A 140,728-nucleotide genomic window follows, 5' to 3' on the forward strand; every position below is an offset into this window, starting at 1 on the left:
AAATAAATAAATAAATAAATAAATAAATTTGATCATTTTATGCATCCACACTTCATTTTTATGACATGCATTTTCCTTTCGTAAATTTATCCCATGGCAAATTTTCCATTTTGACAATTTTGGACTGGGTGATTTCTATCACCCCCATTCAACTTCTCTGGTCTTGCAATGGCCACTCACCTCCTTCATTTAATTGGGATTTCTTTAAATTTACTTATATCTTTATCACTTCTATAACTACTTTAGCTTCAGCACAAGCAGTATTATCAATAAGTTCAATTTTCAAGACATAAGCTACATGTCTTCTAAACTACATTAAAGCATTACATAAACAGTAAGGATGTCTCTGCATCACTGAAATCATTTTGAACACTACAATTGTCACCTGTGCCATTCCCTGGGAAACAACTGCTTCCTTGTAGTTTAGTTTTTCTGTTTTGTTTTAGCATTTCATAACAGTTTTATTGAGGTATAATTTTCATGCAATAAAATTTACTCATTGTTGGGGTACCTGGCTGGCTCAGTTGGTGGAGCATGTTGACTCTTGATCTCAGGGTTGTAGGTCTGAGCTCCACATTGGGTGTAGAGATTACTTTATAAATAAAAAAAAAAAACACTCATTGTTAAGTGTACAGTTTAATGATTTTTTAGTCAATGTTCAGAGTTCCACGACCATTATTTGAATCCATTTTTACAACAGTTCTATTACCATAAACATTTCCTGCATGTCCATTTTCAGTCAATCCTGGCTTGCACCCTCAGGCCCAGACCCTACTTATCTGCTATCTGTCTCTATGAATGTGCCTTTTCTGGAAATCTCACATAAATAAATGGTAGGAGTGGAATTGCTAGATTGTAAGCTTAACTTTGCTATACCAAAATGTCAAACATAGAGTTTATACTATGCTAAACTATACTATAGCCAGCAATTCCACATCTAGGTATATACCCCCCAAAATGGAAAACATACGTTCACTTAAAAACTTATACACAAATTTTCATAGTAGTATTATTCATAATAGTCAAAAAGTGAAAGGATAAACAAAATGTGGTATATCCATACAGTGAAATATTATGCAGCCATTAAAAGAACTAACTGATACATAATACAATATGAATAATCCTCAAAAACATTATGCCAAGCGAAACAAGCCAGACATAAAGGCTGCATATTTTATGACTCTACTTATATGACATATCTAGAAGAGGCAAATCCATAGAAACAGAAAGTAGATTAGTGGTTGCCAGGGACTTGGGGAGGAGAGATTGAGAATGGGGAGTGTCTGCTAATGGGAAGGATGACAGATAGTATCTTTTTGGAGTGATGAAAATATTCTGGAATTTAATAGTGGTGATGGTTGTGCAATGTTATGAATATACTAAAAACAAACTATACATGAAATATACTAAAAACAACTGAATTGTACCCTTTTAAAAGGTGAATTTTATGATCCATGAAATATTCTCTCAATAAAAAAGATGCAGCAAATAAAACAGACTATTGCATGTAAAAAACATGAATAAAGCCCAAAAAATATATATAAAATTAAGAGAAGTAATTCTAACACCAAGGGATACATACTAGATCATTCTATTTATGTAAAGCTCAAAAATTATTCAAGGTGTTAGAAATCAGGATTGTGATCACATTTGAGGATAGCAGGGTATTGACTGAGAAGGAACACAAGGGGAACCTCTGGGCTGCTGGTAATGATCTATTTGTTAATATTGATTTGTCAAATAAACTTAAAAATTATATTAAAATATCAAGAGAAAAAAAATCAATTGACCATCAATGTAAGGTCTGCTTCTGGACTTTCTATTATATGTCTTTTTTTATGCCAGTACTGCCTATCTTGATTACTAAGCTTCATGAAAAATGTTGAAATTGTCATACTCTAACTTTGTTCTTTTTCAAAGTTGTTTTGGCTAATCTCAGTCTATTGCATTTATATATCATTTTTCAAATGAGCTGTTCAATTTCTATGGTAAAGTCTTCTGGGATTTTGATAGCAGTTTTGATGAATCTCTGGAACAATTTGGGCAGAATTGCCTTCATAAAAATAGACTCTTCCACTCCATGAACATGGACTGTCTCTCCATTTTATAGACCTTTATCTCAATAATGTTTTATAGTTCTAGGAGCACAAGGATTACAATCCTTTGTTTATATTTTATATTTCTCCTTTCTTTACTGTTTTATTTATTTTTGAGAGAGAGAGAGACAGAGACAGAGCATGAGCAGGGGAGGTGCAGAAAGAGAGGGAGACATAGAATCTGAAGCAGGCTCCAGGTTATGAGCTGTCAGCACAGAGCCCAATGCAGGGCTTGAACTCATGGACTGCAAGATCATGACCTGAGCCAAAATTGGACCCTTAACCAACTGAGCCACCCAGGCACCCCTGTTTATATTTATTCTTAAGTACTTTTTTTTCTTTTTGATGTTATTGTGAATTGGATTGATTCCCCAATTTCATTCTTGAATTATTTATTGCTAGTATAAAGAAATCCAATTGATTTTGTATATTGATCTTATATTCTGAAATCTTGCCAAACTAATTTATTATTTCTAATACAGGTTTTTGTATGTGTGTTTTAAAAAAATATTCCTTAGGATTTCATACTTGCAAGAGCATACTGTCTGCTAATAAAGACTGTTTTATAAATGCCAGGGTGCATGTATCCCTTTGAATTAGTATTTGGGTAAATATCTACAGTGCAATTGCTGGATCATAGGGTAGTTTATAGCAGCGTTATCAACAATAACCAAGTTATGGAAATAGCTCATTTCCATTGACCCATTGACTGATGAATGGATAAAGAAGTGAGATAGATGATAGATAGGTAGATAGATAGATAGATAGACAGATATAATGGAATATTACTCAGCCATTAAGAAGAATGAAAGCTTATGGAACAGAATAGAGAACCCAGAAATGGACCCACAAATGTATGGCCAACTTATCTTTGACAAAGCTGGAAAGAATATCCAATGGAATAAACACAGTCTCTTCAGCAACTGGTGCTGGGAAAACTGGACAGAGACATGCTGAAAAATGAACCTGGACCACTTTCTTATATCATAGACAAAAATAAACTCAAAATGGATGAAAGACCTAAAGGTAAGACAGGAAGACATCAAAATCCTCGAGGAGAAAATAGGCAAAAACCTCTTTGATCTTGGCCGCAGCAACTTCTTACTCAACACATCTCCGGAGGCAAAGGAAACAAAAGCAAAAATGAACTACTGGGACCTCATCAAAATAAAAACCTCCTGCACAGCAAAGGAAACAATCAGCAAAACTAAAAGGCAACCGACAGAATAGGAGAAGATATTTGCAAATGACATATCAGATAAAGGGTTAGTATCCAAAATCTATAAAGAACTTATCAGACTCAACACCCAAAAAACAAATAATCCAGTGAAGAAATGGGCAAAAGACATGGCTGGACACTTCTCCAAAGAAGACATCCAGATGGCCAACTGACACATGAAAAAATGCTCATCATCAGGGAAATACAAATCATAACCACCATGAGATACCACCTTACTCCTGTCAGAATGGTTAACATGAGCAACTCAGGCAACAAGAGATGTTGGTGAGGATGCGGAGAAAGAGGATCTCTTTTGCATTGTTGGTGGCAATGCAAGCTGGTGCAGCCACTCTGGAAAACAGTATGGAGGTTCCTCAAAAAACTAAAAATAGAACTACCCTACAACCCAGCAATTGCACTACTAGGTATTTATCCAAGGGATACAGGTGTGCTGTTTTGAAGGGACACATGCACTCCCATATTTATAGCAGCACTATCAACAATAGCCAAAGTATGGAAAGAGCCCAAATGTCCATTGATGGATGAATGGATAAAGAAAATGTGGTATATATATACAATGGAGTACTACTCAGCAATCAAAAAGAATGAAATCTTGCCATTTGCAACTACGTGGATGGAACTGGAGGGTGTTATGCTAATTGAAATTAGAGAAAGACAAAAATCATATGACTTCACTCATATGAGGACTTTAAGAGACAAAACAGATGAACATAAGGGAAGGGAAACAAAAATAATGTAAAAACAGGGAGGGGGACAAAACAGAAGAGACTCATAAATATGGAGAACAAACAGGGGGTTACTGGAGGGGGTGTAGGAGGGAGGATGAGCTAAGTGGGTAAGGGGCATTAAGGAATCTACTCCTGAAATCATTGTTGCACTATATGCTAACTAATTTGAATGTAAATTTAAAATAAAAATTGAAAAAAAGAAGAATGAAATCTTGACATTTGCAATGACACAGAAGGAGCTAGAGAGTATAATGCCTAATGACAAGCAAAATAAATCAGAGAAAGACAAATGCCATATCACTTCACTCATATGTGGAATTTAAGAAACAAAATAAATGAGCAAAGGGGAAAAAAAACCAGAGAGAGAGAGGCAAACCAAGAAACAGACTCTTAACCATGGAGAATAAACTAACAAGTTACCAGAGGTGAGGTGGGTGGGGGGATGGGTGAAATAGGTGATGGGGATTAAGGAGTGCACTTGTCCTAATGAGCACTGGGTGATGTATGTAAATGTTGAATAACTACATCGTACACCTGAAACTAATGTAACACTGTATGTTAACTAACAAATTTAAATAAAACCTTTTTTTAAAAGATTTTTATTTCTTCATTTCCAGTCTGCGTCGCGACCGGCGCGACAAACACCGAGGTCAGGGTCCTGAGGGTAGGGGAATGCAAGAAAAAAGAGAGAAGAGAAAGTTTGGGAACAGGAGGGTCCCCTGGGCTGATGGCCCAAGTGACGGCTTTATTGTTGCTGTACACAATCTTTTATAATATAAGATTCTTATGGATCAGGTCATTCTAAGAATAAACAGGTTTCACATGATCACTGCCAGCCAAAACATTTAGTTCTGTATATCTTGTGAACCTTGTGAACGGGTCACAAGACCTTGTTGATAGATGGCTAGCAAAACACAGTTCCCATGTTTGTGTCTATCTGACTAGGGGTAGAAAAAGGGAGGTAGCATTACTGCCAACACCTGCAGACCACAGGCTTCAGGAATTAACTCTCTCAGCCTTGACAAGGCTTTCGTATGCCCTTGAAAGTGGGGGAATGGGAGGGGGAACCACCGGGTTGGCTTGAGTCAACAGGGAACGTTGCTCAACCCGGTCTCAGCCTGGCACCGGGGCCCGGCCCCCCACAAGTCTGATACCTTCAAACTTCTTTTTCTCACCTCCAGTACTATGTTGAAAAAAAATGTTGAAGATATCCTTGTCTTATTCCAAAATTTAGAGGGAAACATTTGGTCTTTCACCATAAGCATGAAGTTTGCTGTAGATCTTTTGTAGCTGCACTTCATCAGACTGAGGAATTGTCCTTCACCTCCTACTTTGTTGAGGGCTCTTCTTTCGCAGGCAGGAGTAGATAAGACTAGATAGAACTGGGGATGAGGTGGGAGCTGGAGGATGAGCACTGAGGAGGTGCTGGGTATGGGGGTGGGATGAGTTGACACAATAAGACAGTTCATAAGGGGATGTTGGTTCTGGGGAAGGGCCATTTCAATGTTTGCCCAAGGGTGGTCAAGGTCTGGGGGCCTTTGTAGAGGGGGAAACCTGACTAAAGTTTACTCAACTCAATTTAACAGGCATTTTGTACAGATTGGTCAGTTCAGCTAGTCGTTTCTGAATCTGGGTCAGCCTGATTCTGACTCTGACTCTGAGATACATAAGATCATCTCAAGTGACATGGGGAAGGCTGGTTTTTGGAGAGGATTTCCTAACTGTTGTTGTTTTCCAGGAACACTGCATCAGGTAAAATTCAGTGTCAGAGACACTGGAGACCTTCCTTTTTTGCCCCCCCCCCACCCTGCCGCCAGCCAGGCCTGCAGCACTGAGGAGGTCTCTCCCCAACCCCAAACATATTTGAGGATGGTTTTTATGTCTCCCTGGGCCACCTGTCCTGCTTTCCCCTACTTTGTCTCTCTCAAATGAAATGCTCTTCCCCTAGTTCTGGCCAAAGGCCATGCCCTCCTCAAATGGAATAAGAGTTGCTCATGCCTGCTCCCAGGTGACAGTTACACAGAACAGTTATCTCTCCCCTAGCAGTTCTGAGACACGAGGTCAAGGTTAACTGCCTGTGTGCCCAGCACACAGTGGATTAAATGGTCATTTGTCTTTTGTTCATTGTTTATAAACTTTTATTGAAGCCTAAACGTATTCAGAAAAGTACACAAATCCTAACTGTACAGCTCAGTGAATTTTCACAAAGAGAATGCATGATGTAACCAAAACCTATATGAATAAATAACATTACTAATATCACAGAAGACCCCTCATGCCTATTCTACCCTCAGTCTATACCCGAATGTAACCCCAGCTTGAATTCCTGTACCATAGATGAGTTTTGCCTGTCTAAGCTTTAGGTGTAGATTGTGGTATTTTCATGTGACTGACATCTCTCTCTCAACATTATGCTTGTGAGACCCATCTATGTTGTGGTGTGCAGTTTGTAGTTTTTCACTGTTAATACTGTATCATACTACATTGTACAAATTTACTGTCAAATAAAACACATCTTGATTTAGGTAAGGAGAGGCTTTCTTCAAAAGAACCATTGTAACAAAGGGAGGAACTATTGCAGGAGAGGGAAGGCTCAGACAGGTGAGATCTCAGAGTTCTCAAAGATTAGGCAGAAGGAAGTTACTCTGATAAAGAAAGCTCAAGAGAACTGCCTGCTAGTGGGTCACCTGGTTCTTGTCCCAGGTGCACCAACGAATCGGAGGCCTGAGACCAGAATGGGGAGAGTTTATTGAGTAGATTAGTACACTTTCAAGAATGAAAGTGGGCCATTGCCAGAGCAAGAGTGGCAATGGCCCCAAGAAACTCTAGTTTCATTCTTTGAAGCCTGCTTTATGTGCATGGAAATGTGGCTTTGATTGACAGCTGGTGGTTATATAACATTTTGGCCTGCACATGCACCTACCCATGATGCATTCTGTTATAATTGTATTTATTTATATATTGCATATTTATAGACTTTTAATGAGTTTTGTGGTGACCTTAAAGGTATTTAAGGGCAAGTTGCAGTTGCACCCTTTGTGCACCTGCTCAGCTCTTAGAAGTCCCCTTGTGGCTTTTGAGCCAGCTCTGTGGCTAGGCCTTTCCTGTTATGTTAGCACTTAGAGGTGATTCTGAAGGTGTGGCTGTATCCCTTGGGGGTGGCTCAGAGGGTGTGGCCAGCACCTGTTTTATATTTCCTTGCTCAGATCTAACTATCACTGCCTGTGGGCTGGTGGGATGAAAGGGTGAGTGATCAAGTCACTGAACACATGTTTTTCTTTGTGGTCAGCCATTGTCTATAGCTGAGGCTCTCTGCAGGAGTTGCCGAGGGGGGAAGGGAGCTGCCTCACCCACGGTTACCCAGAATCCAAAGATGGATTGGGCCTGGCCCACTCACCTCAGCCTCACCTCAACTGGGACATTTCTGTAGTTTCCTCCCAGTTCCACAGCTCCTCATGAAACAGCTGAGACCTCAGTAGTAACTTCCTTGCAGTTCAGCTTCTCCCTCTGCACATTCCTGCCTGCCTGCCACCCTTACTGCTGCTGATCTTACAACTTACTGTTGATCTCGGGAGCACTCCCCAACAGACTTCCTGCGCGCAAATCTTTGCCTCATGACCTGTTTGCTTGGGGCACAAACTTTGAGTCAAGTGCGAGTTTCCATGGGGTACATTCCAGGTGTGGCACTGGGGCATCAGCCTGAGGTCTGGCTTGGGTCCAAAACACACCCTGAGGCTCAAGCAGAATTACATAACTGCTCTGAGCTTGGTATCTTCACAGTAAAGCATAGTACAACCTCCTAGCTAATGACTGATGATTCCAGTAATGATGTCTGATAATCAGCACTGTGAATGCTGTTGTTACACAGTTAACACTGCCATCCAGAGTCTGTGCTGTTGAGGGGCTCTGGTGCCTGGCATCTGCTGGTCAGATCCTCTCACCACTTCCTACATGACCATAAACTCTTCCTGACTCACTCTGCTCATCTATAAACTGGAGCTAATAGAATTTACTTCCTAACGCCGTTGTGAGAGTTAAGTGGGTTTGATGCCAGCAGTGGGTTTGATATAGAGTGGGGCCCTACAGGACTAGCCAAGAGGGTCCTTGCCTTTGCAAAGGATGGGAATCAGATGCGAGCCAGCAGGAGGTGAAAGCAGAGTTTATTCAAGATATACATAGAAAGAGAAAGAACAAAAAGAAAAAAAAAAGATCTGGACAGAGTGTCTGGAAGACTTGGAAAGGAAAAGAACATGCTTGGGGTCTGGGGTTTTTATTGGGGATTGTGGTGTGGTGCACATGTTCTCTTAGGCATCCAGGAACTGGTCAGAACAAGGACAGAGTCCAGGTGTCCTTCATAAATCATTAATTCCCGGGGCTCCTGGGTGGCTCAGTCAATTGTATTCAACTCCTGATTTCAGCTCAGGTCATGATCTCATGGTTCATGAGTTCAACCCAAGTTGGGCTCTGCACTGACAGTGCAGAACCTGCTTGGGATTCTCTGTCTCTGCCCCTCCCCTGCACACACACACACACACACACACACTTTCTCTCTCTAAACAAACTTAAATAAATAAATAAATAAATAAATAAAAATACTCATTTCCTGAAGCCAGAGGTCTCGTTAGGGTGTTTGGACTCACAGTCTTGGAGAATGTTTATGAACACCTTGCCCCATCACTCCTTAGATGTTATCTATGTGCTGGAAGATTCCAAAGACATCATCTCTGTCTCTTATAAGGAGGACATATGCTATTTGCATCACAAGACATATGTAGAGTAATAGTGGGGTGGGGGTGCAGGCCCTAGCAAGAATAGAAACTGAAAAGCAGTGAAGGAAAAAATGGCTTTTTCCCCCCATGGGGTCCCTTCAATTTCCCTGTCCCAGATTGAACCAAGTCAATGAGTTGAGGAAAACGGATGGGCCTCTTGAGTGCTTGGCAAAGGGTGGCCTTTATTAAGTGTGATCAAAAACAAAATTCAAGATTTTATTTGCTTAAAGATCTTATTGGCTTTATTCATCAAAGATTCATGAGTTGGGTAGCATCCAATCTAGTGAATGAAAAGGAGCTCTGAGGAGTCATCCAAAGTGAAAGACATTTGTAGGCAAAGGAGAGAGGGAACAAGGAAGCTATGCTAAGCAAAAAAAAAGTGAATTGGTTATGGCAAGATCACCTTTCTTTAGGAGATGGCGGGGGGGGGGGGGGGGGGGGTCTATCAGGCAGATTACTTAACTAGTGCTGATCAAGCAATTCCCGACTGGCTGGTTAAAATTCTATTTCTGGGAGAGTCAAAACTATAAATAAATCTCAGTTCAGTGACTGAGGCTTAGCATAAGTGACTCCATTTGGGGCCTGTTGTTCTGTTTTTAACAAGGGCAAGGGTGTTTCCCAGGATTGGAAGGACCTCAGAAGTGCAAAGTACTCATTTAAATCAGGCTGTGTCTAGGGACACCTGGGTGGCTCAGTCGGTTAAGCGACTGACTTTGGCTCAGGTCATGTTCTCATGGTCCGTGAGTTTGAGCCCTGCGTTGGGCATTGTGTTGACAGCTCAGGACCTGGAGCCTGTTTCAGATTCTGTGTCTCCCTCTCTCTCTGATCCTCCCCCGTTCATGCTCTGTCTCTCTCTGTCTCAAAAATAAAAATGAAAAAACGTTAAAATTTTTATAAATCAGGCTGTGTCTAGATGGACACTGGATGCACCTAGTATCCTATCCAGCCTGGATCCACTAGGAGAAGGTGATGGAAGTTGGTGGGACTCCACGTGGCAGTTGAGAAATTTCTTTTTTTTTTTAATGTTTGTTTCTGAGAGAGAGAGAGACAGAGCACAATCAGGGGAGAAACAGAGAGAGAGGGAGACACAGAATCTTAAGCAGGCTCCAGGCTCTGAACTGTCAGCACAGAGCCCAACATGGGGCTCAAACCACAAACCATGAGATCATGACCTGAGCTGAAGTCAGACACTTAACTGACTGAGCCACCCAGGCGCCCTTAGAGGTGAGAAATTTCTGATTTGTCAGCATAGTCTTTGGGGCTCAAGCCCTCAGAAAAGCTAATGGTGAAAAACCCTTGAGTTTTGGAGTCAGAACACTAGGGCTTGAATCCTAGTCCAGATATGTCACTTCTTAGCTACTATGAAGTTACTTAATCCTTCTATCAAGAGTACAATAAGGAAACTATGCCTACTAATGGGGTTTTACTTAAGATTAGAGTTTAAATATTTATTGTGAATATCTGACATGTAGCAGCGACTTAAATAAATAGCAGCTAGTGTTAAAAATCATCAGGAATTTTCTATAGGATAAAAATCTTTAGACCCAAGTGCTGTCTCCAGCTAGAACCCAAGATTTGACCTTTACCTCTCACCTGCTTGTACTTACCAGCCTTTGTCCCACATTTTCTCTTAAGCTCTTCTTTCTAGCTTACCTCTCAACTCAGGCAAATGGAAAGTGAAACCACCCCTCAAGCAATAGTGACTGCCCTGGCCCAGACCACCCAGACTAGTTTGAGCTTAACCCCTGACTCTTGCCTGCACAGATGGACCATGGAGTGACCTCGAGGGTGACCAACAATTACCTGTACCTCATTAATATAATACTAAAATCTCCACCCAAGGAGGAGCTCAAGCCTCATTTACGTAACATACAATGTATGTATAGGTATGTTTCCTTAAGGCGCACACACGACCTTATGCCTGCCTCTACATAGGATGACAAGGCTTCCCTATCTAAACATTCACCTAACCCTAAATAAAAGGAGCCCATCCACCCTTGCTCAGGGAGTCCTGGCTTTGGAAGCTATTCCCTGTGATGTCCTTATTTGCTGCAAATAGTTTCTTTTGTATGACAACTCAACCTGGCACAGTTTCTGACTCATCAAGGAGCAAACTCAGTTGGTTTGGTTATAATACCAGCATATTCATTCTGGTCTATGGGACAAAGAGGAAAATATTTCACATTAAGGCTATCCCAGGAAATCTAGGACACTTGACACAGAGAGTAAAAAGAGACCACGACAACTTCTGAGAAGTTACATGCACACACACACACACACACACATACACACAAGAAGCCCCGACTTTCAAAAGCTAGCCAGGTACTCACAGGTAGGTCATGTTGCTCTCCTATTTGACATAAGTCTACAGAATACCAATCTTAGGCGAGATTATTCTGAGACTGTGATAAAATGAAACAAAGCAAGGCCATTTTTCATTATGTCTAAGCACAGACAAAAACAAGGTCCCAGTGCCACTCACATAAGACCAAACACCCCCTCGCTTGGCCAAAGTGAGTGACTGTTCCCTCTTTGCGTTATCTTCACTCTAGTCTACCTTCTCTACACAAGATTTATTGAGATACCCAGTGTTAAAAAACAAAGTACAACATAGTAAATTTGAAAATATATTGGCTTTATTCAACAATTCATGAAATGGCAGCACTCCATCTTCGTGTACAGAAAGAAGTTCTGAGGAGCTGTACAAAATGGAAAGCTTTTATTGGCATAAGGGGGTAGAAAAAAGGAAGTTTCTATCAAAAAAAAGTCTTGTCTCAGGCAGAGTCACCTTCCTTTGAAGGAAGGCAGGGATCTATCAGGCAAATTTTCTCACTAGCGCTGACCAGGTAATTCCAGATTACTGGTTAAAGGTTACATTCCTGAGGGGCTGGAACTGCAGTTAGGTTAAATATTAAGTCTTCAGGGGCGCCTGGGTGGCGCAGTTGGTTAAGCGTCCGACTTCAGCCAGGTCACGATCTCGCGGTCCTTGAGTTCGAGGCCCGCGTCAGGCTCTGGGCTGATGGCTTGGAGCCTGTTTCCGATTCTGTGTCTCTTTCTCTCTCTGCCCCTCCCCCGTTCATGCTCTGTCTCTCTCTGTCCCAAAAATAAATAAAAACGTTGAAAAAAAAATTTTTTTTAAATAAATATTAAGTCTTCATTTGCTGATGGAGGGCTTAGGGCAAGTGACTCTTATTATTTCTTTTTTAACACTTATCGCAGAATTGCCCTGGATTTTTGACAATATCTAATCCAGAGCACCTGGGCCTGGAGTCTGGCATGCTATCCCACTGCTGCACTCTGACCTTTCCATGTTCCTGAGATCTTGTCCTTCTCCCTTTGCAGCTGCCTGCCTCTCCAGCCTCCGCTTACTTGTTTCTCAGTCTGAACAGATGTCTTGCCCATGAGTCCATGAGTTAACTCCCTGAGGGCAGGAATCTTTGTACCCTTAGGATCTAGACTAGGACATGCCAGAGACAGGAGCAGATCATATAAATGTTTGCTGAATAAATGAATAAGTGAAAAGTTAATAATAATAATAATAATAGGCAGTAATAATCCTTTATTCAACAAGCAAAACTTTTGGGGCCAGGGACCCCTTGGGAAGTCTGGTGAAAGTTATGAACATCTTCTCAGAATGTTTTTATGTGTACAAAATACATAAGATTACAAAGGAGTTCAATTCTATGGAAAAGTAATCAAAAATGTTTTTAAGAATCAATTTGCAATATAGAAATAAATGTGCTGATTTATTGACACACTTAGTAACAAGATATAGAAGCTTATCTAATAATTTCCATAATTTTCTAAATACTAAGGAGCATAAAGGGTAATTCAAGGTATCTACATCAACTATGATGTGATATGAAAACTTCTGACGTTTCTACCGGCAATGAAGTTACAAGTCCTGTTAATCTTACAGGGATCTGTAGCTTGAACTCATAATAAAAGACTGAATTTCAGTTAGTGATTAGGAAAAATATGAGTTCTGCTATTTTTCCCCCATCCAGGTTCACAGACCCGATGACTGTTACTGACCACCGCCAGAATAAGCAAACCTCTCTACCCGTTTTTCACTTCCAATGCTGCCACCACTGCCTGTCCACAGTAGAGGGAGCCAACAGCAAGGCTCTCCCCCTGCACATTGGAAATCGAATCCCAAATAACTGGAAGCATTAGAGCCTGCAAGCTGTGACTGAAGAGCTTGCAGTGATTAGGAATGTCATTATAAGTATAACTAAGAATTTTTTCTCTAGATGATTGGTTGTATTTTACAAAATATGTGCATTGAGATAGTAAATTATTCACAAGGTTGGGAGGGATTAAGTCTGTCCACACAGCTGCCCCCTGCTCTGTCCAGGCAAGAGGGTGTGCAGTGCCTGCTCTTTGCTTACTCATTACCTTCTGGTTTCCCCTTGTTTCCTAGCACTCATCATGAGTGTCTATTCTGTTTTATTTTTCACTAAAAATTCTTGGGTTTGCTCATGCATCCCTTTGAGCTTAGTTAATGGAGTGAGCACAGAAGAAATGACACCTTTCTGATGTGCTGGTGGTAGGGGGTGTGAGGGTCCTGACTATAGGGTGTGCCAATAATCCTGGAGGGAGATGATTGTGGCAGTGGAGTTGTCCAGAGCTACCTAGTGGACATGAAAAGCCAGGAGCATGCTGGCATCATTTCCAGAAGGGGGGAAGGTGCAGAAGCTGCTGTTTGGAGAATGGAGAGGGCATGTGTTTGTTCTGGTGTGAATCTGGAGCTTGTGGGGTGGGAGAGACTTGGAGTGGAAGTGAAAGAGGAAACCAGGTGACAGATCTGAGCTAGAGTTAAAAATCAAGAGCTGTTGATCCTACTGACAAGCATGGAAGGGGACATGAGAAAGAGGCCCAGACCCTTGTCCTGCAGAATCCCAACATGGAGGAGGAGAATCAGACACAGAGGCTCAGGAGGTGGGACAAAACTAGATGTGGTATCATATTACAAACTCAGTGTGTTGATGCTTCAGAGAACTGAAAAGGATGGTAACTGAATAGTGTTCATGGCTCTTACTATACGGAGGTCACTGGCAACCATTGTGAAAGGTGTAATGTGTGTTGGGTGATTCCCTCATCAACCAACAGGGATGCTGTTACTTCCACCCTGCCTGAACTTGGGGTTACAAGATGATCCAGTAATCCCACTTCTAGAAATATAACCAAAGGCAATATAATCAGTATTTTGAAAGATATCTGCACCCTCAAGTTTATTGCAGCATTATTTGTAGAGGCTACTTTTCAGCAAACAGGCTTGAGCAATGAAATACAGACAGGCCCATCAGGCAACCCACCTCAAGATATCAATAGGCCCTAACTAATCAGTGGGCTACTTACAACTAGGCACAGTACCAAAAAAGGGAAAATTCCTTAGGTCACCATACTGCCTCACCTTCCTGCTTTAAGAATGGTCCCCACCCACTGCCTCTTTGCAGACGGCCTCTCCTCTACTGTCCTGCCCTTGCGGGACCCCGTTTCCTTGCAGTGTGTCCAATAAACTTCTATCTCCTTTGTTCTGCCTCAGGTGAATTCTTTCACCTCCATGCCATTTGTTTCCACCTGATCATCACTCCACATTTGGGTGGACTCCACAGTTATCCAATTGAGAGACACCATATTTGGTGGCTAGCACAGGGAGACTTTGTGGCCACCCTCCCCCTGCCACATCTGGGGGAACCCCACATGAGGAGCCTTTGCCAGTATGGGACTCTCCCCAGTTCTCCGGGAATTTCCCTGGACTTTTCCTCTAGTATTCCTTGGGGAACTGATGACTACACGCCAATGTTACTTTTGGGTAAGAATTCCAAGCCCCACAGGGGAACCAGCCAGACCTCCCTTGCCCTAAAGGGTGAGAGATCTCCCTTTTGCCCTTGCAGGGACCCCTCCTTCACTCTCTTTTCTCTTTCTGGCCCTTCAGCAGTCTAACCCTAGTACCTCGCAGACAACGAAGGCCTTCAGCTAGGGCGGCTTCCAGTGTGGTTTAAAGGTCAGAGAGTGAACAGGACCGACACTACCTTCAGATGAGGGTGAAAAACGCCTTTCCTCTGTTTTCTCACTCCGTCCACTGAAGTCTGCTCCCAGAGTCTAGGGCAACTGACAGCTCGCCCAAGGTGACTTCACACACGTTACACACTTGGTTAGGACGCTTTCTTGATGCTAGCTGCTCTCAGCTGCCTCACTTCTTTGGGCCTCTGTCTCTTTCCCTCTGTTCCCACAGATCAAGCCACCATTTTGATCTGCAGGCAAGCACGTTCCCACCCATCTGAGTGGTGAGTCCTCTGCCTCCTTTTTCTGACCGGGTTTGGCCAAACCCCTATCTGGCTCTCCCTGGTGCCACAGGACACCCCAACAGGAAGTGTCATGCCATTTGCCGTGACCTTCTTTTGGTGGGACACCCCCCCTCGCTCCCAACTGGGTGGGATGCGCCAAGAGTCAGTTGCTCCGTATTTGCTGTGACCCTCTTGGTGGGACACCCAAAAAGAGTCAGTCCCCTCATATAGGTCCAGTCCTTTTTCAGGTCAGCGGGACGCCCTGAGCGAAATCATGACCACCAGTAAGAGCTCCATTCCCTTTGGCAATCAACAAGCGGGTCTTACCATGGAACCCCCTTTCTTCCTTCCGCCTCACCCTTGGACTGTGTTCTTAAAAGGTGGAACAAATTTGACAAACTCCCAGATCAAGAGGTATCGCCCTCCCTGGGAACTCTCTTTTCTAAGAGTAATTTCCAGCTTGCCCTCCTTTGCTGGAACTCCTCCAGCAAAGTGGAAAGTCCCATAACTGTTTTGCTCTGTTTCATGGCCCTAAATCAGGACCCTAAGGGCCTATTAGGGAATGTGCTTGGCCACTAATCAGGCTAAATAAACTTCCTTCTGACATATTGGAGGCTCTCTCACTGTTCCTTCTCCTAACAAACCCAGGTTACTCTTGCTGTATTGTAGAGGCTTCTTCCTCATTCATTTCCTGGGTTAATATGCTATGATTGGAGCCAACTGTCTCTGGTTAATTCTACCTCAGGAAAGGGACTCTATGGGATAATAGAGCTGTGCCAATAGAGCCAAGCAGCTGCACAGAGCCTGGCATGGGGCTCAAACCCACCAACCAGAGATCATGACCTGAGTTGAAGTCGGAGGCTTAACCAACTGAGCTACAAGGCACCCCCAAACTGATTGACTTTTGAGTGGACCCAAGTGGAACATAATTCAATATTTAAACTAACTGAAACTTTTACTGTACCAAAGTTTACTAAAGGTGAAAAATAAGATTGTGTTATCTCTGTTGCAATTTGTCAGCAAAAAGATGACCTGGAGCACCTGGGTGTCTTAGTGGATTAACCGTCCAACTCTTGATTTCGCCTCAGGCCATGATCTTATGGTTCATGAGATCGAACCCTATATTCAGCTCCTCTCTGAAAGCAAGGAGCCTGCTTGGGATTCTGTCTCTCTGTCTCTCTCTCTCTCTCTCTGCCCCTACCATGCTCAAACATACACACTCTCTCTCTCAAAATAAATAAACATAAAAAAAAAGATGACCTAAAATGATGGTTAGTTTTATCTGTCTCAAATTTTTCATGGGTATTGTTAAGATAGTCTTTGCTAACCTGAAACTTTAAACTTTTGCTGGATGATAAATTGAGGTTGAATTCATTGGACATCTAAGTCTTTTCCAAATGAGATAAAATACAAAATCATTGATTACTGAACATAGGTTTGTGCTTTTGACTTCTTATTGCAGAGAAAGTAATGATATTTGAGTCTGTTGTTAATCATACTTTGTGCTTAGTTGATTCACAAATTTGCCATCTAACGAATTCTGGTGTAACAGTTCACAACTGGTTACTACTTAGAAACCTTAGTCTCCAGTGAAAACTAAGAGTTAAGACTGAAGGAAATAAGGGAAGCAATACTGTATGTAGGAAAGTGGGAGATATGTAAGAAAGTCATAAGGAATGGGATTACATTTTTGTTGAAGGTAAGTAATTTTGTCCTAAAATGAGACTGATGGCTTGGAGAGAAATGGCTTGGGATAAAATCTAATTGCAAAGGAAAGTTGTAGACGGTCTTTGTGAAGGGAAATCTTTGGAAAGGAATTTTATGCTGTCAGGACAGACTAAGGTTAAAATGAATGGATTTTAGAAGTACACTGGTGTAAGATTAAAATTCTGCTTTTCTCTCTGTGAAAAAGACAAAGTTTTCTTGCATCATTGGTTTGCTTTTAATAAGAAAATGTAAACAAAGTTGTTTTCTCTTTTTTTGTCTGCCCAGAAAAAACAGTTTCTATGTTTTGTGCTTATCAGGTCTTTGATTTTATCGGTAATCCTATTCAGGCATGTGCTTCAAAACTTTCTAAGGTTTATAACAAATTTCCCTGAGATTTAAATAGTGAACGAAGTCTGAAATCTCTTTGAATAGCTAGGCTTGTTTATTTGGTATTTTATTTTCAGGTATAAGGTCATCACTTGATATTCTGGGTGTTTAAGTGTTATGGGGCACAGAAATAACCAAATTCCCTTGTCAGCTACTTCATAATGAACTCTCATATCAGATCATTAACAATGTCTGGTTCTGAGTTTTTGTCATTTATAGTTATTGTTCTGATGCTCTTACAAAAGGAATTTTGTCTTCAAGGAGATTCATGAAAAATATTTTTTTAAGTCTTAATATCTTTAAGATTGTAAAAGTGAAATGGGTAAACATTTCCAGACCTAAACTAAAAAGCTACATTCAAACTGACCAAGAATTAGTAAATGGTACTAAATGAACTGAAGACGATGATTATAGTTTTGTGACTCTTGTTTGAAATGTTGCTGGTTTCTAATGTTCTTCCAGATTAAGGAAATTTTCTCATAAGATATCTATGACTTATAAAAATGTGGTAAGTATTCATTTGTGAATTGAAGCATTTAACTTTTCTCTACCTGAACTCTCTAAAATTCAAAAAGTCTCTAAGTATTTCTTCTTCCATGGCAATCATATCATTTGCATAAGTTCAATAAGAATCTGTTCTCCTTGTAACAGGGCACCATTGGAAACATTGGTTATTTTACCCAGGCTTTGACTGGAATGTCCTATTTGACAGAGACATCCATAGACTCAGATATGACCAGACAGCTTTAAGGAACTGAAGTTAACTTTATGAAACATGGGGTCATAAAGCCTCTTGGAAATGTTGGCCTGATACCTTGTTGACAGAGTTCCTAGCAGCCTTACCAGGTGAGTAAATAATGTCACTTCCTGGCAGGTGCAGGAAACTCAGGATGTTTGGGGAACCTCGAGAAGAGAAATTCACCCAAATCTGAAGGTATTGCAGGCATGTCTAATGTCAGGTGTTTGGTTAGGCTTCTGGTCTAGAGAGACTACTAAAAGTTCAATTGAAATTCCTTATAAAGAGTTCCAGTAAAGCAAATTTTCGTTTTAAGTTTATTTTTTATTGTTATTTATTGAGAGAGAGAGCAGGGGAGGGGCAGACAGAGGGAGAGAGAGAGGATCCCAAGCAGGCTTCATGCTGACTGCGCAAGGAACCCAAGTTGGGGCTTGAATTCACTAACCGTGAGATCATGACCTGAGCCAAAACCAAGACTCAGACACTTAACTGACTGAACCACCAGGTGCCCCTCTAGCAAAGCAAATTTTAAAAGATCTATATGGCTAATCACTGTTCTTGCTGAGCTTATGTAAATAATTAAGCCAAGTTTATTAAAATTGGATTGTTTTAAAAGTGTCTTGATTTGGCTATCTCTGGAATAAGGGTGATTTTAGAGAGAAAAAATATGTTTTGGGGCACATAGATGGCTCAGTCGGTTAAGCTTCTGACTCTTGGTTTCAGCTCAGGTCATGATCTCACAGGTTGGGAGTTTAAGCCCTGCATTGGGCTCTGTGCTGACAGCTACAGAACCTGCTTGGGATTCTGTCTCCTTCTCTTTCCCCCTCCCCGACTCGCTCGCTCTTGCTCTCTCTCCCTCTCTCCCTCTCTCAAAATAAACATTAAAAATAAATAAATAATATGTTTCAATAACACACCTTTGTGGATGTTAAGTTCTAGTTCTGATTATCTTTAAACGTTTCTTGCCTAAGCTGGACAACTTTGAAGTAAATTGCCACAATAGCCCTTGTATGGACAATCTTCATGCTGGTTATTCTGTGGGGATAATAACAGGACCTGATGGCATATGATTATTTAAAGAGCTGGAAAATGAAATGGATTCCCCAACAATTGTATAATTTAGCTAGCACTTTGACCATTTCCATGTAGCTAGAATAACAAAATTTCTCCTTAAAAGCCAGCATATACCCCACTTGATAGGATTAACTATGGGTTTGTGAAAATAATGGGTGGCCGGCCCCACTTTCCTTATGACTAGATTGGGTGATGCACTGGGGGATGCCCATATCCCCAGACAATTCTTCTTCTATTTGCCAATGATTCTCACAGTTAGGACATTGTTACACCTAGACATCAGAGAGCTTCTTGATGGTTTTATCCCTTAGCCATATTTGTCCCAGAAGCCACCTCTATTGATATAAAATTGTAAATAGAGGCTTTAGCCAAGCATTCAGCAGCCACCTTTAACTAAACTCAACATGCAGTTATGGACAAATTCAAACAATGGCCCTTAAATCCTGACTGCAGCTCAAGGAGGAACCTATGCTTTATTGAAACAGAGTATTATGTATATACTCCAAATTACCACAAAAAATGTAACTGACAAGAATACTCAATTGGTGCTTTAAACAATCCCTCTCTTTCCTTTAATGATTGGTTGATGTTCTGGTCTTTGTCAACTATCAAAGGACCCTTAGTTGGGCTTCTTTTTCTTTTTGTTTTCTAATTAGTGTGTTATATCCCTAGGGCAAACTGTCTCCACCTTTAATGACCACCAAAACCAGCACAATTCAAAACCTAACTCCTCTTTCTCAGGTAACATACATCCAAAGTTTACATCCTGGGATTGGGTATACCTTAAGACTGTTTCACAGGACAAAAAGCCTATCTGCACCAGGCCTGATCAGGTCCTCTTGACCACTCCAACAGTAGAAAAACTTCACAGCTTCTCCTCGTGGATCCATCTTTCCAAAATCAAGACCTCTCTGGCCCCAGATAAGGAGCCCTTTGCTAAGCGAAGCTGCGAAGCTGCGAGCAGGTGGGAGATCTATGCCTATTATTCAGAGGAGACCCTGGTGATACACACCCAGAGGCCTAGAGGCCCATGAGTCTGGCCCATGGCCAATCTCTACTCTCACATTCAATCATTCTATGATATTATCTTAGAAAAACGCCCCTTGATACATTCCTCCCAAAACTCTTACAATTTCTCCTTCCCAATTCCAAGACTTCATTCTCCACCTTTTTCTTCAGGGTGACCTCTCTGAATTCACTTGGTCAGAAATCATAACTTACCTGGAGCTATTCCTCTCCCCAATCCCTTGATGTCTTGCTCTCACAATACAATCATCACCCCTTTGGGGGCTAAGTTTTGTCTTTTTCACATCATAACCTTCTTTTGGTTTCCTCCTTCCTGGACCATGCAACACAAGGATGGTTTTCCTGGAAAGGAACCCTGTTCATGACTATCCTAATTCCTTCCCTTCTTAGGACCCCTGGCCTCAATACTCATACTTGTAATTATTGGTCCTCCCCACTTCTTTAATCTCTTTGTTAAATCCGTCTCTTCCAGAATCTAACAATTCCATATATGAATGATGGTTCAACAGGGATTCCAGCCCATACCATCAGAGGGCCCGTTCTCACAAGTCCCATGTACCTGGCCACCAAAGAATTTCACTCAAGTTGCCTCTCAGCACGTTAATATAATACCATGCTCTGGTCTATAGCTGCACAGAACCCTTGATGAACCAACAAGTTTAGGTAGGGACATCTCTACACCCCTTATTAAGCAGGAAGAAGCTACTGGGGAGGAGACCTCCACCCAAATGCCATAGATTCTCCTTGTTGATCTATCGGGGCGGGGGGTGGAGGGGAATGTAGAGACTGCTTTTTGGCAAACAGGCTTGAGCAATGCAATATAGACAGGCATATCAGGCAACTCACCTCAAAAAATATCCATAGGCCATGGGGCACCTGGGGGGCTCAGTTGGTTGAGTGTCCAACTTCGGCTCAGGTCATGATCTCACAGCTTGTGAGCTAGAGCCCTGCATGGGGCTCTGTGCTGACAGCTCGGAGCCTGGAGCCTGCTTCAGATTCTGTGTCTCCCTCTCTTTCTGCCCCTACCCCTCTCAAGCGCTGTCTCTGTCTCTCTCTCAAAGATAAATCAGTGTTAAAAAAAAATTTTTTTTAAATATCCACAGACCTTAACTAACCAATGGGCTACTTACAACTAGGCACACTTACTAAAAAAGGGAGAATTCTGTAGGTCACCATACCTCCTCACCTTTCCTTTTAAAGAATGGTCCATACCCACTGCCTTGTTGCAGACAGCTTCTCTGCTTTCCTGCCCACTATTCCCTTGTGGTGTATTCAGTAAACTATCTCCTTTGTCCTGCCTCAAGTGAATTCTTTCACCTTCCATGCCATTGACTTCCATCTGATCATTGCCCCACATTTGAAGGCCCCTGTCTGACCGAGAGACACCCCACTTAGACACCACATTATTCACAATAGCTAAGATGTGGGAACAACCTAAGTGTCCACTGATGGATGAATGAATAAAGAAAATGTGATATATTTTTAATGGAATATTATTCAGCCTTAAAATATAAGGAAATCCTGCCATTTGTGACAGCATGGATGAACCTGGGAAACATTATGCCAAGGAAAATAAGCCAGACACACAGAAAATAAGTGCTGTATAATCTCACTAATATGTGGAATCTAAAAAAGTCAAAAAGAAACAGAGTAGAATTGTGATTACCTGGGACTGGGAGTTGGCAAAATAGGATACATTGGTCAAATTTTCAGTTATAAGATGAGTAAGTTCTTGAAACTTAATGTACAGCATAATGACTATAGTTAATATACTGTAGGGGTGCCTGGGTGGCTCAGTTGGTTAAGCATCTGATTCTTGATTTCAGCTCAGGTCCTGATCTCATGGTTCAAGAGATAGAGCCCCACATCAGATCTGGTATCAGGCTTCACGCTGTCCTTGCAGAGCCTGCTTGGGATTCTCTCTCTACCCCTCCACCGTGCTTTCTCTGTCTCTTTCTCAAATAAATAAACTTTAAAAAAATATGTATATAGTATACTTAAAATTTGCTGACAGTAGATCTTACATGTTGTCACCACACAAAAAAATTATGTGATAGAGGTGTTAATTAGTTTGTGATTATTTCACAATGTTTGTGTACAAACATTGTATTGTACACATTAAATATGTACAATTTCTATTTGTCAACCATACCTCAATAAAGCTGAGGGGAAAAGATAGGTTATGGAACAGCACTGTCAGCAGGGTCTAGGGATACAGGAGCTTACACACACAGGAGAGCCAGACAATAAAACAACAACAACAACAACAACAACAAGTGACCCAGATGATTTCAGCTACTGATAAAGGCCAGGTTAACATTTGAAAAAATCAATATAATTCACCATATTAACTAAAAAAGAAAAACCATCTTATTATCCTAGTAAATGCAGAAGAAGCATTTGACAAAATCTAATATTATTTTTTTAGGGACATTTAATAACAGACTTTACTTATTCTCCAGTAGAAACTTACATAATGTTTATGGCTAAACAACAAGATATAAAGACTACACAAAACATTTTCTGGATTCATAACTTTTTTATTGAGGTATAATTGACTTATATTCGTTTCAGGTGTATAACATAATGATTTGATATTTGTATATTTGATAATGTAGTATATACTACATTAGTACCTGTTTTCATTAACCAAAAGAAATCCAAAGATTTCATTTTTAAGGGAAAAGCTGTGACCATACTAATCCAGGTCTTTTGTAAAATCAAAGTAGTGTAACTTGAACTTTCAGAAAGTGGGCAATACTCCTCACTTTATGCCAGTTTGGTTTACCAAAGGTCTCATAGGAACATTCTACTTTCTTTTTTTTTTTTTAATGTTTATTTATTTATTTTGACAGAGAGCAACCTGGGCAGGGGCAGAGGGAAAGAGAATCCCAAGCTGGGTCCTCACTGTCAACACAGAGCCCGAAGTGGGGCTCTATCCCACAAACCGTAAGATGGTGACCTGAGCTAAAATCAACAATCTGACGCTTAACCAATTGAGCCACCCAGGCACCTCTACAACATTCTATTTTTGGAGAGCAGGGAAATCTATACTGCAAAAAGTCTAGTTAACATCTGTCACCATACATAGTTCTGTTTCTTTTTTCTTGTGTCTAATGTCCATTTTTGATAAAACTCAGCAAACCAGGAGAATTGACTCTCAACCCTAGAAAGGGCTATCATATTCAATGTTGAAAGTCTGAGAGCCTTCCCCCAAAGAAGAACAAGGATTTACACTCTCACCACTTCTATTTAGGATTGCTTTAGACATTCTAGCCAGTACAACAAGGTGAGAAAAGTAATTAAAGGCATCCAGATTGGAAAGGAAGAGGTACAATTTTCATTCATCACAATGATGTAATATCTATGGGGAAAATCTACCACAATCTCCCCCCGACACACACACACACACACACACACACACAAATACTAGAAGTAAACATGTTTAGCAAAGTTACAAGATACATCATCGATAGCTAAAATAAATTGTGTTTCTATATACTAGACATGAATAATTGGAAATCGTTTTGTTTTAAAAAATAAAAGAAACTGCTGAATTCCATTGTGTTACTTTTAGACATGACTGAGAAACAAAAAGTTGTGTGTAATTTCTGAAGTATTATAATGAGGAAAATGGTGCAGACACAATCTGCATTTTGCAAGCATTACAGAGTTACAGCATGCCTCAACAGCTGAGTACTCATGGTTTGGTTTTGTTTTTTGGAGAAACCGAAATAAATGAATCATTTCCCCATGAGCTCAGCCAGCCCATTCACCACAGGCTCTAGACTTTGGATAGCTTCCAGCTAAGCAGGTTACCTGTGAGAAAAAAGACTCACTCTCAAGACTGGCTGTGATGTTTCTCTCCTTTCTCCTCTCTCTTATAAATCCTACATGTGCCTTTATTTGAGAAAATCAACCAGTTGATTGGTCTCTGTCATATTCCTGTGCAAGGGAATCTCAACAATCTCAACAAGTGAGTTTTGGAGCTATTTCCTGACTCTTCACACAGCCCTTCCTAATAGGTTGCAGTAATTCCTTAAACTAGTCACTGGGTAAAAGGTAAAAGGCTTATTTTAAAACCATCTGAAGCTTCTTAGAAGGAGCTGTGGACAAGTACCAAATAACGTGTTTATTTTTTTAAAGTTTTTATTTAAACTACAGTTGGTTTACAGTGTAGTATTAGCTTTAGGTATGCAATATAGTGATTCAGTGCTTCCATACAACACCTACCAGGTGCTCATCACAGCAAGTGGAGTCCTTAATCTCATGACCTATTTAACCCATCCCCTTTTCCCCCCATCTCCTTTCTGGTAACCATCTGTTTGTTCTCTATAGTTAAGAGTCTGTTTCTTGGCTTGCCTCTTGCTCTTTTTTCCTTTGCTTATTTGGTTGTTGTTTTTTTTTTTTTTTCTTAAATTCCACATATGAGTGAAAATATATAAATAAATAAATAAACTTAAAAAACATCCCACATGAGTGAAATCACATGGTATTTGTCTTTCTCTAACTGACTTACCAAAAAAAACATGTGTAAATGAGCTTCTTTGGTTTAGTTCCTAAGGGCTACACCTGACCCACCTCCTTGGCCTATTGCTTTCTGTTTAAAATTTCATAAAAGTAGGGTGAAATGATGTAGAAGGAATTTATGGCATGAAAGTATAATAATTACACTTCTTGAATATTTTTACAAACCAAGTTACAAGACAGTGCAAAGTATTTTTGTTAAAATAGTGTGTGTATTAAAATATGCATGAAAAGAATCTGAAAAGCTCTAAGCAAAATATTAACAATTAGGTGGCATTGTTGAAGGTGATTTTCATTTTCTTTATGCTAATTATTCTTATGCCTGTCTAATTTTTCTATACTGTGCACATATTGATGGAATAATCCTTAAGTTTCTAAAAATACAAATGGGAGTCCTAAGGAACTAAAAGAACTGGAGGAAGTTGACCACCCACATGACACAAGCAGCAGGGAGAGCACCAGGGTGCACCTTGGCCAAGGGTGCCTCTGTTTCTGCCCACTTTGGTGCAGTGTAACAGCAAGCCCATTTAGTCTCATGTTGCCAAATAAAAACAGAAAGTTAGCATTGACACACAGGAAGAAGGGAAAGCCAGAACTCCCTCTCACCTCACTACAGGGTCACATTTTTAACAAGTTACTAAAACAAAAAGACTGAAGGAACTTGGAAAGGCTCTTATGCTGGGAGATGCTTCCATATCTGGTTCTTGTGTCTGTAACTGCAGTAGGCAGAATTCAAAGATGGGTCCCAAGTTTCCCATGCTGGTGTACATACCCTGTATACTCCCCTTCCCTTGAGTAAATACAAAGGGATATCATACCCATGATCATGATACATTTTATGGAAGAAGCAATTTTGCAGATGTAATTAAGTTCACTGGCCAGTTGACTTTGAATAAATCCATTTTGGGTGGGCCTGATTTAATTAGGTGAAACCTCAGACAAAAGTGAAGTACCAGGGGAGGTTACACTCTTGGCCTCAAGGGAGAAGTAAAGTATCCTATTGTGAAAGGGTCAATGAGCCAGCAAGAGGGCTCTGAGAACAGCATCCAACAAACAGCCAGCAAAGCAATGGGGATTTTAGTCCACAACCACAAGGAACTGGAGTCTGCCTACAGCTAATAAGGTTGGGAGAGAATCCCGAGCCTCAGAGAATATGGCAGCAATGGCCAAAACCATGATTCCACCTGGTGAAACATGAGGAAAGGACCTTGCTAACTTGTCCCCAGACTCTTGACCCACCAAAACTGTATGATAATAAATTTGTGTTGTTTCAAGCCACTAAATTTGTGGCAATTTGTTATGCAGTAATAAAAATTAAAAATGGCCTTTTGAATTAAGGAACCCCTCTTTTTTAAAAAATTGTTATTGTGAAAAATATCTTTGTTGTGCAAATATTTTTACATGTGCAAAGATCTTAAGCACACAACTAAGTGAATACACACACACACACGTGCCCATCACCCAGATCAAGGTAGTATGTTTCCAGCACCCGAAACTGTTACCTCCTGTCTCTCTGCCATCAGTACCTGCACTTCTTTCCCCGAAGTAACAGTATTTCTAACTTCTATCAGCAGAGATTAGTTTTGCTCATGCTTGAATATCTTATGTATGCAATCAACAGAAAATAGGATCTTTTATGCCTGACTTCTTTGTTCAGTATTAATGTGAGTGAAATCTATTGATGTTTGTAACAGTAAACTTATCTACTTCTGTTCGAGCTGCCGTAACAAAATACATGATTCAAATCTGTATCTATAGGAGGTAGACCTACTGGTGCAAGAAAAAGTTAATGGAGAATATTGATACTGATCACTAAATATTGATAGTTGTGGGTTTTCTGGTGAATTTTTTTCTATTTTTTTCCCGGATTTGCCGAGTTGGTTTTACTTTTTTAATGGATTTTTATAATGGGGAGGGAAGGGAGGATACCCTGTATAGGATTCAATCTAGCGTGTTTTTTCAAGACCCGATACCTCCAGCTGAAACACTTGTTTAAAGGGTGGAAATCAGGGCATTCACTTTCGAATGTCCCCTCTCTGTAAACAGAGCTTTACTACTATTCTTACTTTCTAATCTTATACTCTAATAAACTTTTGTTTGCTGTTAGAAAGGAAGGAAGGAAGAAAGGAAGGAAGAAAGGAAGGAAGAAAGAGAAAGAAAAAGAAAAAGAAAAGAAAAAGAAAATGAAAAAAGAAAAAGAAAAAGAAAAGAAAAAGAAAAAGAAAGAAAAGGAGGGAAATCTTAGGTAGCAGAGTTGCACGGGTGGAGGCCTCTGAGATCTCAGCCACTTCTGAAAGTGCTGGTGCTATTGCCAACAAAAAATGTTATGGTTTTTTTTTTTTTAATTGAGAGGGGGTGCAAGATTCCTACGCATTAATTTCTGAAAATAATATACACTCACAGTTTAATTTGAAAAAAAATTAAAAACAAGGTGAGATTATAGAAGGCTTCCCCTGCGTTCAGGCCCATTCCCCAAAGTGAGAGGTGGGAGTGACTTGAGTGTCTTTCCCAAAACCAAGGCGTGGGGTGTGCGCTTCGCGTACCCTTCTCTGACAGCTCTCGTGGAGCTCAGGTTCCCTGCCTGTGACTCTGGTTAAACTAATCTTTCCGGTCGGGATACGGTTCTGTTTTAACCTGTAAAATTTCCTCAATGCTTCGTTTTCCTGAAAAACCCTTGAAAAGTTATCAGCAGTGAAGACACCCAAAGGGACTTTGCAGCAGGGTAGTGTGGCTGAGCGGTCTAAGGCGCTGGATTAAGGCTCCAGACTCTTTGGAGGCGTGGGTATGAATTCCACCGCTGCTAGTTCCTTGACGTGCTTTATGCTATTTTGCTTTGGGTCACAAAAGAGGAATGAGGCAGAATTGGGAGGGCTCCGACCTCAGTGTCTGGGATTCCGTTTTAGCAGCGTGAGTCTGCTACGGATTGTCGGATGCTCTGTGCGGTCTCCGTGCGCTCTGGTGTCCTGAGACAGTGAGTTGGGATGAGGTATTTAACAGGCGTACGTGGCTGAGGCGGAAAAACGGCTGTGTAGATACCGTTTCTCTCCATCCTGGAAGATCGCGCGTCTCTGTACAAGCAGAAGTGATGTGGAAGTCCTGAACTGGACCCTGGTATGTCCCCATAGAGTCTCCAAGTGTACCCCAATGTAGTAAATTGCAAGTAGTAGATGATGGTGGATGTTCTAAATCAGGACCGAGTTTGATTTACAGAGTCTCCAAATGTTAAGTAGTAAGAAGAAAAATGGCAGGGGAAGCCCCACACATTACTTTGGCCCAGCTTTGAACCCAGAACTTCCACACGTATTAAGCAAACGTGATAACCACTACACTACGGAAACTTTTGGCTGGGGAAATCCCTGTAAGACCTTTGATGATTAAGAGAGCCTCCCTGGGTACACTAGATGCAAAGTTCTACGACTGAGAAAAGATGGGTCCAGGTCCCATGCTGGCGGAAAACAAAGGCGAACGGCTCTGCACCCAACCCTTCACCTGCGACCCTCAGTTCTGGAACGGCTCACTCACTCTCCTACCTGCTCTTCTTACTAAACCCCAGGACACTCAGAGCTCTGGGGTATGCCAACTCTGTTCAAGGACAAAACCATCCACATAAGGGACCTAGCTAGAAAGTTAGTAGAATTGAAAAAGCGGGCTCGTCCGGGATTTGAACCCGGGACCTCTCGCACCCAAAGCGAGAATCATACCCCTAGACCAACGAGCCACTTCGTACTTAGCTCTTTTTTGCTCAGCTCATAATCAGATTCTCCAAGAAGTAATTTTTATCACCGACGGAGATTTTTATTTTTGACATATTGAAATTGCTCTCTGGATCTGAGTCTCCCACACCCAACGCATTCCTACTCCACAGTCTGGGCATCGGTCATTAATCTCATCCGTAGGTAGCTCGCCCAGCGTAAACGGTCCGTGTCCCTTGGTCCCTCTGTATGTAATCTGGAATCCGAAGGAGTGCCTCACTAGCAGCAGGTAGGAGCAGCAGGCAGGGGCAACTTTCCGCTTTGGGGACCGGGAGCCCCTGCCCAAGGGAGCCCAAGCAAGGCGCAAGTCTGGAGGCCCAGGGTCTGGGCTCAGAGGCCGGGAGAAGCCCAGGGCTCCCGGAGAGAACCGCGCGCGGGATTTGGAGGGGACGCGGGACTGACTGGGTCCTGAGCCTCTACAAGCGAAATGAAGTCGAGGTAGTAGTCCCTTCAGGTGGGGCGCCTGGTAAAAGGGCGAGAGCTTTTCTTTTATTGTTTTATGAAAACATGAAAAGCAACACACCCTTATTTGCAAAAGCTTCACAAAATGTAGGGAAGTGTAAGGCAGAAACAAGATGACCGGAAACCCCGTTCCCTTGGGGTGGCTGGCTGAAGTGGTGGTTGCGCAGCTCTGGAGGCTCGCTCTAGAGCGCGCGCGCACACTGGGCACGCAGGCTGAATGCCCCGGCTCTCCGTCCCCGAAGCTTTGTCCGAGATTGCACTGGAGCAGCCATCGGCTCCCGCCAAACCAGGGTCCTGGGCTGTGCAGGCGCTGTCCTCCCTCGTCTCAGGCTTGCTTTCCCTAAAAAGACTTTAACTGCGCTGGATTATTCAGTAGTAAAAAAACAAAAACCAGTGATTCTGATTTCCTGCTGTAAAATTCACGAAAATCCACTCAGAGCTGGGCCAAAGGTTTATTTTTGTGCAGCCAGCAAAGAAATTTCCTACACAACGGCAGTTATAAAAAATGAATGGGAGACGAATGGTGGTTAACCTCCTCCAAGGAAAAAAGTGCTAATTTATCTACTGCCACTCCACGATCTTGCTCATCCCTCTGCATTGACCGCTCCATTCGCTGCTCCTCTCGGACTTTTCCTTGAAAACACAATGCTAACCCGCCTCTTCGCCACAAGGCGTTGGCGTTGTCCTCGTCTCTTTTCGAGACGCACAAAGCGTTAGATGGGCTCTCTTCTGCCCTAGGCCACCGTGTGTCCTCGGCCTCCGTTACTACCACCTCCGTGTCGTAAGCATTTGCTTCTCTTCTCTATGGAATTATATAAAGAAAAGTACAAACTTCCACAATTAGTAACACCTGCCCTAAAGACTATAATTGTCCCATTTACTTCCGGTCTTTTTTTTAACCATTTAGTTTTTCTTTTAAACAAAACAATAAAAACACAACTGCTGACCTTCTGACTTTGATTTATTTATTTATGCTGTTAAAGGAAGTCAAGTGTACAAAATGAAACTAAATCCCCAGTGAACAACTGGGGCGCTGCCAGATAGGCAGAGCCAGGCTCACGGAGGGTCTAGGGCACCATCCCGCCACGGCTTTCGCCCGCACGACCCTACTAGGCAGCCGTGGCTCAGGCAGAGGCGTGACCATGCCCCGCCGCGCTATCCCAGCCCGCAGGAGTCCTCTCTCCAAGTCAAACGGGACCTTCAGAAAAGTCCCCACGTGGGGACGCGGCTGACTCCTGGCAGCACTCTATCGCGATTCGGGTTTCGAAAACAACCCCGGCCTGGGGCAACAGAGTGGAGAAAACCGCTTGCGGAAACCTGGGTAGACGCCGGAGAAGAGGCAAAGGGAGTAAGCCGGTAGGGAGCGTGGTGGATGGGGGCCACAGGCCTTTGCACCGGCCGGCTGCCATCCAAAGAGCCTAGAGTGCTTCAAGACCCGAACAGACACGCCCAGGATAGGCCAGGAGCGTACCGGCACCTTCCGGCACCTGCGCGTCCCGGGTTCCTGGAATTCGTTGACCCTATGTTCCTGCCCCACTGGACAACCACCTCACTATGGAAGCTAGATTGTGGAGAGCAATGGCGAGCCAAGGGTAAGGCTTAAACCTAGTCCCCCTCCAGACTAAAATAGATTCCCAGGGTGCGTTTGTTAAGAGGTGGGCACAGACAGGTGGTCCCCACTTAACGGAGAAGACAGAGACCAGGGCGACTCCCTGGCCTGAGTAGGTGAGAGGAGGGGAACGGAAAGACCTTCCACGAACTTGCAGGGAGCCTGCGAAGGATACCAGCGAAGGACCGCTGTGGAGAAGACGCGCGGAGCCAGCGGAGCCTGTGATCGAAAGGTCACGGACGCAGTGGGTTTGGTTCTTGAAAAAGTAAAGCCACTTTTAGTCGGTGGGCATCTAAGTGTCAAGGAACAGGCAGCTCCGCCTAAGGCCTGGTCTCTAAGAAAAGCGGAAATTCGTGTTGGCTCAAGCATCTTCCGCTTTTCCAAGGGGTGGGGAAAAAAAGACGCACCAGCAGGCCCCAGCGAGATTTGAACTCGCGACCCCTGGTTTACAAGACCAGTGCTCTAACCCCTGAGCTATGGAGCCAACCGTAAACTTTGTCGCTGCGCAAGAGTACTTGATGCTGTCATCGTTTGCCGCGCAGCCGCAATGAACCACAAAAAGGAGCTAAGCAGTAACAAGCCGGCCGGCGTCTCTCCACGAACTAGGGCCCAGTTGGGCCCTCGCTGCCTCTCCGGGGACTTCAATAAGTGTCAGTGAGGCAGGCCAAACCGCAAATCCTGGGAGACAGGGCAGATCGTGTGAGAGATAGGGTGAGAGCACTACCCGACGTGGGCGGGGGCGGGGCCTCCAGTGGGCGGAGCTGTAGGAAGACCTGAGGTCCTTCTCCGGCTTGGGAGTCGGGGGCAAAGACGGGTTGGATAGATAAGTCCAAGGCTTATTCTGTATGAGAATGAGTCCAAGGTCAGGGCTGCGAGGGAGGAGTTAGGGTAAGGGTGTCAGTAGGCCTGTTCCGAAGGAATCCAGGTCCGGGCTGGTAAGGTGGGCTGTCAGCGGGCAGTGAGTGAGAGGCTGAGAGAGGGTGTTGGAGAAATCGGAAGGTCAGAGTGTGAGGAGGTGCTGGTGGGAAAAGGACTGGATCAGGGGTGAGGTTCCCTAGCCCCTGAGGCACCTTTAGGCAAGTTAGGAAAAGGCAACCTTTTGTAGCAACCTGGATAGAACTGGAAAGTGTTATGCTAAGTGAAATAAGTCATACAGAGAAAGACAGATACCATATGTTTTCACTCTTATGTGGATCCTGAGAAACTTAATAGAAAACCATGGAGGAGGGGAATAAAAAAAAAAAAAAGAGGTTAGAGAGGGAGGGAGCCCAAACATAAAAGACTCTTAAAAACTGAAAACAAACTGAGGGTTGATGGGGTGGGTGATGGGTATTGAGGAGGGCACCTGTTGGGATGAGCACTGGGTGTTCTATAGAAACCAATTTGACAATAAATTTCATATTTAAAAAAATAAAATAAAATAAAAAAATAAAAACTTTCAAATAGTTAAAAAAAAAATAAAGGAAAAGGCAACCTTTGGGGCCCACCCCAACTCTGGAGGTGCTGGTTCTGTAAAAGTCCCTAAAAGCCCAGGGGATAGAGAGCAGGGTGAGAGCCCAGGTGAGAGACAGGAGCCCTAGCCCTGCAACGGTCGGTCAGGAAGTTTCGGCTGTACAAGATATGGAAGCAGCCCAAGTATCCATCATTGATGAATGGGTAAAGAAGAAGTGGTATATATATATAATGGAATGTTATTCAGCCATAGAAAGGAATGAAATTTTGCCATTTGCAAGCACATGGATAGGAGCTAGAGAGTATAATGTTAAGTGAAATAAGCCAGAGAAAGGCAAATACCATATGATTTCACTCGTGTGTGGAATTTAAGAAACAAATCAAGTGAGCAAAGGGAAAAAAATAAGATCAAGAAACAGACTCTTAACTATAGAGAATGAACTCATGGTGATCAGAGGGGAGGGGAGGGGAGGATGGGTTAAATAGGTGATGGGGATTAAATAATGCACCTGTCATGATGAGTACAGGGTGATGTATGGTGTTGAATTAACTATATTGTACACCTGAAACTAATATAACACTTTATGTTAACCAACTCAAATTAAAGTAAAATTTTAAATTAAAAAAAAAAAAAAAAGAAAGTGACTGCTGTAAGTGATGGACCTTGTCCTGGTGGCCCAACCTGCTTTATGGTCCCTGCAAGGCCAGGTGACTTAGATCCATGGGCACCCTCAAGTCAGTATGCTGAGGAACCATTTAAGGGTCTGTTGTCAGGGAACTAGCTCATGCAATTCACAAGCATCTGGGACTAATGGGTGGGGTCAGAAGGACCCAAGCTAAGCCAGTCATTGCTTTCAGAGACCTGAACACCTAACAGATCTTAGGATCCCAAAGGATGGGAGAGAAAATTGCATACAATCACACATACCCTCACACCAGCATTGTGACATCCAGAGTCACTACATTGCCTTGTTGACCAAAAGAGAACATCTCAATGTGTGATTGTTACTGTAACTGTTGTTATATTTCTTCAGATATATAGATGTCTATGTAGTTATTAACTCTGCAAACACATACTTTGATAGACACACAATCACATTCACAAACACAAAAGCTGAAAATATACACACAGACAGCCACTCGTACAGTCCCCAGACCTGGCCCTACAGGCACCTCCACCAGACACCCACCTTCCGTGACCTGTAATATGTGTTGCAATACTTCAGCACAGTTGTTATGTGACCTTAAAGGTAACTGTGATACTCAGTCCAAAAGCCATATAAGCCCAGATAATATCAGGGCTTGACGATAACATTAGGCGATTTAATTAGCAAGTGAGTGTTAAAATAAAGGGGGGGGGGTCCTTGTGGAAATGAGTAGTATTCAAATACATGGATTAGCTGCAGTGTTCTAGAACTTCTCCATATATGAACACAACATAGGATTCACCCTCTGGAATGATACAATTATACTGTAGGCTGGACACTTATATGATCCTGACCCAGGCCCATAGGACATTGGATTCAGATTTCCTGGTGCTATGTCCGCTGTGTCTGCCTCTAGAACAGTGTCATGCCTCCCCTGTAAGACCCCTGTATTCAAAGTGTGCTTGGAGCATCTCAGGGACAGAGCACAGAAACCCCATGACACTTGCAGACCAGGTTATTCGATTGTCACTGTCCCTACATGCCAACATATCTGTCTAAACAGATTCATCTAGCCAGTTAGCTAGGTAGTGGGGGAGGAAAACCATGACCCTCACCTAAATGTGGAGTGGCTAATATTTAACAACAAATTAAAAATAGGCTATTACCAAATTGACCTAGGTCTGTTTGCAATACCTAAACCTACGCATGTGCTGATAAAACTGCTCTCCAAAATCCACACAAACCCCTGCCCCCTCAATCTGAGATATAAACATACATGCACACATTCCTCAGACATTTAAACACGCCTGATCACCCAATCTAGCAGAAACCTTCACTACTACTTGTGCTCTTGCACTCAGACTGGAGGAGTCAAGAATGAGCTAAGCCATCCTAGAAATGAGCTCAGAGTTTGTATTTCTATCTCCTCATCCCCCTTCCCTGGGTAGCACTAAACAGGAAACTGCCCAAAACCCCCTCCCAGAAGCCCACCCAAACAGAAGCTTGGGAACAATCAGCCAAGGGAATAACACCCCACCAGGGCACAGGCTGAGCAGACCTTGGCACCAGGGTCCTCTGCTGTTGGCACACATTTGACAAGTTCCAGGAAGGGTATATCAGGGGCATGTTTGTGCTCTGTGCATTCACATGCTGATATTAGTTGCATCTGTAAAATTGTAAGTGTTGTTTTGTGTTTCAAAATCCCATAGCCTTTGGTCTCCTTACTCAAGGGAGACTATACTTTGGCGTTTAAAAGGCGTTTAGGCATGTGTGAGAACACATGGCTGTCACTGTGGCAGAGGATGTACATATCACTCTGTATCATCATTAAGGGGTATTGGAAGGTAGCCATGATAAATGCCATTGTCCTGGGCTTTCCTCTCATGTACAGGTCAAGAATCTCCTTTCAGTTCTGTCCCAAGCTGTTCTCTGACCTGGGAGTACAGTGCTCCTCCCTGAGTAAATGACCTTAGGCCAGGTGGATCCAGGCGTCTGAAGGCAGAGCTAGAAGCTGACAAGAAGGCAAAGCAGAAGTGGTCATGAACTTGGCTGGCTGGGCCTGAACCTGCCCCCTTGCACCTGAGGACAGCACTGTACTTGCTATTGCTCCAGAACCAGAGGCCCTGCTAAGTCCAGGTAGAAAGTCCCAGTGATGGGAAACACCTCTGTCAATAGCTGGGCTCCTGTCCTCACCCACCTCCAAGTCCTCACAGCTCAGGCTAAATCCACATGTCGACAACAGGCAGAGGACAGGCGCCAAGGGTCCAAGATATCTTCTCTTCTACTCAGTTGACCACGGAACCCTTTTCCACAATCGCCCGTTTTCTGTCTCCAATGTGATCTGCAGGAGCCCCTCCAAGGCAGCCCGGGGCCAATCTGGAAGGCAGGCCCACAGTAACCAGGAGGCTCCGACAGAGGGCAGCATTGCTTCCCGTGGGCAGCCCGGATGAGGAGGTATTCACCCTGGACTGATTCACTCTCTCTGGGAGGCCAAAGACTCTCAAGGCCAGATTCGCAAGTAGGTGCCAGTGGAGCAGACAGAGAAAAGGGGGAACACTCGCTCGTGGAAGTTGACGCGGAAGGTGTAGAGGTGGCGCATGTCCTCCACAGCGTAGAAGGACACGGCCCCCACCTCTAGATCCAGGGCCACCCGCACGCGGGACAGGTGGCCACAGCTGAGGGGCGTCCGTTCAGGGCTAGTCACTGCCCAGTACTTCCCGCTGTTGAGCTGCAGTGCCCAGACGCCCTCCTCAGGGGTGAAGGGCGTGAGGCCCTTGCGGCGCACGCTCTCTCGCGCCACGCCGAAGGCCCAGCCGTCCTTGGAGCCCACTTCCACCTCCCAGTGGTGCCGCCCGGAGGAGAAACCACAGGACGCCAAGACTCGCGTGTTGGTGTCAAAGCGGCGTGGGTGGCAGGGCAAGTCCTGCGCCCGCTGTCCAAGGCGCACGCTCTTAAGATCCAGAGAGAGGATGAGGCGGGGGTTGGCAGTGTCGGGGTCCAAGGTCAGCTCCACTGAAGGCAGAGACAGGGAGAGATGTCCCATGCAAACCCTCTCCCCAGCTCCCGTCAGTTACTTCTCCTCCACCATCCCCCCAAAACATGTACAAGTGGAAGCCAAACAAAAGGAATGTGTGAACCTAATTTGGATCACAATTAGAACAGATTGACAAATACAATTTAAAAGACAACTGGAGAATTTCAAACACTAGGTATTGGAAAGAAGCATTACTTTTTCTAATTGTGATTATGGCTTTGTGGGTTTTTTTTAAGTCTATCTTTAGAGATAACATACTGATATTTATGGAAATAACTTATCCATGATTTGCTTCCAAATAATCCAGTGGGAAGAAGCAGGTAGGGGCATTTATAAAAATATCAGCTGAAGGTCTATGATGAGAACATAATATTCATTATGATCTTCTCTTCTACTTTTGTATATATTTAAATTTTTTCATAATAAAAACTTAAAATATGCACACTTGTCATAAGTACTATGTTCTAGGACTATTCTAGGCCCTGGGAATCCCACGGTTCAGTATCCCTGCCCTCCTGTAGCTTCCTTTCTGGGGGGAAGGAAAGAAGAGACAATAAATGGTAAACATGGACAATAAGAGGAGTCAGAAGAGAAGGCTGTAATTTCAATTAGAGTGGCCAGGGAAGGTGAAAAGGCCTAGGTATGCATTTGAGCAAAGACATAAAGGAGGTGAGGAAGCCAGGCATGTAGCTGTCTAGAGGAAGCATATTCAAGGCTGAGGCCAGCCAGTGCAGTGCAAATGCTCTGAGGTGGGGGTGTGCTTAGTGCATTTCAGAAGCAGCAAAGAGCACTTGTTGTGGCTGCACAGAGTAAGCTAGAGGGAGAGCGTGCAGTGAGTTCAGAGCCTATGAAGCCTTGAAGACCATAGAGAGGACATTATTGAATGAGAGGGGCTGTCCTAGGGTTCTGTGCAGAGGAGGGTCATGATCTGATTTGGTTTAGATCCTTCCATGGTAAATTCTGACATAGCTTGATCAATCATTAGCATCATGAATATGTGCCCCCCTCTGCCCTCCTGCAGAGTTAAATCCCACTCACCCCAGAGCTCTGCAGTAGTAAGAACCTCCTCCCTTCCTGTCTTCAATCTCTTCCTGCTTTGCCTGACCCCTGCACACAAGCCCTGTCCCCAGGAGAGGTCTCTGTTTGTCTGGAAGGGGGAATGGGGAGAGAGGCTCATCCAGGTGACTGGTCCGCAATTTATAGGCCTAAAGGTCCCACTGAGGCCTGAGGGAGCCAGAACTGGGAGGCAAGGATGAGGGGAGGGCAGAGGCAGGCAGGTAGAAGGAACCAGCCATTCACAAAGCCCAGAGAAACAATCATGGGGAGGCAGTGGATTCTCTACATGGCCAAATAATGGGAAATCACTATCATAAGAACCATCTTACCTTTCTCCTCTTTCTCTAGCTCTCCACGAAGATCCTCTGAGGAGGAGAAACAAAGCAGGATATTCGTAAATGACTCAGAAGATTGTCTATCTGGCAATGATGGTGAATATCACCTCCTCTGACATTTACAGCCAGATACCCCGAAGGCTGAGAGTTGATGTGTAGACACGGGGTCAAGTGTGAGGGGTCAGGAAGGGGCAGTATCCTAGCTCTACCTCTTCCACTTCCCTCTCTTTTGCCTGAGCTAGTCTGAGCTGAGCTCTCCCTCCTCATCCTTCTTCTTGCCCCAGTAGCCCTCTACCCTGCCTGTCCCTGGGGGAATCTTTGTGCTCTGGGGAGCAGGGGCTGCTGAATGGATTTGCCACCACCATCTCCCTGCGCCAATCTGTCCTTGACACACCCTAGCTCCTATTTTCTAACAAACCTTCTGGAAAGACATATTCCTGGGCCCCCAAACTACCAGAAACACACCATGGCCACCAGCACTGCATGGCCCAACCCCAAGCACAGGCCCTACCTTTGAACTTCTTGAGCAGCCCCTTTAAGACAAAGGTCTTGAGGGAAACATTCCAGACTTTATTCTTCATCTCAGAAGAGACTGTGGTTGGCTTGGGACCAGGCACATTGCTGCATCTGCAGGACAAAGAGCCTGAGGAAGGCCCACAAACACTGTCCCACTCCCATCAGGCTGTGAAAATTAGGATGGTAAGGTCCTCTTGGTGGGGAGAGGTAGGAAAAGAGAGGCTGATCTTACAGCAGAATATCCACAGCCAGGCAGGTGGACATTTGCCTTAGAAGGTACATAGGTAAGGCAGTGTGGGAATTGGGAGTGTGAGGTCAGGGATGAGGGGATGAAGAGAGAGAGCTCAGTGGAAAAGGAGAAGAGCCAGCTTGGAAAGACCTAAGGAAATCTTAGGTCCACTCACCTGCTTAGTGTGTTTTTGAATTCCTGGAAAGAAAGATGAAAGAAAGCCAAATCAGCACGAGGTAACCTCCAGTTACTTTTGAGAAAATAAAACTGACCCCTTGTGCTGCTTCCAGAGGAATATGCAACTTTTTTTATTTTTATTTTTTTAGTAGGCTCCACAAGCAGTTTATAGCCCAAGGTGGGGCTTGAACTCACAACCTTGAGATCAAGACCTGATCTGAGATCAAGAGTCAGAGGCTTGGCCAACCAAGGCACCCAGGGATCTAGGTACCCCCAGAGGAATAAGCAATAAGGTGTACTACCACTCCCTACCACCTTTATGGGCCCAGGTGTCAGTGGCTTCCTGCTGTGGCTGGTTTCTGGGTGTCTTATCAACTCTCTGCCCACAGCTTTGCAAATGCTCTCTTCATTACAGAATCATCACTGGAGCTTTGTGCTGGGATCCAGTGTTGCCTACCCTCTCTACACCACCCCAGATAAGTCACAGCCCTTATGCAATGACTGGTTACTCATACCAGCACCTTTCAAATGCCTATTCTTGACCAATTTGTGGATTGTGACTATTTATTTATTTTGAGAGAGCCCATGAGCAAGTGGGGGAAGGGCAGAGAGCGAGGGAGAGAGAACCCCAAGCAGGCTCCTTGCTGTCACTGCAGATCCATACGGGACTTGATCCCACCAACCATGAGATCATGACCTGAGCTGAAATCAAGAGTCTGAAGCTTAACCAAGTGAGCCACCCAACCCCCCCCCCCTTTTTAAAGTTTATTAATAATTTATTAGTAATATTAATAAATATTGAGAGAATGAGCAGGGGAAGGAGGGAGAGAGTGTGACTATTTATTTTAAAAGGAAATAGAATAGAAAATGTCAAAGTACATCCGGTGTAGTAAAGTATTATTTTATGAGACTTTTGGCATAAGGTTTACATCCTGGAATATGACATAAGCCTTGCATATAGCTCTTTGGAACTCCTTTCTGTCTGCTAGATTGGATGTTGCTCAATTCATGTCATTGAGTAAAGCCAGTAAGATCTTTATTGTGACTCGAGGTCAAGAAATTTTTATCACAACTTTTTAGACCTTTAACCCCAGGAGAATCAGGGCAGTTTTCTCCAGTCCCCTTCTGCTTGAGTATGTGATTCTACTAAATTCACAGGATCTAACTCTGTTCTCAGTGTTTATGAAGGCTTAGGATAAATGATCCATACCTCTGGCCAAGCCAGACTCACCTGGAGAAAGTCAAGGTCAGGCTTTCGAGATGTCTCCTGGATCTGGCTGCTGAGCTTGGAGAGCTGGGTGATTTCACCCTCAAGCTGAGCTATGTTCTCATTTTGCTTCTGTGTCACCTCCCGTGACAGCTCCTCCAGGCGGCCCAGGAGCCGGCCCTCCTGCTCCACCAGGAAGGCCCGCAGAGCCTGGAACTCTGCACCTACCTTCTCTCGCTCAGCTGCCATCTGCTTCTATCTCAGGAGAGAAGTTGGAGAGGCAATGGGGCACAGGCATCAAGATGTGGCATTTGGACAGGAGACTCTGAGCCATCCCACAGGACAAAGTTCCATCCCCCTCACTGGTCAGGGATCAGAGACTCAACTACACATACCCACCAAGCACAGACTCTAATGTAAATATCCCACCTCTGAATGCAGAGCAGCTTCAACACATGCTCTCATGTCCCCTGTCACAGATGTGCTCTCCCATCAATCTAGGACAACTTATACTTGCCTCAGAACCACCCTGAGCTGCAGTTTCCTCATTTGAAAAGTAGGAGGAATAAATTAGTGCCTCCTAGAGCCACTGCAAGAATTAAACTGAGGTCACTCCCTCCCACCCCCGAACACATTTGTTTTGAGTTAAAAACCATCCTAAAATTTGTATGGAACCACAAAAGACCCCGCATACCAAAGTAATATTGAAGAAGAAGACTAAAGTGGGAGGTATCACAATCCCAGACTTTAGCCTCGACTACAAAGCTGTAATCATCAAGACAGCATGGTATTGGCACAAAAACAGACATAAAGACCAATGGAATAGAATAGAGCCTCCAGAATTGGACCCACAAAAGTATGGCCAACTAATCTTTGACAAAGAAGGAAAGAATATCCAATGGAAAAAAGACAGTCTCTTAACAAATGGTGCTGGGAGAACTGGACAGCAACATGCAGAAGAATGAAACTAGACCACTTTCCTACACCATTCACAAAAATAAACTCAAAATGGAAAAAGGACCTGAATGTGAGACAGGAAACCATCAAAATCCTAGAGGGGAAAACAGGAAAAAACCTCTCTGACCTCAGCCACAGCAATTTCTTACTTGACACATCCCCAAAGGCAAGGGAATTAAAAGCAAAAATGAACTATTGGGACCTCATGAAGATAAAAAGTTTCTGCACTGTAAAGAAAACAATCAACAAAACTAAAAGACAGCCAACGGAATGGAAAAGATATTTGCAAATGACATATTGTACAAAGGGCTAGTATCCAAAATCTATAAAGAGCTCACCAAACTCCACACCCGAAAAACAAATAACCCAGTGAAGAAATGGGCAGAAAACATGAATAGACACTTCTCTAAAGAAGACATCCGGATGGCCAACAGGCACATGAAAAGATGCTCAATGTCGCTCCTCATCAGGGAAATACAAATCAAAACCACATTGAGATACCACCTCACGCCAGTCAGAGTGGCTAAAATGAACAAATCAGGAGACTATAGATGCTGGAGAGGATGTGGAGAAACGGGAACCGTCTTGTCCTGTTGGTGGGAATGCAAACTGGTGCAGCCACTCTGGAAAACAGTGTGGAGGTTCCTCAAAAAATTAAAAACAGATCTACCCTATGACCCAGCAATAGCACTACTAGGAATTTACCCACGGGATACAGGAGTGCTGATGCATAGGGGCACTTGTACCCCAATGTTTATAGCAGCACTTTCAACAATAGCCAAATTATGGAAAGAGCCTAAATGTCCATCAACTGATGAATGGATAAAGAAGATGTGGTTTATATATACAATGGAATACTACTTGGCAATGAGAAAGAATAAAATGTGGCCTTTGGTAGCAACGTGGATGGAAGTGGAGAGTGTTATGCTAAGTGAAATAAGTCATACAGAGAAAGACAGATACTATATGTTTTCACTTATATGTGGATCCTGAGAAACTTAACAGAAGACCATGGGGGAGCAGAAGGGGGAAAACAAAGTTAGAGAGGGAGGGAGGCAAACCATAAGAGACTCTTAAAAACTGAGAATAAACTGAGGATTGATGGGGGGTGGCAGGGAGGGGAAAGTGGGTGATGGGCATTGAGGAGGGCACCTGTTGGCATGAGCATTGGGTGTTGTATGGAAACCAATTTGACAGTAAATTTCAGATTTAGAAAAAAAAAAAAAAAGACAAAAGGCCCAAAATGGAGTCACTCACGCTAAGTCCCCCATCAGGAAACAGAGACTTAATTACAGTTTCAGTTCTCCCAGAAATAGAATCTTAAACCAGTCAATCAGGAGTCACCTGATCAGCATTAGTTGGGTAACTACCTGACAAACAGGGAAAGTAACCTTGCAATAATCCATCTGCTTTTTGGCCCAGTATAACTTTCTTGTTCCTGCCCCTACTGCCTATAAAATCTCTTGGCTTGCATAGCTTTTCAGAGCTCTTTTTCTATCTGCTAGATGGGATACTGCCCAGTTCATGAATCACTGAATAAAACCAATAAGAACTGCAAATTTTACTCAGATTTTGTCCTTTAACATTTGTCACCCCTCCAACTTTCACTCTTCACTTCTTTTTAAAGATTGCACATACAATGCCAGGATGGTGGGGTCCTCTGTTGTCACCCAAAGAGGGCCCGCCTGGAAAGTGCCCTGCTCACCAGGAGCTCCTTGCTCTCCTTCTCTTCCGTGGAACGAAACACCTCATAGTCTTCCAGATCCTTCCTCAAGACCTTCAGCCTACACTCCAGGAGCTCCTGCAGGAGGGTGAGAAGGGAGACATTATGGGAAGAGGACTCTGGAAACCCTACATGTGCCTTCCCGGAGCCATCCAGGAGAAAGACAAGGCCCTATTAATTGAAGAGGAGGAGGCAAGGTTGAAGACCTGTCTGGACATCGGGATAGCTGACAGCCTGCACAGACGCACATAGGGGTACGGGGCAATTGAAAGGTGACTCCAAAGACCTCAAGGTCTCACTTCCCCAACCATCTGTGCACAATCCTGGCTGAAATGCAGGCCCTTTGGCAGCCCAACCTGCCTAGTTTTGTCCTCTGATCTCTTAATCACCATCAGAAAGACGTCTGGGAGGGAGTGCTGGAGCGGATTAAGGAGTAAAGAAAAACTGGGGGCTGTGTGCCTGAAGCCTCCGTGCACACCCCAGTAAGGAAGTGGGAAAGAGAAGTGCCTCAAACCCATGTCTTTGACACAACCAAAGACAGCTTTTGGTGCTCTATTCAACCCAGAAGTCACCCACTGCCTTACCCCAACCTTTTTGGAAGGTCGTCCCACTCCAGGACGCGGGGACATTGCACAGAGCCACGCCCAGGGAAAGGGCGGGGGCTGAGAATGGGGGCAGAGGAAGTGGGGGTGTGACGGAGACACCGCTAGAAGCCAAGGACAGACAGACAGAAAATCGCGAAGTCTGGGGGCATCAATTAGGCGATCCAGTAGGGAGCCCAGAGGGAAGCTCGAGGTGGGTGGGAGGATGGTACTGGTTGTGTGTGGGTGACCCAGCGAGTGCTGCAATCAGTCCCAGAGCCAGTGGAACAGGAAGAAAGAGGCAGGGTCTCACCTGGGTATCCTGCCTGCCTGCCTGCCAGAGGTCTGCACTGTCTGCGCGGGAAGACAGGACCCAAACTGGGGTCCTGAGGCTCTGCATGGGTGGGGCCCGCCCTCACCTTAGCTTCCTGCACAGCCTCGTCTAGCGGCAACACTGCGTGCGCTCGGTGTTCGCGGGCGCGGTCGCACACCACGCAAATGGCGCGTCCGTCGTCCTGGCAGTAGAGCTTGAGCGGTTCACCATGCTGTACGCACCCGGCCACCGCCGCCTCCGGGGGCCGGTGTTCTCCTGGAGCGGCCGCAGGCAGGCTGAAGCGCCGCAACAGCGTGGCCACTGAGGCCAGCTGCCTGTTGGGCCGCAGCTGGCCGGGACGCACGGGCTCTCTACACTGTGGGCAGGGCAGCGGACAAGGCAGCGCGCGCGGCACTGTGGTCGTTCCTGTGCCGGGGCGCTCCCAACAGCGCGCGATACAGGAGCGGCAGAAGCTATGACCGCAATCGACGGATACGGGCTCGCGGAAGAGCTCCAGGCAGATAGAGCATGTGGCCTCGCCCTGTAGCTCTGCCGCCAATGCCAGCGCCTCGGCCCCGGAGCCGGGGCCAGTCCGCGGCCCCACCGCCGCCATGCGCTTCCTTAGCGCACTTAAGTCCAGCAGTGCTGGAGAAGCCGAGGGACCCGACAGTTCGCGGTTCGGAGTGGGGAGGCCCAGTAGGGGCCTCCGAGCACCCACTGGGAGAGGAAGGGCGGGGCTGACGCCGGGCAGGCGGAGACGTAAGCTGAGGGCTGGCGGGGCCGGGAAGCGGAGAGAAGAATGAGAGTTGTGGGCGGGCCCGACCGCACTGCTCGACTGGATCCAAGCGCCGGCCAGCTCCCTGCACCTCTGCTCTGGGCCACTCAATCACTGGCTTTGGTCTGCGGCCTCCTCGGTCCCCTGGCGCCCTCTCTCTGTCGCCCCCCCTAGCCCAGCCCGTCAGCAGTCCTCTCTAAGCCACCCACAGCCTGGCCCAGGCAGCCGTGGGAAACAGGCCCGGACAGGTGGGAGCCCACACCCAGCCGGGCACAACTCGTCGTGGCCGCCTGAGGCCAACCCAGCAGGGCCAGGCCTTGGGCCTAGCGCCCGGGCCACAGTGTCAGGTTCCCAGAGTGCAGGTTTGTCCTGGTCCTGTGCTGACCTAAATTTAGTGTCTGGAACCTGGCTCTTGCCCCCACCCCCAAGCCTGGCATAGTATCTATTTCCCACTGTTGTTCTCCCCCTTGTTTATTCTTTATTTAATTTTTGGCTTTGAATAAATAATACATTTACAATGAATTTTCCCACTTTAATCTCCCTCCCAAATAACTCAACCCTCTACTGTCCCTCCAGAACTACCTGATGTATTTGTTTCCACCCCCTTTCCTCATTCCCTCTGGAGGCCACTCAGGGCAGGCTTTAGCGACCACCCTCCTCAGAAACCACTCTTGTCAAGGTCACCAGTAACCTCAGCAATTCTAACCTAAAGGCATAGGCTCCTTCTCCGGCCTCACCTCATCTGCCCTCTTCGCTGATGCTTCCTCCTTGCTGACACTCTTTCCTGGCGCCTTCCAGGTTACTGTACTCCCTGGCTCTCCACCCACATCCCTGGCCTCCTACCTTTTTCTTGGTCTCTCTTGTGGTTTCTTCCTCCTCTCCCCGCACTTGCTCAGCCCTTGGACCTCCGTCTATCCTCACTTGTGATCTCTTCCATTTTCTTGGTTTGAAATACCCTCTCCTTGTGGATGCCACAATACACATCCCCACCCAGGTTCCCTTAGGATGCCTGGCTCCCACATCCATCCCCAGGCAGCATGTCCTAAGGAATATCACTCCGCACTCGCTGTATCCACAACCGTATTTCTAATCTGCTTCTCCACCTGTTCCTTCCACAGTCTTCCCCACCACACCCCATTTAACAGCAACTCCATCCCTTCAGGTGCTGAGGCCAAACTGGGGAGTCCTCTATGACTCCCAAGAGGAATACATTGCCCACACTCCACCCTCAGTTCCTCAGTGTGTCCTCCCTCTCTCATGTCCTCCACTGCACCATTTCCAATGATCTGATGATCACAATTCTCTCCCCTTCTGTCACATTGTTCTACCTTGTCTTCTCCACCCAGCTGTGAGAACAGTCCTGTTAAAATGTTAAGTCAGATTAATGTTAAGTTCTCCTCTGCTCAAACCCTCCATTGGCTCCCACTTCTCAAAGTCAAAGTCTTTACAGTCCTCCAAAGGCCCTATCCATTCTTTGACCCCATACCCTGCACCCAGCCTCTCTATCCGCATCTCTTGTCACTCTCCTCTGTTGACTCCTCTCTTTCCATATGGACCTCCTAGCTATTCCTGCACCATGCCAGCAAGATCCTATCTCAGGGCCTTTGAACTGGCTTTTACCATTACTTGGACTTCTCTTTTCCCATACTTGCATGGCTTACTTCTCACCTCTTTCAAGTCTTGTTTCAAATAACCTCTCAGCGAAGCCTGCCCCCACCACACTGTTTAAAATCGCACCTTACCGCACTTTAATCTTCAACGCGGGCTCTATTTTCTAACACTCTACTCCCTCCTCTGGAATTTGAGCTATTGAAGGGGATGACTGTGTCAGTTTTGTTCGCGGCTGGACCCCCAGATTTCTAGAGCAGTTCTTGGCACATAGTAAGCGATCGGTAAAGTTTTCTTGGAATGAACTGATTTAACATTGTTCAAAATTCAGATATACACAGCAGTTCACAGCGAAAAGTGTGTCCACTGTCTACGCTCGAGTCTCCTCCCCATCCCAAGCGATCAACTTTGCAATTCTGAATTACTACACTCCCTTTCTTTTTGTTTAACAAACGTAGCAGTCTGCACACAGTCTTCTTTACTTCACTTTTTCGGATCACAGTTCATTTGGGGCATTGTGCCCAATGACTTCCCCCCTGCCTTCAGGTGTTTATTCCGGCCCTGTTCTTCCAGCGAACGTCCCCTCAGTGGGGACAGTGGAGGACTCGGAAACACAGCTCCAAGCGCTACGGTACCGGCTTTGCAGCATCTGGGTTATCTCGCTCCGCCATTTGCGCAGCCGCTCTCTGTGCTAATATACAGTCAAGAGAGCATGTAGAGAGTCATTTGGCCAGGTGGGGATGTAGCTCAGTGGTAGAGCGCATGCTTTGCATGTATGAGGCCCCGGGTTCGATCCCCGGCATCTCCAGCGCGAGTTTGCGTGAAAGCTTCTTTTTCATTAAGTTTTGAAACTAGGCGTGTTTGCAAAGCCTGGGGGACAAACTTCCTATCTTGGAGTTTGCACAGGTTGGAGGGGGCGACCGTGGGACCCACCTACTCGATTTCCCAGATACCACCTCTGAACTCCAGATTAAAGTATCAGAGTGAGCATGCCAGCGCCATAGAAAGAATGCGTTTACCGTCCTTCGCCCCCTGCACTTTCGGGGAATGGAAAAAGTTTAGGTCGCGGGCAGACCAGAGTAAACAGAAAACAGACTTAGGTGGGAGGGGCAGTCAGGCATGATCTACAGGCTTTACGTTCCCCGGGCTAAGGAACCATTTGATTAGGTCACAACCAAACCGACCTTTAAATTTGGAGCCGCAAACAGCCTGAATAGTACCTTGAAGTAAGAATTGTTGAGACACCCTCCCAGGCCGCCCGGCTAGCTCAGTCGGTAGAGCATGAGACTCTTAATCTCAGGGTCGTGGGTTCGAGCCCCACGTTGGGCGCGCAGTGTGTCTTTTCTTGTATTTCAATTGATGACAACCGGTTCACTACCTCTGTGTTCTGGGACAACAAAAACCTCATTCTGGAAATTTCCTGTGTGCAGTAGTCAATTGGCCTTTTTTTTGTAGCTATACCTTTGTTCATGGATTAATTTATCCTTTACCGCTAGCAAAGTGAATTTTACATAAGTATATGTAAATTATTAGTTTTTAAAATAGTTAAAATATGCAAAATAAAATTTACCATTTCAATAGTTTTTACATGTACAGTTCTGTAGCTTTTCACACATTCACACTATTGTGCAATCACCATCTATCCATCTCCAATCGCTTCTTGGCCTTTTGGCTAAGATCAAGTGTAGTATCCATCTCCAAACTTTCTCGTCTTCCCCAACTGCAACTCAGGAAATACTATCTCCATTCTCTCCTTCCCCCAGCCCCTGGCAACCACCATTCCACTATCTCTATGACTACTCTAGGGGCCTTATACATATATTTGTTCTTTTGTGACTGGCTTATTTCACTTAGCACAGTGTCTTCAGGGTTCATCCGTGTGTATCAAAATTTCTTTCTTTTTAAAGCTAACTAATATTCCATCATATGTTACATTATTTTTAACTGTTCATCTGTCTACAAACACTTGGTTAGTTTCCTTCCATTTTTTGGCTCTTGTGAATAATGAAGCTATTAGCATCGGTGTGCAAATACCTGTTTGAGTTCCTGCTTTCACTTATGTTGGGGATATACCTAGAAGTGAAATTGCTTACCATATGGTGTTTATTTTTGTCTTTTTAATTTTAACTCCAGTATTATAACATATGGTATTCCTATGTTTAATAGTTTTGAAGAATCACTATACTATTTTCCACAGAATTCCACAAAATAAGTTTTTAAATATCTTTTGAGTAGGTTACAAACTGTACTGTTCAAAAATTGAACCATATATAAAAATATTCAGTGAAAACTGTCATCTTCTCTCCTTAGGTAACAACTTTTTTTTCTTTGTATATATTCTTCCACAGTTACATATTTTTGATGCAAATATATTTCTATTTTCCTCTATTTTATACAAAAAGATAGTTACAACTCTTACATTTGGGGATCTTTCCATCTCAAGACATAGGAAACTTTCTAAATCTTTTTTTTTTCAGCTGCATCATATTCCCCTGTAGATGAATCACAGTTTATTTAACAAATCACCTACTGATGGACATTTATGTTGTTTCTAACCTCATTATTATAATCAATTCTGCAGTTAATAAGGATATTGTGTTGTTATTTTGCACTTTTGCACTCATATCTGTGGGGCAAATTCCTAGAAGTGAGATTGCTAGGTCAAAGCTTAAATGTGATTGTAATTTTATAGATGTAGACAAATCACTGAACTGTGGATCTTACAAGCTGATATTCCTTCCTACCAGCCATGAATCAGATTGCCTGTTTCTCCACTACTTTGGTGGCAATGGACTGCTTTAACAAATCTAACATGACTCCACCCTCCTTAAAATTGCCAGGGTCCCTCACTGCCTGTCCTAGATAAGATGATACCCATTGCAGGGCCTACAGGGCATGGCCTGACAGGAAGAGGGACCCTCCTTTTGCCTCTCAGAGGAGCATACTCAAGCAAAAGATTCTGAAGATCACAGTGTCAATCTATTTATGGCTTCTAATCCAATTCTATAGGACAACATTATTTTTTTCTTTTTTAGGCCTGGTTCTGTGAAGACTATTATGTTTCCTTCATTTGCAGAGCCACGACATCTTTGGAAAGGCAAACTCGTTTATTTCTTACTCTGCAAATTTTCTCCCTTGGACAGGAAGCAACCAACCAAACATAAGAAATTAAATTTGTATGTGATTTTCTATTTGGTCTTGATATCACATGGGGCATGTATAAATTATTAGATCATGGGGGTGCCTGGGTGGCTCAATGGGTTAAGCTTCCAACTTCAGCTGAGGTCATGAGCTCACAGTTTATGGGTTCAGGCCCTGCCTTGGGTTCTGTGCTGACAGCTCAGAGCCTGGAGCCTGCTTCAGATTCTGCGTCTCCCACTCTCTTTGCCCTTCCCCTGCTCATGCTTTCTCTCTCTCTCTCTCTCTCTCTTCCAAAAATAAATTTAAAAATATTATTTATTAGATCATGCATGAACTTGTGGTCTACAATAATAATTATATGTAATTTATATATAAAGTGTTAATTCACCATAGACTTGAATGTTTTTATCTAAAACCTCATTTGAAACAGAAAAGTATCTCCAGGTTTAAAATATTTATGGCTATTTTTCTAACTAGTCTAAAAATACTCCAGTGTCAGCTGTTTCTTTAACAGTCAGTGGTTTCCTTTTACTAGCTTGACAAAGTCATTCTCCTAGGGTCTGTGTAGAATCAGGAGAAATGGCTCAACGACCAACAAATACCCCCCTGTTATTTCAATGCTGTTTATATTATATCACATTTGTTAAGGGTACAAAGTCCCCTAAATAAAAGGCAGGTTTCAGTCACATACTGGTGTCCTGGGGAATGTGAATTTGGGGTAAGTAGGAAGACAAAATGTCAATCAGAGCAACCTAATTCTGGAGGACTGCATGCCAGAGGAAGAGTGACCAAATAGATGACCCAGAATGACCTGCTCCTCCATTCTGTGTCAGGACCAACTGGATTAAAATCACTGGGTATTTTTGGCAACTGCTGTCATTTGAGATGTTTAATGTCTAACGACTAGGGAGGCTTTAGAATATGGAAAAGAATACATACTTGTTCTGTGATTAATATTCAATGTATTACAGTTGTCAATGTTAAAGCCTAGTTTTTCTCAAGGTTTTAAATTCAACTTATAAGTATTGCTGTTTTTCTTATAAAGCTAGCAAATTTTGGAACAGGAAAATCACTAGGTCCTTGCACTCATTACTTCACTAGTACCTTCATGAATTATGGTTATCGAAAGGCGTCATCCCAAACATCTCAGCCATTGGTGATAGTTTCTCTTAGACGTTTCAGGTGACAGTTGTAGATGTACCTATCTGAACCCTCATTGAGTGTGGAGGAGAGGGAGACACTGATTAGGTTACAGGTGCAGTGTAGAGCCAGTACCTGAACCTTGGTTGCTGCTGCCGTCTCCCTGCTTCAACCACCAACTCACAGCATTTAGAAACCCCGGGTGTGTTGTCTATTTGCAAGCTTCTGAATGAAGCTATGTGTTTATTCATCTGTCCTTAAAAACTCCACATTGAGGTCCTGCTGTATTTCTCATCAGCCTGGGAGTCCTCTAAGACTACAGATCTAGTGTCTTCCATACCTTTTTCTATCCACTTGTAAATAAATACAGCAGCTGATGTGGATGGACTCATCAGAATGCAGAGCCAAGGAGTTATAGCTGTGGCTCCTTATCCTCCAAGTCCCTGGTCTTCCTTCACTCATTGAACCCACCAAGCACACTCCTACTTCAGAGACTTTTAATCCTCTGCCCATCTCCCAAAGGCTTCTTCCCAAGATCTTTGAAAGGCTGGCTGGCTCCTTTTTATCTTCCTGACTCAGCTTATTGTCACCTTTTTTTTTCTTTTTCTTTTTAAATTTAAGTCCAAGTTAGTTAACATATAGTGTAATAATGATTTCAGGAATAGAATTTGGTGATTTATCACATATGACACCCAGTGCTCATTCCAGCAAGTGTCCTCCTTAATGCCCCTCAACTGTTTAGCCCATCCCCCCACCCAGCATCCCACCAGCAACCCTCAGTAGCCCATCTCTGTTTGCTTGTCACTCTATCAGATATCCTTCATTTTCTCACAGTTCTTATCATCCTCTGAGATAGAGACAGTGAGGTGGGAAGTGATGGAGGCAGAGATAAAACTGGAATTGTGGAACAGAGGAAAATGTTGAAGCTGTGTGATAGGTACTTGGGTTTCATAATATCATTAACTCTACTTTGAATTTTCTAATAAGTTTTTTAACAAATAAATCAAAAGGAAACATAATTACTTATGAGTGAGAGATTAAAATTTTAGGTAGATAATTTTGTAGAATAATGATATTGGGGCTTGTTTGAAAAAATGTAAAGATCTAGCAAAGCGACAATTACATAGAACCCTGAGTGTTAACTCATGTCCTTTAAACTATTTCCCTGGGGTACTCAGAAGCAGGGGAGCCAGAAACCTTGAGCTCCATGCACTGTCCTGGCACCTAGATTTGGCCTTTTTCTTTCACTCTTCACTGAAAAAAAAAAAAAAAAAAAAGGGAATCTCCCTAAATATTCTCCTGCGTCCTAAGGCAGGAAAAAATTACAGATGAATCCAAAGCATGAGTAGTTTCCAGGAAACAAGGATGCTCTCAAATTGTCAGGGCAATGCTGAACAGATAAAGGGGCCAATGTGAAGGGGCTCCCACTGACAAGCAGCTACAATTTAAGTATCAAAAAGAGAATAATAATTAGCATTAATTGAAACAAGATGAGCCTAGGAAAGCTTTTAAAACCATAATGACAAGTTAGCACTAAGTGTAATCCAAAGAAATATGACTCAAAGCAGACGGCTTCCTGCACAGCTTGTTGCCCAGCCCAGCTGGGTTTTTGGTTTTAATTGTGTTGCTTTGAATTTGTTTACTATCTCCACAAGGAACAGGAATGAAAGCTCATAGATAAGCTGAGGCACAAAACAAAATTCACCTGGTGAAGAGTGACTGTGTGATGGTGCTGGCCTCTCAGAGTTCTGGGGCCACCAAGAAGGTCAGTTTGGGGGGGCGTGCAGGAGACACTCTAACAGTGCAGAGCCTGGAGTGAGGAGCATGTACTGACTGACTTGCCTCAAATCAGTAAAACATGAAAAAAGAAAGAAAGAAAGAGGGAGAGAGAGACAGAGAGGAAGGAAGAAGAAAGGAAAGAAAGGGAGAAAGAGAGAAAGGAGGGAAGGAGGGAAGGAAGGAAGGAAGGAAGGAAGGAAGGAAGGAAGGAAACAAGGAAACAAGGAAACAAGCAAGCAAGCAATGGGGTCAGCAGGGGAAGGAGAAGCTTTCTCCCAGGTATGATCCAGAATCCTTCACTCTTCACTCCTCTGGGTCTCTAAGTTCCATGGCTGGGCTCTAGCCTTTCTGGTTGGGTGAATACATCTTTAAGTTCTGGGAAGTTATACAAATAAGTGTGAAAGAGCAATGATAAAGAAATGGGCAAGATAATTGATTTTTTTCTTATGCTATTTTTGGTTATGCTTTGTCTGCATTGTGTGAAGCTTTAAAGACAATTTGATTTACAACTTTGATGTTTTATTTGGCTTTCCAGTTTGACAGAAGTGCCGAGAAAGAAGTTGCTCGTCAAATGTTTAAATGTGCCCCCATCAGTTATGAAAGCGTGAACCCTATTTTCCAGGGCGTGAAAACAGACTGCGCTGCAGAGGTCCACAAAGTGTGCGTCTCTACGGACATCTGTCAAGCCTGGAACATTGGACTGGGGGCCCAGAGCACCTCTGGACTGCTTCTCTAAAGCCTTTTCCCCTTGACCTCTAGAGCCTGTTTCCCAACACACGAGACGTCTCACAGGATGGAGGCCGACGAGCTGCAAGTGAGGATCAGTGAAGAGGGCGGCTGATCAAGGCACCTCTGGAGAGAGGGATGGTCCTTTTTACTGCTCTCCATCACTGAGGACACACTGTACAGTGGGAGGGATGCAGGGTAGATACCATGTGGGTCTGCATGAGGGGGCGCGCGGGGAGCGAGAGGAAGGCGCCACTTGGAGGAGCGGAGACGGTCCCACTCAGGACAGGTGGATGGGGAGGCCCCAAGCTGGAAGTGAAGCCAGTCGGTGTAGAATTGTTCGTGGTAGTGTCCATAGTGTGGATGGTGAGGCCATTGCCTTTGGTTCCACCTGGCCAATCACCAACGGTCCGCAGGTAGGACCAACTTTGGGTTCCTCTGCTGTGCTTACTTGAATTTCTCTACGTGCCTTGTTTTCCTCTTCTCCATCCTTTAGCTACGACTTCTATTCCTCTACCTCACGATTCCTCACCTTACGTGATGTGTCTGTCCTCAGAGGCGTCACCTACAAACTGGGAACAACAATATTAAGTACCCTGCAGGATTGTTAGGTTCCTTTGAGGCAGACACCTAAAACAGGTCCAGACAAGAGCAACACAACGCATTGTAGGTGGTGTGGTCATTACCGCTGCAACGATCTTCCCGGTGAATACTTTCCCCTGGCCTGACTTCCACCATGCATTTCCAGCTCATTCTTTCTTGCACTTTTCAATATTTCATTTGTGGTTGCGTGACATTCCTTCCCTTTTCAGTCTTTTAACCCGACAGGATTTTAAGTTCTTTGAAGGAAATGTCTAAAGACATAGACCACCTTCTTTGTACCACAGATTTAGAGATCTGGACTGTGTTGGTTGAAGTGAACTGGTCATGAATTGGAAAAGACAAGAGTACATGAAGAACGATGTATCCACACATATTTGCACATATATTCCAAGGGCAAAATACCGAAGTAAACAAATTCGCTTAAATCAAAAGCATAAGACCGAAGGAAACAAATTCGCTTAAATCAAAAGCATAAGACCGAAGGAAACAAATTCGCTTAAATCAAAAGCGTAAGCCCGAGATGTTTCCGCCCGGTTTCGAACCGGGGACCTTTCGCGTGTTAGGCGAACGTGATAACCACTACACTACGGAAACACACGCTAAAATCTGCCCTCCTTAATCCTTCTAAGACGTATAGTCCTGCGTACTGCCCCGGTCTCTGCACGGGACCTGAGAGAGCTCTTGGAACCCTTTTTTCCTAGTTTACCAAAGGCTCTCACTTCCCACCGTGGCCCTGGGTAATAGCGCGCGCGACCTCTTAGTAGGTCCTGAAACCAGTCACATTCTGCAATTAAAACACCCCCCAGAACAGTAGTGAATGAAAGCAGTGGGCCTCTCTAGAAGTAGGGTAAATGTGGCTTCGGATGTTTGATACGAGATAATTGGCTCCATTTTGTCTCTTCTAGGGAGACAGCGGGAGGGTTTAAATTCTCACCCAATTTGTGCTGGATTGAGACTGAAGATTTAAAGGATTAAAGAAATGCTAAATGCATTCAAAGAATACGAGACTTGAATATATTTCGTTAAAATGTAAATATAAATAAGCCAAAAATAAAACTGGTTTTACCTTATGCTTTCAAAATAATTGTTTCCTCTAAGTTATGTAAAATTATCTATTAAAAATAAAGGGGAAATTGAAATTAATAAATATCAAATTTTAACTCAATGTTATTTAAATAAAGCTGAATATTTAATTAAATTTTGTAATGTAATGATATCTTGTAAGTATTTCATAAAAATAAAACTAATCAATTCTATCATGGAACATCCAGAATTGGGATGAGGCTTAATGCAGGTATATGTAGATCTATATACATACAAATGTAAGAGCAGTATAGATTATTTAATATTGCAAAACTTTTTTTTTTTTTGGTCGCCTAAGCTGATTCCAGAAGACCTGCAGAGCCAGGAATTGGATTGGAGGCTGATTCCTACTGAGTTGGGATCCTTGAGTTGTCTGCAACTGGTAAGCCCTTCTTCACCAGAGCACAAGGTGGAGGCCCTCTTGTCCAAGTCTGGCTCTAGGATCAAGGTCACCAGGGGCTTGCTGGTGGCCCAATCCATAGATGTTTTACCACCTTCCCATATTAGAACATGTATGGAATTTGACTCTACCAATCTGTCCCTCCTTTTTTGCACATCTTAACTCCCTTGGCCTCTGTAGAAGCTTTGCTGCTAGCTTTACTCCTATTCTGACTCCTTGTCCATCTATCTACAGATGGCCATCTCCCTGGAGAGTCACATTGGCATTGACAGTTTGACCCAGCCTCTACCCCTATGTCTGTGGCTCCAGCAATGACCACTCTCCCCAAGCTTCAAATCCACAAGTCTTGGACATAACCTTTTAGACATCTCCCAATCTCTTCAAGACAGAACTCATTACTTCTGTCTCACCTCTCACCCCACTCCTCAGTGTCAGAAGGTGGAAAGTCAGTATAAGCATCCTCTAAACTGAGAAGACGGAAAAAAGGAAGCAAGCTACTCCATTATGGCTTTCACAGAGTTTTATTCAGAGTAACTTAACTGAAAGGGAGAGTGGGTGAGCACAGACCACCCAGGCCTTACCAGGCCATTCTCCATCCACATTCTCCACAGCTATACTCCCCCCAGTCCAAACCTTAATCCCTAGATTTTATGTTATGAGGGGCATTCCTGTCAGGCATACATTAACCTCCAGGGCACTGGAACACGTAGTGGGAGGGAAGTCATTGCCTGGCTTGAAGAGGATGGAGGGCCAAAAGTGGGTCAGTGTTGTCAGTACTCTTACACTCAGTCTCTGATCTCTGTTACTAAACCATCTAAAGCAGAAACCTGGGATCTCCCTCTCCTGTCCACATATAAACCATATGCCCCTAGCTCCTTTACCCTTCTCCCTTCTGGCTGCTGTCTTGCCACTGCCAGGTCAGCCACTTCCTTTCTAGACCATGGCTGTGTCCATCCAGACATGCAGTCTCATTCCCATCACACATCCTGCTTATCATTCCTAAAGGAATCCTTCTGGAATGTAAATCAGAGTGAATCCTACTGCCTCCATGGCCTCCATAGCCAAGGAGGAAAAAGACCAAAGATCCTAGTAGGGTTCCTTCTGTTTGCTGAATGTCTGAACTGATGAACACTTGACTCTTTTGTTCTAAGAGCAGCCTGGATCGCCTACCAGAGGGGATTCCAAACCGGGCCTGGCTGGAGGGGCAGCGGTGGAAAGGGTGGAGAGGAGAGAGAAGCAGAAATTGTAGCAAAAAGCTTGGAAGCGTGTGGCCCCAGCTTGTTGGGAGATGGACCAAGAAGCCTGCCACTTGGGCTTCCCTTTAATGAAAAGCCAGGATCTTTTTTAGGAATGTTTTCCTTTTCCAGTAAAGATTGTTAAAAAACAAAACAAAAACGTGAAACCACAATTTGCAAATGAATCCATATTTGTGCAAGAGAAAATGTCAAAGTTGAAACTCTTGGGACACAAGTTTATTTAGACCCATTAATTCCAAGATAAGACCACAGTAAAAGTAACTCTCCAGGAAGGCACGAGTGAGCTACAACTTACCAGCAAATCTACCTATTTTACAAACTTTGATCAATTCCTGTCCAGATTGCCCTTATAGGGTGTCATGTGAAACCCTCCCTAATTCCCATACGCTTTGAGACCGAAGGAGATTCAATTCTTTGCTTAGCAAGTTTAGTAAACCAGCTTTACATGATCAAGACTTCTCCTATGGTCTGGCGTGTAAGGGAGACTTCTACATTCGGAAAACAGAAAATAGGCTGAATTTGCAGGACTAAAAAAAAAAAAAAAAAACAAACATTTAACGTAACGGAATGAATTTCAATTGAAGTTAAGGAAGAACTTCATGATAAGACAAGTAAACTGAGGATGTTCATGTTAGAGTGTTCCAAAATAAAGGATATTTTTACATTCCTCTCTGTGTGGGGCAACATTTCACAAAAGATGGACCCTTAGAAAGAGAATTTGGGGGTCTCAGATTACGAAGAGTACCTCTTTCCTGACGAAAACAAAAAAAACCGGCGGCGGCAAGAGCTCGAGAATGCCAGCTTTTAAGTCACTTAGTAAGGTGGTCGCCACTCTAGAGGCCCTTGGGTCTCCTCGCAGAGAGAAGCCACGCCATAACCCCTCCCTCTCTGCGCAGCTCGCCCTGGACCAGACGCCTAATATGGTTGACCATGGACGAATTTCAGCAAGCAAAACGGTGTCCTGAGAAACATGCCCTCTAGCAACCAGCACTCATTCACTCCCTTTTGGCCAGCAAGGGCCTATGGCTGGGGCATTCTTTTATTCGGCTACTGGTAACCACCCGTCCAGTTTCCGTCTGCTTGGCCAAGGATGCAGAGGAGCACCCACCCGCTGTCGAACTGGAGGGAAACTCGATGCCTGCCTTGCGCCTTCTTCCCTTCAAAAGGAACTTGCGCCCAACGTGGGGCTCGAACCCACGACCCTGAGATTAAGAGTCTCATGCTCTACCGACTGAGCTAGCCGGGCACACGCGCAAGTCCTACGTTGTACCTCAGAAGACTGAAATCTACATGCAGGGATGAGGACACACTTTAAAAAGTAATTGCATAAGTATTATGGAGCACCTACTGTGTGCCTGATTGTCCTAGTGACTAGAGCCAGAGGATCGGAAGCCTAGCATCCCTGAACCTGGGAGAAGTGGCTGCGCGGGTTCCCGAGGGGGAAGAGCAAGAGAGCTGAGGTGCCAGATCTGAATTTACATTAGAGAATTTATGGAGGGCGTGCTGTGAGCTCTGTCCTGCTGGGGTCTGGCTTCACTGAGCGTCTACCAGAAACAGAAATAGACATACACGTGTCCTTCCCTCTGTGTGAGGGCAGTTCTTTCTCCTACGGAGGCAGAAGCAGCGTGGACGAGGAGGTAACCCTTTAAATGAAAGGGAGGCTAAAAACAAACAAACAACACCAAAACTGAAGTCCTGTTTCCGCCCGGTTTCGAACCGGGGACCTTTCGCGTGTGAGGCGAACGTGATAACCACTACACTACGGAAACCCACACCACTTGCCCTTCACTAACACTACCTAGAAGCTACACTGGGGAGATTAAGGGGCTGAAGGAACCCAGACTTCCAAGTAAGTGACTGGCGTTTTCTGAGCTGCCAGCTGAACTGTGTTCAGGTCTCGTATCCACACTTCTTTTGGCGTGGCTTCCTACAGTTGTTCACCAACGAGAATTCGTGATTTTAGCGTTTCATGCCACCCCTCCGAGGAAGCAGGCGTTCACTCCGAGTTTCCCTACTAGGTGGGAAGCGCCTCGAGAACAGGGTGAGTTCTGCGTGCGCAGCCCTGGCATTCCGCAGCGTTTCGCACTCACTGAGACTTCTGTACATGAATTGCGTTCCTGTAACTCCCCCTCCAGTTTTTGTTTTCTTTTTAAAAATTCCTCAAGTATTATTTCAATCGCCCGAATAATCTATTTGGCAGAGATGCTCTACGCACAAAAGCAGCATCTTTGGTAGCATAGTTCTACAGCCTGGATGAGATTCTCAAAAAAAAAAAAAATAAATAAATAAATAAATAAATAAATAAATAAATAATAATTTAATACCACAAACCCAATTGGAGCCCATTCTCTTAGACTGAGACTCCATGAAGACAGACCTCGAGGTAGTTTGGACGCGGAGCATGCATGGTGCCCACTCAGAAAGTGCTGAATGACTTAACTCACTATATGTTAATTAACATGGCTTTGAAATTGTATTAACTCTAATTTCACAAAACCCTCTGATGGCAACTATTATACTTATTTTATACGAGTAAACACAGGACTACAAAGATATCAAATACATTTTTAACCTCCCCCCCCTTTTCTACACTTTTCAGCACCTTGCTTTTCTCACTTCAGAGTAAATCGTGAAGGATTCCCTTTTTACAGATAGTGTTCCACTGTGTGAATGTTTATGTGACGGTTTCACTACTCCTTTATTGATGGGCAGTTAGAAAAGTTCATCTAAACGCTACGACAGTGACCAGACGGCAGTTTCTAATGCGCGTGGAAATGTCAACTACAGTGGGGAGGTTGGAGAAGATGTCCGGTCGCCTTCGGGATCCCTGAGGCACTCTGAGTTCCCAACCAACAAAGTCCTCGGCCTAGAAGGGCCGGAAGTACTTGAGGGCGCTCACCGGGACCCGCCCCTCCGCTTCCGGCATCAGCTGTGGGGAGTCCCTGGCGTTGTCCTCCTTGTCCGGTTAGTAGGATGGCGCTGGGCCGAGGCAGTCATAGCACCGAGAGCGGACGGCCGTTAAGAGCCTCAACCTTTCCCCGAAGTTTATCCCCAGTGGCGGGGGATGGAGGAGGCCGGTCCTTCCGAGTTGTCTGCGTTCCCTGCTCCTTCGTATTACAGAGACGTGGGCCTCCATCGTTGTAGCCCTCCCGTCCTGTTCCCGTGTGCCTGCTAGAGCGTCTCCTCGCCGTTTCCTGTCGCCCAGGGGCCCGAGAGGAAAGAAGGGGGCGTAGCGCTACCGCGGGGGGAACTCGCGAGCTTAGGTGACTCGCAGACACCGGAAGTGTTGAGAGGGAGGCCGGAAGTGAGGGGGCGGAGCCAGGAAGTGAGGAGGGGCGGGGGTTTATGAGGAGGCCAAGGGAGCGTTGGGACAGATTTGCACTCAGGGCCACCTGAGGGACTTGGCTGTAGCGCTCAGCTCTGTCCCCTCCCCTCGCAGAGACACGGTTGTCGTCTAGGAGTAGGGAACTTTGTGGAGGGGGGGTTGTCGGGAGGACCTTTCTGTGTCTGCGATTGAGGCAAGGTGTGGAGAGGCGGGGTGGGGGTGGGGCCGGGTCGTCAGGGCGTCTGAGAGGGAAGACCCCCGCCCCCGCCCCCCCACCGCCCATCTACACTGGCTGACTGGACACTAAGATGGCTGCCGTTGCCATGACACCCAACCCTGTGCAGACCCTTCAGGAGGAGGCGGTGTGCGCCATCTGCCTCGATTACTTCACGGACCCCGTGTCCATCGGCTGCGGGCACAACTTCTGCCGAGTGTGTGTAACCCAGTTGTGGGGAGGGGAAGATGAGGAGGACAGGGACGAGTTAGACCGGGAAGAGGAAGAGGAGGACGGAGAGGAGGAGGAGGTGGAGGCTGTGGGGGCCGGTGGAGGGTGGGACACCCCCATGAGGGATGAAGACTATGAGGGCGACATGGAGGAGGAGGTCGAGGAGGAAGAGGAGGGTGTGTTCTGGACCAGTGGCATGGGCGGGTCCAACTGGGACAACATGGACTATGTGTGGGAGGAGGAGGACGAGGAGGAAGATTTGGACTACTACTTGGGGGACATGGAGGAGGACCTGAGAGGGGAGGATGAGGAGGACGAGGAGGAAGTGCTGGAGGAGGACGAGGAAGAGGAGTTAGACCCCGTCACCCCACTGCCCCCGCCTCCAGCCCCTCGGAGGTGCTTCACCTGCCCCCAGTGCCGAAAGAGCTTTCCCAGGCGGAGCTTCCGCCCCAACCTGCAGCTGGCCAACATGGTCCAGGTGATTCGACAGATGCACCCAACTCCTGGTCGAGGGAGCCGTGGGAACGAGCAGGGCATTTGTCCCAAACACCAGGAAGCCCTGAAGCTCTTCTGCGAGGTGGATGAAGAGGCCATATGTGTGGTGTGTCGAGAATCCAGGAGCCACAAACAGCACAGCGTGGTGCCATTGGAGGAGGTGGTGCAGGAGTACAAGGTGAGAGAAGTAGAAGATGGGGAGTTTTGTGGGGGTGGAGAGAAGCTGGGAAAAGGCAGTATGTCCCCTCCCACTCCCCAGAACTTCATGCACTGATTCTCCTTTTCTAAGCACTTAGTGGCATCAAGGTGGGTTGGAGTGAGAAGGATCCTGTACACTGGGCTGCATGTCTTGGGGGGAAGCCACTGCTGTTTCACACTTCCATTGTCCCTAAGTGTAGGAGTACAGGTGACAGGTCCCTCAGGCTTTACCACCAGTCTCATTTTCCTCTGGGTAAGTTTTCAGTCTATCCTTGACTTGGACCCTGGAGATGGAAAGGACTTGAGGCCTCAACAAGAAAGGGCCCTAAGGAGCAGGAGTGTAGAAATGACTACTAGTGTCAGACCCAGATGCTTTGCACTTGCCTTTTAATGGGTTTCCTACCTACCCCATGATACAGCTTGGTTCTGTCCTTGAGGACTTTTGTTAAATCTGCATCAGTCGGATGTACTGACTAGAAGTTCTTACCTTACCTGAGAATGCAGATAAAAGGGAGAAGCTTTTAAGTCAGAAGACCAGGCTCTGCACTCACTCACCCAGGCATCTCTAAAAGCCTTGGAGCATTAATTTTTCCAGGGTTAAAAGTTAATATTTACTGAACACTTAACTTACTATGTACACCAGGCACTGTACTAAGCACTTTTCATGGACTATCTCATTTAAAACTTCAGACAACCCTGTGAGTTTGATATGGTTTCTGTCCCTTTTTTACAGATTAGGAAATAGACTTAAGTAATATACACAGGGCCACATAGCTACTAGTAAGTGATGGACTTGGTTATGACCTGCCCCTGTGCCCCTGCATACTGTTAACAGTGTCATCACCATTTAGGTGTCTGTCATTAGTTTGACTTTACTGATATGTGACTTCTTGGAGTCTGATTCTAGTTTGGTTAATACTTTGCACCCTACTTCTGGCCTTTACTCTTTTGGGATACAGGTAAAGGAGATTGGTCTGTGAGACAGCCAGCACAAATAGCACTACTTAGTGAAGGCTTGGAAGGGTTTGAAACAGTGGGACCAGGAGGAAGAGAGGGTAGCTCCTGTGTGGTCTGTGCATTACCCCAGTTTTAGAGTAACGAGTCTAGAGCTTCTCAGCTATGAGTGGTACAGCTAAGACAAACTTACATCGTCTCATGACAAGAAACTATGTCTTCCACACAGTGATACTCCCAATTACTAGGGGAGTTTTCAAAAGTACAGTGGGCCCTACCACTAGAGATTCTGAGTCAGAGACAGGGAGAGTGTCTTTAAGAAAGCCCAGCCTAGCATTGGCATCACTGCATTGGTAATATCACCTGTTGTTTAGGCTCTGTGTTGTTAGGGGAGGTTGTGATTTCCTTTTGTCCTTTTTATCTCCTCTTGGCTCCTCAGTGGGCAGTTTGTTAATTAAATGTTGGGATGGACTATTCATGGACATTCCACTTGTTCTCCACCCTCCTTCTACAGGGCTCTTCTGAAGGGCTTCTGAAAATGGATTTTTATTTGTGAATTTGTGTTAGCCATGTCTGTTGTATGCCAGCCTAGTAGGGCTCTGCAATTTGAGGAGGCCACATAGATGCAAATAATCTGCCATTAACTGATCAGCAAATGTAAATACATGGATTTTATTATTTAGAACTAATTTGAGTGATTCCTTTTTTAATTTACAGGCCATTTTATAGGTACGTAGTTTATTCTTTTCAAATCTGTACACTAACTAGCACTAGTTTGGAACAGTGTTGTTTTATAGAAATATTTTTTATTGAGTAGGTAATAATATGGATGATGTATAAATAAATCTCCTAAAAAAGTGAAAGTTCTTGAAAATTTCTCTTAAAATAGTACTCTGTTTGGACTTGTGCTCATGAATTTGTCAATGATTTATGAAAATTATTAAATGGGAAATTTAAGCATCATAAATTCTGAACAGGATTGGAGAAAAATAGAAGGTAATATCAAAAAACAAAATTTTTTGTAGTTTATGCTACTTTCATGTCAGGGGTTGATTGTAATATTATTAATGTAATTTTTTCTAGAACCACTCATCCTGTGCAACAACCACTGCCTTTTGTACTCTTCTGGGTCAGTAACCTCTTTAGTTCAAGGGTCATTATCAGGTTGTCATTGGCAGTTTAGACATAGGTAGAGAATACTAGATAACATTTATTGATCTTTACTATGTGCTACTGTGTGAAGCATACTGTCCATAACATGCATTCTGTTATTCCCAATTCCCATGTAAGATGAGGAAATTGGAAGTGCTGCTTGCCTCAGGTCACCTGGCTACATTTAGGTTTAGATTGGAGTCTAGGCTTGAGCTCTTCTGCTCTGTATTACCTCTCAAGGAAAAAGGCAGAAGTAGTAGGAGACATAAAAAAAAAAGGAAAGAAAACAGGTTGGGCCTATTTCTGGTCTCTAACAGCCCTTTAAAGAAAAAGATTCTGGGGGTACCTGGGCAGTTCAGTCGGTTAAGCCTCTGAGTCTTGATTTCAGCTCAGGTCATGATCTCACTGTTCCTGAGATAGAGCCCCACGTCTGGGGGCAGGGAGCCTGCTTGGGATTCTCTTTCTCCCTCTCTCTCTATCCCTCCCCTTGCTCTCACAAAATAAATAAATAAACATTAAAAAAAAAAAAAAGATACCGTTACAAGAGATTGGAACATAGAGCTGAAATGCATATTTGCCGTGAAGGTTAAAATCTTAGGAAGAGAGAGGTTTTGTTTTCCATTTATATTTATTTAATAATAATTAAAAAAAATTTTTTTTAATGTTTATTTTTGAGAGAGAGAGAGTGAGCTAGGGGAGGAGGAGAGAGAGGGAGACACAGAATCTGAAGTGGGCTCCAGGCTCTGAGCTGTCAGCACAGCATAGAACTGATGAGTGGTGAGATCATGACCTGAGCTGAAGTGGACATTCAACCAATGGAGCCATCCAGGCGCCCCAGTAATAATTTTTTTTAAGTTTGTTTATTTTGAGAGAGAGCTCGTGTGAGGGTGGGACAGAGGGAGGGGGAGAGAGAAAATCCCAAGCAGGCCCAGTGCTCTACTCAAGGCTTGAACCCACAAACTGAAATCATGACCTGAACCAAAACCGAGTCTGTCTCTTAACTGACTAAGCCACCCAGGCACCCCTTGTTTTCCATTTAGTAAGTGAGTGAGAGAGAAAGCAGATGGACAAAGAGGCATAGAAATTAAAATAAGTAAAGTGGGGCCCCTGCCCCACAAGGAGCCATTGTGTCCTGGCAGAGACATATTTAAAAACCATTACAGTGTCTAGGAAGTATTGTAAAGGTTGTATTCATGTTCCTTGGGATGACAGAGGAAGTTGGGGGCAGGGAGGACCATGGTCAGGTAGCTGGTATTTAAAATTTTTTTTTTTTAACGTTTATTTATTTTTGAGACGGTGAGAGACAGAGCGTGAACAGGGGTGGGTCAGAGAGAGGGAGACACAGAATCTGAAACAGGCTCCAGGCTCTGAGCTGTCAGCACAGAGCCCAACGCGGGGCTCGAACTCACGGACCACGAGATCATGACCTGAGCCGAAGTCGGCCGCTTAACCGACTGAGCCACCCAGGCACCCCAGGTAGCTGGTATTTTAAAGGAAGAATGCCTTGGGCCAGGTGGAGAAAGGAAATCCCAGAAAGAGGGAAGAGCATGTATGAAGATAATAGAATTACATTCGGGAAAAGACAGTTTTATGTGGCTAAAACTAAGAGTCTATGTCAGAAGGGGTAAGTGTAGCAGAGAAGTCTAGAAATGTAGAGGCAATGAAGGAACCTCATATTTTGCAGGTGATTGAGAACCACTGAAAGATTTTTAGCACAGGCACAAAATCATCAGAGAAATATTTAGAGATGAAAGTTATGAGGAAGATTGCTTTTGAGGGCTGGAACATTTCATATGGAAGGACCTTGTGTGGTGAGGGGCTCAAGCCAGGTCCACCCCAACTCTGGGTATGGAGCTCTATGGTCACCAGGATCCTACCAATAGAGAACACACTCAGCGGTGTGTTCTTCTATACATGAGTGCAGGCAGAGGGTTGGAGGCCTTTGTCATCATCTGAAGAGAAGAGAGGGGAGGAAGAGAGTATGATGCTCATCTGATACCTGTGATGGGGGTCAGGCTTTGAGCCCCAGTCCAATGCAGGGAGGATGGGGGAAGTGGGCACTGAAAGCAGGTGCCTCTCCTATCCCAGGCTTCTAACCTTCCTTTTCTCATTCCCTCAGGCCAAACTGCAGGGGCATGTGGAACCACTGAGGAAGCATCTAGAGGCTGTGCAGAAGATGAAGGCCAAGGAGGAGAGGCGGGTGACAGAACTGAAGGTGGGTGAATGTCCTTGATAGGGCTTACTGGCTCTGTGATCAGGGCAGGGAACATGGGTTGTCTACTCTCAGAAGTGGTGACAAGATTCCCTGAAGAGGGACCTGGGAGAGAGGTAGAGACATTCCCAGGGTTTTGAAGAAAGAGGGGCCTTAAAGGGTCAGGGGGCACATTTATTCTAGGTTCCAGAATGGAGTGGAAACAGATCTAGTGTAGAGAGGTTGGGTCTGTGGCCCAAGCCTGAAGAACAGGCTTACCACCCCAGACACCTCACTTCAAGGCCTATGCCCACCAGGCTGGATAGCACAGAGGGCAGAAGTGGGCAAGGCAAAATCTACGTAACGGCCATCAGAGAAGCCCCAGGTCCTAGGACAGATGGTAGGTGGTAGGTAGAGCAACCCTGAGCATGAACGGGAAGGGGAGGGCATGGTGTTTAATAGAGGATAGAATGTTACAGAGACTTTGTCTTCTCTAGTCCAGTGTTTCTCAGCTGTTTTTCTTGATTGATCACCCCTCCCCAAGGAGTATTTTTAGATATTTTTTCCCTAATACCACCCTCCCCACCCCCAACTCTGTACGTGTGTTTGTAAGGTCAGCAGAAACTGGAATGGCCTGGCACTGAGCTTTGGAGACCAAGACAGGACATCCTTCTTGTCTGACCTCTTCCCTCATCTTTCCCTGGCCAGTGGGTGGGTCTTGCCACTTCCCAAGTCTTGTACTTATTTTTTTGCCACCTACACATTAGGGACTCTGCTGCTGGCAATTGCCACACACTGAGTGTGTCTGGGAGCCAGGGGGTCCTCTTAGCCAAATGCTCAGATTGAGACTTCTGGGGTCCTGGGATGCAGAGAGAAGATGTCAGGGTCTGTGTATCACTGGGACAGAGAGTGAAGCTGACTTTCCTTCACCGACTTAGCCAGTCAGAACTTCCTTCCTCACTCTGGCCTGTCCCTCTTTGTCCCAAGAATGTCTCTAGCTGATGATACCTGCATGGAAAGCATGCCCACTATCTGGGATTGCCCAGTCCAGGCAAATGGGGTGAGATTAGGCAGAAGTTTTCTCTGATTATATATAGACTACAGTCTACACAATGATATCCATGATTTTGCCTTTTGGCTTTTAAAGTGTAAAATAACATTTGGCCGTTTACAGAGAAAGTTTGCTAGACTCCTGATCTAGAAGGATTCGGTGACTTTTCCAAAGTCATTAGTAGTATAGTCAAGACCCTAACTTGATATCTTGATTCCTGAATTTTTAATTTATTCATTGCAAAAAACTTTTACTAAGTACTGGTGCTGTTCTGAGGTCTGAGGATCCTGTGACAAAAAACTTACGCAGTGGTGGAAAAGGATGTTAAAAGATACTTCAATGTAAACAACATTTCAAATTAATATTAATGCTGTGAGGATATATAATGAATGATATTTATGGGAGATACGATGGTATTTATGGGGGTAGTCCTGATTTAGATCTAGTGGGGAGAGAAGGCTTCTCTCAGGGAATATTTTTAAATTTAGATCTGAAGAATGAATCAAGTTAGATAGCCAGCGTGGAGATAAGTTGCAGGCAGAAGTTAGTGAGTTTGAGACCAGTGTGCTTTGGAGTGTGGGAGTGGTGCCTGGTAAGGCTGGGAGGTGGTGGAAGGGACAGGGGCCCCTTTCCATTTGGGATGCAGAGCTCCATTACCTTGGATTGAGGGGCAGCAGTTGCAAAATTGGAAGTTTATGTTTCTGTGTGTTGAGGTGGTATCCACCATCCCCTTTGCATCATCCCAGAGCCAGATGAAGTCAGAGCTGGCAGCTGTGGCCTCGGAGTTCGGGCGGCTGACACGGTTTCTGGCTGAAGAGCAGGCAGGGTTGGAGCGGCGCCTCCGAGAGATGCACGAAGCCCAGCTAGGGCGTGCAGGAGCAGCGGCCAGCCGCCTGGCGGAGCAGGCTGCCCAGCTGAGCCGCCTGCTGGCGGAGGCCCAGGAGCGGAGCCAGCAGGGGGGCCTGCGGCTGCTCCAGGTGAGCAGTGCCCCCTTCCCTGTCTCCCCCTGCCTTCCCCCCAGCACCCTGTATTTGCTCTGTTAGGCAGTGCTTACCAAACATCTGTTCAGAGCTGCCTCTCTTCTCATTGGGAGGACCCATGATAATTTAACCTAAGACCAAAAGGTTTTTTGAGGCTGGGGACAGGGTTAATGCCAAATGTGGTGTGTGTGTGATTATACCCAGTGAAAAGAAAGAAATTCAATTGTATAAAGAGGGTTTTAAAGTAGAGTAAAGGAAAGAATTTTTGACAGAGACATCCTGAGAAAGATGCCTAAGTCATGTTGTAAAAATTCTTTTACTGGGGTTGAAAATTCTATTATTGGTCTCACAGCAGGATGAGATAAGTGTGCTAGGGCATAGGGATGATTGAGATGGATACACACTTACTGAGGGTCTTGAGGGTTGCTTTTTCTTACTCCCTGTTCAAGTTCAGTCCTTTCTCTGGCTGGAATCAGATTGAGAGAAAGGAGCTGTCTGTGTGCAGCTGACTCTCTCTTTGTCTCTTTTTCCCTCTCCCTCTTTTTGTTTCTGTTATTCCCAGGACATCAAGGAGACTTTCAATAGGTGTGTTGCCACCCTTTATCCTTTGTGACCCAGTGGCATCTGGTTCCCCATCCCTACCTCTCTTGGATATCCCGCTCCTTTCCTTCCTTCCCCAGGACCCGAGTTTCTGCCTCCTGGACCCTCCTCTCCTTCCCCTCAGCTTCTGCTCTTCCCTCTGGGAATATCATGGTCCCACCCCCTGCCCGGTCCCCTTCCTCTAGGTGTGAAGAGGTACAGCTGCAACCCCCAGAGGTCTGGTCCCCTGACCCGTGTCAGCCCCATAGCCATGACTTCTTGACAGATGCCATCGTGAGGAAAATGAGCCGGATGTTCTGTCAGGCTGCCCGAGGTAGGGAGGTCACCTGTACGACCTTCCTTTTCCTTTCCCTTCACAGACCTGAGATTGGGTTCTGAGGAGGAGGTTGGGCCTGGTGGGGGGAAGACTGGGGCTAAGGTGGAGCAGGATACAGGTAGGCTGCTTGGGGCTTCAAGCTAAGAGTAGTTTTTGACCTAGACCAGGTAGGTGTTGATGGTGGGAGGGGAGGGTGGATAGCAAGAGCCAGGGCCAGAGGGAAGACCTGTCCAGGGTCCTGGAAACAAGAGTTGGGTAAGAGGTGGAGCTCATAGGAACTAAAGTCTGGTCTCTAGGATGGGGAGGGGTGAGGACAGCTGGAAGGCAGGCAGGGAGGGAAGCAAAGGGGAGGGCAGCAGGAAAGGCTGAATCTTGGAGTTGGCTACTGATGGGGAACAGTTGTTCCAGCCTTGGCGTATTTGTCCTCCCCCTCCCCAAGTGGACCTGACGCTGGACCCTGACACGGCTCACCCGGCCCTGATGCTCTCCCCTGACCGTCGGGGGGTCCGCCTGGCAGAGCGGCGGCAGGAGGTTGCTGACCATTCCAAGCGCTTCTCAGCCGACTGCTGCGTATTGGGGGCCCAAGGCTTCCGCTCTGGGCGGCACTACTGGGAGGTAGAGGTGGGAGGGCGGCGGGGTTGGGCGGTGGGCGCTGCCCGTGAATCGACCCATCATAAGGAGAAGGTGGGCTCTGGGGGATCCTCTTTGGGCAGTGGGGATGCCAGCTCCTCACGCCATCACCATCGCCGCCGCCGGCTCCACCTACCCCAACAGCCCCTGCTCCAGCGCGAAGTGTGGTGTGTGGGCACCAATGGCAAACGCTACCAGGCACAGAGCTCAACGGAGCAGACACTGCTGAGCCCAAGTGAGAAACCACGGCGCTTTGGCGTGTACCTGGACTATGAGGCTGGGCGCCTAGGCTTCTACAATGCGGAGACTCTAGCCCACGTGCATACCTTCTCAGCTGCTTTCCTGGGCGAGCGTGTCTTCCCTTTCTTTCGAGTGCTCTCCAAGGGTACTCGTATCAAGCTATGCCCTTGATTAGCCTGCCACCCGCAGGGGCCCCTCTGGTCAGCACTTGAGGGGCGGGTGGTGGTGGAGGGTGTCCCATAAGTTTAGGGGCTCAAAGGCTCCTTCCACTGTTTGTTGCTTCCCACTCCCCTTTGACCCCAGGCCCGCTTCTCCCTCTAGGAGCCTAAAGAACCTTCCTGGCCTGCAGCTCTGCCTTCTCTCACCTGCAATGTCTGTCCAACAGGTCTGCATGGGTCCCTGATGAGAACAGCTGCCTGGTTTTCCTTCCCTCTGTCCACCCAGGGTTTTGAGTAGGAGTTGAGGGGAGATTTAACTCTATTACTTAACTTCCCTTTCCTTGCCCCTACTCTTCACCTTGTCAGTTCCCAGGCTGGGATATTTGGGCAAGACTCCTGTCTGCCCCGAATTCCATTTTCTGATGCAAATTTTAGCTAAGGGATTTGGAAGCTTTTTGGGGAGGCGGGTTAGGCAAAAGGGTAGAGCTGGGTAATAAATGTCTATTCTCTGGGGGAGGTAGGAGGGATTCTAGACTCCTTCCATCCCCAATTTCTACCTCCATAGACTGGCCAGAATTTAGCTTGAGATCTGGAATGGGCAACATAATTGAAACTACATACCATTGTATTACCCAATAAATTATTTTCTCCCCCACCCTTTTTCCAGCACTCACATTAGGAGTAAAGCTCACCCCGCCCATCCCCTCCAGGTCTTTTCACTGCCAGGCTCCTTTCCTCTTTGTCCAATGAAGTTCCTTGTGTCAGTATCCAGCCTCATATATTAGTTCTCTCCATCTGGTGAGCCCTGACCAGGAGCCTGGGGACAGGGGTTTGGATCCCCAGGAGAGCCTTGGGTATAATCTATTTTTCTAGTAACCCCTTGCCTTCTGTCACTTGTCAGCTTTTGTCCTTTGCTTTGATGGCAGAGGTCAACTTCTGTTCCTGGGGGAAAGGGAAGACGGGATGTGTTGTGGAAATAAAGTTTATTTGCTTCTTTTGTGGAGTCCTTTCCTTTAGGTGAGCAAAAATAGAATGTAGGGCCAGGGTTTCTTCCACAGTAAGCCAGTCTCTCCAATAAACGTAATGACACAGAACTGAGGACTGATTGTACCTTCCCCATAACCTGCATTTTACACCACGCATGTTATTTCCATAGATTGGGATATTCACTCTCACCCCATTTGAATATCTACATAGTTTTATTGGTACCCTCTTCAGCATGCACTTTGAAAATTGTTTGCCACTTGTGTATCACTGCTTTGAGGTTTTAGGATTCTGGTTTTCCCAAGAATCTTTACATTTCTAAAGTCTTGCCATGTGATTGCATCTAGCTGAAATCCCATAAAATTGAAGCTAAAGCCACAGTAGCCTTATCACCATTAGGAGTTGATGGCAAAGGAAACTGTACAGGCTACTTCAACATGCCACATATTTACTTAGCCACTACCTGAGAAAAAGCCAGCTGTGATTGTATTTATGAATACCTGCAGACTACATAATTTTTAATCTCCAACAATGGAGGGAGTAAAAAGGACCTGATCTTAAGCAGAAACTCTTTTGGGGAGAGTTGCCTTATCATAGACGAAGGGTTCAAAAAAATCTCCATTTTAAGAAAAAGACAACTTGACAGACTACACTAACTTGAGTTTCAAGATATCTCATATTACCTTGAGGAATGACAAATGCCTACTCTATTTATGTTACAGATTGAACTGAGATTTTACTATTCCCAAGGAACATTTTCTCCAGGCTTAAGCAAGGCCCCAAGGATCTATACCTGAGACACAGTACATTGTGATGCAACCCAGCGTTAGAAAGCAGTTTTGCTTATCAGAGAAAGACACTATAAGTCAGCAAACCAATGTTTTATTTCCAAAGTTCTGCCCTCTATTTCTAGCGGGTGCCAATGGTCACCTGCCACACTCGCACCAGGTTGTCCGTGTAGCCAGCAAACAGAGTCTGCAAGGGAGAAATGACAGTGATAGGTCATGTCAGAGCCATGGAACTCTGCATTCCCTTCTTTTAGGACCCCCAATCTTCTAACCACCAGGTTGTAGGTGGTATGTATTCCTAGAGGAAGCAACAGCTGGTAGTAAGGACTCATACTCTTGTAAAATGATTAAGTTATCCAAAGTGTTAACTGAAGGTAGGTAATCATTGCTTGTTAGATCAATTTTCCTTCCAGTGCAGGAACATATACTCTGTTCACTGGTAGAGCTAATTTGGTTCTCTCAAATCAACCTGGCTAGTTTTGTCATTTCATTTCATGTCAAAGACATTCTAAGAGCAAAGAGGGGGAGAGAAAAGGTAAAAGCTGAGTCACTTAAGCAGAGACCCACTTACCTGGCCATCAGCAGACCAGGCCAGAGAAGTACACTGGGGTGGCTCTGCCTTGCTGCTGGTACTGATAACTTCCTGCTTCAGTTCATCTACAATGATCTTGCCTTCCAAGTCCTGGGAAAGGGGCAAAATCAAGGTAAGGAGGGATTCTACTACAAGCATCCAAGGAATAGAGGCCAAGGATGTTGTGAAACAGCCTAAAATGCATAGGACTGTCTCCCCTCCCCCCACCAAATTATCTAGACCAAAAGGTTGATTATGCTGAGACTGAATAAATTGCTGTAATTTGTGACACCCTTTAGTAGGTAAGTATCGTGTACCACTGCAAATCCCAATCCTAGCAAGTTGTAACTTGCTCTTCCTGGGTCTCCACTGATAGCCTGATGATCAGCAGTTGTTCAGGAAGCTCAAATCCCAGCAGTGACATATCAGGAAATCACAACATTGCCATGGCTCACAAGAGTAAAGCCAGGAGCTCGGCCCTCAACTGTAGCCCACACTCACCCAGATCTTGATGCTGGGTCCTGTGGCAGCACAGAGCCAATATCGGTTAGGACTGAAGCACAGGGCATTGATGATGTCCCCACCATCTAGTGTATAAAGGTGCTTGCCTTCATTAAGGTCCCACAGCATAGCCTGGCCATCCTAAGAAGAGGAAAGGGGAGTCAGGGTAATATGAAACCTATTCCAGGTGTTAATCTCTACTGTCAAGATTCTGTCTTTTTTTTAAAAAAAAATTTTTTTTTTTCAACGTTTATTTTTGGGACAGAGAGAGACAGAGCATGAACGGGGGAGGGGCAGAGAGAGAGGGAGACACAGAATTGGAAACAGGCTCCAGGCTCTGAGCCATCAGCCCAGAGCCTGACGCGGGGCTCGAACTGGGGCTCGAACTCACGGACCGCGAGATCGTGACCTGGCTGAAGTCGGACGCTTAACCGACTGCGCCACCCAGGCGCCCCAAGATTCTGTCTTAATCCTTATTCTCCCTCCCACAACTTCCCCAAAGCTAATGATTCAAACACCAGTATATCTCTGAATGCCCCTCCGTTAATGCATGACACCCCATCAACCCTACCAAGGCCCTGACAATTTCTAAAATCACTACAATCAGTTCTGAAAACAGAATTCTAATATCAACAGCTTTAAGAAACCAGCTTTACTGAAAACAATCTTTTAAACAGTATGGTGTATATAATTTTTAGAAAACAATTTTCACAAACATTTACTCTTGGATTGCTACCTTAAGTATTTAAAAAAAAAAAAACACTGTCCCCCATTGAGTAGAATACTCCCAGCTCCTGAACATACCTTCCCTCCAGAAGCACAGAGGGATCCATCTGGAGAGACTGTCACAGTGTTCAGGTATCCTGTGTGGCCGATGTGATTGGTCTTCAGCTTGCAGTTTGCCAGGTTCCATACCTAGATATGGGAGGGTTAGGGGTAATAGGTGAAAAACCTGGCTCTGAATCCACTGGGGTCAGGAGGGCTCAAGACAAAAAAAGGCATGGCACCTTCTTTAAAAGTATTTCTGGATATGGTGGCCATTTTTCATTCTACCAGTAACAAAAAAGGTTAAAGAATTTGTCTTGGTCACCTAAGGACCATCAAGATTAAATAAAGAATGCTTCGTTGCTCTACAAGGGATATTGGGTTCAATTAGCTACTCCACACCAAGTATCAAAAACTAATAGTTAGAAAACAGCAATAGGAAAAGTCAACTGAGGAATAAAGCTTTCAAAGTTAGAACTTATGACCACCTACGAGGCAATGGGAACATTCTGGCTGGTAAAAGCCCTACATCCTGACTTCAAGCTCACCTTGACCAGCTTGTCCCAGCCACAGGAGACAATGATGGGATTGCTGCTATTGGGTGAAAAGCGGACACAAGACACCCACTCCGAATGGCTCTCATCCTAGAGGACAGAAAAGAAGTAAGGAGAAACTATCCTGTCCCATGAAACTACACCCTTCACCCCTTCCCTCAGTTACATGGGAGGTACACTGATGGCTTTGCACTCACATCCCTGGAACCCAAACCTTTAATATCAACAGATCCCCTTTGGAGCCCAAGCCAGGCTTGAAATCACCACATAACGCCAAGGTTAAGAAGGATGGGAGAGAATCTTCATGTGCTTTCTGCATGTGCCTTCACTGTTACCTGGACAGTATATTTGCATACACCCAGAGTATTCCACAGCTTGATGGTTTTATCTCGGGAGCCAGAGACAATTTGGCGGTTGTCGGAGGAGAAAGCCACACTCAGCACATCCTTGGTATGTCCTACAAATCTGCGTGTGGTGGTACCCCTAAGGAAGAGGACTTGGTCAGTCTCTAGACTCTGCAAACATTCTTCCACATCAGACTGTTTCCCTGGCCTTCCGTGGTCTTACTGGAGCTGCCATTACTCACATGACCCTGGACATGGTTCTGATCACAACATGGTTGAGCATGTGCCAGAGAATCCCTTCAGAATTGCAGGACATGTCCTCACTCCCACATGGGGATTGGCTGACAATGTCATCTGTCATCACTAGGATCCTCCATTATGTCTGACCATCCAACGACTGAGCTCCCAAGATAAAACATGTTCAAACCCTTGCCTACTCTCAACCACAGTATGTGGCAAAACTGCTCAACCAGCCCACTCTGAAGCAACTCTGCGAAAGTAATTAAAAGCAGCAAGGATGGAAGCCAAGCAACCCAACTACCTTCTCTATGTACGCCCTGCCTTACAGTTCCCACAATGAACCTCACTGTCCTTTGGAAACCACCTCCCAACAGCATCTACCTCATTTCTGCCCAGCTTTTTCCCAGTGCCCCAGAGTTAAATGAGCAGCTACTTGCGTTGTGAGATCCCAAAGACGAAGGGTTCCATCCCAGGAGCCTGAGAGGGCAAACTGGCCATCTGAGGAGATGACCACGTCACTAACGAAGTGGGAATGACCCCGAAGAGCACGCTGTGGGATGCCATAATTGGTCTCATCCCTGGTCAGCTTCCACATGATGATAGTCTTATCTAAGGGGAGGTAACACAGAAAATCCAGTGAGGAATCCCACAGCCCACTCACTGACCTACTGGATAATCCAGGATCCCTCAAGGTCATTGGTGGATTTACAAGAAATTAAGGACACTCAAGGGGGGAGGGGACCCCCAAGTCGAGAGTGCTGTCATTAGTCAAAGCTAAGTGATTCATTATTCCAAAAAAAAAGTCAAGTAGAACTAAGCAATGCCACTAGAATTAAACTTAGGTGTGGAGGCCTTTAGCAGATTATGGATGCCTTTTTGTGACATAACAGTCCAATGTCTGAATCTTATTCTGAGGTCTAATACATAAACACTGCTGCTTGGGTGTGGGAAGACTGTATGTGGGCTTCCTACAACTACCACTGAGGATGCCAGAAGTACTGGATTTAGTTGATTTACACACTACAAGGCTGGAAGCTTTCACTGAAAGGTGTTGGACTCGACACGCTTTCCGATTATGCGTCACACATGATCCTAACCTCAGACTGTTTTTAATAGCGTGGGGGCAAACAATAGCGTGTTCATTCAAACAAGAGAATGACAAGAAAAAAAAGGCAGAAAAGACAAGACACGGGCTTGCAAGGAGATTGGCATCAGGACTCCCCTTGGGAGTCCATCCAGGAAAAACTAGGCACAGGGCCGGGCGGCAGCTCAGAAACAGCCTCTGGGTCTCAGCATGGGCACTCGGATGGCATGTTGGGGTCATCACCGCCCCGCCCGACCCGTATAGGCTCTTGCACACTTAGCCACATCTGCGAGGAGGCGGGCAAGAAATAAAACCCCAATCCTGCAATCCTAGCAGCTACGAGCTGATCTATGTCTCGGCCTTTGCAAAGTGGAAAATGCCTCATGGGCTTATCCAGGCTGAGACTTAGGCCCGGGTCCGCATGCGGACGGAGTTTTCCGGGCCGCCAACTCGCGATCCACTGGAAACAACAGGAGACACGCGCAACCCACTTATCTTTCAACCCCTTGCCCCGCACCTCAGCCCGTACCTCGAGAAGCGGACAGTATCATGTCCGGGAACTGGGGGGTGGTGGCGATCTGAGTCACCCAGCCGTTGTGGCCCTTGAGGGTGCCACGAAGTGTCATCTGCTCAGTCATGGCGGCGGGGAGTGCGGGTGTCGCCGGGGCGACAAGGATGGAGTTGGATAGCTCAGACACTAGCACCACAGCCGCTCGCACCGCGGCTCTGCAGAGGAAAAGAGAGAGAAGGAACCCCACCGGAACCGGAAATACCCGTCCGCTCCAACAAAATGGCGGCCCCCATGATTCATTTCTGCCTAAGATGGCGGCGCCAGGTGGGGCATAGGGACAGGTGAAATGATAAAACTTCATGGTCCCCTTCCGCCACGCATTATAATTTAGCAGTGTCATACAAAAACATTCTGAAACCAACTCGGTCAAGTGTTTTAAAGAACCCATCAAACGTTCACTGGGGCGTGATGTCTAAGAAGCGGAAGAGAAGTGCACGGCACATTCCCGTCAGGATCGCCCAGCACCTTTGGTATTCCCACGTGGCACAGCCCGAGCCCCGCCCTTTCCGCAGGGTGGCTCGGAGGGCAACGCTGAGGGAGCTTAATTTCTGGGTGAGAACTGCAAGTAATGGTAAGCGATATGAAAAATATGGTATTAAATTTTTTTAAATACACTGTGCTCAGGTGAATTATTAAACCCTAACAGACTTCTGTCTCAGAGGGCAGCTCTTTCATCAAGAGGTTTTTGCTCTGAGGGAATTGGCTGAGGCACTCCCTGTTCGGAAGGGCTTAGTCCAGGCAGGAGTTAAGACGAAAATGGGTTACGGTGCGGAAAAGCGGGGAGGAACGAAAAATCGGTCCGTGGGCCGCTTATCGGTCACCGAGCTCTCGTCTAGGCAGAGTGCAGAGAGCCGTCATAGAAACTGAACGGCCGCGAGAGGAAAGGCCTCCGGGTTCTGAATTCTGGGGACTCGGGTCCAAAGCCGCTCTGGGCCTAACCACCTCCCAGAAAGGCCGGCTGGGGGGTCCAGGCGTGCCCCCAAGGAGGTGTCCTCAGACTGGGAAGCAGTGGAACATGGTTGCCTGGCTGGCTACCGCCCTCCCATTTAACCTCATGGTATGTGAGTATGTAGTGCCTCCCGCTACGGCACATTCTTGAAATTAAGATATGATGCTGGCTGGCAGCGCCTCTCAAGTATTTTTAATTTTATTTTTTTTAAGTTTATTTATTTTAAGAGAGAGAGGGAGGTGCACATGAACGGGGGTGGGGCAGAGAGAGAAGGAGAGAGAATATTCAGGCAGGCTCCATGCTCTTGGCAGAACGCTGGACACTGGGATCGAACTCACAAATCCTGAGATCATGACCTGAATCAAAATCCAGATTCAGATGCTTAACTGACTGAGCCACCCAGGTGCCCCTCAAATATTTTTTAAATGGGGGAGGGGGGGTTGCACAGACCAGGATGATAGCAGTGACTATCATTTATGCAAAATAAGGGGGATTATACATAATTATTTTGTTTGTAATGTGTATTATTTTTAGTTTCACATCTGTAAAATGAGGTTGGAAACAATACTATCAACCTAAAACAGTGTTGAGGAGAGTAAGTGAGTTAGGTAAAGCACCCAGGGACGCCTTGGTGGCTCAGTCAGTTAATCGACCGATTCTGGATTTTGGCCCAGGTCATGATCTGACAGTTAGTGAGTTCGAACCCTGTCCAGCTTTGCGCAGAGAGCACGGAGCCAGCTTGGGATTCTGTCCTCTCTCTGCCTCTCCCCTGCTTGTGCTCTATCTCTATCAATCAATCAATCAATCAGTCAATAAATGTAAAGCCGCCCAGAATGGTGCCTGGCAGAGTAAATGCAGGCAGCCTTAGCATTTCTTTGGTACCAGTTCCTGTTTTAGGTTTTGGGGGGAATACACCTGTGAGCCAAGACGGTGGGGACCTGTTTTTTGGTTTTTTTTGTTTTTTTTTTTTTTTGTTTTACATTTGATGCGGTGAGTGGAACGGAGATTGAGAGAGAGATTGGAGCAAAGAGAGGAAGAAGTAGGATACAGCCCTGTGGCTATATGGAAAGTTAATGTTCCAATAAGGGAAAGTATGTGGGAGGAGATGTAGTTGGAGAGACAGTCAGTGCAAAAGTCTTGAACTGGATTGTTGCAGGTGCTGAAACTCAAACCGTGAGATGGAGGTAAGGGGCAATTGACAAGAGGGCCAGCAGGCTTGGGGAAGAATCATGGCTCTTCAGGACGCTATCCTGACTCTGCTTCAAGGGTCCCAGTCACGTATGTCACCCGCCACCATAGCACCCCCAATTAGCTGTCTTCTTGCTTTTCCAACACTATAGTCCAACTCGACTTCGACCCATGTATTTTGTTTCTCCTCTTGTCGTGGGAGACTCTTACCTTCACCCACACCAATATCCAGCTTGCTGTTCATAACTGGGGTCATGCCAAGTGCCCTGGGCACTTGGCACAAATGGAGAGGTGAGAGATTCCACGCATCATCTAGTAGAGATGCTCAGCGCAAGCACTCCCCTGGCTGTTGACCTGTATACGCAGAGGATTTCCTCTCAGTTCAAGAACACGAGTTCTTCATCTCCTATCTCCACTCCCTAAAGAGATCATTGCTCAGTCACTTTATGTTTACCTGCCTGGAGAAATATCATTTGGCTCTCAGTTTTCTTGAATTTTGCCAGGGAGCTGCTGTGGAATCAGCATCCCTGAGGCAAGGCCAAGGGTGCAGGTTTAAAACGAGCCTCCCAGGTCTTACACATGCTCAAGGACGACGCTTCTAGGCATCTCTCAGTTCCTTTCCAGAAGAGGGCGGTTCTCAGGCTAGCCCCGCCCTCCCCCAGTCCCATCTTTGGCTCGCCGCTTCACGGAGTCCTCCCTGCCGCCTACCGAGCTCGAAATTTCTGGAAGTGCCCTTGACCTCCCCTAATTCCGTGGGCCTCTTCGTACGCCAGCTCCTTGCTCTGTAAGAGGATTGTGTTAGCGCCCCATCCTATGCGGCCAAGGGAGGGTAATTCGCGTTTTCTCCTGGAGCCTATTAGTACCGGTCTGGCAATGCCAGAGGAGAAGGAGAAATGGAATGTAGTGGACTTCCCCGGACGACCAGATTACAGGTTTTGGGCTTTCCACCTCCAGACTGGAGTTTTCCTCCAGTTACTGCCTGGCCTCCCGGCAAGCCACAAAGTCATTGAAGAGCATTCCTGAACCGAGGGAGGCATGGCCCCGACTCTGGGTGTAGCGAGGGGCAGGAAGGAGGGTGCAGCGGCAGCCTTTCCTTCTCAGCCCCAGCTGGAGTTGAGCCCCATACACACCTGCTTCCCTCTGGGTCCCCATGGTACCCTGTTAGGCATATGGGCTCACCTGGACTCCTCACACCTCAAGCCCTGCCCCCCAGTGGGATGACTCCCCTTGGCTACAGGATGCACAGTTCCCACAACGGGTCTATTGTGGCCAGCCTTTTCATTCCAGATGTCTTTAATCTGGCCTCTAGGAGGTGGAAGTCTGCTGGAGGGCCCCACCTGGCCTTTGGGAGAATTTCTCTGCAGAGCCTTCTTTCTGCTCCTCAGGCTGCCCCTCCTGGAGGGTTCCCCACCCACTTCTAGTCCCAGTCCCTGGGCTGCTCCCTTGTCTCCCACATCCTCACTGGCACCACTTCCATTCCCACACAAGGTAAGCATCCTAAGGGAGAAATTGGAGATGCTCTTTTAAGGAAGTCTGTCTTTTCTGCTGGGCATTCCTTAGACTCATACAGCTGGGAGAAGCCCCTCTGGTTTCCCTACAAGAGGTCCATAGCCTCTCTTTTAGGAACAGACCTCTATTCCCTCCTGTCAGCATTCAGGAGGTGAGACAGGTCTTCCCTTGAATGTGGTGGTGATAATTATTGTGGGTGATAGGTGAAGGGCTGAGGGAAAAGGATGTGGCCAAGGCCAGAGGGCCCACTGCCAGCTAAAGCGGGTGACTTCCCTTCATTCTACTGTTTCTTGGCAGTTTCAGTGTGGTTGGCTCTGGCCCATACTTACTTTTTTTTTTTTTTTTTTAATTTTTAATGTTTATTTATTTTTGGGAGACAGAGAGATAGAGTACGGGAGGGGCAGAGAGAGAGGGAGACACAGAATCCAAAGCAGGCTCCAGGCCCCAAGCTGTCAGCACAGAGCCTGATGCGGGGCTTGAACCCACAAACCATGGGATCATGACCTGGGCTGAAGTCGGACACTCAACTGACTAAGCCACCCAGGTACCCCTGGCCCATACTCCTTTTGTGGGTACACTGTCTCTCCCCTGCTCCTCCCAACTATCAGTTCTCTCCTACACAGAACACACACCTTGTTCTGCCGGGAAGGCCCACCATATTCCATCTCCACTGTTCTTTTCTTTCTTTTTTTAATGTTTATTCATTTTTGAGGGAGAGAGAGACAAACTGTGGGCAGGGGAGGGGCAGAGAGAAAGAGAAACACAGAATCTGAAGCAGGCTCCAGGCTCCAAGCTGTCAGCACAGAGCCCAACAGGGGGCTCGAACTCACCAACCACAAATCATGAACTGAGTTGAAGTTGGATGCTTAACCGACGGAGCCACCCAGGCACCCCTCACCCCCACTTTTCTTAATCTAAGCTTCCTTCAGGTCTCAACTCAGGTTGCCACCCCAGAGAAACCCTCTGTGACCCTCAAGTCTAAGTTAGGCTTCTGGTTTCATACCCTCATAGTGATGGTGTGCTGGGCCTTCATAGCCCTTAGCTCAGTTTCCCCTTAGTTGAATCCCTCAGGGATTTTCTCAGTGCCCTGAGGTCAGGGACTGGTCTGTTTGGGCTCATATGCTGCATTTGCTGGTAGAGGGTTTGGTTGTAGAAGATTCCAATCTTGGTAACTAGCCTCACAGGCTAAGTAGTTAAGGGCAAGTAGTTAAAGGGTGTTCCAGGCAGAGGGATCACCATGGGGAGGGGTTAGAGTGGTTTGCATGCAGAAGTTTTGGAGGGATGGTTTCAAATGGGAAGGTAGGAGAGAGTGAAACCCAAGGTGGCCAGAGAGCCTCTATCAGGAAGGAGTTGACTACTAAGGAATCTGGATTTGTCTTGAGGCCTAGGTCTTTCTCTTTAGGATTATCTCATCCCTCTCCTGCCTAGACTTGATTTTGTTGTAAAGTGTTTGGTCTCAGAATGGAGGGTAGGTTGAAGGTTGAAGGAAGACTAGAAACGACAAGAGTTCAGAAGTCACACAAGGGGGTTTGTAGGAGGGTCATGAGAGTCCTATGAAAGGAGAGACTGAGTGAGGACTTACCAATGGCCTTATGATGAGGGATTCAACATATCTAATCCATCTGTCTCCTCCCTACCCCACCTTCTGCACTCCAGTATCTAGAATTGGGCTCTGATTATAGAAACTAATTCATGATTGAGGCCTAAAGAATTAAGCTGAAAAAGATTAGAAAGAAACATGGGAAGTTCTGTTCTTATTGTAGGTTCTATTGCTTTCTTCCTGGTGAGAGGCAGGGATATGCTATTAAGTCAAAGCCAGGAAGAGATCTTGCAAAAAATCACATATCATTTCCTTATGTCTCTGGATAAATATTCATTGCCCATCTTAGGCAGAAATCTGAAGTCTAATAGTGAAAGCTGCTAAGGCATTCTGTTGGGTTTTCCCTGGGAGAGGGACTGTGGGTTCTCCAGGCCCTAGGTACTTCAGCAGATGTACAGCGAGAGGCTGTGGAAGTGGGTGTGGTCCAGGCAGGTGACTACAGGCCAGGTAGAATTATAAGACATGCTAGGAGAAGGCAAACCTCTGGCTTGTTAAAGGATTTAAAACAACAGTAGGTGGTAGGAAGAAACAAAAGATGACCCAAGGTGCCTTTTTTCAGCTTTCTCCTGGAAGACAATTTCATATGAACCAGAGTTGGGAAGGTATGTTAAAATGGAACCTTAAGACTGGCTAGCACACTGTAAGAGGGCTGAAGAGAAAACAGTTCTTTCTACTCACACTTGGATTAAATAGCCAGAGCTTGCTGAGAAATTCCATCCTTTGCTGGAGAGGGTAGACAGAGGATTCTATCTGATTAGGAAATGGCAGACAAAAAAGGGCAGGACCCCTAGGGGTCTTCTTCCAGGTGACCTGGGTCCTTCATCTTTGTGGGGCCCTGCTTCATACCAGGTGGAATAGTCAATGAGAAGTCTCTGACCAACTGCTGAGTCCTTTAGGATGGGGTAAAAGACTGGGAAGGCCTAAGCATGATCCTCAGTAGCTATGGAAGAATAAGCCTCAGTAGCTATGGAAGAATAAGACCTATTCTTTAAGGCTATTTCTAGCTCAAATCTCTGAGGTATCCATTTTCCTGCTTCTTTGGAAGGGATAGAAGTGGGGAGAAGAGTAGTAACTTAGCGGCCCATTTCCTTCCTTCTTTGCTGGTCTCCTGTCACAGCTCCTACACTTCTCACATTGTAAGATGAGCTATTTCCCTATGCCTGGGGTTCTCAAACTATACCTCTGAGGACTCTGGTTTGTGGGCAAAGACTATATAATTAAAAGTTAAATTTGTCACCACTTTTAGCTCTCCTCCTTTTCAGCCCTGTTATTCCTAAAACCTCTCACTTCCTCTTTTCTTATTTAGCACTGCCAGCACAAACTGCTTTCCCTTCTAGGACTCCATGATCTCCTTACCACTCTCTGTCAGGATTTAGGTGTGAGAGGAAAAAGGGAAGAACCCACTTACCTACTTTAATGCTAGGTTTTGCCCCACATCCCATTTTCAAAAAGTCAGGCACCAAATAAAACCTTATTTATACTTCTTTCCCCTCCTATTTTGAGGCCCCAGCTTTGGCTTTTTTGGGGAAGAGGGTAATGCAGTTTCTTTTTTAGCTGCCTTCCCATTAGAGTTCCTTATCACATTTCTCACATGTGATCCACATGAATCACAAGTGGAACTGTTCAAGGTTGTTTTAGTCAGATTTTTAAAAAAAAATGTAAGAAGGCCTTTATTTATTTTAATGTTATTTATTTTTGAGAGAGAAAGACAAAGCGTGAGCAGGGGAGGGGTAGAGAGAGAGAGGGAGACACAGAATCTGAAGCAGGCTCCAGGCTCTGAGCTGTCGGCACAGAGCCTGATGTGGGGTTCGTACTCACAAACTGAAAGATCATGACCAGAGCCAAAGTCGGATGCTCAACTGACTGAGCCACTTTCTTTTATATATTTGCTTCTGTGCCAAAAAATATCACCTTTGAGCCTGCCTCTTCTGATGGGGAAAAGAAAGTTGTCTCATTTCTTTTTCATCTTTCCTTTGGACTTGCCTCTATTCCTGAGTCATAGAAAGGACCAGAATTCAACGTGCCTTCTTTCTATGGAACTATACAATTCAATATAACTTGATAGCCACTAGTGGCTATTTCAAATTAATTAAAATTAAATACAATTAAAAATTCAGTTCCTGAGTTGCACTAGACACATTTCAAGAGCTTAAGTCATATGTAGCTACTATATCAAATAGCATAGATTTAGAATACTTCCATTGTTGCAAAGTCCTTTCAGACCTGGTATAACAGCCTAATGTCTTGTGTCCCCCTTTTTGTAATCTTTTATCAGTCAATAAATATTTGTAATAACTTTCAGTGTTCCAGGATTAACTTTCTGAGGGGGTCAGGAGTTGGAGGTGGGACATAGCATAGAATCTGTAGGTCCTATAAAGATTTCTGGAGGCATGGCATAGGGGCCAGAGGTTGGTGGCTAGTAGAGGAGACTCAGGTTTTAAGGAAGTGCTTTAGGGGTTGACGTTATACTTATTAAAGCAGGGCCACCCCACTCCACCAGGAGCAGGCAGGCTCTGGTTTTGTAAATTCTGCATAATACTTAAAAATCAAAACAAAAAATGACTGCCCTGTAGCCCTGCTGAAACTGATATTTGCTGAAGTGATTGTCTTTTATTACTCATCATTTCTAGATCTTGATTTCATACACTGCTTTATCTGTCATAGGCCTTGTTCTCCCAAATGGCAGTGACATATGCAGCTCTGGCTTAAAAAAAAAAGTTTGCTGGGGTGCCTGAGTGGCTCAGTCGGTTGAGCGTCCGACTTCGTCTCAGGTCATGATGATCTTGCACTCCGTGAGTTCGGGCCCTGTGTTAGGCTCTGTGCTGACAGCTCAGAGCCTGGAGCCTGCTTCGAATTCTGGGTCTCCCTCTCTCTCTGCCTCTCCCCCACTCATGCTCTGTCTCTTTCTCTCTCTCTGTCAAAAATAAACAAACATTAAAAAAATTTTTTTTTTTTAAGTTTGCTGACTTTGCCACCTGCCTGCCAAGAGCTGGGAGAAGTAGGGGTCATATCAATTAATACACTGATGCTAAGACCGTTTAATAAGGTTCTAGGTAGGTGGGGCTATTTTTCCATTGAACACTTTTTTTAAAAAGATAATATTAATTTAAATTTAATTTTACAGAGCACAAGCAAGCAGGGGAAGGGCATAGAGAGCAGGGGACAGAGGATCCAAAATGGGCTCTGTGCTGACAGCAGACAGCCTGATATGGGGCTTAAACTCACAAACCATGAGATCATGACCTGAGCCAATGTCAGATGCTGACTGAGTCATCCTGGTGCCCCATTGAACACTTTTAAACACCTATGTCAATCACTGGCTATAGGGCATAAGTAAAGCTGGTAATGGCACATCTGTGGATTTGACCACTTTCCCTGAGTCTAGACCAATGATTCTTAACCATGGATGATTTTGCTCCTGTCACCCCTCTCCACAAGACATTTGGAAATGTTGGGAGACATTTGTGGTTGCCACAGCTGATGGAGGGGTGCTACTTACATCTGGTGGGTAGAGTCCAGGGAATGCTCCTAGACATCCTATAATGCACAGGACAGCCCCAACCTGCAAAGAATTCTCTTATTCAAAATGTCATTAGTGCTGAGGTTGAGAAACGCTGGTCTAGACTACAGTGTGGATGCGTTCTTCATGCCAAGACTAATCATGAGGTCCAGGCTCAGCAAGAATCTATTAAATTGGGAAAGAAAAAAATTAGGAGTCAGTGAACTGTGGCCTCCACAAAACTGAAGAGCAGGTATAACTAGAGTGTGTTTAACTGCATTAGGAGGCAAAGAGCTAAGGTCATAGTGCAGTTTAAAGTGAGGGTTTCAGATATGTATAGCAAGTCTGTAAAGATGAGGTCCCAGGTACAACCATAGGAGTAGTGAGGACCAAGTTTAAACAGTCTGACTTGTGATACAACAGTCAATAGCTGAACCTAGTAGGGAAAACATTCAATAAATAGATGAATATCTGGTGAATATGGATATACCAGTTTTTCCTCAATGTTTTTGGAACTCATAGCTCTACTTTTCATATACGTAAAAATTTCACATTTTCCCTCCAGTGTTATTTAAAATTTCACAAGTATCATGACTAAAAATCAAAGCAAGGGTAATTTTGGAAGGCAAAAATTTATTCAGATGATGTGATAACTATGTCACTGTTAAAAGCCTTATCTTTCTTGGGCGGTGTAGAAGATGTAACAAAACACAAGCTGCTTTAACAATACTCTTGTACTGTTTTCTCCCCACAGCTAGATATACTCCACCCCCCCCCCCAAAAAGCTTTTAAGATGTAAAGAGAAAATGGAATAACAAATGGAACAAAGTCTTCACATATGCTTAGACATTTTATATCCCAATTTCTCTAGAGTATTTATCTGGAAGTTTCTAGTCAAAACAAACAGACTTAAAGTTCCACATACTCCTCTTAAAGGAATTGAACCAACCGACAGTTGAAAACATTCTTTATAAAAGCGACCCCAGGTAGGTTTTAAGAACAAGGTCAAGAACAATCACCCAAAATAGTTATGGATATTTCATATTTTTGTCTTGAAATAACATTCAGAAATCTAGTCCTTGAAAGATTGGCCAAGCAAGTTAGACATTTTTAGCATGAGTTTGCTATGTGTAGCTGGATTTTTGGCAAGTTTTGCTTAAAGTATTTCATAATGAGAGTGATGTTGGTGTTTGCCTTTTGACATTTCAGGGTCAATGTATTTTAAGCTTCAATGCATTACATTCTGTCAAAAGTTTTAATTTTTGAAATTTTAAAGAACAAATTCTCTTTAGATGGTGTTCCAAAATCAGAGGGTTATTTTGTCATTGGTGTTTCAAAATTAGTTCTGTCCATAAATTCAGCTGAGTACAGTTCTTTGACAACCAAGGAACCTTAGTACGTAAGAGAAAACACTCTCAATGGCATTCTGAACAGATCTTCAAAAATCAAGGCAAACTGGGATCAAATCTACTGTTTTTCACAAGGGTTATGCTGACAGCAAGGTGAAGATTTCCAGTAGATTATGGGCCAATCAATGGAAGTGGATGCTTGGTGGGGATTGCTACAGTACATCTTGCACACAGTTTTCTTCAGTTCTTGCCAAAAACCCAGATTTAGAACATTCCATTGCTGTAGCACCACCAAGTATACTCGTATAATTTTCTTCCAACTCAGTTCATTTGATACAGCTTCAAAAATACTGTTTTTAGTGGTCAAGTATTACATTTATGAAACCACCACATCCACAGTTTTTAAAGCTTTATTTTTAAACATAAGCAAAGCACACTTTTTTTTTTCAGTAGATTCATCTCAACAGCAAAGAAAGATGAGCTGAAGTTTTTAAAACCTGAAGTTTGATATGTTCAGTCATCATTTCAGAGTTAAGACTAGAAGTAGATGAAGAAAGTCTGGAATTCCTCAATTTCCTCTCAAAGTTGTGGCAGCACTTGGAATGCAAGGCTTCACAAATTTCTTCATTTTTTTCTCCTTTGCAATTAAAAGGGCTATTTAATATTATGCTTTCATAGCTTTTGGAAGATTGCTGTTAATATTCCAATACTGTCCAATCTTAAAGCTTCAGAGAACTGTGCTTTGCAGAATACTCCACTGTTTTTAATGGCATAAATTTAACAGTGTTTGGCATTGTGTCACTGCCCAACATTTTCAGGTAACGTAACTCAACTGGAGAAGATGACCCTATCTTCTGCATCATAACGTGAATATATACTTGATAAAAGCCTCAAATAACTTTTTGGCTGCCATCTTTAGCTACCTCAAAGGAGAAAACAGAAAAAGGAGTACTGATGATGGAAGCATCTGGTCCCTCTTGCAGAACGATGAATGATTTTATTGGCGGCAGCTGGGTGGCAGGGCAATACAGGCATCCAGTTGTGCCTGAACCCCAACAAGTGAAATCTTTGTTCATTTCCTTTTTATACACCCATCTGCCGCCTAAAACCTGACACCATTTAATGGTGCCCTTGGTCAAATCTAAATGCTTTTACTTTCATAATCCTCTGATTCTATCTTGAAGAGTCAAGATGAACTCTAACTCATGGGATGGACAAAATGGAAGATGTAAATAAGTAAGCTTTTCAGAGCTAAAAAGCCTCTTTTTATACAAAATTAAACTTTAAAAGTACATTGACCTCGAAACAATATAATTGTCTTGGATATGCAAGAAAAATAGCAGTATAAATATTTAGCATCATACCCACAATGAACATCTGTGGCTACCCAACCTGTTCATATGCCTCATTAATTATAGGCCTTACTCTGAATGTTTCTTGTTCTATCTTTGTATTCCCACCAGCCAAGGAGTTCTTTTATAAATTATAACATTCCCCTTATGTGCAATGCTAATATAACTTGTGGAGGGAGAGAGAAAGCCTTTCTCTCCTATTCCTGAAAAATCACTGACCTATTCCTTGAGTCTATGAATAATAACTCCCTACTCAGTCCCTAAAACTAAAAAGTTTGATCACCTTCAAAGTAGATTAAAAAAAAATGTGTTCAAGTGGTAGTGACAAGAATTCATTGTAACCAGAACTGTGTGATGGATAATGCATAATATGAAATAAACCTTTATACAAAAATAGTTCCTTATAATGTTACCTATCATGAGAGTTTTCAGTAAAATTTTACTGAAAATTATGCTGCTGGTATATGTTGACCAATGAAAGACAGTAACAAAACTACATTACCAATTACTAAAAGTTTATACATACATAAAATAAAAGTTTTTAACATCTTCATTGTAATTCCTATGTTTGGCAATACCATCTACTTAAATTCTGGTATGTGTTTGAAAATAAAAGTTTTATTTTCTTTTAAATATTCTATATTTTGAAAGGAATTATCCCCAATTTGCTTAACTTGGTTTTGCTGTTTATGTTTACTGGTATGTTTTATAAATAATTCAAGTTTCAAGTGAGTGTTATCTGGCTTCCCTAGTTGAAAAGACCATCTCTTTTAACTTTCAGTGAAAATTGTGGTTTCAAAATCCTTACAGAAAATTCTAGCAGAGGAATGAAAGGTTACCTTCTTTCCTCAGGTTCACTGTACTAAAAACCAGAAGTATAGGACAGAGTTTCTTCTGGAGGCAAACTTTATTACCCTGGGGGAAAGCATGGTGCTAGGGTTGTCCTTAAAGTCAGGTTTGTATGATGAAATTAGCAGTGATTTGTAGTTAAGATTGTAGTGTCTCACTGTGCACTTAAACCAGTAACCAAATTGAAGGGTGATGATAATAGCTAATGTATGATGCCTTAGGACAACGTTTGTGTTTTGACTGCAACCCAGAGTAAGCAATACGTTTTACTGTGAGACCAGGTATACACAGGTGTACATATAATTTAAAGCTTTCATAAGACAATGTTTACCTTACTATGTTCCATGAACCCTGATATTTTCTGTTTAATTTTAAAATAATGCTGGGCATGACACATTTATTTTAAGACCCACTAATTGGTCAAAATCCACAACTGGAAAACCACTGCTGTAGGAGAACATGAGGAAATAGATTTTATAAACTGTAAAGCACACTGAGATGTGAGCAGCTGCTAATGAATATCCAAGATAAGACTTTTGGGGCCTGAGATATCCTCTCCTTCCTTGGTTACTGCTAGAAGTCACATTCACCTAGGCTTTTGGTAAGGAAGACATTATTTATGTGGTCATTGAGATAACTCTACTACTCAGGTCAGGAAAGCAATGTATTAACTAAATCAGAACCCAAAAGCAAAGACAAATTACAGGAAAATCAAATAAAAGCAAACATCTGTTTAGTGCTTCATGGTTTATAAAAAATTTTCACATATGTGGTCTCTTTTAATTTTAACAAGCCTAGGGGAAAAGTAAAGGTAAGAGGTGGAGACCTGCCCAAGTTTAGACAGTAAGTGGCAGAGCCAGGTCATCTCATCCTAAATCCCTCACTCCTTTCATGATAAAATACCAGGAAAGGAGAGTGATTAAGGACATGAGACTTCTTTTGATCCATCATAAAGATGTTTGTCCTCTGCCTCTCTCTACAGGGAAAACAGACCCCACTGAAGGTGAGGAAGCAACCTCAGATTTTGGGAAGGGGGTATGGCCTGTTGCACTTAGTCTATGACTCCTACCTGGCATTTCAGCCTACCAAAACCAGCAATGTTTGTGTGTGTGTGTTTCCCCAGTCATCTGTTTTGACACTGCTTGTGCTCTGAGGTTTCAAATGTCTATTATGGTTCAAGTACTTAATGGCTTTCCATTCCTATGTGTTAAGGGTCTTGGAGTCTTGGTCAGGTACACCCTCAGTACTCAACAGAGTGAAATTTGGTACTAGGGACATGCCACTGATACTCAGATTGAAAGGGAATAACAACAGTGGTCAGCTTTGGTGCCTCTGCTCAGCTTCCTTTGGGGAAGCCAATCAGCCTCAGCCATTGTGTCTCTTGTCCACATATGCCCATCTCTCTCCACTACTGTGCCCTTATCTCTCACAAAAAAGATTCAACTAGCAAGTATCTGCCTCCCAGCTGCCCTTGTTTTTCTCTCCACTCCCCTCACCCCCCCATTCTCCTTCCCCCCTTGTGCCTCTCACCTTGTACTCCTGCACCACCTCCTCCATTGGCACCACGCTGTGTTGTTTGTGGGTCCTGGATTCTCGGCACACCACACAGATAGCCTCTTTGTCCACTTCACAAAAAAGTTTCAGGGCTTCCTGGTGTTTGGAGCAGATGCCCTGATCATTCCCCCGACTTCCTCGATAAGGAGTGGGGCTCATCTGTCGAATTATCTGGACCATGTTGGCTAGCTGCAAGTTGGGACGAAAGCTGCGACGCTTAAAGCTCTTTCGGCACTGGGGACAGATGAACTGACGTGGAGGGGGCGGAGGAGGGGGGGGAGGTGGAGGAGGAGGAGGCAAGTGGGTGTCAGGATACAGCTCTTCCTCGTCCTCGTATTCTTCCAATATCTCCTCTTCTGGGTAGACGTCAATTCTCAGGTCATGTCTCAAGCTTCCCAGGTAATAGTCCTGATCTTCCTCCTCTTCTTCCTCCTGGTCCCACACATAGTCCATGTTGTCCCAATTCCTGACGCCACCGTCACCAACCCAGAGTTCATCTTCTTGGTCCTGGAACACCTCGTCAGCACTGCCCTGGTACAAAACCTCTCTAATAGAGTTGTCCCATCCACCGGTGGCCCCCTCCACATCGTCGTCCTCGTCTTCTTCCCATCCATCTTCTTCCCCGTCCCTGTCTTCCTCATCTTCCTTGCCCCACAGCTGGGTCACACATCCTCGGCAGAAGTTGTGCCCACAGCCTATGGAAACGGGATCCTTGAAGTAATCCAGGCAGATGGCACACACCGCTTCCTCCTGAAGGGTCTGCATGGGGTTAGGAGTAGTGGCACAGCCAGCCATTTTAATGCGCAGCCTGGAGGTGTGGATGCGTCAACTCCGAGCTGAGGAGCGGGGAACGTGTCTGCAGGCTACGTGTCCAAGCTACGCTTGTGACCCAAGGTTTTTCTCTACACTGCTCTTCCTCCTCAGGCTGGCAAAGGAGCCTTACTCCCCTCCCTCAGGCTCTTCCCAGCTCAAGGCGCGAGAGCCCTCTAGCGCTGACTCAGCCGCCCTCCAAGAGGAGCGGGAGCGGAACCAGGCTGCAGCTTCCACTTTCCTTCCAGCCTCAGCTTGCAAATCCGGGTCCCGACACGTTTCTTGCCTCCCTCCAGGTTTGCCCGACCCAGCGGCGTCCTCCTCTGGTGGCGGCACTCCCCACCCAGCCCGAGGCGACCGAAAATGACGTAGGCACTCTAACCCACACTCGGAAAGGGTAGACTGAGCCAATGGAGGACTACGTTCTCTATGATGCCCCAGGGGACGCGACAGTTGGGAGCCCTGACGGTCATCCAGCCGGTCCTGATAGGAAAGACGTGAGAATGGGCAGAGGTGGAAAGAGAATCAACAGACCATTACACCGCTCCACACCAGCCAGACACAGAGTATCCAGCAGTCCCTCAGCCGAGGCAGTTCCCCGGACACGGACCCAAAAGGGTGGGGAGAGCGGCGTCCAAACTCGTGCTCTCGTGCACTTTCGGCCCTTCTAGCCTGAAGCCTTTGTGGTAGTGAGAACGCCCTCTCCACGGAGGCCACGCTCGAGGGTGTGGCCTGCAAGAACGCAGTGGGGTGGTGCTTGCGGTAGCGTGGAGAGGCTGTGAAATCAAAGGATCTCGCCTGGGGACTCGTATACCTCCAACTTTTCTCCTCAAACCAATTAATCCCTTACTACCTGCAGAGCCTCGGCTTCCTAGCCCTCATCTCTCCCGTTACGACTTCTATGTCCATCTCCACTGTCCTGCAATTTCTCAGATAACCTCAGACTCAGCATGCCCTACGCTGACTTATTCTATAGATCTTTTTGTCTTCATCAATAATGCTTCCATTCACCATCCCCTCACTTATCCATGCATGCATGCATGCATGAATACATCCACCCATCCACCTGCCCATTCATTTAATTAATGTCCATCATTAATTCATTTAATTCATCCATCTATCACAAACATGCATAACCCATCCATTTATCCATCCACTTTATTATAGGAACAAAAACATGAGTAAGGCATGATCAGTCCCTTCAAGGTGTTCAGAGTTACAGGCGTGTGGTTATCCTTAACCCAAGGTTTTTACAAGGTTTGTTTTTCTTTCTTTCCTTGGCCCTCATTAAGAAGTGCATTGCACATGTTAATCTAATACAGACTTGCACATATGTAACGAAATAAGATTTCTGAAAATTGTTCTTTCCCTTATGGCAGTCAAGGCACCCTGATATGTTCTATTCTATTTTGCTTTGGTAAAATGCTGTTCAAGATCCACTGGTATGATTGCACCACTCACTAATTGGTCACTATTTGGTTTGAGGAACACCACCTGCCCTAATGGAATCTTCAAGGCACCCTGGAACCCCTGCTGTCCCTCTCTGAGCCCAAACTTGAACTGTAAATTCTACAGAGCAGGGATGGTAAATGTGCTGTTAACATTGTACATGCAGCTCATCTATCATAATGCTGAACATACAGCCTATCTGCTGAATAAATAGTAAACAAACACAACAAAATGCAACCATCAAGTCCTGCTGATTTTTATCTCCCCAAACCTAGGCCGATTTCTCTGTCTCTTCCTGTCATCCTAGATCTGACCCTATCAGCTTCCAACTGGATACATTTCCTAAAGGGTCATTTGCCCTCATTTCAGTCCATCCTGAAGCCACCAGAACCATCCACCTGAAATGGAAGTCTGACACACTCATGCTAGGCTGTTGGCCTCTATGTCTTTGGGCATGTTCTTCCACCTGGAAGGCTTTTGTTTCACTGGTTCACCCAGATATAGCTCCTTAATTATCCTTCAGGTCTCTGCCTAGGCATAACCTCTTGAAGGAGATGCTTCCCTGAGGCTCGTCCCAGACTGTGTTAGCACTCCAACTCTGTCACTTAACTCTGTGTGTGACTTTGGACTAGTTTCTTAACAACTGTGCTGCTATATCCCCATCTGCAAAATAAAGATGACAGTAGCACACATATATTAGAGTTGTTGTGAAGTTGGAATAATTGACATCTGTAAAGTAATTGGAACAGTACCTACTGGGGCTATCTTTGTATCCCCATCACCTACTATTATATGCCCTTCCTGTAGTAGATGAGCCATAGAAGAAAGTCCTCCTCTTTGAAGGGTCAGGAGATTGGGACCCTGTGGTGAAAAATATCCTACTGCCTGTCGTTTAGTGGTTTGGAAAACCTTATGTTTGGAGAGGGAGGGAGTTGAAACCCAGGCCTGGCCTGCCTACAGTGGGGCATCTATTGGTAGTGTTTATTTGTTAGGAAACTAACAAGTAAATTCCCAGTATACAATCTGGGAGCCTTCCTAGAGGTCATGACCGAGCTGAGGAGCCATGAGGGGAAATCTGAACAAGAAGAACTGAAACTGCATTTCAGGGCTGAAATACTTACCCATCTCTGAATGCGGGTTGTACCCTACACATGGAATGGTAGGGGAACCAGCTGGGGAGTAGAACAAAAGAAGAGGGGGCTGCTCAGAGTTGCATGCTCTTTGGACCCAACCAGCCATGTGCCCCTAGCAGAATTTTTAGGTTGGAGAAGCCCACACCAGAGTTCAACTGCAGATAATTAAATTCCAGTTCATGGTGACAAGGCAAGCCCTTGTCACAGACACTGGGGACCATTTGTCAGAGGTACTAGAGAGGCAGTCTAGCATTGGTTACGTTGCCCAGGGGTTGACAAATCTGGCCCTCAGTTTCTTTTTGTAAACCCCAAGAAGTAAGAATGGTTTTTAAATTTTATTTTTTTTTAATTTTTTTAAATTTAAGTTTAAATTAAAAAAAATTTTTTAAGTTTATTTATTTTGAGAGAAAGAGTGCAAGCATGCATGCATGAGTTGGTGGGGGTGGGGCACAGCAGAGAGAGAGGGAGAGAGAGAATCCCAAGCAGGCTCCACACTGTCAGCACAGAGCCCAAAGTGGGACTCAATCCCACGAACTGTGAGATCATGACCTGAGCTAAAATCCAGTGTCAGGGGCTCAACTGACTGAGTCACCCAGGGCACCTCAAGAATGGTTTTTAAATTTTAAAGGAGTTCAATAAAGATGAATATGTGGATGGAGGCTATATGTGGCCAGAGAAATCTAAAATATTTACTCTCAGATACTTTACAGAAAATGTTTGCTGACACCTGGGCTAGGAGGCATGGAATAGAGGATCTCTAGAGTGTCTTTTGATGTGATTCTGGCTTGTTTCTCCCCTCTGGGTTCAAGAGCCAGACTCTTTCCCTAGCACTCCCTTCTTGAGTCAGATTACAGAGGACCTAGCTGGACAGGTGAGTGTGACCAGTAGGTCTGCCTTGAGTCTGGTTGTGGGTTTGTGGGTGGTGTCACTGTTATAGACTCCAGAAATACTGGTAGTTCTTTCACTCCCCTCCACTTGAAATGTGACATCCATACAGAAATGCACAAATCATAAATTTATAGCTCCAAAAAAATTTCAAAGTTATACATTGAGAACAAGAAATGGGCATCCCCAGAAATCCCATGTCCACTTCCACTCATTCCCCATAGCAGGCAAGCACTATCCTGACTTCTGTAGCCATGGATTAGTTTTGTCTTTTTGTGAACTTCACCAAAATGGAACATACAATGTGTGCTTTTATGCTTGGCTTCTTTCATTTTACTTAATGTCCAGGGGATTCATCCATCCTGTTGTATGTAGTAGTAAATTCTTCATTCCAATTTGGTATAACTGCTCCATTGTGTAAGTAGAGCAAATTTGTTTACCTGTTCTTCTGTTGAGAGGCATTTGGGTTGTTTCCAGTCTGGGGCTATTATGAACAGTGCTTTGAACACTTGAATCTGTCATTTAGTGAACATATGTATGGATTTTCTTCTTCTGGATGTAAGATTTAGGAGTCAAGTTACTAGGTCAGAGGGATACATAGGTTTAGTTTTGAGTACATCCTACTTAACTGTTATTATTTAAACCTTGGAATTAAGAGGTTTATTTTGGTTATTTCACTGGGATGGGTGGGGCTGGACCAGAGTGGGACACTGAGGCTGAGTGAGAGGTAGTAACTAGGCCTCTGGAGTGCTACCCCAGGCCTCTCCTTGCTGGCACCTCCCCAGAGCAGACCAGGTCAGCTAGCATGAGGTACCAGTCCTCAGGCAGCACACAAAGTTAGGGATCTCAGGAGCAGCCTGTTGTCATTATCAGGGATTTTTGGGGACACCTCAAGCTCAACCTGTCCCCCAACTCATTTCTTTCAAAGGGCATTCTCTTCACCTCACCACCTTCTTTCCAGCTAGCCTTTAGAGTTGAAGATGATGAGTGCCAGGCACCCCATTTCCTGATGGGGACAGATGCTGGATGGAAGACATATGATCCAGGACAGTTCCCCTGTGTCTTCTCCTCTGGTGTCTTGGTGGGGAAGATCAGGGAGCCTGTGTGGGTAAGAATCCACCCTCCCAACCCCCCAAGCCCCATCTGATTCATGGTCAGGTCTAACTTGGAGCCTGCAATATTCTCCCTGCTCCCAACATTCTCAGACACTCCCTAGCTCCCTCCTGCTGGCTGTTTCTTCCCAGGCAAATGTCTCAGGAGGTGGTTGCAAGGACAGATTTTGCCTTCTGAGCTTAGTACTCTGTGAAGGGAAAATGAGTTTTGGCACAGCCTTCATCTTCCTTAACTCAGGCTCAGCTTCTCCTCCATTTTCACTGCAATGCTTTGGCTCTCTGGATCTCTCCCTGTCCTGGATTTGCTCTAGCATGTGGCTCCGTCAATGTGGCCAGGAAGCAGGCCTAGAGAAACCTGAGGGTCAGCCTTTTGGCATAGGGCAGACTGGCAGACTGACTCCCTTTTCCCTCGCTGTTTGTCTTGAGGTGAAGCTGTGTGATTCCATTCTGGAACTTACTATTCAGTTACATGGCAGTCTAGGGGCAAGGCTAAAGAGACACAAATGAAACAGCCTGTGTCTTCAATCCTCTTCTGTTTACATTGGTCTGTGAGCTTCTTCAGGAAGTTAGGGGATTAAAAAAAAAAAAAAAAGACTCGTCCAGGACTGGGCCTTCCTCCTGGTCTTTGTTGCTGGCCAGACCCTGATTGCCTGGACACACCCGAGAGACATGTGCTGTGGGCATCATGGAACCTCAGAGCAGGGATGGCTAGGAGGGCTTCTGGGAGCATGACCTGCGCACAAGTCTCAGAGAATTCCTGGAGGCTGTGGGGAGAGTAGGTGTGGCATTCTAGGATTGGAACAGTGCAGTTACTTACAGGACTGAGGCTGCAATGGGGATAGCCTGTAAGGAAGCCTTGTATTTGGTGGACATAGAAGCTAATATTCATCGAATACTCATAATTTATTATTTATTAATCAATGCATTCATTCATTCGACACATCATCACAAAGCACAATTCCAGACCACACTGAATTCTGCCCTAAATATGGTGGTCTGGAAAAAGTCGTGGTTTGGGACTAGAGTCCAGAGGGTTAGCAGGTAAGATCTGTGTCAGTGGAGGCGTATCTCAGTGCAGCCTGAAGACTAGAGGAGTCTGATGTAGCATTCCTCCCGTGGGGAAGATGTCTTGGCCTCTGTGAGTGAGGGGATGGCCTGTGGATGGAGATCCCATGGTTCTGACGCAAGGCCAGGCCAGTCTGGGCTGAGACAGAGAAGCAGTTCTCAGGAGCAGCTAGTGGAAGTATTGCCCTGCTGGGTGAGAAGGTTGCTTTTCCTGTGGGTCTGTGATTTTTTGCAAAGCTGTCTTCCTGTCCTTGCCAGATTTGTAGGCCCCTTTACTGCTTCCAAGTGTGCTTAGAACCCTCCTCACTTGCCCTCCTGCCTCTGTCTACTCCTAAGACTGTGGTAGTAATCAGGGGGCACCCAGGGGAACACTTGGGGCTCAGATGAACTCCCTCTGTGTTTGCCTTCTGTCCTCTCACGAGCTTCTCTCCAGGCAGGAGTGGCTGAGGAAAGAACCAGGGAGGTAGGCAGGCAGGGCATCTAGGCTGGTCCTGCTGGGTCCAGAGCCCCTGTGTTTGGTTGAGATCACTGACCAGCCATTGCTAAGCAGAGAAACAAAAATGGGAGAGGGAGGAAGGCCTGGGTTAAGCGAGACCACCCTATTTTCTGGGCCTGTTCATCCCTCTGTGGAATTAGACTCGGGACTCCCAGGTTCACCTCCTACCTGGCCATGAGGTGCTGGTGCATGTTCCTTTGCTCAGGTTTTGCAGGTGCACTGGACTTAAACCAATATATGCTTGGGGTGTGGGTGGAAGAGAAAGAGAGATGTGCACTGGAGAGAGCTGACATCCTGGACAGGAAGGACTCTAACATGAGAAGCAGAAAGAGGTGGCATGATCATGGGGTTTGTGGGGGAGAGTGTGTCAAATTATCAGGGGCTTGTAGGGTGCTATATGGGGTTCCTTTAGGTCTAAATTTTATTTTATGGTTCCATGGGCAAAACACTGAACTAGTCTGTAAAGGAAATATGATTGAAACAAAATAAAGCTGAAGGATGCTCAGTTGCCAAGATCTCATAATCCAGTTATAGAGCAGATACTTCCTGAAGGTCAGAATGGTGGTGCCCTTGGCAACAAGATCAGATTCTTTCAGGGGTGTGAACTAGAAGTTATTGGGTTAGTAGGACTCAGGAAAGGGGAGAACAGCCCCCCCCCCCCCGATGTTAGGGGGCAGTGTAGTGGCCACCCCTCTCCTCAAGATATTTTTGTCTACCAGGCCCTGTCCCCAGAGTCCCAGGTTCCCATGCAGATGTCAGGTTCCCAACTACCGGGAAGGTCAGGTAGGTGGAGGTTGAGGAAAGCCATCAGGAAAAGGAAGTGAGGTGAAAAAAAGGAATGGCTATCTAGGGCAGATACAGACAGCATAGCCCAAGCCCTCAGGCAATTTCTAAACCAAGTAGCCAATGAGGCCACTCTGATAAGTGGTGACCCTACCCTTTGGGTTGTGGCAGGTGGCTGGGGCTCTGCTGCCATCCTGTAGGCACCATTCTGAAACTGTATCAGTCCATGGCCTTTCTGCCCTCTCTCCTCATCAGAGAGATGGTCCTACAATCCTGCAGCCCAAGAAGTTCTCAGAGTTCTGCACATAGAGATGCGCAGAACCGAACAGGAAATTCTAGCCCATTCTGCCCAAGGCTCACACTTATAGAAGCCAGTGTCAGTGGGATGAGTACCTCGTCTAAGGCTCCCTGAATTTACAAACCCTCTGTATCAAAGAAGCCACACAAACTGCTGGTCTAAGGCCTATGCTTTACTAGGCAGGACCAATGCTGGAGGATGGGGTGGGTAAAGTTAGCTGTGGGTGAAGGAGCCTGATGTCTCTGGGGGTAGGGGGACAGAAATGTGACATAGCTATACTAATTCAAAGTGAGACTGACTGACCAGAGCCTCCTCCCATCTGCTTCTCCACAAATACACTGGGCCCTCATGCTCCTCAGGGATGGAGTTTTGACCTTTGCTCTGGAGATCCTAAGCACATCTTCAAAGGTCAGCACAGACACTTGTGCCTTCCATTGGTGTGGGCCAGACCCACCTTGTGCCTCAACATTTTCACTGTACAGACAAGTGTAAAAATAAAATATTTATTATCACAAAATCTTATTAATACAGGTCCACAGCTCTTACCTGAAACCCTGGGGGCCAGATGTATTTAAGAATTTAGAATTCTTTGGGCTTTAGAAAATGCCAAAGTACAGATGCTGAATGTTACATAACATCTCCAGAGTTTGTCTGGGGCACCACTCCATAATCAAATATATCAATATATCTGTGGAAAATTGTGAAAAGGCACACTGGCCTACAAATAGCCTCACTTCACTTCAGGTTGGGTTTTGATGCCAAAATAAGGAAGGAACTTCTGGTTTTGGGTTAGGTTTTTCACAATTGCAGATAAGGGATTGCAGATTTGTGCTTACGTACCCATTTACAGAATGGCACAGATGTCATTGAGGTTTTTGGTGCAGTAGTGAAGTGCCCAGACTGTAGCCACAGACTTCCTGGTTTCATGTCCTGGCTCTGGCACAAACCAGCCATAGGACCTTGGGCTTCAATGTCTTCACCTGTAGCACAGGATTATTAATTCTCCCACACAGGCGTGTTATGAGAATCACACAGTTTAGTACATGTAAAAGTGCTCAGAACCAGCACAGCATGGATCCTGATGGCAGCACTAAGACAGGCAGACAGACATTAGAGACACATTTTCAGTGCAATCACATAGTTGCAAGCTCACTGCTGAGGTTCTTTAGGCCACCAGGGCAGGCTGAATCTGTCTAGTATCACAAATCTTTCACATCCTTCAGCTTGGGGCCTCCCAGGGCTGCAGACATGAAGGTTTCAGAAATCCCCACAAGAGGTTTAGTCATGCCTTGGGGCTCTACAGAGAGGCAGAGGGTGCCCTGTGAAGGGCCCAAGCTTGTGTCCTTTATGCCAGTGGAGTGGTCCCTCTGCTGTGGCTCTGGAGTCCTCTCCCTTTGCACATCTGCTGGCTGGCCGTGAGACTTGAACTGCTCTCTGGATAAACAAAAATGTGTGCTCCCCAGGAGATTCTTATTTACAAAGGAGACGTAGGGTTTCTGCTATACTGAAATTCAGAGAAGGAGAGGCTGGACCTTCCCAGACACATCCTTAACAAGAATTCTTAACAAGCATTTCCACAGGACATAGTGAAACTTCTCTTCCCCTTATTGTAAAAGTAACATGTACTTATTGTAAAAATTCAAACCATTCAAGAGGACAGGATGGAAAATACTGACTGTATTGTTTTCCATCCTTCAGCTGCCCTGGGCTAACAGGTCCCTGGGAACCTGTCCCTTGAACTTCTCATACACACAAAGTCACCTCCTGCTACACCCCCCCCCCCCATACACCGTCACTCCCTACACACCCTCACACACATCATGGATCCCCTTGTCCTCACACACCCACCCTCACCCTGCAGGAACCACATATCCTCACACCCCCCAACACTCCAATCTTTATAAAAGAAAATATACATACACACAAGAACACATTTATAAAAGGAGGTAGGCATTTGGCCATGCTGCCCCCATAACTCCTTGACTGTTCTTCTGGTTCTTCCTTAACTTCCCATAGCTGTGGTTTCCATGTTGGGGAAGTGGAGGTGAGAATACCATCACTGAACTCACAGAGTACCTGAGAGGCTCAGGTGGGATTTACACTTTACATGAAATTATCGTGCAAATTGTCAAGTGTGAACCGATCTGAGGAATTATTACTGCCCTCCTTCCCACGCCCCCAAACTAGAGACAATTAGACTTTTAAAAGGACTTCAGGAAGATGGCAAATCTATCTTAGTGGCCCAGACTGCTTGTGATGAGGCTGATGGAGCTGAGGAGGGCTCAGTTTTGAGGTAGGGTGGACCCTTCACAGTTGGATCACCACTGCCAGCCAGCTAGCACACTGGATGCTCCCAAACCCTCTATAAAACACCTCCTTGATCTGTGACAGTGAACTTGTGTCAGCAGAGCAGCTGAGCAGCCTCCACGCTCATTGGGTTTTGGGAATTATGAGGCTCCTCTCCACCTGCAGGGAGAAAGTAGGGAGGTGATCCAGACTGCTCCCCAGCCCTCTCCCAAACTCAGCAGTGGCTCAATGGAGTGCTCCCTGCCCCCTCCACCTGGCTCCCAGATGGTGGGAGGGAGCAGAGGGTGAGGGATGAGGCCATGCTGGAGACGGAAAGCTTCCACCCACCACCCTGCCTCCATTTTTGGTTTTCAAGCATCTTAGCCATGCTTGGGAGCACCTGGGGCTTCCTCTCCCCAACCCACCCATCCCACAATCACCTGGGGCTTGTTTGCAAGATTCCTTATTCCTGGCTATGGGAAAAAGAACACAAAAGGAGAGACTAGGTGGGTGGTAGGCAGAGGTGGGGGTCCCAGGTACCCACCTTCCACTCCCTCTCCCCCTCTCGGGTCTTTTGAAGGTGAATCCTAGTCGTCTTCCCTGGCTGTGTGATCCACAGTGTCTTTAGGGCAATGTATGGCTATTGGGTGGGGGTACTTGGGCTTTTCCACAGATGGGGACAGGTGTTTAATAGTAGTTCCTTCTCCCCAAGAGAGAACAGTTCTGGTGGAAGGGATGGGAGCAGAGCATTCCTCCCTATAGGGTTGAGCTGGCTGTGAGGACCCTCCACCACTTTTTTTTTCTTCCCTACCTACCTTGAGAGTACTGCTTGATGAAAATCAAAACTCCAGCCATCAGCAAGAAAGTGATGAAGATGATGGAGATAACCTTGGCACTGGTTATCCACTGATGAGAGGGTGCTTCTAAGGACGGCAGAGAAAAGGGGGCACCAGCCCCATGCCATGGGACTGTCTCTGGGTTCCCTGGGACCCTCCCCTGCTCCTCCTCATCCCCTCTACCAAGCCCATCTCCTCACCCCAGGCCACAGCGAGTGTATGGTTCAAGCTGGAGTGCTGCACATGGCAAATGTACCCATTCTCCATCCTGGCTGGCACCCGCACGGCCGCCCATGTCTGGTAGGTACCGTCTCCACCGGGGCGTGTCTCCACATACTCGGTCTCTTGAACCAGCTCCTCCTCCCCCAGCCACCAGCTCAATGAGATGTCCCGTGGGTAGAAGCCCCGGGCCCAGCATCTCAGTGTGATGCTCCCATCCTCAGCTGTGTGTCTTGTCACCTGCACTTTGGGCGGCTCTGCAGAGAGAGGTTGAGGGAGGAAGGCTGGTGAGAAGCTGCTCTCTGCTCATTCCTCATGCCTGATCCTGGGCTGCTCTAGCATTTTCCAGGGTGGAGGACACCCCTTCTACCCACAGAAACCCTGTGGCTTTCTCAGAGACTTTACATACTTCCTCCATGACTTCTTGCACATGGTAGGTGTCTAACAAGAAGTGAAGGCAAGAATGATGGTCCTTCCCTCACTTTGGAAGGAGGTGGTCATGTGTGTAGCTCTGGAGCCAGACAGCCTGGAATTGAAGCCCAGCCTGACTCCTGTCCACAATCCTCCAGTCTCTCAGGGCCGGATGGGGATTCTTTGTTTTTTCCTCTCAGGATTGTTCCAAATGACATAATCCGTGAGTGATGGTTCATTTTGTGTGTCAACTTTACTGGACCACACTGTGCCTAGGCATTTGCTCAAGCATTACTCTGAGTGAGATTCACATCTGAATCAGTAGACTCAGTAAAGCAGATTGCTGTCCCCAATGTGAGTGGACTCCATCCAATCACTTGAAGATCTGAACAGGACAAAAAGTCTGAGTAAGAAGAAATACCTTCAGCTGGGGCATCAGTCTTTTCCTGACTATAGTTTCAAACTGAAACACTGGCTCCCTTAGGTCTCCAGGTTTGCCAACTGCAGATCTTGGAACTCCTGAGCTTCCACAATCACATGGGTGGATTCCTTAAATATGTCCCTTTCTCTTTCTCTCTCTCTAAACACATCCTGTTGGTTCTGTTTCTGTGGAGATTCCTGATGAATTCATCAGGTGATATGTGTGTAGAACATCCCCCTGCTGCTGGATGAGAGCTCAACACTCATTTAAAACACCAATATGGTGCTTCTTGGAGGCAGGGGCTATTGTTACCATCCCTGTAATACTAATGAGGAAACTCAGGCACAGAAAGGGCAAGTAACTTGCCCAAGGTCACACAGCTAGCCAGTCCTGGAGCCAGGACGTGGATCTGCAGGCTAGGCTCCAGTACCTGAGCCCTGACCACCCCGCCCCCCCCCCCCCCCCAACACACACTCTACTCTCATAATCACATCTTCTCTTGATGTTATTTTCCCTGCCTTCCCTTCAAGGAATGTCCTCCCCATTGCCTCAGCTGATTCACATCCCACCAGTCCATCACCGAACATCCATGGTGTGTTGGGTATTCTGACCAGCCCTACCCACTAGTAGCCAGCGAGGCCTCTGCCTCAGCACCCCCATGCACCCACCTTCCCTAGGGTCCATCCTAGTCCTTGTATCTCCAGCCCTGCTGGCTGGAGTCAAGAATTTAGGATGCACCTGGAGTCTGAGGAGCATGTTTAGCATGAGGGGTGTGGGGGCAAAGAGCCTCAGCTTCCCTGGCAGTCCCCAGTAGTCCAGGGACTGGCCTAGTCATGGATGCTATCCCCTGGGGCCTGAGGTGCATTTCCCAAGGAGAACCACAGGATGTTAAACCCGCAAAGGACTTTATGAGCCAACTAGTTTAACCTACTTATTCTATAAATGAATAAAATGAGGCCCAGAGTCAGAGCCTCATTCACCAAGACCATATCATGGGGCATGAACTCCCCATTCTACCTCACCTGGAATGAGGGCCCAAGGTCCAAGCTTCTGTGCTGCCCTACTTGAGGAAGCTGTTGGCTAGTCAGCCTTCTTTCTGGGGCCAATTGGGCTTGTCTGAGCCAGGGAAACACAGCCTATCTCCTCACCCCGCCAAGATCCTCAAGAACGGGAGTGTGGGCCCCTCTGTGTTGCCACAGGCTGCACCTTACCTTTCCGGGTGAGGCTCTGGCTGCCCAGCTCCAGGTACCTGTGCAGGGAAGTGAGGCAGAGGCCCTCCAGGTAGGCCTTGTCGTATTCGGCATAGCAGCGCTCTGTTTCCCACCAACGCTTGGTCTGCACAGCCACCGGCTTGGCTGACACCCAGCTCAGAGTCTCCAGGTCCAGTGACAGGTGGTCCTGGCCATCAAAGCCAAACTGCCAGAAGCTGCTGGTACGGCCGTCTTCCCGGATCTCACAGCCAAACGTTCGCTGAGTGCTATGTGTGCCTGTGCATGTGGGCAAGCAGGCTGCGGTTTGCCTGGGCTATAGGTCGTATCCCTGAGGCTGGGGAGAAGCCCACCACCCATGGGTGCCTCTGAAGGATGGGAGGGGGTCAGAGTGGTGCCATTTACAAAAAATGCTCCCTGGGTAATTTTCATGAGCAGGCCAGGGCTGAGAAACCCGTTGGGCTTCTCATGTGAGAACACTTGCATACATAACTACAGGCATTGTTATTAGAAGGAAAACTCTGCTACTTATGGAAGTAAGACGTCCTTAAAATACACTCGTGGTAAGATGAAATCACACCCCAATTTCAGAGATGTGAAAGAGATGTTAAAATGTGAACCTGGCTGCTGCCACAGCACCTGGGGGCTGGTCATGCTTATTATTCTGGGGCCCCTGGGCTAATGTATAGCTTGTCCCAGCCTTGGGCTTTTAAATCTACTCCCTCTGAGGCATCTGGGACCTGAGGCTTCAGTTTGGGTTTCCAGGGACAGGATGGGAAAGGGCTGAGAACAAGTGCCCCAAAGCACACATGCAGCATTAGCAGCAGCCATCAGTAGGCATGAGCTAGCCTTTGCTGAGATAAGGAAGCAGAAGCCTGAGAGAATGCTATTCCTAACACTGGGTAGAGCAGGGGTCTTTAACTAGGTTCTCTTTCCCACCCTGAGCTGTCTGCCTAGTTCAAGTTCATTTGGCTTCCCTCCCTGCATGGCAGAGTTGGTGTCTGAGAGCCTGGTGGGTGGGTGTGATTTAAGTGTTTGGTGAGGATGAGGGATGAGGTAGGGAAAAGCCTCTGCCTCTGCCAGTCTGCTGAGGTCTGGAACCATGGGTAGCTGAAGGGGAGGTGTTGTGAGTCCCTAACTTCTGTGGATGCTTGCTGTGCTAGCCCAATGGGCTGGCCACTGGAGCCACAACTTATTCTGAAGGCCCCTATGGCCCCTGCTTGGTCCTTGTGGTGGGAAAGCTATGCATCAGGAGCATGCCTTGTACCCTCTTATGGGCTCAGTGGAGTGACCTCTGTTCCCAACTGGAAGGGCATGGCTGCCCAGAGGGTCAGCATGCAAAGTATGAAGGAAGGAGGATGTGGGGTGGCAGGAGCCTCTGACGCACCACTGCTCTGGTTGTGGTAGCCCATCACAGTCCATGTCTCCACCTGCTGCACCTTTGCCCAGGCTCTCTGCTTCTGGGTCTCTGTTTCCCAGTACTGGGTGTCCACAGCTGCCATCCACGGGGCCTGGGGCTTGGCTCTGTCCACACGACTGTCATAATGGATGAAAGGCTGGTCGTCCACGTAGCCTACAGCCAGAAACTGAGGAAGGCCCGGGCCTGGCTCTGATAGGGCCAGGTAGTGGTAGTGGAGAGAGTGTGTCCCTGTGAAGATATGAAACAATAAGGCTCCTATGCACTGCCAGGATCTGCACCACAGGTTGGGTGACTGATGGGATTGGCGGTGGAAACCTATCCAGAGTATTTGCTTATCAGTAAGAGCAAGAACTGAGAATTTCAGTTAAGAAAATAAGTGTATCCAAATAGTTTAAATAAAGAATCAATCAATCAGGCAAGCAAGCAAGCACTGAGGCCAAAGTTTATTTGCTCAGGCTTGTGGACTTTATTTTTAGGAAGTTTCTCAGCTCCTGACTCAGGCTTACTTGCTCATGCTTTACACTCATCTCTGTAAGTATGATTACTGTTTTTCCGTCTTACAATAAAAAAGGTATGATTAAAAAAAACTGATTGTTTTTAAGCTTAATTTACGTGAAGTTATTCATTCCCCAGAGATGCCTGATGAAGCTGAGCCATCACTCCTGGTTTGAACCATTGCTGCCAAGTTGGTGGCATCAATGTACTCTCCACTTACTCCTGTTCCCGTAGCAGACAGTGCTAGTCGTCTCTTCTCTTTATGTCCAAATGCTGCCCTAATATTTGTTCTCCACTATCTCCAGAAGCACCAACTCATCCATTCAATTGATGCTGGAGATGAAATCTATTTAGCAGCCAGGCCTGACTCAAGCTACGAAAACAAATGCTGTATCTTTAAAAAAAAACCTCAGTCCACCTTTCTCAGAGATTCACCCAGGGCTCACTCCCTTAATTTTTTAAAAGGTCTTGCTCAGGAGGCGCCTAGGTGGCTCAGTCGTTTAAGCATCCGACATCAGCTCAGGTCATGATCTCATGGTCCGTGAATTCGAGCTCTGCGTCAGGCTCTGTGCTGACAGCTCAGAGCCTGGAGCCTGCTTCAGATTCTGTGTCTCCCTCTTTCTCTCTGCCCCTCCCCCATTCATGCTCTGTCTCTCTGTCTCAAAATAAATAAACATTAAAAAAAAAAAAAAAACAGGTTTTGTTCAAATGCTGCTTTCCCAGTAAAGCCTTCCTTGCCCACTCTGTTAAATACTTACAACCCCAGCACTCCCAACAGTGTTTTTCTCTAGGGCATTATTACCACCTCCTAGAGAACATGCACTTTATCTGTTTATCTTGTTCATAGTCTGTCTCTCCCCTGTAACATCCATTCCCCAAGGGCAGAGATTACTGTAAGGATCATTCTCCTGGGGCACCTGGGCTGCTCAGTCGGTTAAGCATCCTACTCTTGATTTTGGCTCAGGTCATGATCTCATGGGTTCATGGGATTGAGCCCTGTGTTGGGCTCTGCACTGACAGCATGGAGTCTACTTAGGATTCTCTCTCCCTCTCTCTCTGCCTCTCGCTTGTGCTCTCTCTTTCAAAAAAAAAAAAAAAGAAAAAAAAAAAGAAAAGGATCATCCTTATTTCCCAGCCTGCAACAGCTGCTGGCACACAACAGGTGGTTAACATTTGAATATTCAGATATGAAGGGATGAGTCAAATGCATCCCCATCCTCACAACTCCTTCTGCTATTTTATAACCACATCAAACTCTCCCCGGGCGCTTTGTACCTGCAGTTCCTGCTGCTCCCTCTCTTCTCTCAGCCAATGTCTCCTCAGCCCTCAGGTTTGAAGGTCAGCGTCCCTTCCTCCAGGAACCCCTTCTGATTCCACCCAGACATCCCTCAGAGGTCTCTGGGCTCCCTATGAAACTGTGGGCTCCATGAAGGTGGGCAATACATCTGACTGTGCCACTAGTGTTTCCACGGGTCTTGGAAGAACACCATGCTTGGCATACAGTGGACACTTCCAGCGTTTACTGAGTTGGACAAAAAACAAGAACATGAAGGGCAATGATGATGATCAGAGCTGTCATTTTTGGACAGTGACCACTGTGTGCCCTGCACCAGTCTAACTGCTTTTCATTCACCATCTCAGTTGATCCTTAGGATAAACCCAAGAAGTTGATGTGATTGGCCCTGTTTCGCAGATGAGGGAACTGAAGCCCAGGGAGGGCAAGTACAGCACCCAAAGTCGTAACTAGAAAGGGAAGAGCCCAGATTCTCTCCCCAGAGCCTGCTTTTTTTTTTTCTTTCTTTCTTTCTTTTAAATGTTTATTTATTTTTGAGAGAGAGAGAGAGAGAGAGAGAGAGAGAGAGTAAGAGCAGGGAGGGGCAGAGAAAGATGGAGACACAAGCCGAAGCAGGCTCCAAGCTCTGAATTGTCAGCACAGAGCCTGATGTAGGGCTCGAACTCATGAACTGTGACATCATGACATAAGCCGAAGTTGGATGCTTAACCGAATGAGCCACCCAGGTGCCCCAAGCCTGCTTTTTCTAAGCTTAGGAAGAATACAGAGGAGCCCTCTTCTCACACTGATGAAACCTCCTTATGGGAGGTGAGAGGGATCAACGTTGAAAGTGTTTGAGTGAAGAACTGATACCAGGTCTGGACTGGTGTGGGCCTCCTGGGAAATGACTGAGTCTCAGGGTGTTGTTTCCTTGCAAACCACTGAGTTAAGATTAGTGGGATGCTCCTGGCCCAGGAGCTGTAAACAGGCATGCAGGCCTTGAAAGGAACAGAGGTTGTGGCTTCTCTATGTTAAGGTGACCCACCTTCTCCTTGGCTGTGATCTGCAGAAGCTCTGCTTGTTTGTGGGGTGATGGAGGGCAAAGAGCCTGTGCCCTTGGGTAGCTGCTGGGCCTCCTGAGTGGTGGGGAAGCCATGCATGTTGTAGTTTCTGTCCTGCCTCCTCCACAACTAAGGGAGCACAGTATGGTAGCTGAATCATGCCCCCCACTCCCACAAGATATCCCTAGAACCTATGAATGTTACCTTATATAGTAACAGGGATTTTGTAGGTGTGATTAAATTAAGGATCTTGAGCTTAATGATGATTGTAAAAAAAGATAATAAAAAAGGTTAAAAAATAAAATAAATAAAAAATAAAAAGAAATAAAAAATTAAGGATCTTGAGATGGGGAGATTATCTAGGATTATCTAGGCAGGCCATAAATGTGTTGTTATGAAACGGAGACAGAGGAAGATTCCATGACTATCAGAGAAGATGATGTGAAGATGGAACAGAGAAAGAGGCAGGAAGGTGCCATGAGCCAAGGAATGCAGCTCTAGAAGCTGGAAAAAGCAAAGAAATGGATTCTTTCTGAGAGCCTCTGTAGGGAGCTTTCCTGTGGCACCTTAGTTTTAGCCCAGTGAAGCTCATTTTGGACTTCTGACCTTCAGAAATCTAAGAGAATAAATGTATGTTGTCTTAAGCTACCAAGTTGTGATCCCCCCCCCTTTTATTTTAAATTTTGTTTTAATGTTTATTTATTATTTTTGTGAGAGAGACAGTGTACGAGCGGGGGATGGGCAGAGAGAGAGGGAGACACAGAATCTGAAGCAGGCTCCAGGCTCTGAGCTGTCAGCACAGAGCTGGACGCAGGGCTCGAACCCATGAACAGTGAGATCATGACCTGAGCCCAAGTCAGACGCTTAACCGACTGCGTCATCCAGGCACCCTGTGGTCCCCTTGTTATAGCAGCTATAGAAAACAAATACATATAACATGAGACTAAAGTCTGTTGTGTCTTGTGAGTTTGGTGGGCAGTTCAAACCCATGAGCTCTGGAGGTTCTGCTGCCCTGAAAAGGAGAGAAAGATGCACAGTCTGGGAAGAGAGATGTCCTCTGAAAGCTGTGCCAGTCTTTAAGCTGCCACTAAGACTGAGGCCTGGGGAACGCAGAGTGAGGGTGCAGGGACCCTGGTATTCCCACCACTGAAGCAAAGAGGCCGCACAGGTGCTGACATGCTCTTTCCTAGGTGTGGGAAGGTGGGAAAGAACAAGAGATCCAAGTTCAGGCCTGCAGGAAAGACACCAACACACATCTGGTTGTTTCGTTGGGGCAAGTGCACAATTTGCTTCCTAGGTAACATTTCTATTTATTAATATTAGCTGCTCTAGTAGCCAGTTACTTTAGTTTAAAAAATGAGGGGAAGTCTATCAATGTATTATTTTTTAAAATCACAAAATAGTTATAAAGCACTTAGGTGCTGGGCCCTGTCCCGAGCACTTTACAAAATTTTGGCTCCATTAACCCTCATGACAATTTTATCAGGCAGGTATTGTGCCACTACTGTTCCTGTCTATGGGGAAACTGAGCCCCAAAGAGGCAAAGTCAACTGCCAAGCTCACACCAGTAGCAAAAAGCAGGGCCAGACTGCATTATTCAGATTCTCAAGGTGTCCCCTGGCCTGCACCTGCCCTTTAGTGAACACATTATAAAGACTAACAGTGTGTGGCTGGCTGGGGGCACAAAAGTGGCCACATGCCCACTGCTACCTCAGGCTCTGTGTCATCATCCACCCCTTCCCTCACTGCTGATTCCTGGTTACTGGGCCACATTACCCACCCCTCCCACCCCCACACACAAAAGGGGCAGTCCTGCCCTCTTATGCACAGCCTCCCTTTTTCTCTGACTATGGTGGGGAATGAGGTACCCTACCCCTTTCCTGCCCCAATCTCTGTAGACGTTTCTGTATCTGCCCCACCTCCCTACAATCCATGTGGATTACAACTCTCTAGCTGTGTGACCTTATTTCACAGCTTCCGGCTTTGGTTTCTTCCTCTGTGACCTGCTCCACTGGAGCATTTGGTGAGGTAATAAACACAAAGAAGTATAGGCATGGAGGAAGGGTTCTGTGGACATCATTTTCTTATTCTTAGTTCTTTCCTATCTGGTAGGGAGAGGTGGGCATGGGAAAAAGAGAGCTGGAGTATGGGGGGGATGAGGGTGGGGAAAGATACCTAAGTGAAGCCCCCCTGGGGTACCTTCCAGAGGGTATGGCCTCTGTGTCCCCTACCTAAGCAAAGACAGTCTACCAGGTTCCCAGACTGTACATGCCCTTCTGTAAGCTTGGGGGGTGTGGGGGGGGAGCTCCTGGTCTCTGCCATCTTGCCTCCTTTTTCATCACATGGGCAGAGCCTTACCTCCAGGCCATGGCTTGTTTTCTAACTTCAGGTCAGCCAGTTCTGCCATCACCACCTTTGCTAAGGAAGCTGGGCCATCAGCTACCACAGGCAGCCCCCAGGGACTCTCTGCATGGGGGAGAAGGAAAAGGGAAATATGAATCTCAAGGCATAAACATCCTACACATCCTTGTCTCTGCTTGGAGAGATGGCATGAAATGACAAAGAGGCACATTGGAAGGGAAGAGGGACATAGGAGCCTTGCCTCAGGAATGACCAGAAACTTCCTTAGCATGCAAGTATAAAACCAAAAGGGCTGAGTTCTGGGTCTTGGTGCCAGAGCTTTATAAGGATTAATTCATGACATTTTTACTGCATTTTTGTGAGGTAGGCTGTTCCCACTTAAGAGGGAAGCCAGGGCTGGGTTGCTCATACCTCTACCAGAGGTTTTCCAACCAGCTGCCCCTGTACCTCCTGGCAGCTTTGACAATTCTGCTATGGACACACATTTGGTTGGTTTGGAGGGAAGAGGAGAGGACATTAGCAGGCACTGAAACCTCCCAGGTAATGCTCATGTGCTGCCAGGTGAAGAGCCCATGCCCTCTTGGCTCTGCCTGGCCCTGCCCAGCTTTGTACACTTGCTCACCTGGGCCAGTCCTGACCTCTCCCCTTGTGACATTACTCATTTGGCAAACATCTGTTGAGCACCTACTACTATGAGCTAGGCACTGAGCTAGGTGGGGGTGTGTGTGGGGACAGAGAGAAACCAAGACAGACATGGGCCCAAGGAAGCTCAGGTCTGACAAGGAGGTGGCAATTGAACAATTAAATAAGTAGGTCCAATAAGGTGAGCAGGGCTGATGAGCGTTGTGGTGCAGGAAGTACCAGGCTCCAGAAACACCCTGGGGTGGGAATGTGCTGGGGTCAGGGGCCTTATAGGCTGAAACCTGGAGGGGATCTCACCAGCTGTGAGTTACCAGGCAGTGGAGTTGGTGAGGAGGAAAGAACATTCTAGGCTAGTGAATCTAGTGTGGTTCCAGGACCAGCTGTATCAACATCACCTAGGAATTTTCTAGAAATGCAAATTTGCAGGACCCAACCTAGCCCTGCTGAATCAAAAGCTCTGGGGGTGGGGTCCAGCTTTCTTTAGTTCAACAAGTCCTCTAAGGTTTGGGCCACTTCAAACTTCCCTGCTGCAGCACTCATGATAACTGCCCCATGAAAGCCACTTCCTCATTCCCTAGCTTCTAAAGGGAAAGACTGGCATCCAGGAGTGTTGTGAGCAGGCAGCCAAAAACCTCTGGCTACCTCCCCTCTGTATGCCATCTCCCTCCTACAGTTTGGTAAACCCTGGGGTTATCCTCCACTCCTTTCCTCCTCTTTGGTTTGGAGTCCTGTCTCCCTAAGTCAATCCCGGCCATTCCCTACAAAGGCTACAGGGCCTTTGTGCCCACACTCATGACCATTCCTGCCACGCAGAACTAGAATCACCCATATGCCCCTGTATCACACCTGAGGACTTGGGGGTGCTGTAAGTAGAATCTCTAGAGGCTGTATGTAACTTGAAAACCAAGACTGGTTATACAATCTTGGCCCAGAGACACAGTGGCCCATGCCCTTGGGGTCACTATTCCAAGGACCAAACTCTTCCCCAATCTTCTTCCCAGACATCCAAGCTGATTCTCCTTCAAGTGTTTTCCATGGGGAGCTGAGGGCTGAATCCTTCTGTAGATGCATCCTGTTGAGTTTGGGAGCCTCAACTTGGAGGGAAAAAAATAACCTCTTTATTTTCACTAACCTCTGGCTGAAATGTAGCTTTTCTCTCATGATGAATGAAGGCAACAAAGCTCAGCAGGATTAGCAGGGCCTGTGCTTTGTTCTCAGACAGAAGCCACAGGTGTTTTTGAATCACAATCCAGTTGTTGCAGACACCTGGAAATATGCTTTAATCTCACTACTTACAAATTCTGGGAATTGTTGCTATTCAGTGCGTTATTAAACGTGTTAACTTAGAAGCATACATTCTACATCTCACACATTTATATTTCTATTTAAAAGATTTTAATAGCTTTTAGAAACAATCAGATTCCTTTGTAACCTTATATATTTCATTTTATGTATTAAAAACATTCTGGGACCGGGTCTAAGGCATAGAAAAGGTTAAGAATTCCGACTTTTGGGGCTCCTGGGTGGCGCAGTCGGTTAAGTGTTGGACTTAAAAGCTCAGGTCATGATCTCACGGTTCCTGGGTTCCAGCCCTGCATCAGGCTCTATGTTGACTGCTCAGAGCCTGCAGCCCACCGCAGCTTCTGTGTCTCCCCCTCTCTCTCTGCCCCTTCCCCGCTCATGGTCTCTCTCTCCTTCAAAAATAACATTAAAAAAAAAAAAATCCGACTTTTGATCCTGCCACCTAGCGTCCTGAGCCGTACATTAAATCTGTAAACAGTAAATTGAGAAGTGTTCTGTGAGTTGAAATGGCTTCTTGTATGTGAAGTACTTAAAATAGAGCCTGGCGTAAGGGTGACCAGCTATTGTTACTTCTATGATGGTGGACATTTCCCCGCCTGTGCTAATAAATGTTCGGGTATACATGCGGCCCGGATGGGCAGTGCCCTATGGGAGCCGGGGGCGGGGTGGGGGGGTGGGGGAGTCCAGGATGATGTCAGGCCCAGCTACCAATGCTGGAAGAATTAAAATTGGGAAAGAATGGAAATTCCTGACCAGGTCAGAGAAATCTTCCTCACCCAACAACCCACGCCAGGGGATGCTCGGGTAACCCAACAGAGCCTCGCTAAGGCTCCAGGGAGACTACCGCGAAGGGCGGGCGCCTGCCCCAGCTAGATAGCAGGGGAAGTGCCAGCCGCTCTCACATTCCTGACTCCACAAGGGCTTCACCAGGGCCTTGTTGGAGGACCTGGCCCCAGAAACCGAGTGGCGTCCAACAGATGTGCCCAAGGGCACCCCCAAGAAGGTATGGCATCGGCTGCGTCCCAGGCCGGGGTCACCGCCAGCACCCCACGTCCCGCCGGTGTCCCGTATACTCTAATCCATATCCCGGTGTAACCGTGGGAGCCAGCAGACAGGAGCTCTAACGCAGGGCCTAGCGTCTGCTACAATCCTGGGTCGGCTCTCCCACCATCCCCGTTCCCCAAACCCGGAAGTGGCCTATCTCTCCCTGCCTCCCCCAGCCCCACCCGCGCTCTGCTGGGCAACGATTGGGGTTCTGCCCCTGGCCCCCAGACTCTCCGCCCAGTCACCTGCCGTGAGCTCCCGCAGTAGCGACAGCAGTTGCAGCAGCAGCAGCATTGTCCGCGGCGTCGTCCAGACGTGCGCGCTCCCGACGACCCGCCAGCCGGTGTCCGCCAGCCTTGCGCGCGTCCCTAGGGCGTCGATTTCCCCGGAGTCGGTCTTCAGCTGTGGGGTCGGTGGTCTGGCGCCAACCGGGGAGAGCGAGAGCTCAGCTTTGGGAAGGCAGCGCATCAGCGACCTCAGCCCGCCTCGCTCAGCTGGAGTTCCAGCCCCGCCCCTTCAGCCTCGGGCTCCGGCTCCCACGGCCATTGTCACAGCTTCCCCCACTCCCCCGCGTTGTCCCCCACAGCTCCTCGACGGTCCCCCTTTATATATACATAGGAAAACCAATCGTGTTGGTAATTGGCCAGTGAGGATCACGTGGTTTCAAGGGTGTTTAAAGGTCAGAGGACTTCTGCCACTCCTGCTACACCGTGTGCCCATAGTAACCTGAAAGTGGAACTGGGGGTGCAGCACCTGCAGCATCAGGAGGATGTGTCCAGACGTGCAGAGAAGCATGGCTCTGATCACTTCCAACTGGAGGACAGCAGTACAGCATCAGCAACAGCCTGGACATGAGGGTACTCTGGCTGGAAGTTCTGGAGAGGGGAGGGACAGGGAGCCTGGCCTCCTCAGATTCTTGCCTGCCCTGTTCTGCAATCCCACATCCCTCCCTCTTCTTTCTTCTCTTTCTCTTCCTCCACTTTCCACCCTGGGCTCTATAGAGAGGTTCCTACAGGCCTGCGTGTGTCACTAGGCAGGTATATCTCAGCTCCTCCTTGGATACAGTCTCCACTGTCACTCACTTCTAGTAGCTGAGTCTGGTGTCTGGAGACTCCTACCAAGTCATGTCTCCATGTACTCTGTATCTTGGGTCATCTCTTTCCTGTCTAGTAGTCCTCCAAGCATGGTATCTTGAGGGAAGGAGCCAAGAGCTCAGGCTTTAAAATGGTTTCTTCTACATCTTGGTGAGTGTGTGCATATATGCATGGTCACCTATGCTGATGGAGAACTGGAGTGGAGCAGAAGAAATGAAGTTAAGGTGAGGCAGAGACTGGAGGGGCTACCCTGGAGCTTTACTCCCCACTCCCATAAACTGGAAAATGGGGGGCTGGATTAGGAGAAACCACTTCCAGAGCCAGACTATTTTCTGAGTTCCTGACCCCTATTAAGGCTGTGGCCCACATGCCAGGTTAAAGGAGGAGTGAGGAGTTAGAGCTGGCTGCTCAAATAACCAACATCATTCATTACAGCTTCAGTATAGTTGGAAACAAACCCAAAGTACATCTGTGGAGGCTGGCTGCATATGTAATGACACATTATGGATGTAGGTACAGTATTATTTGTCATGAAACAATGAGAATGCTCTATGTATGGACATGGAAAGATCTCCATCAATTGTGAGAATGAGTGTCTGTTATGTTACTTCTTCTGGGCAAAAATAAGAATTCCTATTTATTTTCTTATATATGCATAGGGGAATTATATAAAATATTTGGACAAGAAATTAAAGCCAACATACAAAGAAGACTTATACCATATTCACAGATCAGAAGCTTCACTAGCTGTCAGTTCTCCTCAAGTATTCCTTTAAAAATATGTCCTCTAATTTTATTTTTTTGCTCTTTTAAATTTGAGTATAATCAGACAATGCTTTTTAGTTTCAGAGGTACAACATAGTGATTCGACAAGTTTATATATTATGCTATATTCCCCACAAGTCCCCACACATTGCTATTACAATATCACTGAATTTATTCCTTATGCTGTGCCTTTTATTCCTGCAACTCATTCATTTTATAACTAGAAGTCTGTATCTCCCTCTCCCCTTCACCCATTTTGTTCAACCTCCTACCCCCTGTCCCTCTGGTAACCATCAGTTTGTTTATGTATTTATAGGTTTGATTCTACTTATTTTTTTTTTCAACTTTTATTTATTTTTGGGACAGAGAGAGACAGAGCATGAATGGGGGAGGGGCAGAGAGAGAGGGAGACACAGAATCGGAAACAGGCTCCAGGCTCTGAGCCATCAGCCCAGAGCCTGACGCGGGGCTCGAACTCACGGACCGCGAGATCGTGACCTGGCTGAAGTCGGACGCTTAACCGACTGCGCCACCCAGGTGCCCCTTGATTCTACTTTTTATCTGTTTATTCATCTTTATTTTTTAATTTTTTTTTTTTTTTGGAAAGAGAGAACGAGTGCACGAGTTAGGAAGAAGGGCACAATGTTATGCAACCTCTATTTAGTTCTAAACAATTTCACCGGAAATGTTCCAAAACATTTCCATCACCTGAAAAGGAAACCCTGTACCCAGTTGCAACTGTTAAACAGTTGCTCCTACTTTCTGCCTCCCCTTGACACTGGTGACCACTTGTATTTTTTTCCTGTGACTGCTTTAACAGAGAACCACAATTTGGGTGTCTTAAAACATGAGGAATTTATCCTCTCACAGTCCTGAAGGCCAGAAGTCTGAAATCAAAGTGTTGGCAGAGCCATGATCCTTCCAAAGGCTCTAGGGGAGAATCTTTCCTTGCCTCTTCCAGCTTCCTTGGTTTATGGCAGCCTCATTCCAATCTTTGCTTTACCTCTGTCTTCATGTGGCTACCTTCCCTCTGTGTCTCTTCTCTTTTTATAAAGATACCCATTACTGAATTAGGGCCCACTCTAGTTCAGTACACCAGCAAAGACCCAATCTCCAAATAAAGTTACATTCACAGGCACTGGGGCTTAGGGCTTCAGCATATCTATTTGGGAACACTATTCAACCCATTCTACCACCAATATGAATTCTGTCTGTGGATTTACCTATTTGGGGTATGAGATTTCTGCACCCTACAGGCTAATTATAAAGTTACCACTCATCCTGGAATGAAAAGCCACTGTACTTTGAGCTCCTAGTTTGCTCCAATGGACTTTGCTTTTATAACAGCTCCTCCCACCTTCCCCTTTTTCTCTGTAAAAGAGCAGCCCTCTCCTTTGTTCTCCAGACTTGCCTATGGTTTTGCCATAGCTTGCTTGTCCTAAATTGTTACTCTTTGCTATTCCCCAATAATCCATTTTTTGCTGATAAAATAACTGACAGTTTTATCTTTAAGGATAACAGCTCTTTACTAAGTCAAGTCCCATTCCTGTTCCATCCCCTCATTCTACTCTCCTCCCACACAATAGCATTTGTCTGCTTTGACATGTATCATTAAATTCATTTGTATCTTTGATAAGTCTGTGTTGCAGTTTATATTTTTATTTTATTTTATTTTAAATGTTTATTTATTTGAATATATTTTTATTTTATTTTATTTTAAATGTTTATTTATTTGAGAGAGAGAGAGAGAGAGAGAGAGAGAGAGAGAGAGGAGAATCCCAAGCAAGCTCCACACTATACAGAGCCTAACTCAGGGCTCTACCCCACCAACCATGAGATCATGATCTGAGCTGAAATCGAGTCTGATGCTTAACTGAGCCCCCCAGGTGCCCCATGTTTTTATTTTAAATTTACACAACTAGTATTTTTCTCTGGAACAGGTTCTTTTTTTACTTTTTCTCTTATAATCTGTACATGTCCATTTTGCCATGAGGACAGTGGGAACAGAGAGTTACAAAATTGAGTTATAATTTCAAGGGGGTCCCGAAATGGAGCTGGGAGGTCATTGGAAACACAGAGCTTATGCACATCCACACTCTGATGGAAACTGAACTCTCACACTTGGGCCTTAACCACTTAACCATATCCTGGAACATTTCTATGTATTAGATAGCTTAAACTTTGTCAGCATCAATCATAATTCTTTCAAAAACAGTTTATACAACCTTGCAGTTTGGGCCTTTATAACCCCTAATTTCTTCCCCAAATTGGAACATGCATTCAATTCCTCTTGAATCTGTGTCTCCTGGAATTGCAACTCCTAAGACCCCCCAAAAAGTGCATTGTTAGTTCTTGTAGCCTCAATCTGAAATTTGTTAACAATTGATACCTACATGGTATTCCACTGTGGTTCTCCCTGCATCATCTCCCCTCACACATGGCCTCCTCACTTTTCTCATCTTTGATAGGCATAGATGAGTGCCCCACTTTTATTTTAATTTCCATTTTTCCTCATGACACTTGATTTTGAGAAATCTTTCATATATCTGTTGGCCTTTTAAGTTTCTCCTTGTGTGAATTGCCTCTTCATAGTCTTTATTTTTCCATAGTACTTCCTGTTCATTTTTCCTCAAGTTGTAGAATATATTCTGGCCATTGGCAGTTGTTTTAAATATCTTTTTCTCATCTGTCCTCTTCTGTGTGTATATGGTGACTGTCATTAAGGAGGAAACTTGAGTTTTGATGTCATCAAAGCTAACAATTTTCTTCTTATGTTTTTGCTTTAGGGATTAAAAAATATCATCTATTTTATTATTAATTTTTTAATAAAACTTTACTTTGAAATAACTGTAGATTCATTTCTTGTGCTTTTAATTTTAGCTATTCTGACAGGTGTGTGGTGATATCTCATAGTACTTTTGATTTACATTTCTCTGATGTTGAGTGATGTTGAGCATCTTTTCATGTATCTGTTGGCCATCTGTAATGCCTTCTTTGGAAAAATGTCTATTCAAGTCCTATACTCAGTTTTTATTAAAAATTTTTTTAAATTATTTTTTTTCTTTTTCAAATTTTTGTTTATATTCTAGTTAGTTAACATATAGTGTAATATTGATTTTAGGACTAGAGTTTAGTGATTCATCACTTACATATAGCACCCAGTGGTCATCAAAATGCCCTCCTTAATACCCATCGCCTATCTAGACCATCCCCCATCCACCTCCCTTCATCAACCCTCAGTTTTTTCTCTATCGTTAAAAGTCTCATGGTTTGTTTCCCTCTCTCTTGTTTTTCCTTTCCATATGGTTTGTCTGTTTTGTATTTTAAATTCCACATAGAGCGAAATCATATGGTATTTGTCTTTCTCTGACTGACTTATTTTGCTTAGCATAATACACTCTAGTTCCATCCATGTTGTTAGAAATGTCAATATTTAATTCTTTTTGATGGCTGAGTAATATTCCATTGTATATATACTACATCTTCTCTATCCATTCATTGGCTGATGGACATTTGGACTCTTTTCAGCAATAGCTTGGCTATTGTTGATAATTCTGCTATAGACATTGGTGTCCATGTAACCCATTGAATCTGTATTTTCATATACTTTGAGTAAATATGTAATAGTTCCTATGCAGTCCTTTTCTCCATAACTTATTTATTTTATAACTAGAAGTTTGTACCTCTTACCCCCTTCACCTATTTCACCTGTTGCCACCTCCCCTCTGGCAATCACCAGTTTGTTCTCTGTATTTGCATCCAGCTGCATGGTGTGCTCATCTCTGCACTGTCTTAAGAGAGAGAGAGATAGGTTGCCCTGGTGCTCAGTTTTTGTGTTTGGGTCCCTCTTTTACAGTAGTTTTGCCTGTACCCTAATGATACCATGTTTTTTATAATTAATACCTTTTATTATAGTTCAATTAATAAAATTATAATGTTATTGTTAATAAATAATAGGACATATGTTTGACTGATCACTGTGTCAGAAGGAATAAAGTAGATATATGCATATGAACATAGAGAGATGCCTGAAACAATACTGAGTTACTAAGTCAGGAACTGACCCAGTTAGGGGTTTTCATGGAATCATAGACATGATTGATGAACTCATTGGCCATTGGTGATTGAACTCAGTCCCTGGTCCCCCTCACCTCCCTGGAGGTTGGCGGGGGCGGGGAGGGGGGGTGGAGGTGGGAGAGGGGTGGGAGGGAGTAGGGATTGGGGAAGGAAGGAAGGAGGAGGCTGAAAGTTCCAATCCTCTAACCTTGGGTTGGTCTTTCTAGCCATCAGCCCCCATCCTGAAGGGTCTCCACCCCTGAGTCATCTCATTAGCATACGAAAGACACTCCTATTGCTGAAGAAATTCCAAGAGTTTTAGGAATTCCTTCTAGGAATCCCCTCACTCCGACCCTCCTGTACCTTCTATGAAAGTGAGATCTGTGACAGTCATCTAACCAGTTCATGACCACCTCATCTGAAATTTCTATGTGATGGTTTGCCTTGAAATGGAGCAGCAATTGTTTCCATGCCTCAGCCAAAAGTGAGAAAGAAAGTATGAGTCCCATTCTGATGTCTATTACACTTATCTTTAAACCATAAAAGGAAAAAGATACTTGAACAATGAGAAGCCATTTCATTTCAAAGGTGGAAGAGAAATCATATGAGTAACCAGTTTGTTAAATTAAAGTAGGAAGTGGGTAAGGCTGAATCTGCCTTGCTTTGTGTACGCCTTCTCCCTACAAGGAGACCTAAAATTTAAGGTGTCCACAGGCTCAGTCCTACGTCACATGCATCTGTTAAAAAGAAAAATCATAGGGGCGCCTGGGTGGCGCAGTCGGTTAAGCGTCCGACTTCAGCCAGGTCACGATCTCGCCGTCCGGGAGTTCGAGCCCCGCGTCGGGCTCTGGGCTGATGATGGCTCAGAGCCTGGAGCCTGTTTCCGACTCTGTGTCTCCCTCTCTCTCTGCCCCTCCCCCATTCATGCTCTGTCTCTCTCTGTCCCAAAAATAAATAAAAACGTTGAAAAAAAAATTAAAAAAAAAAAAAAGAAAAATCATAGGCCCATAATGGAGTCATTTAAGTTAAGACCCCCATTCCTGGCCAGTGGTTCCCTGAGAGACCATTCTCCCTTAGGAGGGCAATCTTGACTAAACAGTGCATTCCTTGCTAATAAACCCCTTTCTTTTTTAAGCCTTCTCTCTCCTTTAAAAACATTTTCTTTTCTGCAACTCAGCAGAGCTTTCTATTTGCTAGATGGGTTGCAACCCAATTCATGAATTCTCTAATAAAGCCAATTAGATCTTCAGATTTACTTGGTTGACTTATTTTTTTAAACGTATCTGTTCCCTTGGTTATCTTATCTTGTTTTATGTCATCCAGTACCAATTGTAAACGGTCAACTCTCAAATTTTTCTCCCAGGCATCTCCCCTGACTCCAGACCTAAATATCCCATTGTTTATGCAACATCTTCCCTTTGTTATGTATGTCTAGGATGATCTGGACTAACTGAACGTGCCCAAACCTAACCTGAGCCCCTGCCCCTTTCCCCCTTCCACTTAATGGCAGTGTTACCCCCTATTTGCACATGAGCCCATCCACACAATCTTTGTTCTTTCCTGTTCCACATCCATAATTCTGCAGCTGGATCTTCCAAGTCTATTGAGAATCGCCCTGGTCCAAACTACCATCATCTCTACCTGGAATGATTGTAGATAGCCTCCTAGAAATGATGCATGAATGAGTTCAGGACACACTTCCCCTAAATAGACAGCTTTGGTTTTCTAAAGGATACAAAAATACTGATTTGAAGGAGCACGTGCACCTCAATGTTTATAGCAGTGCTATCAACATTAGCCAAATTATGGAAAGAGCCCAAATGTCCATCAACTGATGAATGGATAAAGAAATTGTATGTGTGTATATATATATATATATGTATATATATATATATATATATATGTGTGTGTGTGTGTGTGTATACATACAATTTTTATTCCATTGTATGTATGTGTATATATATACACATACATACAATGGAATAAAAAAGAAAGAAATCTTGCCAGTTGCAACAATGTGCATGGAACTAGAGTGTATATATACATATACACTAGTGTATATACATATACACATATACACATATATATACATATATACATATATGTACATATATACATATGTACATATATACATATACACTAGTGTATATACATATACACTAGAGTGTATATATACATATACATATATACATATACACATATATATATATACATATACATATATATATACACATACATACAATGGAATAAAAAAGAAAGAAATCTTGCCATTTGCAACAATGTGAATGGAACTAGAGTGTATTACGCTAAGCTAAAGACAAATACTGTATGATTTCACTCACATGTGGAATTTAAGAAATATAACAGATAAACATGGGGAAGGTAAGGAAAAATAAGATAAAAACAGAGAGGAAGGCAGGGCACCTGTGTGGCTCAGTTGTTAAGTATCCAACTCTTGCTTTCAGCTCAGGTCATGATCTCATGGTTTGTGAGTTCAAGCCCTACATCAGGCTCTGTGCTGACAGTGTGGAGCCTGCTTGGGGTTCCGTCTCTTTCTCTCCCTAATTCTCTCTCTCTTTCTCAAAAATGAATAAATAAACTTTTTTTTAAAAAGCAGAGAGGGAGGCAAATCATAAGAGACTCTTAAATACAAAGAACATACTGAGGGTTGATGGAGAAGAGGTGGGTGGTGGGGATGGGCTAAATGGGTGATAGGCATTAAGGAGGGCACTTGTTGGGATGAGCACTGGGTATTGTATATAAGTGATGAATCACTGGGTTCTACTCCTGAAACCAATGCTGTACCGTATGTTAACTAACTTGAATTTAAACAAATAAATTTAAAAAATAGACTGCTTTGGTGGTATGTTGATTCTTTTTGAGCTGAAGGCGCTTGAAAAACAGCAATTGCAGGAAGAAGCTTTCTTTGAATGTCCTTGTTTATGTAAAGACAGATCTTCCAAAAGGAACTCAATTCTCATAAACACCCTGCCTGGAATTTCATCAACCGTGGAAGAGTGACTCTTCACAGGAGAGTAGAATAGAAGTCCATACCACATGCAGACAAACTTGGTCACAAACTATCATACCTCCCATCTCTTCTTAAAAGGCCCCATTCATTTTCCTAAAAACCATTTAGTCTTTACTAAGAGGACTACATTTCCTCTCTCCTTCCCCTATTAAGATGGTAAATGAGCTCTCAAACCTCTTAGCTGTTTGAGTATTCGATTTTTCCAGTGGTACCCTATGGTATGGTATAGTAAAAATTAATAGATTTGTATACCTCTCCTGTTAATCTTCCAGTTGTTAGTTCACTTCATTGATCCAGCTATGGAACATAGGAGGGTGGAGGGAAAGTGTTTCTTCCTCTACCCCGCCTCTGCCCTGGCCTTTCTTCAGGCACTCTTACCAGAAATAGCAACTGCTGACCTTTTTTTTTAACAGGACTCCTTTCTGTCCACAACTTACCATTGCCTTTGGCCTCATTGGGGGAAAAAACATACTCCTTGAAGGTCCTTCCTGTGTCCTGTCTGCACTCCCTCCCTCTAGCCCCTGCTTCCCCCTCTCCCTTTTTGTCTCTGTCACCTCCCTGTTCCTCCAATAGGCCAGATCTGTTCCTGCTTCTGTTTCTCTGCCTTTATGGCTCCAGATAGTCCCCAAGCTCACTATCCGTCCCCTTTCAGGGGTGCTTCCCTGACCACCCTAATTAATCTGCAGCCCTCTCCTGCTGGTCCTCCCCACCACCAGCATACTTGACACCACCTGAAAGATTGTATATTTTCCATTTTTATCTGCTCATTTGTCTATCCTTTCTGGTCCCATTGTTTTCCCTGCTCATGAGGCAGGCATCTTTCTCTTGTGTTCCTTAATTTTTCTATTGTGCCTAGAAAAGTGCATAATGATATGCTCAATAAATACTTGTGAAATGGATAAATGGAGAGGGAGGTGTTTGAATGGAAGTGAGCAAGGGATGCCTACAAATTCCCACCTTTTAAGACTCACCATGTACAGAAAGGATGATCCAAGGTTCTGATGAGCATAAGAAGAGCCTTCTCCATTGAGGAGAGGGGGGATTTTCTTGCAGTTGTCGCAAGTGGAGAGATTTACTTACTTCCACTTACATACTCAAAGGGAGCTCTTTACCCTCCACAGACTGACTCATTGCAGACACTTTTGATGTTCTCTCTCCACCGTCCCCTGGGATCCTTTTTGCCAAGTTTCTGAAGCGTATGCCCACCCAAGCTGTTCCGGTGCTTCAGTAAGCTGCTCTCCTGGCAACATTCCCTGAAGGATGACTAATTGCATGTTTAACTAGTGAGCCACCAACCAGGAGGAGAGGAGCATCACAAAAGTCCAAGGGACAAGTGAGCAAAGAAAAAAACCTCAGAAAGGCAGAGCCTGGATAATGAAGGATGTGGACACCCAAACTCCATGACCTGAACAAATTTCTGCCACACTAATTCCTGCCTTAGTGTTCAGACCTATATTGAACTTGAGGTTGTATGTATGCTTCTGTTAAACATTATTTTCTTCAGTAAGAATTAGCATAGGGCTAACCAAGGCAAGGCTCTTGGTAGAATTCTCAGGATCTTGTCACCCAGCATGCAAGAGTGTGTTCACAGATGTGAGCAGAGAGACAAGTGGGAGGGAATGTGGGAAATTTATAAAAATAAAACTTCACATGTGTATGTGAATAAACATTTCTCATTTTGTCTTCCAAATAGCTCTATAAGGCATTATACAACCATATCTGTATTCAGATGAAGGATCTGAGTTTGGGACATTGAAAGATATATACCTGGAAGTCTTGCTAGGTGACCTCCCAGGCTTCACTAGGGACCTGTTCTCTTGGGCTTGAGCAGGTTCTCTGCCCTCCCACACTCTCTGAGCCACCCAGGAGGTGGCATGGTTCACTGTTTATACAGTGAACCCACATCTTTTCCACCAGCCAGCACTGGCCCTCAGCACCACAAACACAAAGCCAGCATCCCATCACCGCAGGTGCAGTTTGCTCACTCAGCAGCTCTGGAGAGAAAAAAGATTTCTAGTGTCAGAGATCATGAATGTTTCTAGTAACACAACAGAAAATACTGAGTCTCGTGAAGTGCTCCCAGGAGCTCCTGACACAGGAACACTCCACAGACTTGTCCTCCATGGGAAATGCAGGCACTGGGTGCCCCTGAGTTCACTGCAGTGAGAAAGGAACTGGAGAGACCCTGTCCTGCCTGGGTAAAGTGTGAAGGACAGCAGGAAGGATAACAGCTTCTGACTTGAGTTCCTCCCTCAGGAAGACTTAGCTTATAGTTGAAGACCCACATTTATAAAATATGAAAGTGAAACTATCATTTCTCTACAAAACAAGCAGTTCCAGGAAAACAAACATGAAAGTCTTGTGACTTCAGGTGACTCAGAGAGTAGGGGGAGGGCAGAGAGACACCAGAGATCATGGGACACAGGTCTCCAATGACCCCTGTGAGGTCATCTAGCCAAGACTCCTATGGGAGCACTGGAGACAGGGAGGAGGGCTGTGAGTGAGTTTCCAAAGCTTCCAGTAAAGGAGAGATGCTTTTCCCATCAGAAAGGGGAGAGACTGTAACATTTCTCTGTGTTTCTGTTTCCTTTATTTTTAGGAACTCTGTTGCTGGCTGCCACATTGTCATCTTTGGGGGTAGATGACCCTGCCAGGTCATGGGGTCACTTCTCATGAATGACTTAAGGAGGGGCTCTGAAGAAATTTGGCAAAATATCAGGGAGTGGGACACAGAAAGGGAGGAAGGAGCTTGGACTCTAAGATTTATATTGAAGATCAAGAGGAAACTACCAAAGTTTCTTTAGAAGAAGGAGAACATAGGAAGATTTGCTGTATCAGATAAGATTTATTCCAATGCTATAGTATCTAAGACATTTGGATGTTAGCACAGAGATAGGACAACTGACCCACAGAAAGGAACACAAATCCATGTATAAGATTCAGGAATGTGTGGAATTCTGTTGCATGGAAGAAATGCAGGGGATGTGAATGGGTATAGAAGGCACTACCTAGTAAATGGAGCTGCAAAACTGGTTCTCTGTATACACAGAGGTTATTAAATCTCTATTTACATCACTTATGATAATCAACTCCAGACAGATTAAAAAAAGCATTTTATTATTATTTAAAAAAATGTTTATTCATTTCTTTTTTTTTTTAATGTTTATTTATTTATTTATTTTTTTTTCTGAAATTTATTGACAAATTGGTTTCCATACAACACCCAGTGCTCATCCCAAAAGGTGCCCTCCTCAATACCCATCACCCACCCTCTCCTCCCTCCCACCCCCCATCAACCCTCAGTTTGTTCTCAGTTTTTAACAGTCTCTTATGCTTTGGCTCTCTCCCATTCTAACCTCTTTTTTTTTTTTTTTCCTTCCCCTCCCCCATGGGTTCCTGTTAAGTTTCTCAGGATCCACATAAGAGTGAGACCATATGGTATCTGTCTTTCTCTGTATGGCTTATTTCACTTAGCATCACACTCTCCAGTTCCATCCACGTTGCTACAAAAGGCCATATTTCATTTTTTCTCATTGCCATGTAATATTCCATTGTGTATATAAACCACAATTTCTTTATCCATTCATCAGTTGATGGACATTTAGGCTCTTTCCATAATTTGGCTATTGTTGAGAGTGCTGCTATGAACATTGGGGTACAAGTGGCCCTATGCATCAGTGCTCCTGTATCCCTTGGATAAATTCCTAGCAGTGCTATTGCTGGGTCATAGGGTAGGTCTATTTTTAATTTTCTGAGGAACCTCCACACTGCTTTCCAGAGCGGCTGCACCAATTTGCATTCCCACCAACAGTGCAAGAGGGTTCCCGTTTCTCCACATCCTCTCCAGCATCTATAGTCTCCTGATATGTTCATTTTGGCCACTCTGACTGGCGTGAGGTGATACCTGAGTGTGGTTTTGATTTGTATTTCCTGATAAGGAGCGACGCTGAACATCTTTTCATGTGCCTGTTGGCCATCCGGATGTCTTCTTTAGAGAAGTGTCTATTCATGTTTTCTGCCCATTTCTTCACTGGGTTATTTGTTTTTTGGGTGTGGAGTTTGGTGAGCTCTTTATAGATTTTGGATACTAGCCCTTTGTCCGATATGTCATTTGCGAATATCTTTTCCCATTCCGTTGGTTGCCTTTTAGTTTTGTTGGTTGTTTCCTTTGCTGTGCAGAAGCTTTTTATCTTCATAAGATCCCAGTAATTCACTTTTGCTTTTAATTCCCTTGCCTTTGGGGATGTGTCGAGTAAGAGATTGCTACGGCTGAGGTCAGAGAGGTCTTTTCCTGCTTTCTCCTCTAAGGTTTTGATGGTTTCCTGTCTCACATTTAGGTCCTTTATCCATTTTGAGTTTATTTTTGTGAATGGTGTGAGAAAGTGGTCTAGTTTCAACCTTCTGCATGTTGCTGTCCAGTTCTCCCAGCACCATTTGTTAAAGAGGCTGTCTTTTTTCCATTGGATGTTCTTTCCTGCTTTGTCAAAGATGAGTTGGCCATACGTTTGTGGGTCTAGTTCTGGGGTTTCTATTCTATTCCATTGGTCTATGTGTCTGTTTTGGTGCCAATACCATGCTGTCTTGATGATGACAGCTTTGTAGTAGAGGCTAAAGTCTGGGATTGTGATGCCTCCTGCTTTGGTCTTCTTCTTCAAAATTCCTTTGGCTATTCGGGGCCTTTTGTGGTTCCATATGAATTTTAGGATTGCTTGTTCTAGTTTTGAGAAGAATGCTGGTGCAATTTTGATTGGGATTGCATTGAATGTGTAGATAGCTTTGGGTAGTATTGACATTTTGACAATATTTATTTTTCCAATCCATGAGCAGGGAATGTCTTTCCATTTCTTTAAATCTTCTTCAATTTCCTTCAGAAGCTTTCTATAGTTTTCAGCATACAGATCCTTTACATCTTTGGTTAGATTTATTCCTAGGTATTTTATGCTTCTTGGTGCAATTGTGAATGGGATCAGTTTCTTTATTTGTCTTTCTGTTGCTTCATTGTTAGTGTATAAGAATGCAACTGATTTCTGTACATTGATTTTGTATCCTGCAACTTTGCTGAATTCATGTATCAGTTCTAGCAGACTTTTGGTGGAGTCTATCGGATTTTCCATGTATAATATCATGTCATCTGCAAAAAGTGAAAGCTTGACTTCATCTTTGCCAATTTTGATGCCTTTGATTTCCTTTTGTTGTCTGATTGCTGATGCTAGAACTTCCAGCACTATGTTAAACAGCAGCGGTGAGAGTGGGCATCCTTGTCGTGTTCCTGATCTCAGGGAAAAAGCTTTCAGTTTTTCCCCGTTGAGGATGATGTTAGCTGTGGGCTTTTCATAAATGGCTTTTATGATGTTTAAGTATGTTCCTTCTATCCCGACTTTCTCAAGGGTTTTTATTAAGAAAGGGTGCTGGATTTTGTCGAAGGCCTTTTCTGCATCGATTGACAGGATCATATGGTTCTTCTCTCTTTTTTTGTTAATGTGATGTATCACGTTGATTGATTTGCGAATGTTGAACCAGCCCTGCATCCCAGGAATGAATCCCACTTGATCATGGTGAATAATTCTTTTTATATGCCGTTGAATTCGATTTGCTAGTATCTTATTGAGAATTTTTGCATCCATATTCTTCAGGGATATTGGCCTGTAGTTCTCTTTTTTTACTGGGTCTCTGTCTGGTTTAGGAATCAAAGTAATACTGGCTTCATAGAATGAGTCTGGCAGTTTTCCTTCCCTTTCTATTTCTTGGAATAGCTTGAGAAGGATAGGTATTATGTCTGCTTTAAACGTCTGGTAGAACTCCCCTGGGAAGCCATGTTTATTCATTTCTGAGAGAAAGAGAGAGAGCACAAGTCAGGGTGGGGCAGAGAGAGAGGGAGACAGAGGATCTGCAAAAGGCCCTGTGCTGATAGCAGAAACCGTGAGATCATGACCTGAGCCGAAGTCGGATGCTTAACTGACTGAGTAACCAGGTGCCCCTCCAGATGGATTTAAGACCTAAATCTCAAATGGAAACTGTAGAAGAACATATAACTGTTCTTTAGGGAAAGATTTCTTAAATGAAGTGATTCCTGTATAAAGATACCAAGATGACAGCCACATAAAGCAGACTGACAAATGCGATGCCTTTGACTACATTAGAATGAAAAGCTTCCCTACATGAAAACAAATACAAAAAGAAATCTTAAAAATCTTCACAAATCTGGAAAGGATATTTGCACAAATGTAGTCAACTAAGGATGAATGGAAAGAAGGCATTAAATTTTTTTTCAGAATTCACTATGGAAAAGTGAAACAATCCATGATATAGGAAAAATGAGCAAAAGACATGGACAGAACTTTCTTAGAAAAAGAAATATGTTAGGGCAAAACAAAAAAAGAGAGAGAAAGAAAGTGCCATAGATGAACTAGTAATGAGGCAAATACACTCTAAGATGGCATTGTACATTAATACTATTGAAAAAGTTATAAAGTTGGACAGAATTGGGTATTGGTAAGAATGTATGTAGATTGGAGATCTCTAAAACATGCTGGGAATGTAAACCAATACCATCACTTTGAAGAAACGGTATGGCTGAATCTTATAAAAGTGAACATTCATGTGTCTCAGAACTCAAGTTTCCACTCCTAACACTATACTGAAGAGTCATTCTGTAAAACTGTACAGGAGACATGTGGACAAGCGCTCCTAGCAGAAGTCTTCATAATTGCAAAAAAAAAAAAAAAAAAAAAAGGAGAGACTAAGCATTGACAGGAAATGGGTAAATAAGTTGAGCTACACAGTGTTGAAAGGAATAAACCATATATAGAAAGGAATTAATCTTTTATAGAAAGGAATTAATATAGAAAGGAATTATATAGAAAGGAATTAATCTTTTAGCATAGTGTTGTGATAAAGAACCAGTCAAATACCTCTTAAATAAAGCTTCAGGAAAACAAAACCATATATTGTTTAGGCATGCATATGTAAGTGATAACACCACAAATAAAAGAAAGGAATCATAAATCTCTACTCATGACATTGTTACCCGGGAGCTGTGGACAGAACTGGAGTGAATAGGAACAGAGAGATTGGTGTAAGTTGTTAGAGATGTTCTTTTTCTTGGGATGTTTGTTCAGTGCTCATTATATTACTTGAGAAGGTAAAAGATTTTATTTACTTTTTATTTTTTATTCTTTTTTAATTTAATCTTTTATTTTTTTAAATTTACATCCAAATTAGTTAGCATATAGTGCAACAATGGTTTCAGGAGTAGATTCCTTAGTGCCTCTTACCCATTTAGCCCATCCCCTCACCCACAGCCCCTCCCATAAACCTCAGTTTGTTCTCCATACTTATGAGTCTCTTCTGTTTTGTCCCCCTCCCTGTTTTTATATTATTTTTGTTTTCCTTCCCTTATGTTCATCTGTTTTGTCTCTTAAAGTCCTCATATGAGTGAAGTCATATGATTTTTGTCTTTCTCTAACTGACTAATTTCACTTAGCAAAGTACCCTCTAGTTCCATCCATGTAGTTGCAAATGGCAAGATTTCATTCTTTTTGATTGCTGAATAATACTCCATTGTATATATATACCACATCTTCTTTATCCATTCATCCATCGATGGGCATTTGGGCTCTTTCCATACTTAGGCTATTGTTGATAGCGGGGTGCATAAACATTGGGGTGCGTGTGTCCCTTCAAAACAGCACACATGTATCCTGTGAATAAATGTCTAGTAGTGCAATTGCTGGGTTGTAGGGTAGTCCTATTTTTAGTTTTTTGAGGAACCTCCATACTGTTTTCCAGAGTGGCTGCACCAGCTTGCATTACCACCAACAATGCAAAAGATATCCTCTTTCTCCACATCCTCGCTAACATCTGTTGTTGCTCGAATTGTTAATGTTAGCCATTCTGACAGGTGTCAGGTGGTATCTCATTGTGGTTTTGATTTGTATTTCCCTGATGATGAGTGATGTTGAGCATTTTTTCATGTGTTGGTTGGCCATCTGGATATCTTCTTTGGAGACGTGTCTATTCATGTCTTTTGCCCATCTCTTCACTGGATTATTTGTTTTTTGGGTGTTGAGTTTGATTACTTCTTTACAGATTTTGGATACTAACCCTTTATATGATATGTAGTTTGAGAATATCTTCTCCCATTCCCCTGGTTGCCTTTCAGTTTTCCTGATTGTTTTCTTTGCTGTGCAGACGCTTTCTATTTTGATGAGGTCCCAATAGTTCATTTTTGTTTTTGTTTCCCTTTCCTTTGGAGACATGTTGACCAAGAAGTTGCTGCGGCCAAGGTCAAAGAGGTTTTTGCCTACTTTCTCCTCGAGGATTTTGATGGCTTCCTGTCTACATTGAGGTCTTTCATCCATTTTGAGTTTATTTTTGTGTTTGGTGTAAGAAAGTGGTCCAGGTTCATTCTTCTGCGTGTTGCTGTCCAGTTTTCCCAGCACCACTTGCTGAAAAGACTGTCTTTATTCCATTGGATATTCTTTCCTACTTTGTCAAAGATTAGTTGGCCATATGTTTGTGGGTCCATTTCTGGGTTTTCTATTCTGTTCCATTGATCTCAGTGTCTGTTCTTGTGCCAGTACCATACTGTCTTGATGATTACAGCTTTGTAGTGTAGCTTGAAGTCTGGGATTATGATGCCTCCCGCTTTGGTTTTCTTTTCTTTTTCTTTTTTTTTCTTTTTTTTTAATATATGAAATTTATTGTCAAATTGGTTTCCATACAACACCCAGTGCTCATCCCAAAAGGTGCCCTCCTCCATACTCATCAGCCACACTCCCCTCCCTCCCACCCCCCATCAACCCTCAGTTTGTTCTCAGTTTTTAACAGTCTCTTATGCTTTGGCTGTCTCCCACTCTAACCTCTTTTTTTTTTTTCCCTTCCCCTCCCCCATGGGTTCCTGTTAAGTTTCTCAGGATCCACATAAGAGTGAAACCATATGGTATCTGTCTTTCTCTGTATGGCTTATTTCACTTAGCATCACACTCTCCAGTTCCATCCACGTTGCTACAAAGGGCCATATTTCATTCTTTCTCATTGCCATGTAGTATTCCATTGTGTATATAAACCACAATTTCTTTATCCATTCATCAGTTGATGGACAATTAGGCTCTTTCCATAATTTGGTTATTGTTGAGAGTGCTGCTATAAACATTGGGGTACAGGTGCCCCTATGCATCAGTACTCCTGTATCCCTTGGGTAAATTCCTAGCAGTGCTATTGCTGGGTCATAGGGTAGGTCTATTTTTAATTTTCTTTTTTTTTTTTTTGGGGGGGGGATGATTTTTTATTTTTATTTTTATTTTTATTTTTTTAATGAAATTTATTGACAAATTGGTTTCTATACAACACCCAGTGCTCATCCCAAAAGGTGCCCTCCTCAATACCCATCACCCACCCTCTACTCCCTCCCACCCCCCATCAACCCTCAGTTTGTTCTCAGTTTTTAACAGTCTCTTATGCTTTGGCTCTCTCCCACTCTAACCTCTTTTTTTTTTTTTCCTTCCCCTCCCCCATGGGTTCCTGTTAAGTTTCTCAGGATCCACATAAGAGTGAGACCATATGGTATCTGTCTTTCTCTGTATGGCTTATTTCACTTAGCATCACACTCTCCAGTTCCATCCACGTTGCTACAAAAGGCCATATTTCATTTTTTCTCATTGCCACGTAATATTCCATTGTGTATATAAACCACAATTTCTTTATCCATTCATCACTTGATGGACATTTAGGCTCTTTCCATAATTTGGCTATTGTTGAGAGTGCTGCTATGAACATTGGGGTACAAGTGGCCCTATGCATCAGTGCTCCTGTATCCCTTGGATAAATTCCTAGCAGTGCTATTGCTGGGTCATAGGGTAGGTCTATTTTTAATTTTCTGAGGAACCTCCACACTGCTTTCCAGAGCGGCTGCACCAATTTGCATTCCCACCAACAGTGCAAGAGGGTTCCCGTTTCTCCACATCCTCTCCAGCATCTATAGTCTCCTGATATGTTCATTTTGGCCACTCTGACTGGCATGAGGTGATATCTGAGTGTGGTTTTGATTTGTATTTCCCTGATAAGGAGCGACGTTGAACATCTTTTCATGTGCCTCTTGGCCATCCGGATGTCTTCTTTAGAGAAGTGTCTATTCATGTTTTCTGCCCATTTCTTCACTGGGTTATTTGTTTTTTGGGTGTGGAGTTTGGTGAGCTCTTTATAGATTTTGGATACTAGCCCTTTGTCCGATATGTCATTTGCGAATATCTTTTCCCATTCCGTTGGTTGCCTTTTAGTTTTGTTGGTTGTTTCCTTTGCTGTGCAGAAGCTTTTTATCTTCATAAGATCCCAGTAATTCATTTTTGCTTTTATTTCCCTTGCCTTTGGGGATGTGTCGAGTAAGAGATTGCTACAGCTGAGGTCAGAGAGGTCTTTTCCTGCTTTCTCCTCTAGGGTTTTGATGGTTTCCTGTCTCACATTCAGGTCCTTTATCCATTTTGAGTTTATTTTTGTGAATGGTGTGAGAAAGTGGTCTAGTTTCAACCTTCTGCATGTTGCTGTCCAGTTCTCCCAGCACCATTTGTTAAAGAGGCTGTCTTTTTTCCATTGGATGTTCTTTCCTGCTTTGTCAAAGATGAGTTGGCCATACGTTTGTGGGTCTAGTTCTGGGGTTTCTGTTCTATTCCATTGGTGTATGTGTCTGTTTTTGTGCCAATACCATGCTGTCTTGATGATGACAGCCTTGTAGTAGAGGCTAAAGTCTGGGATTGTGATGCCTCCTGCTTTGGTCTTCTTCTTCAGAATTACTTTGGCTATTCGGGGCCTTTTGTGGTTCCATATGAATTTTAGGATGGCTTGTTCTAGTTTCGAGAAGAATGCGGGTGCAATTTTGATTGGGATTGCATTGAATGTGTAGATAGCTTTGGGTAGTATTGACATTTTGACAATATTTATTCTTCCAATCCATGAGTAGGGAATGTCTTTCCATTTCTTTATATCTTCTTCAATTGCCTTCATAAGCTTTCTATAGTTTTCAGCATACATCTCTTTTACATCTATGGTTAGATTTATTCCTAGGTATTTTATGCTTCTTGGTGCAATTGTGAATGGGATCAGTTTCTTTATTTGTATTTCTGTTGCTTCATTGTTAGTGTATAAGAATGCAACTGATTTCTGTACATTGATTTTGTATCCTGCAACTTTGCTGAATTCATGTATCAGTTCTAGCAGACTTTTGGTGGAGTCTATCGGATTTTCCATGTATAATATCATGTCATCTGCAAAAAGTGAAAGCTTGACTTCATCTTTGCCAATTTTGATGCCTTTGATTTCCTTTTGTTGTCTGATTGCTGATGCTAGCACTTCCAACACTGTATTAAACAACAGCAGTGAGAGTGGGCATCCCTGTCATGTTCCTGATCTCAGGGAGAAAGCTCTCAGTTTTTCCCCATTGAGGATGATGTTAGCTGTAGGATTTTCATAAATGGCTTTTATAATGTTTAAGTATGTTCCTTCTATCCCGACTTTCTCGAGGGTTTTTAAGAAAGGATACTGAACTTTGTCAAATGCTCTTTCTGCATCGATTGACAGGATCATATGATGCTTATCTTTTCTTTTATTAATGTGATGTATCACATTGATTTGCGAATGTTAAACCAGCCCTGCAGCCCAGGAATGAAACCCACTTGATCATAGTGAATCATTCTTTTTATATGCTGTTGAATTGGATTTGCTAGTATCTTATTGAGAATTTTTGCATCCATCTTCATCAGGGATATTGGCCTGTAGTTCTCTTTTGTTACTGGGTCTCTGTCTGGTTTAGGAATCAAAGTAATACTGGCTTCATAGAATGTGTCTGGAAGTTTTTCTTCCCTTTCTATTTCTTGAAATAGCTTGAAAAGGATAGGTATTATTTCTGCTTTAAATGTCTGGTAGAATTCCCCTGGGAAGCCATGTGGTCCTGGACTCTTATTGGGAGATTTTTAGTAACTGATTCAATTTCTTCACTGGTTATGGGTCTGTTCAAGCTTTATTTCTTCCTGTTTGAGTTTTGGGAGTGTGTGGGTGTTTAGGAATTTGTCCATTTCTTGCAGGTTGTCCAGTTTGTTAGCATATATTTTTTCATAGTATTCCCTGATAATTGCTTGTATTTCTGAGGGATTGGTTGTAATAATTCCATTTTCATTCATGATTTTATTTGGGTCACCTCCCTTTTCCTTTTGAGAAGCATGGCGAGAGGTTTATCAATTTTGTGTATTTTTTCACAAAACCAACTCTTGGTTTCATTGATCTGCAGTTTGTTTAGATTCTACATGGTTTATTACAGTAATATATACATACATATAGTCATATATAGTACTGTATATATACATATACATATATACATATATATATTACAGTAATATATGTAGATATATATAATAACATATATATATATGTAGAGAGAAAGAGAGACATCTTTTGTGTCCACTCCTTTTTGGAAGGTATTTTATTTATTTTTTTAATGCAGTTCTAATTGGACTGTTTTCTTTTTTAAAAATGTGTTATTATTTATTTATCTTGTGAAAGAGAGTGCAAATCAAGAAGGGGCAAAAGAGAGGGAGAGAAACCCAAGCAGGCTTCACATGTTCAGTGCAGATTCTGATGTTGGGCTCCATCACACCACTATGAGATATGACCTGAGCTAATATCAAGAGTTGGATGTTTAACCCACTGAGCCATCCAGGCACCCAAGGGATGTTTTAATTTGCTTTCAGTTAGTTCTTTTTTAGTGTAAAGAAATGCAATAGATTTTTGTATACTCATTTTATATCTTGAAATGTTGCTAAATTTGTTTACTAGTACTAATGGTTTCTGTTGTAATCTGTATGGTTTGCTTTTTTCTTTATGGTTTGGATGCTTTTTTAAGAATTAAAAAAATTTTTACTGTTTATTTACTTTTGAGAGAGAGTGTGTGAGTGGAGGAGGGACAGAGAGAGAGGGAGACACAGAATCCAAAGCATGCTCCAGGCTTCAAACTCTCAGCACAGAGCCCTAAGCGGGGCTCAAACTCACAAACCATGAGATCATGACCTCATTTGAAGTGAGGTCAGACACTCAACTGACTGAGTCACCCAGGTGCTCCTTGGATGCTTTTTATATCATTTATGTAAACCATGAGGTTTATGGACTATAAAGCGCTACATAGACTGACTTCTAGGGGAAAACGAAGTAATTTCAGTCCTACTTCAATCTGTTAGCAGGTTCATCTATTCAATTTTCTTTCTTTCTTTTTTCTCTTTTACACTTCTGTTTCTTGAATACTGAAAGAGAAAAAGTTCATTTTTATTTTCAATTTTTATTAAAAATATTTTTCTTTAAATTTTATTACTATATTTTTTACTTTTGTGTCAATTTTTTCAAATTCTATTTTACTTCCATCATGTTATTTTAGTCTACTTCAGTGTATTCACCATTTCAAATTTTCAAACAATTTCCTTTTTTCCTTCTTTCTTTTTTTCTCTTTTTTGTTACTTTAATTTTCTTGAATGCAGAAAGAGAAAAACTTCATTTTTACTTCAATTTCTATTAAAATATTTTTATTTAAATTTTTTACTATATTTTTTGGTTTTTTTGTGATTTTTTTCCAATTCTATTTGACTTCCATCATTTTATTTTAGTCTACTACAGTGTATTCACTTTTTCAAATTTTCAAACAATTTCCTTTCTTTTTTTCATCTTTTTCTCTTTTTTGTTTCTTTTTCTTGATTACAGAAAAAGAAAAAAATCGTATTTATTTTTAATTTTTATTAAAAATATATTTATTTATTTTTTCTACTATATTCTTTACTTTTGTGTATTTTTTTATAATTCTATTTTACCCCCATCATCTCATTTTAGTCTACTTCAGTGTATTCATTTTTTCAAATTCTCGATTTTCTTTTTTTGTTTGTTTGTTTTTTTCCCCCATTTTTTTTCTCTAATCTGTTAAAAACACTTTCAACACCCAGACCAAACACACCTAAGATCTAGCATCATCTGTTTGATTTTTGTGTTTGTGTGTTTTTAACTTTTAATTTTAATATTTTTTTAATTTTAATTTTTTTATTTCAATATTTCTACCTCACTAATTCCTGTTCTCCATTCAACATAAAAAAATTAAGGAATTCACCCCAAAATAAAGAGCACAAAGAAATGACAGCCAAGGATTTAACCAACAAGCAAGATACAAGCAAGATGTCTGAACCAGAATTTAGAATCAAGATAATAAGAATACTAGCTGGAGTCAAAAATAGATTAGAATCCCTTTCTGCATTGATAAAAGGAGTAAAAAATAGCCAGAATAAAATTAAAAATGCTATAACTGAGCTGCAATCATGTATGGATGCAGTGGTGGCAAGGATGGATGAGGCAGGACAGAGAATCAGCAATATAGAGGACAAACTTATAAAGAATAATGAAGCAGAAAAAAAGAGGGAGATTAAGGCAAAAGAGCATGATTTAAGAATAGAGAAATCAGTCACTCATTAAAAAGGAATAAGGGTGCCTGGGTGGTTCAACATCAAGGGTGCCTGGGTGGCTCAGTAGGTTGAGTGACTGACTTCGGCTCAGGTCATGATCTCATGGTTTGTGAGTTTGAGCCCTGCATTGAGCTCTGTGCTGAGATATCAGAGCCTGGAACCTGCTTCTGATTCTGTGTCTCCCTCTCTCTCTCTGCCCCTCCTCTGCTCATGCTCTGTCTCTCTCCTTCAAAAATAAATAAAAACATCAAAAAATTTTTTTAAATAAAAAATAAAAAAATAAAGGAACAACACCAGAATCATAGGAGTCCTGGAAGAGGAAGAGAGAGAAATGGGGGTAGAAGGGTTATGTGAGCAAATCATAGTGGAAAACTTTACTAACCTGGGGAAAGACACAGACCTCAAAATCCAGGAATCACAGAGGACCCCATTAGATTCAACACAAACAGATCATCAAAAAAGCATATTATAGTCAAATTCACAAAATACACAGCAAGGAGAGAATCATGAAAGCAGCAAGGGAAAAAAAGTCCTAACCTACAAGGGAAGACAGTTCAGGTTTGCAGAAGACCTATCCACAGAAACTTGGCAGGCCAGAAAGGAGTGGCAGGATATATTCAGTGTGCTTAATCAGAAAAATATGCATCCAAGAATTCTTTATCCAGCAAGGCTGTCATTCAAAATAGAAGGAGAGTTAAAAATTTTCCCAAACAAAAATTAGAGGAGTTTGTGACCACTAAATCAGCCCTGCAAGAAATTTTAAGGGGAACTCGCTGTTAGGGGAGAAAAGAAAAAAAAAATATATCCAAAGCAAGAAATTTTAGAAAGGACCCAGAGAACACCACTAGAAACTCCAACTCTACAAGTATCATAATGGCAAAAAATTCATATCTTTCAGTACTCACTCTAAATGTCAATGGACTCAATGCTCCAATCAAAAGACATAGGGTAACAGAATGGATAAGAAAACAAGATCCATCTATATGCTGTTTACAAGAGACCCACTTTAGACCTAAAGACACCTTCAGATTGAATGTAAGGGGATCCTTACCTACCATGCTAATGGTCAGCAAAAGAAAGCCAGAGTAGCCATACTTATATCAGACCACCTAGACTTTAAAATAAAGACTGTATCAATAGATGCAGAAGGGCATTATATTATAATCAAGGGGTCTATCCACCAAGAAGACCTAACAATTGGAAATATTTATGCGCCAAATGTGACAGCAACCAGATATATAAATAAATTAATCACAAACATAAAGAAATTCATCGATAGTAATACCATAATAGTAGGAGACTTCAACACCCCACTCACAGCAATGGACAGATCATCTAATCAAAAAATCAACAAGGAAACAATGACTTTGAATGACACACTGCACCAGATGGACTTAACAGATATATTCAGAACATTTCATCCCAAAGCAGCAGAATATACATTCTTCTCCAGCGCACATGGAATGTTCTCCAAAATAGACCATATACTGGTACACAAATCAGCCCTAAGTAAGTACAAAAATATCAAGATCAAACCGTGCATATTTTCAGACCACAACGCTATGAAAGTCGAAATCAACCACAAGAAAAAATTTGGAAAAGTAACAAATAATTGGAGGCTGAAGAACATCCTAGTAAAGAATGAATGGGCTACCCAAGAAGTTAAAGAGGAAATTAAAAAGTATATGGAAGCCAATGAAAATGATAATACCACAACACAAAATCTCTGGGACGCAGCAAAGGCGGTTATAAGAGGAAAATATATAGCAACCCACACCTTCCTAAAGATGGAAGAAAGATCTCAGATACACAACCTAACCTTATGCCTTAAGGAACAACAAATAAAACCCCAAACCAGCAGAATACAGGAAATAGTAAAGACTAGAGCAGAAATTAATGCTACCAAAACCAAAAAAACAGTAGAACAGATCAATGAAACCAGAAACTGGTTCTTTGAAAGAATTAACAACATTGATAACCCCTATCCAGTCTGATCAAAAAGAAAAAGGAAAGGATGCAAATACATAAAATCAAAAATGAAAGAGGAGAGATCACAACCAACACAGAAGGAATAAAAACAATAATAAGAGCATATTATGAGCAATTATATGCCAATAAAATGGGCAATCTAGAAGAAATGGACAAATTCCTAGAAACATATACACTACCAAAACTGCAACAGGAAGAAATAGAAAACTTTGAACAGACCCATAACCAGTAAGGAAATTGAATTAGTAATCAAAAGTCTGCCAAAAAAACAAGAGTTGAAGGGCCAGATGGCTTTTCGGGGGAATTCTACCAAACATTTAAGGAAGAGTTAACACCTATTCTCTTGAAACTGTTCCAAAAAATAGAAATGGAAGGAAAACTTCCAAACTCTTTCTATGAAGCCAGCATTACCCTGATTCCAAAACCAGAGACCCCACTAAAAAGGAGAACAATAGACCAATTTCCTCATGAACATGGATGCAAAAATCCTCAACAAGATATTAGCCAACCGGCTCCAATACTACATTTGAAAAATTATTCACCACGACCAAGTGGGATTTATACCTGGGATGCAGGGCTGGTTCAGTACCCAGAAAGCAATCAATGTGATTCATCACATCAGTAAAAGAAAGGACAAGAACCATATAATCCTCTCAAGAGATGCAGAGAAAGCATTTGACAAAATACAGCATCCTTTCTTGATAAAAACCCTCAAGGAAGTAGGGATAGAAGGAGCATACCTCGAGATCATAAAAGCCATATATGGACGACCCAACGCTAATATCATCCTCAATGGAGAAGAACTGAGAGCTTTCCCCCTAAGGTCAGGAAAAAGACAGGGACGTCCACTCTCACCACTGTTATTCAACATAGTATTGGAAGTCTTAGCCTCTGCAATCAGACAACACAAAGAAATAAAATGCATCCAAATCAGCCAGGAGGAGGTCAAACTTCACTCTTCTCAGATATGATACTCTATATGGAATACCCAAAAGATTCCACCAAAAAACTTCTAGAACTGATTCATGAATTCAGCAAGGTTGCAGGATATAAAATCAACACACAGAAATCAGTTGCATTCCTATACACCAACAATGAAGCCACAGAAACAAATCAAAGAATCGATCCCATTTACAGTTGTACCAAAAACTATAAAATACCTAGGAATAAATCTAACCAAAGAGGTGAAAAATCTAAACACTGAAAACTATAGAAAGCTTATGAAAAAAATTGAAGAAGACACAAAAAAAATGGAAAAAGATTCCATGCTCCTGGATAGGAAGAACAAATATTGTTAAAATGTCGATACTACCCAAAGCAATCTATATATTCAATGCAATCCCTATCAAAATAACACCAGCATTCTTCACGGAGCTAGAACTAACAATCCTAAAATTTGTATGGAACCATAAAAGACCCCGAATAGCCAAAGAAACTTTGAAAAAGAAAACCAAAGCAGGAGACATCACAATACCAGACTTCAATCTGTACTACAAAGCTGTAATCATCAAGACAGTATGGTACTGGCACAAGAACAGACACTGAGATCAATGGAACAGAATAAGGAACCCATAAATGGACCCACAAACGTATGGCCAACTAATCTCTGACAAAGCAGGAAAAAATATCCAATGGGATAAAGACAGTCTCTTCAGCAAGTGGTGCTGGGAAAACTGGACAGCCAACATGCAGAAAAATGAACCTGGACCACTTTCTTACACCATACACAAAAATAAACTCAAAATGGATGAAAGACATGGATGTAAGATAGGAAGCATCAAAATCCTCGAGGAGAAAGCAGGGAAAAACCTCTTTGATCTTGGCCTGAGCAACTTTTTACTCAACACATCTCCAGTGGCAAGGGAAACCAAGCAAAAATGAACTACTGGGACCTCATCAAAATACAAAGATTCTGCACAGCGAAGGAAAAAAATCAGCAAACCTAAAAGGTAACCAACAGAATGGGAGAAGATATTTGCAGATGTCATATCAGATAAAGGGTTAGCATCCAAAATCTACAAAAAAATTGATCAAACTCAACACCTAAAAAGCAAATAATCCAGTGAAGAAATGGACAAAGACATGAATAGACACTTCTCCAAAGAAGACATCCAGATGGCCAACTGACACATGAAAAAATGCTCAATATCACTCATCATCAGGGAAATTCAAATCAAAACCACAATGAGATACCACATTACACCTGTCAGAATGGCTAACATTAACAACTCAGGCAGCAACAGATGTTGGCAAGGATGTGGAGAAAGAGGATCTCTTTTGCATTGTTGATGGGAATGCAAGCTGGTGCGGCCACTCTGTAAAACGGTATGAAGGTTCCTCAAAAAACTAAAAAATAGAACTACCCTATGGCCCAGCAATTGCACTACTAGGCATTTATCCTAGAGATACAGGTGTGCTGTTTCAAAGGGACACATGCACCTCCATGTTTATAGCAGCACTATCAACAATAGCCAAAGTATGGAAAGAGCCCAAATGTCCATCGATGGATGAATGGATTCTAAGATTCATATGGAAGATCAAGAGGAGGTGCCAAAGTTTTTTAGAAGAAGAATATAGGAGGATTTACTGTATAAAATAAGATTTATTTCGATTCTATAGTATCTAAGAGAGTTGGATACTGGCACAGGGATAGACCAACCGACCCATAGAAAGGGACACAGAGCCAGAGTCCTGTATAGGATTTGGGCATGTGTGGAATTCTGATGCATGGGAGAAATACTGGGGATGTCAGTGGTATAGAAGAAACTATTTAGTAAGTGGAGCTAACAAACTAGCTCTCTATGTGGACTGAGGTTACTAAATCTCTACTCCAGATAGGTTTAAGACCTAAATTTCAAATGGAAACTGTAGAAGAACATACAATTGTTCTTAGAGAAAGATTTATTAAATGATATGATACTTTTATAAAGATACACAGATGATAGCTGTATAAAACACACTGACCTATGTGATATCTTTGACTACATTGAAATGAAAAACTTCTCTCCGTGAAAACAAATGCAAAAACAAAGTTTCAAAATCTCCACAAATCTGGCGAAGATATTTGCACAAATTTAGTTAACTAAGGATCAATGGGAGGAAAGTATTTTAAAAATTCCAGAAGTCACTAAGAAAAAGTGAAATAATCCAGCATGGAGGTAGGCAAAGGACATGAAGAGAACATTCTTGGAAAAAGAAACATGTATGGGAAAAAAATAAAGAATGTATCAAAGATTAATGAGTAATGAGACAAATGCACATCTGTCCAATTCAAGATGATGTTGTACAGTAATTCAATTGGAAAAAACTTAAAGACAGACAAAACCAGGTACTGTTGAGAATGTAGATTGATAGAATCACTGAAATATGATAGCTGGGAATGGAAATGAATACAATCAAGTTGAAGAAACAACGTGGCTCAATCTTATAAAATTGCACATTTGTGTGCCTCAAGGTTTCCACTCTTTTTTTTTTAATTTTTTTTTCAACATTTATTTATTTTTGGGACAGAGAGAGACAGAGCATGAACGGGGGAGGGGCAGAGAGAGAGGGAGACACAGAGTCGGAAACAGGCTCCAGGCTCTGAGCCATCAGCCCAGAGCCTGACGCGGGGCTCAAACTCACGGGCCGCCAGATCGTGACCTGGCTGAAGTCGGACGCTTAACTGACTGCGCCACCCAGGCGCCCCAAGGTTTCCACTCTTAATATTATGCTGAAAAGTCACCTTGAAAAACTGTACAGGAGATGTGTGAACATATGCTCCTACAGCAGTATTAATAATTGTGAAAAAAGAGAGGATAGGCATTGACAGAGAATGGATAAATAAGTTGACCAATACAGTGTTTAAAGGAATGAACCATATTGTATAGAAAGGAATTAATCTTTTAGCATAGTGTTAAGATTAAATATTAAGAATCAGTAGAAAACCCCTGAAGTAAAGCTTCAGGGAAAATAAACCATACATTATTTAGGCATGCGTATGTAAGTGATAACACACAAATAAAAGAAATGAATCATAAACACATACTTCATGAAATTGTTACCTGGGCGCTGTGCACAGAACTGGAGTGAATAGGAAGAGAGAGGGAGGTATACATTGTTTGAGATGTTCTATTTCTTCCCTTCATTGTTCAGTGTGTAGGTGATCATTGTATTACACAAAAAAAGTAAAAG

At 44.3% G+C, this 140,728-nt stretch overlaps 5 protein-coding genes and 9 non-coding genes across 31 annotated transcripts; 3 read left to right on the forward strand and 11 right to left on the reverse strand.

The window, feature by feature from the left end:
• Positions 1 to 28,229: 28,229 nt before the first annotated feature.
• Positions 28,230 to 28,301, reverse strand: TRNAP-UGG. Its single transcript has one exon. It is a non-coding gene; the product is annotated as a tRNA-Pro (tRNA).
• Positions 28,302 to 30,817: 2,516 nt separating this feature from the next.
• Positions 30,818 to 30,890, reverse strand: TRNAT-UGU. The gene has a single exon. It is a non-coding gene; the product is annotated as a tRNA-Thr (tRNA).
• A 1,965-nt stretch (positions 30,891 to 32,855) lies between these two features.
• TRIM7 (tripartite motif containing 7) lies at positions 32,856 to 43,721 on the reverse strand. Of its 7 annotated transcripts, XM_043584973.1 has the most exons (8): positions 42,740 to 43,717; positions 41,722 to 41,817; positions 39,084 to 39,314; positions 37,851 to 37,873; positions 37,442 to 37,557; positions 36,925 to 36,960; positions 36,578 to 36,686; positions 32,856 to 35,517 (listed from the first exon to the last, which is right to left on the reverse strand). In XM_043584973.1, exons 1-8 carry the CDS (start codon positions 43,244 to 43,246, stop codon positions 35,457 to 35,459), a joined length of 1,179 nt encoding a protein of 392 aa, XP_043440908.1. In that variant the 5' UTR covers positions 43,247 to 43,717; the 3' UTR covers positions 32,856 to 35,456. The 7 variants fall into 7 exon arrangements, with proteins under 7 accessions (XP_043440908.1, XP_043440898.1, XP_043440917.1 ...); XM_043584963.1 differs by lacking the exon at positions 36,578 to 36,686 and having other exon boundaries at positions 42,740 to 43,703; XM_043584982.1 differs by lacking the exon at positions 36,578 to 36,686 and having other exon boundaries at positions 42,634 to 42,745.
• A 2,031-nt stretch (positions 43,722 to 45,752) lies between these two features.
• On the forward strand, positions 45,753 to 45,824 carry TRNAA-UGC. The gene has a single exon. It is a non-coding gene; the product is annotated as a tRNA-Ala (tRNA).
• Positions 45,825 to 46,272: 448 nt separating this feature from the next.
• Positions 46,273 to 46,345, forward strand: TRNAK-CUU. The gene has a single exon. It is a non-coding gene; the product is annotated as a tRNA-Lys (tRNA).
• Positions 46,346 to 52,926: 6,581 nt separating this feature from the next.
• Positions 52,927 to 52,999, reverse strand: TRNAV-AAC. The gene has a single exon. It is a non-coding gene; the product is annotated as a tRNA-Val (tRNA).
• A 3,318-nt stretch (positions 53,000 to 56,317) lies between these two features.
• On the reverse strand, positions 56,318 to 56,390 carry TRNAK-CUU. The gene has a single exon. It is a non-coding gene; the product is annotated as a tRNA-Lys (tRNA).
• Positions 56,391 to 56,840: 450 nt separating this feature from the next.
• Positions 56,841 to 56,913, reverse strand: TRNAV-CAC. The gene has a single exon. It is a non-coding gene; the product is annotated as a tRNA-Val (tRNA).
• Positions 56,914 to 57,399: 486 nt separating this feature from the next.
• On the forward strand, positions 57,400 to 68,876 carry TRIM41 (tripartite motif containing 41). 7 transcript variants are annotated; one of them, XM_043584914.1, is made up of 6 exons: positions 57,439 to 59,587; positions 63,833 to 63,928; positions 65,669 to 65,932; positions 66,498 to 66,520; positions 66,721 to 66,848; positions 67,260 to 67,436. In XM_043584914.1, the coding sequence occupies exons 1-6, from the start codon at positions 58,778 to 58,780 to the stop codon at positions 67,310 to 67,312; spliced, it is 1,374 nt and encodes a 457-aa protein (XP_043440849.1). In that variant the 5' UTR covers positions 57,439 to 58,777; the 3' UTR covers positions 67,313 to 67,436. The 7 variants fall into 7 exon arrangements, with proteins under 7 accessions (XP_043440876.1, XP_043440883.1, XP_043440849.1 ...); XM_043584897.1 differs by having other exon boundaries at positions 57,444 to 59,587; positions 67,291 to 68,876; XM_043584925.1 differs by having other exon boundaries at positions 57,445 to 59,587; positions 65,702 to 65,932; positions 67,260 to 68,876.
• An 853-nt stretch (positions 68,877 to 69,729) lies between these two features.
• On the reverse strand, positions 69,730 to 74,500 carry RACK1 (receptor for activated C kinase 1). Its single transcript, XM_043585032.1, has 8 exons — positions 74,240 to 74,500; positions 73,064 to 73,235; positions 72,378 to 72,525; positions 72,037 to 72,132; positions 71,528 to 71,638; positions 70,724 to 70,864; positions 70,223 to 70,333; positions 69,730 to 69,838 (listed from the first exon to the last, which is right to left on the reverse strand). The coding sequence occupies exons 1-8, from the start codon at positions 74,346 to 74,348 to the stop codon at positions 69,773 to 69,775; spliced, it is 954 nt and encodes a 317-aa protein (XP_043440967.1). The 5' UTR covers positions 74,349 to 74,500; the 3' UTR covers positions 69,730 to 69,772.
• LOC122496695 lies at positions 72,679 to 72,757 on the reverse strand. Its single transcript, XR_006300905.1, has one exon. It is a non-coding gene; the product is annotated as a small nucleolar RNA SNORD96 family (small nucleolar RNA).
• LOC122496734 lies at positions 73,892 to 73,959 on the reverse strand. The gene has a single exon (XR_006300919.1). It is a non-coding gene; the product is annotated as a small nucleolar RNA SNORD95 (small nucleolar RNA).
• An 8,149-nt stretch (positions 74,501 to 82,649) lies between the features above and the next one.
• LOC122485791 (E3 ubiquitin-protein ligase TRIM52-like) lies at positions 82,650 to 89,769 on the reverse strand. 3 transcript variants are annotated; one of them, XM_043585057.1, is made up of 2 exons: positions 88,107 to 89,768; positions 82,650 to 83,212 (listed from the first exon to the last, which is right to left on the reverse strand). In XM_043585057.1, exons 1-2 carry the CDS (start codon positions 88,923 to 88,925, stop codon positions 83,183 to 83,185), a joined length of 849 nt encoding a protein of 282 aa, XP_043440992.1. In that variant the 5' UTR covers positions 88,926 to 89,768; the 3' UTR covers positions 82,650 to 83,182. The 3 variants fall into 3 exon arrangements, with proteins under 3 accessions (XP_043440992.1, XP_043440983.1, XP_043441003.1); XM_043585048.1 differs by lacking the exon at positions 82,650 to 83,212 and adding an exon at positions 83,640 to 85,012 and having other exon boundaries at positions 88,107 to 89,769; XM_043585068.1 differs by lacking the exon at positions 82,650 to 83,212 and adding an exon at positions 83,640 to 85,573.
• A 4,634-nt stretch (positions 89,770 to 94,403) lies between these two features.
• On the reverse strand, positions 94,404 to 111,695 carry LOC122485805 (H-2 class I histocompatibility antigen, Q10 alpha chain-like). Of its 4 annotated transcripts, XR_006297955.1 has the most exons (10): positions 111,386 to 111,695; positions 108,150 to 108,257; positions 102,930 to 103,190; positions 101,546 to 101,821; positions 99,484 to 99,759; positions 99,263 to 99,370; positions 98,888 to 98,920; positions 97,002 to 98,627; positions 95,249 to 95,390; positions 94,404 to 95,126 (listed from the first exon to the last, which is right to left on the reverse strand). XR_006297955.1 is itself a non-coding variant. In XM_043585078.1 (8 exons), the coding sequence occupies exons 1-8, from the start codon at positions 111,606 to 111,608 to the stop codon at positions 98,563 to 98,565; spliced, it is 1,350 nt and encodes a 449-aa protein (XP_043441013.1). In that variant the 5' UTR covers positions 111,609 to 111,695; the 3' UTR covers positions 96,651 to 98,562. The 4 variants fall into 4 exon arrangements, 3 of the variants coding, with proteins under 3 accessions (XP_043441013.1, XP_043441025.1, XP_043441035.1); XM_043585078.1 differs by lacking the exons at positions 94,404 to 95,126; positions 95,249 to 95,390 and having other exon boundaries at positions 96,651 to 98,627; XM_043585090.1 differs by lacking the exons at positions 94,404 to 95,126; positions 95,249 to 95,390; positions 98,888 to 98,920 and having other exon boundaries at positions 96,651 to 98,627.
• Positions 111,696 to 140,728: the final 29,033 nt, after the last annotated feature.

This window comes from Prionailurus bengalensis, chromosome A1 (assembly GCF_016509475.1).
Source record: "Prionailurus bengalensis isolate Pbe53 chromosome A1, Fcat_Pben_1.1_paternal_pri, whole genome shotgun sequence".
In the NCBI taxonomy this organism is placed as follows: domain Eukaryota; kingdom Metazoa; phylum Chordata; class Mammalia; order Carnivora; family Felidae; genus Prionailurus; species Prionailurus bengalensis.

What these genes read in the sequence shown, in the direction of transcription:
- TRIM7 (XM_043584963.1), bottom strand. Translation starts at nt 43,246, where the DNA reads ATGGCGGCGGTGGGGCCGCGGACTGGCCCCGGCTCCGGGGCCGAGGCG. An exon ending in TTCAAAAACACACTAAGCAG is followed by an intron (nt 37,558 to 37,850) that starts GTGAGTGGACCT and finishes TTTGTCCTGCAG; the next exon opens with ATGCAGCAATGTGCCTGGTC. An exon ending in GCTGCTCAAGAAGTTCAAAG is followed by an intron (nt 36,961 to 37,441) that starts GTAGGGCCTGTG and finishes TCTCCTCCTCAG; the next exon opens with AGGATCTTCGTGGAGAGCTA.
- TRIM41 (XM_043584897.1), top strand. Translation starts at nt 58,778, where the DNA reads ATGGCTGCCGTTGCCATGACACCCAACCCTGTGCAGACCCTTCAGGAG. An exon ending in GGCGGGTGACAGAACTGAAG is followed by an intron (nt 63,929 to 65,668) that starts GTGGGTGAATGT and finishes CTGTGTGTTGAG; the next exon opens with GTGGTATCCACCATCCCCTT. An exon ending in GGGGCCTGCGGCTGCTCCAG is followed by an intron (nt 65,933 to 66,497) that starts GTGAGCAGTGCC and finishes TGTTATTCCCAG; the next exon opens with GACATCAAGGAGACTTTCAA.
- RACK1 (XM_043585032.1), bottom strand. Translation starts at nt 74,348, where the DNA reads ATGACTGAGCAGATGACACTTCGTGGCACCCTCAAGGGCCACAACGGC. An exon ending in CGTCTTTGGGATCTCACAAC is followed by an intron (nt 72,526 to 73,063) that starts GCAAGTAGCTGC and finishes CCTCTTCCTTAG; the next exon opens with GGGTACCACCACACGCAGAT. An exon ending in GCTGGGACAAGCTGGTCAAG is followed by an intron (nt 71,639 to 72,036) that starts GTGAGCTTGAAG and finishes TCCCATATCTAG; the next exon opens with GTATGGAACCTGGCAAACTG.
- LOC122485791 (XM_043585048.1), bottom strand. Translation starts at nt 88,925, where the DNA reads ATGGCTGGCTGTGCCACTACTCCTAACCCCATGCAGACCCTTCAGGAG. An exon ending in AGGTGGTGCAGGAGTACAAG is followed by an intron (nt 85,013 to 88,106) that starts GTGAGAGGCACA and finishes TTAATTGCAAAG; the next exon opens with GAGAAAAAAATGAAGAAATT.
- LOC122485805 (XM_043585078.1), bottom strand. Translation starts at nt 111,608, where the DNA reads ATGCGCTGCCTTCCCAAAGCTGAGCTCTCGCTCTCCCCGGTTGGCGCC. An exon ending in ACTGCGGGAGCTCACGGCAG is followed by an intron (nt 108,258 to 111,385) that starts GTGACTGGGCGG and finishes TCCCCCATGCAG; the next exon opens with AGAGTCCCTGGGGGCTGCCT. An exon ending in CTACCACAACCAGAGCAGTG is followed by an intron (nt 101,822 to 102,929) that starts GTGCGTCAGAGG and finishes CCACATGCACAG; the next exon opens with GCACACATAGCACTCAGCGA.